Raw genomic sequence first — 144179 nt, 5'->3', positions numbered from 1 at the left:
TTCTTTGCGTGAAATTCCAAATGAATACACAATGGTAGCTGAATTTTAATAGTACAGAATATTAATGCCATTGTTTCACTGGAAAAAGGTAGACAATTTCTAACTGTTTTGGGAATTCTCTTCTACAGTCGACATAGGGAAGGGCTTTACTGGAAGGGCCTCCCAAGCTCAGCAGGGCTGTAGCCACACTATACAGTGGCAACCTACTCTTTTTTTTTTTTTTTTGCAAAATGTTACTGTCTTAGATAAATTGCTAAACTGGGGAAATAATTAAAGTAGTCATCTAATTATACACTCTCAATGGAATTTGTAATTTAAAAAAATTAAATGAAAAATTAAGCAAAAAAGAAAAAAAGCCCATTCTTCAAAATCAGAGAAAAGTTAGTAATTCTTGACTTGCATTTATTCCAGTCCAAGTTCAAATAAAACCCAAGCAGAAACAATTGGATGTTTCTATAACTATCACTCATTTTCATTTATTTTTACAGAAACAAATGATCATACATAGTCCAGGATGAAAATGATAATTGGACTGATTGTTCTTTTTTAGCTTACAACAGAAACAGCAAGTAAGTTAAACAGTCTTGAGAACCAAGTTTATCAGTTTCCTCCATTAATATAGTTTCACTTTCTACATCAGAATGGATTCTCATCTCTTTATTGACAGCAGGTATCTGAGCTGAAATTATAGATTCATAGAAGATTAGGGTTGGATGAGACCTCAGGAGGTCATCTAGTCCAACCCCCTGCTCAAAGCAGGACCAACCCCAACTACATCATCTCAGTCAGGGCTTTGTCAAGTCAGGCCTTAAAAACCTCTAAAGATGGAGTGAATCATTATTCCTTTGATGTGTGTGTTAGCATGCTGCATTACACCAGGTAGTGCCACTATGTCAGCTAAGATGAAGGAAGGGAACAAGACATGATGTGACAGAAAATATACTACAATGTAGCATAAAACGTAAAACGCAGCTTGCAATGGGATACATCACAATTAAATACCCAGCTTTAACAAAGATGTAGCTGCTGAAAAAACATGTTTCAAATTGACTGAGGATTATATCAGTAACAGACTATGCTTGTATTTTAGAATTTCTTTACCGCATGACTCACAAGACAGCTTCTACCTGTACATAATGGTTGTGTTCCATATTATTGATACACTAAAATATATCCTTGATTAAGAGCCTATGGGGCAAAAGTAGAAAAGGGAATATAATAATATAAAATGAATTATTTTTCTCTCAGCGAGGAGAAAAGGGATTGAAAAATGATTCCAGCACAGCCTCCTGTAATATTTGCCAATCTTTACTCCAAGAAATGTGACTAGGACAAAGAGCATAGCATTTCAACAAAAGAAAAGTTGCAGTATACTTTGCACAATTTTTTTTGCTAGCTTTGATTTAAGGCTGTCTTGCCAACACCAAACCATAAAAAGCAAAGGAATAAGCTTTTAATATATTTAACATGCCATCTATACTCTTCTCATCAGTTTCACTACTCAACCACCTCCTTTCCACTACCTACAGCACAGATATCTTCTCCCTCATCCTGAATAACCAACATGCAGCTAAATATAATATGCCAGTACACATACATATGCAGCTGATGAGTGAGGAATAGAGCTGGTCATTAAGATTCTATGAATACAAAATTATCATGAAAAATGGAAACAGCATTCTTCACAGAAAACAGAAGCTAATAGAGCTGAGCAGTTTCATTTGCTAATCTTGGCAAAACTCGATTAGGTTATGATGGATAAGGGAGATAATGGTGTTTATAGTTTTAAAAGTTCAAAAAGTGTCCTATGCCCAAAATGTTCTTAGAGTTTAGGTAAGTGTGCAAAATCTGAAGTTCGTACAGACTGTGATTGTTTACCTAGAGAAACTCAAAGATATGTGAGGAAAATGGGCAACAAATGAAAAAAAGGAATATTTTTACACGTTTTCTCTGCTAGAGTTGGTAAATATTTTTCTTAAGTTACAAAGAAAATTCAGTCAGCATCTGATGAGTTATTGTGCCAAATTTGGAGACTAAACTCAATTATTAAATGGGGATTTTAATCCTGCTTTAAGTGTAAATCTCAACACAGCTTTAAGGAGTTATGAATTCAGTGTTCCCCCTAATTTTTCCCACGCATGTGCGGAATGAATGTTGTTATTCTGACCCATCACCTCCATATTGGTGCACATAACAAAATTCATGTGGTGGGGTGGGACCAAAGGATTTGGAGTGTGGGAGGGGGGCTTAAGGCTGGGGCAGAGAATTGGGGTATGGGGTGGGTGGGTGAGAGCTCCAGGGTGGGGCTGGGGATGAGGGCTCAGGGCTGGGGCAGATGGTTGGGGTGCGAGGCAGATGAGAGTTCTGGCTGCGGGTGCAGGCTCTGGGGCGGGGCAGGGCAGGGGATGAGGGGTTTGGGGTTCAGGCTTCCCGGGGTCTATGGTGGGGAGAGAGGACTCCCCCCCAGCTTTCTCTCCCTGCTGCAGCACCTGGGCTGGGGTGGGAGGGAGAGGTAGATCCATCCTGGGGCTGGCAGGGGGGGTATCTTTCCCCGACGCAGCAGGTTCATGTTGGGGGAGAAGCATCTCTGCCCCCCACAGCTCTGAACCCTATTAAGCACAGGGCTTAATAGGCAGCTGCGCAGCTGCACAGCTTAGAGGGAACTTAGGTTACGACTGATGCCTCATTAATATTGTATGTATTACATTGAGCAAAAAAACTGTCTGACTCACAGGAAAGGCAGATTGTGTAACATCAAGCCAAACCTGAGTTAGATAGGTATGATAGAGATTACTCTAACCTTTGCTGCAACTGGAGATGATTTCAACTGTGTCCAGCAATTGTCAATAAAATAAAATGCACTTGAAAACCAGTAAAATGCTTATAAATCAGAAGCTAGAAATTGTAGAAAATTGATAAAGGAAGCAAAAGGAAACAAGTAGAAATAACATAAGAATGGCCATACTGGATCGACTAAAGGTCCATCTAGCCCAATATCTTGTCTTCCAACAATGGCCAATTCCAGCTGCTTCAGAGGGAATGAACAGGACAAGTAATCATCAAGTGATCCATCCCCTGTTGCCCTTCCCAGCTTCTGGCAAACAGAAGCTAGGGACACCATCCCTGCCCATCCTGGCTAATAGCCATTGATCGACCTATCATCCATGAATTTATCTATTTACAGTGAGGGTAATTAACCAGTGGGATAATTTACCAAGGGCTGTAGTGGATTCTCCATCACTGCCAATTTTTAAATCAAGATTGGATTCTTTTTTAAAGAAAGATATGCTGTAGTTCAAGCAGGAATTATTTTGGGGAAGTTATATGGCTTCTGTTATACAAAAGGTCAGATTAGATGATCACAGGTCCATTCTGGCCTTGGAATCTTTGAAAATGTCAGTGCTGATGGCCCAGCCTGAGAAAACCAGTGATATTAATGAAAACCACCAATGACCTTAATCCTCCAAATTCATTGATTGTACAATTAAAGAACGAAGAATTATTGTAGAGTGTGATGGAGTGTCCATGCCACACAGGAATAGAACAGGTAAATGGAGGCCAGATAGGCCAATTAACCTAGCAGATTGGAGGCTAGAAAGAAAGGCCTACTTACAGGCACAGGGTCACCTGTACAGGAACTGGCGGGGCCTGTATAAGGTCAGATAGCTGGCTACAGATAGGGGTAGCTGTTGCTGAAATAGGAAAGTCACTCCCTGGGAAGAAGGAGGAGTGTTTAAGGGCTGCTACTGGGAAAGGCTGCAAGGAAGTAGGCTGTAGTCATTCCCTGAGTGGAGGGAGTTGGAGGCTGGCAAACTCAGAGAGGTTGGGAGACAGTGATATAGGAAGAAGCCCACGGAAACAGCAGCAAGGCGTAGGACTGCATAGAGACTATGGCTGCTTGTTATAGGGTCCCTCAGCTGGAGTGTAGAGGGTGGGCCTGAGTTCCCCTACCAGCCACTGGAGAATGGCAAAAGGCGTTGGAGACACCAGACATACAGCAGTCCCTAGAAGGGGAAGACTTTAGCGACCTGGCTGGAGAGCCAAGCCATGAAGAGGAAACTGCAGATCTGGGAGTGAGCGGAGCTGCAGAGTCAGAAAGGCTGGGGAAAGACATCACCAGAAGGAGAGTGTAAGCAGTACTAATCCCCAGGCTGACCAGCAGGAGGTGCTGCAAGCAGTGAGTGCACTCTGTGACATAGAGAACAAACAACTGAATTACTTGGAGGAGCTATATTAAGCCATTCATTGTTGTGGTACCATATTGGGTCATCTTAGCAACGATAAAGGTGGAAAATCTTGTAGTCAATGAGATAAAAGGGCCAAGGAAACTAGAGTAATGGCTGCAGACCAAGCATGAAGACAGTTATGAAAAATTAGTGCCAAGAGATTACTCTCCTGTGTGTGGGACACCTGTGGATGAATCTTCCAACACAATGAAAGCTGCTGGCTAGTTGGCAGTCAAGTTGAAACATCTGAGCACTAGATGTGTGTATTTTGCTGGTCCATCTGCAGTATGCATCATATGCCAGCTTCTTTACTTAAGGTGAATAGAAAAGAAGCTAAGTGTACATTGCATTTAGGAAACATGTTTTCAAAGAGATGTACTGAGCATTTTGTTACTTGTCTTATTCCAGCAAAAATGAACTGCATCCTAGATAGAGTCAAATTATGGCAGGGAGATTTAAAAATCTATGAAAGATCATGCAGTGTCATGTAAGGGAAGAAGAGGTCTTCAAATTACCATACATATGAATTAGCAGTCAGTAGTAAATTACATGTCCATTACAGCCTGCTGGATTATCTGCCAGTTTGATATTCCTACCTTGCTTAGCTCTAAAATCAGGATACATACAGTACTCTGTGGGAAAGGATCTCCCATCTGATTTAGAAACAGTTATAGTGGAGAGTGGCTTAGAGCCATTTCTCCAAGTCTGTTTTATTTTAATCAGACAATGATGCCAATATATCATACATAGAGAGGAAAAGCACCATTATTAGACACAGCACTGATGATACACTGATTAAATTCACTTACATGTGACATACCTCAAGAGAACAGGGATATTGAAAATTCACTTTATATGGCTAATTCTGGGCATACACAGTAGCACTACAAAGATTCTTCATTAGTGAAATGATGTAGCTCATGTATATCACAACCAGGTTGTGGGCAGCCAGACCTAGTAGGCAGAGTCACAGTCAGGAGTCAGCATACTAACAGGATAGAAGCAGGAGACAAACTGTAGATAAGAACCATGAGTCAGGCCAGGTCAGGATACCAGGGGGTCAGGAGACAACCAATTAGACTGGAGAGGCAGAGCCTCAAACTGAGGCTGGGCTTCATGGGTACCAGGTGAGCCAGCATCAGCAGGCTGCCAAATAGAGAGCTGGTTATGGCTGCTCCTATAAACCCTAAAGCTCCATGTTTGAGACCTATAGTGGGTCATGACAATGTAGTTCTTAATACCATTCACTACCTTCTTTTGTCCAGCTCCAGAAAGCAGGTCAGGCAAATACATAAAGCATCATATATTTCTCATAGGCCTTTGATGTTATTTTATTGTTGGTTGTTTGCCTGCAATCAGTTGCAGCTACAACAGCAAAAGAAGCAGTAATAGCATCAAAGTTCCCCAAAGCGAATGGCTAATCTGGCTGACACAGTTAAGGACATCAGTTTCATAGCCAATAGTACACAAGGGAGTGATGTACCCAGCATCAAGTCTGACCACCTTTGACTGCCCTAACTCAATGGATCAGGTACCCATTGTGCAGTGCGGTAAACTAGAGGTGATTTTTAGTGTGAGATCATACAACACTCAAACCCACAACCTTGATTATTATAATCAAACATCTTAAGCACTCAGCCACCACACCTCTAGCAAGAGTAGCACAAGCAGCAAAAATATTGTTAGGCAAGTGGCACCAAGTCCTGATGTTACACACAGCATTTCAAGTCCTTAGCATGTGGACATATTTTTAGACTTGGAAGACATGCCATTGATATTAGTTTTTGGTTATTCAAGATTCTATGTAGGAGGGGCTGTGTGAGGAGCAGGAGAATTTGTTCCCTGCCTTGGTCTCTGATTAGTTCCTGAGGCAGAGTTTTTCTCTGGGAGTCCAACACTGGTGTTGAGCTGAGATTCCTGAAAGAAGGGATTGCCTTGCATGCTGTTTGAACACCTTGTTCCAGGACTGGTGTATGTGTGTAAATAAAGCAAGTTACATTTAGAATATACCCAGACTCTACAACTTTGATTTCTCCTTCACTGGGATTTCAGGGTTGCCAACTTTCTAATGGCACAAAACTAAACACCCTTGCCCTGCCTCTTCCCTGAGGCTTCACCCCCACCCTACTCATAGCATCCCCCTTCCTTCTGCGCTCACTGCAGGGGCAGCTCCAGGCACCAGCACACCAAGTGTGTGCCTGGGGCGGCAAGCCACAGGGGACGCTCTGCCGGTCGCCACGAGGGCGGCAGGCAGGTTGCCGTTGGTGGCATGCCTGCGGAGGGTCCGCTGGTCCCCCGGCTTCGGCAGACCTCCTGCAGGCATGCCGCGGAATCCACGGGACCGGGGACCTCCCGCAGGCAAGCCGCTGAAGGCAGCCTGTCTGCCATGCTTGGGGCGGCAAAATACCTAGAGCCACCCCTGGCTCACTGTACCCCACCATCACTCACTTGCTCATTTTCATCAGGCTGGGGCAGGGGGTTGAGGTGTGGGAAGGGATCCAGCTGGGGGTGTGGGCTCCAGGGTGGGTCCAGAAATGAGGGGTTCACGGTGTAGGAGGGGGCTCCAGGCTGGGGCAGGGGATTGGAGTGTGTGTGGGGGGGGGTGAGGGCTCTGGCTGGGGGTGCGGGCTCTGGGGTGGGGCTGGGGCTGAGGAGTTGGGATGCAGGAGGGGGTCTGGGGTGTAGGCTCCAGGAGGGAGTTTGAGTGTGGAAGGGGGCTCAGGGCTGGGGCAGAGGGTTGAGGTGCAGGAGGGGGGTTGGGTTGCGGGCTCTGGATGGCACTTACCTCAGGCGGCTCCCTGGAAGTGGCAACATATCCCTTGGCTCTGAGGCATAGGGGCCGCTAGGCAACTGTGCACACTGCCTCCACCCACAGGTGGTGCCCCCACAGCTCCCATTGGCCACGGTTCCTGGCCAATGGGAGCTGTGGAGCTGGTGCTCGGGGTGGGGACAGTGCATAGAGCCCCCCCGGCCAAACCTATGCCTAGGAGCTGAGGGACAAGTTACCGCTTCCCAGGAGCCATGCGGAGCCAGGTAAGGAGCCATCCAGCCCCACGACAACCAGACTTTTAATGACCCGGTCAGTGGTGCTGACTGGAGCTGCTCGGATCCCTTTTCAGCCGTATGTTCCGGTCAAAAACCAGACACATGGCAACCCTAACTGACTTGGGAAGCTGACCTGAAAGGCCCCAGACATCTGTCAAACTACTCACAGAAAGGTGACATCAGAATCAGAACAAGACACTGGTGTTGAATGAAAGCATAACAATATGCTGGTGCAATTATGTAGGCTGAAATGTTGATTCATATGCAAGGAGGACACCACAAACTTTCAGTCTGAATGATTTCTTTTAGACTCAGAGGAAACAAGCTGAAAACAAACAAAGGTAATGAGAGAACACTCTATAACAGAGTGTATCCGAACAGAATACAAAATGGCAGCTTCCTCTAGCAGACTCCTAGAAATTTAAAAGCATTGTATGCAAAAAATCTTCATATCCATAACATAGCTACATATATTGCATTTTGTCATCTTTCCAGGGCACGATGGCATTATATCAGCAATGTCAGTCTGTATTCATATTAGTCGAAGAATATTCCAAGTTGGAAGGTCTACAGGTATAAGAAAAGATCCTGTACTGTATTAAGGATTGACAAGTGGGCTGCATCTAGCACAAAGGGGAAAAAAATGTTCTTTTGACCTTTAATGTCTACACCAGTCATACTGAACTCAGGCTTTTAAGGTTTCATCCCAAAGCATCCACATACAGTAAACTTTATGAAACTCAATTTCTCTGTCACAGAAGAAGTTGAACTAGAGTCTAGGCATCACATATTTAACATGTGAACTAAGTTATCTGTACATAAGTCCCATAACAGAGTCATCTGTACTACATGTCAATTGCTTGACAAATAGTGGGTGAGGTAGGGGATCCAAACTATGGTAGGAGAAAAATTCACGTGGTTAAGAACTAGGAACTTGATCCAAAGCTTATCAAAGTTTGACAGAACAAGAAGCAATGGTTTCAAGTTGCAGTGAGGGAGGTCTAGGTTGGATATTAGGAAAAACTATTTCACTAGGAGGATGGTGAAGCACTGGAATGGGTTACCTAGGGAGGTGGTGGACCTCCCTTAGAGGTTTTAAGACCTGGCTTAACAAAGCCCTAACTGGGATTATTTAGCTGGGGTTGGTCCTGCTTTGAGCAGTGGATTGGACTAGATGACCTCCTGAGGTCTCTTCCAACCCTAATCTTCTATGATTCTATGAAAGTTAACAAGACTATGTTCATTGATTTCTGTAGGCTTTGGATCAGGCCCTATGTTTTTCTTCTGTCTATCCTTTTATCTTCTCTCCCTTTCAGGTTTGTTTTTTTCTCCTTTATTTCTTACAAGAGCAGTAGTGACTGCTGAATCAGACAATGCTTCGCTGACAGTCGTTCTCAGATAATTAGACTGAGTCTCAAACACCTGCCCTGCACATCTTTGGATACCAACCAGACCAGAGTACCCAATTACCCAGGAGTATTAAGGGGAAGGGTGGGAGGAGGAGCAAATGATTTGACTCTTGAACTCCTATCTGGCTGATGCTGTACATGCTGCTTCTTTCCCCCAGCTTTTAAGACCCAAAGAGGGATCAAAGGACAAATCCTGTCTGAGCTAGCATACAATTTCTTCATACTGCTTGAGATCTTTGACCTTTAAAAAGTCTGCAGCATTCATAATTATATCTAAAGCAGGTCTGATGGTGTCCCCTTCTATAAAGGATTCAGAGACATGAATAAAACTCCTTAATTTTCAAGTATTACTTTTTTCTTTCAGGTATTAATTTTAAAAAAGAATCTTGCGAAGAAAAAGATTTTTTTAGGGTTGTAGCGCTTGCATAGGAGGATACAGTTTGGTGGCTTCTCTTGTTAAAAATGTTCTAGTACCCATCTGATGCCCATTTATTTATGGATTTTAGACTAAAAGCTCTTTTTTGCCAGTTTTCTTCACAAGCACTTATCTCAACATCCTCATTAGATGGTTTTTCTCTTTTCTTTTTTTCAAGGCCTATCCATGCCCTTGGTACTTTCCTTTGTTCCATTCTGCAAAAGGAATGGCTTTAAAGGATCTCTCTCCAGCAGTTCCAACTTTTTTTTTTCTTTTGTAATTAGCCTTATTTGAGGACTAGGAAAGTAGAAGACTTGGGGAGAGGGGGAGGGAAATCATCTGTTGAACAAAGGAGATGTTCTTCATTTCAGCCATATGCTGTACAGCCTGGGTCAGATAACTTGCATATCTGCTTTTAAAATTATTTTTAAAAGAATCTGAGTCTCACAGTAGCCACAAATAAATGTAAATGGGGATGGAGGAAATTTTACAGCTAAGAGAGAGAAATACTTTATACAATTGTTAAATAATTCCAAAATAGTAATAGCTAATGATTTTAATTAAATAATATTTTAAATTATTTCTGATAGTTGTATTTTTCTTGAGGTGAAAGGCTTTATGAACAGCTGCCATTAAAAAAATATTAACAGTATTAAGTGATGTGTGTATAAATATGGATATTTACAAGACAGACTGGAAAACTGGCAGAGATGGCACCAAGCTATGCATTATTGCAATGACACAGTTTAACTTCTTAATATCATTACTTCTCTAACGTTAATTTTTGGCAAAAAAAAATACTAGGTAGAATGTTTAACCTCTATATTTTTACTGTTATTTAGTTTTAAATGAAGATAAATACCCAGAAAATATTGGAGGTCCTGAAGGATCCTAAAACCTACATTTTTACTGCACATCTGCAGCTTCTATGGAGAGAGCATGTATCTGAAGCAGCGATGGTTCAGGGAGTTGCTTTAATGGTGAATTACAAAGGAATAAAAATACTTTTGTGCCCTCCTTTGCTGATTTTTTATTCATTATGGAAGTTTATTTGTTTTTACATTTTTCTGGCTTTTTTATTTACCTTACTCAGTCTTGCTTTCCTCTTTTTGCTGAAAGACTGCTTGGAGGACGAGAGCACGGGCAGGAGGAGAATTCTCTGCCATCAACTGAAGGGTGTTTGGTACTTTGGCAGCACTTGTCTAACAAATGTTTGTCAGACACTTGAACTAAATAGGTTTAAATAATTTTACACAGATCCTGTCTTCTTACTAATCGCGGTCTAGATTTCAGAAATTCTTAACTTTTTCTGTCAAATGTTTAAAAGATATTTGACTACTAGTGTCACTATAATTAAATGCATTAAAAATATTTTGACAGCAACCAACTTCTACATATTCGAAGAGGAGAATGAAGATTGTGGACCAAATTCATGCCTTCTGTAAAGTCACTGAGTTCAGTGTTTAAATTGAACGGAGTGGAATTAAATCAGAGATGAATTTCCCCCATATTTTATAATCTTCTCAAGCATATACTGTAGGGAGAATCTTGCAGAGATATGAAGTGGACCAGATTATTTATTTTGTGTTTACATTTCTAATTTTTATGATGTCATCCAAAATTAGGAAATAATAGTGACAGATACTTCTCAGAAAACTCTGCTGTTCAGTTCAGTTAAACACCCAAAAGCTAAGGTGTTTCTGTAAACTTCGTTCAAACTGCATAAACCTCTTGGATCTACAAAACTGGATTGAAATTTGTATGGGAACAGGCATTCTAGCAAGACTGCAAGTACTTCCTGCTTCTGTTCAAGTCAGACATATTACAAGAACAGCCTTGCTTCCACTTCCAATCCTGACCAGATCTAAGAAGAGTTATATGAAATTAAAAGTTTAATTTTAAAAGATTGGTATATATTTTTTGAATCTCAAAAATGTTTGGTTCAGGTTTACTTATAATTTTGGGCAAGGATTTCAGACATGTTATCTGTATAGGTTCATCCTTCCCTGCTCTTCATATCATAAACCCAATCAACCCACTGATTTTATGCATCCTCAAGATGAGCAGTTCCATACATAATGTGGGCTGATTTATCAGTGTGTGTGCTGTTTCACACACAAAGTCTAAGAAGGCTAAACCTCACATTATCTCTGTAACACAGCCAGATATCTTCCTGTGGTCTCTGCTCATTTACAAAACTGTTTGCTTCAGTTTATGCAAAAACATTATGTAATCCATTCGCATAGGAGAACTATCAGATTTAGAAGTTTGTGGCTTCTATTGTTTAAGAAAACAAGTTCATTACAGTGTATTAGTTACACCAAATATATATTTATTAAATGCTTTTCAGCTTAATCCAAAAATCAAGGACATTTTAAAGCTGTCAACAACAAAAATAATGCACCATAAATTAACAAAAACCTCAGTCATAAGAAAGGAAGAGCGTTCTAGAGAGCAGAGCTGTTCAGATCTCAGAAAGTTTAATGTGAACAGCTCAAGTCTGGATAAAATTAAATTAGAATGAATTGTTGAAGGACAGGTTTCCTTGGGAAAAAAGGGAAAAAAGGAATTGTCTATATGATATTTATTTATATTTGGCAATTTTGTCTCATTTGTTTATTGGGAAAGGACATTATTTAAATAGAGATGGATGTTCAAAAGTAATACATTGAGTGAAAAATTTTTTATATGCCAGATGAATCATGGAAAAGACATTTGCATTGGGAAGACAGCTTAAGAATATAAAACCATAGGAATGGCTATGTCAGAATGAGTAAACAAACAGTGTATTTCTGACATTAGCTAATGCTGAATGCTTAAGACACCTGATTGCACAATACTATAGCAAGTAAAACACTTCCTTCCTTGCCCTATATAGAGAATAAGGGAGTTAATAATAAAAAAATATCATAGCTATTATATGTGCCTCAGTTTACCTACTCAATTTTGTACAGCTATCTATCCACACTCAAAGGGTTAAATCAGACCTGAGCTGGGTATGGTCCAAGAAGTGCAGACAATGGTCTTAGATAAGCCCAATCATTATATTGTAAATATAATACACATGTGAATTCTTTTGAAGTTCACCTCCAGCTGAAGTCTGGCAAACAACCCCAGCGGCGGAAATTTCTCTAATGCAGAGGAATAAACCAGTTCTGCTCAGACCAAAAGCAAACCATGGGACTTGGAGGGTGGAGTCTTGGGGGAAATAAGGAACAAAGATATTTGAACTGGATAAAAGGTGGGTCAGATGGACACAGAGAGCATTCTGCAGGAGAGCAGTCTGCATCTCCCAGCTCAGAGATGGAGGTAACTGGTCTGAGTGGGAGTCAATAAAGCTGGCAAAGAAACATTAAAGTTTAAAGGAAGAGGAAATATGTGTACAGACCTTTATTGTTTTTACCTGTTGCTCTGTGTGCTTTGTACCTTTGTGTGAATAAATAACAGTTTTGAAGAAGCTGTGTTTAAGCCACTTCAGTCATCTCACTGGTCACAGATCCCTCCAGGAAAAGGGTTTACAGATGCCAAATCTGGTTGGGTTTGTTGTGTTAGCATGGTTGGTAAACTGGGGGGCTGCATCCCAGAGATGCAGTCAAAAAGTGGGAGGACCACATGGTTCTATCCAGAGAAGGTTAAAGGTAGCAAAACCTTTCCCCAAAAGGTGCACTCAGGAGAGATAACCATAACCTTAGCACTGTACTATCTTATATTCTGAAGTATGAGGTTTAGCTAGCCATTGTAAATTTATCCTGGAAACATAACAGGATAGGACTTATTCCCATGACTGTGTAATTTAAGTCACTTCAGTTATATGCCACAAATAAAAATCCCGTGGAAATTAATTTGTTCCCCTAATTAATATGTTGCATAAAAAGTATTTTTAGTCATTTTATTAATTGATTTGCTTCTAATTTCTTTCAATGGTGAGTTGCCTTTTGTATAATGGAAGAGGGGAAACACCAGATCGACATTTTTAACAACATATTTATACCACTATCACATCGTTCTTACTCGCCTCCTTTCCAAACTCTAGTTCTAGTTTTCCTTCAGATATATAATTAGGACATTGGAGAGAGCAAGTAAAAAAAGCAGTATCAAAAATCAATTGCTTGGTAAACTACTACACTTCAAAGTACTCCATAAAAATCAAAGTTACATGGGAAAGATTTAGGTGAAAGCATTTTATAATCAGAATCTGAAGACATTTGCTCAGTAACACACAACTTTAATTTGTGCACATCATATTCATATGCTATATAAAAGCATTCAGAGGTTATATTATACGCCATCTAAGAAACAGAATATATTTCATAAATAACCTAAATTGCCCTGAGTGTACAACAAATCAACATACACTACTATACACTCTCTGGAGCTGAGCATATTTAAAGGAGTTTGGATTAAGAAATCATGCAGCTATTGAAGCTGACAAAAACAAGATCAACACATTCCCTGTCTGAAATTTAGTAGGATTTAATAATAATTCCATGTTAAAAAAACTAGAGTCAGTGCACAGAGATCCCACACAAGCAGCCAAGGTTTGGCCACCGGGGATAGGATTTGCTTCTTGATGAAGCAAGAGGCCAAGGTTATCTTTTTGTTTCTTTTTTTCAATTTAGAACAAACAGAAAGCACTCATTCTGCGCACCCTATCAACGATTTAAAATCTCAAAGAAAAATGCAATCATCCCTTCTAGCCAGCATCAGCACATAATCAAATACTTATCAAACTAGCCCAACAGTACTTGTATTTAATGTGTAAAAATGTAGATGTGGACCATAAAGCAGCAGGGAAGATAGAATTCTGCTCCTCAGTTTTGGTGTGGGGCTGACTGAGAAGAGGCGGAGGGCTATTCATTGCCCAGTATAGTCAGTGCCTATCAGTTTTAACTTCAGCTCTGGGTGTTAGGTACCATTGGTCCTGCGTACTATATATATTACTGAGAAATCCTTAATGCCAGCTGCATTGTCATTGTCAATAAACTGGAATGGAGTAAACCATTTGCAAGAAGTTTGAGATAAAGATGGCCATTACCAATTGGGGCTTACCCCAACTTTAGAAACCTGGTAGGCATCTAAAAGGTTTACCTCGAATCTTCCTCTCAGTAAATAAAATATTCTTTAAAAAGCTTTTGGGGATCCTCAGGGCATTCCAGTATTGCTAGTAAGATGCTTTATCCTACCTAGTAGAGAAATACATAACAATGTTCTTTAAAAATTAAAAATTTAACAGAATCTGAATATATGCCCTCTGTCGATCCTCTAGGATGGCATCATGTTAGTCTCGAGTGCACCATCAGAGTGAATTCATTTTGAAATGTCTACATAGCCTGTGGAAAAGCTGTTTGTGTGTACAAGATGCAGCACATAATGAAGATTACACTAGCTTTTGGTTTGTCCTGGGGAAGATACAATAATTCTGAAAGGGTATCTGTCAATGTTACTAGTCAGAGTATGCAGCCAAGTAACCGATGACTTCATCTCCTATTCTAAGGCTAGAACAAAGATTTGAATTAAAAAGGGATGCTGTCAAAGTTTGTGGGCCCAAATTTTAGTCATCCATCCACATAAAAATTACTTGTTAATCTGTTCTTCAGATAAAGGAATTAACAGGTTAACCACTGTTTTAATTCCAGTTGCAGACCTGGACAAACCATAAAATCAGGTTTTTATTCTATTTTGAGTACATGCATATGTCATATTGTCCTATTCTCCCTTGCTGCTCTGACCTTATGAGCCAATGGGGATCAAGCTGAGAGGGATCTAGTTTTCTGAAGCACTCAAAGAGCCTTCAGTTACATGTCTGCAACATGGAGTTGCTAACTGAGGGTTGAATTTAGCTGAAAGAGAGCAAGAATCTTGTCTATTTCAATACCTCATAGCTCTTAAGAATAGAAGAGGCAAAGGAAACGGAAGCGTGGCACAATTTACATGCATAATGTAATGAAATTTTCATAAGCATGTGTGAACTACAATTTTCAGAGACTTATAATGTGACCAATTTTGGGTGAATATTTTTACAGGCACAACACATCCCTAGTGAGACGGTGATCCCCCTGCCAAATTTCAAGTCCCTGCTCCAAAACATGGAGGCACTGGAACTTTAGTGAAATTTTTTTTTTAACATAGACAAAACATTTTTATTCTCTAACTTCATTCTAGAATAGCTGGATTGGTTTTGCTAACAATTAAAAATAAATAAATAAAAATCAGCCTGAGGCAGGCACCCAGCACAGAAAATTTCAGGAGGAATGGTTTAAGTTTGGCAAACTTATAAACAACTGAAAACAAAGTCTTATCATATAAACTGTCAGGCAATCTTAACTATAGACATCACTATCAGTGTAATCTATGTATGATACATACAGCACGTAGCATAATAAAGCCACAATGGAACCTCTTGGCACTACTATATTATAAATAACAATGACGAGAACTTCAAAGACTGGATAGAGAAAAGACGGTTACTCACCTGTAGTAACTGGTGTTCTTCGAGATGTGTTGCTCCTATCCATTCCATTGTAGGTGTGCGCGCCGCGCGTGCACGGCTCTCCGGAACATTTTTACCCTAGCAACTCCGGCGGGCCGGCTGGCGCCCCCTGGAGTGGCGCTGCTATGGCGCCCATTATATACCTCAGCTGGCCCGTCCGCTCCTCAGTTCCTTCTTGCCGGCTATTCCGACAGTGGGGAAGGAGGGCGGGTCTGGAATGGATAGGAGCAACACATCTCGAAGAACACCAGTTACTACAGGTGAGTAACCGTCTTTTCTTCTTCGAGTGATTGCTCCTATGCATTCCATTGTAGGTGATTCCCAAGCCTTACCTAGGCGGTGGGGTCGGAATGAGACGTGGCGGAGTGTAGTACCGCAGAGCCGAAGGCTGCGTCGTCTCGAGACTGCTGCACCAACGCGTAGTGGGAGGCGAAGGTGTGGACTGAAGACCATGTGGCCGCTCTGCAGATGTCCTGGATGGGAACATGGGCCAGGAAGGCGGCCGACGAGGCGTGCGCCCTGGTCGAGTGTGCAGTGAGTCGGCACGGGGGGACGCGAGCAAGCTCGTAGCACGCCCGTATGCAGGACGTCACCCAGGACGAAATCCGTTGTGAGGAAACTGGCTCGCCTTTCATGCGCTCAGCAATTGCCAGAAAGAGCTGGGAGGAACGCCGGAAGGACTTTGTCCGGTCGATGTAAAAGGCGAGGGCCCTACGGACGTCCAGGGTGTGGAGCTGCTGTTCACGAGGTGAGGCGTGCGGCTTTGGAAAGAAAACCGGGAGGAAGATCTCCTGATTAAGATGGAAGGCCGACACCACCTTGGGAAGGAAGGCCGGATGTGGTCGAAGCTGCACTTTGTCCCCGTGGAAGACGGTATATGGGGGACCTGCTGTCAGGGCGCGGAGTTCGGAGACTCGTCTGGCGGATGTGATTGCCACGAGGAAGGCCGTCTTCCAGGTGAGATGGAGCAGAGAGCACGTGGCCAGGGGCTCGAAGGGTGGCCGCATCAGCTGGGTGAGAACCAGGTTCAGATCCCAAGTCGGAGCAGGCGGACGCACCTGAGGGTAGAGACGGTCTAATCCCTTGAGGAAGCGGGCAACCATTGGGTTGGAAAAGACGGAGCGACCATCTATAGCGGGCCGAAAGGCCGCCAGTGCCGCCAGGTGCACCCTCAGGGACGAGATCGCAAGACCTTGGCCTTTCAGGTACCAGAGGTAATCGAGGACCGTCTGGATAGGGGTCGAGAACGGGTTAAGACCTCTCTGATCGCACCAAAGCGCAAAGCGTTTCCACTTCGCGAGGTAGGTAGAGCGTGTCGAGGGTTTCCTGCTTTCAAGCAGAACTTGCTGTACCGCCGCCGAACAACCCCTCTCTGCGTCGGTCAACCACTCAGGAACCAGGCTGTAAGATGCAGCGACTGCAGGTTCGGGTGACAAAGCCTGCCGAGGTCCTGAGAGATGAGGTCCTGCCATAACGGCAGGGGAATGGGATCCCGAATCGAGAGCTCGAGGAGCAGGGTATACCAGTGCTGCCTCGGCCAGGCCGGAGCGACGAGTATGACGCGGGCCTTGTCCCTCCGCAGCTTGAGTAGTACTCGGTGGACCAGCGGGAACGGGGGGAACGCGTAGAGGAGGGGACCCGTCCAGGGCATGAGGAACGCATCGGAGATGGAGTCCGGAGCCCGACCCTGGTACGAACAGAACCTGTGGCACTTCCTGTTGGTCCTGGAGGCAAACAGGTCTATTTGGGGAAATCCCCACCTCTGGAAGATGGTGTGAGCCACATCTGGGCGAAGGGACCACTCGTGGGAGGCGAAGGACCTGCTCAGACGGTCGGCCAGCGTGTTCTGCACTCCTGGTAGAAAGAACGCTTCGAGGCGAATCGAGTGGGTCACGCAAAGGTCCCATAGGAGCATCGCCTCCTTGCACAGCGGGGAGGATCGGGCTCCGCCCTGCTTGTTCAGATAGAACATGGCCGCCGTGTTGTCCGTGTATACCGCTACGCAGCGGTCCCGGAGGTGTGCTAGAAAGGCGAGACAAGCCAAGCGGATCGCTCTCAACTCCCGTACGTTGATGTGGAGGGAGAGTTCCTGGGCCGACCAGAGACCTTGGGTGTGCAGGTCTCCCATGTGAGCCCCCCATCCGAGCGCCGAAGCGTCTGTGGTCAGGGTGGCCGACGGGCGAGGGGGGCGGAACGGAACCCCTGCGCAGACCACCTCCGGATCCAGCCACCAGGTGAGCATCTGGAGAGTGGGGTCCGAGACCGTGACCACCATATCTATAGGGTCGCGGTGGGGGCGGTACACTGATGTCAGCCACATCTGGAACGGACGAAGCCTCAGCCTCGCGTTCGCGGTCACAAAAGTGCACGCCGCCATGTGACCCAGCAGGCGGAGGCAGGACCGCACCGTCGTGGAAGGGAAGGCCTGCAGGGCCCGGATGAGCGAGACCATCGTCTCGTGTCGAGGACGAGGGAGGCAGGCTCTGGCGAGGTTGGAGTCGAGGACCGCTCCTATGAACTCCAGGCGCTGTGCCGGAACTAATTGGGACTTCTCGGCGTTGACGAGGAGGCCGAGAGACCGGAACAGGTGCAGTATCTCGGACACCTGGGTTGCCACCAACTCTTGAGAGCGACCACGAATCAGCCAGTCGTCGAGATATGGGTACACGTGGATTCCACGCCGACGGAGAGCTGCGGCCACGACCGCCATGCACTTGGTGAATACCCTCGGGGCAGTGGAGAGGCCGAAGGGTAACACCGCAAATTGGTAGTGGGCCTCGTTGACCATGAAGCGCAGGTAGCGTCTGTGGGGGGGGTAAATTGCCACATGAAAGTAAGCATCCTTCATGTCGAGGGCGGCAAACCAGTCTCCCGGATCCAAGGAAGGGATAATGGACCCCAAGGTTACCATCCGAAACTTGAGCTTGCAAAGGTACTTGTTCAACTCCCGGAGGTCTAAGATGGGACGAAGACCTCCTTTCGCCTTGGGGATGAGGAAATATCTGGAGTAGAATCCCCTGCCCCGCCTGCAGGGAGGCACCTCCTCGATGGCACCCACGCTCAACAGAGACTGGACCTCCTGTAAGAGGAGTCGCTCGTGAGAGGGGTCCCTGAAGAGGGACGGGGAAGGTGGGTGGGAGGGAGGGAGCGAAATAAACAGTAGGCGGTAGCCGTGCTGGACGGTGCTGATGACCCAGCTGTCCGATGTTATAGCCGACCACGCCGGAAGGAAGCGGGCAAGGTGATTCGAAAACAAAAGGGATGGATCCTGGGGGGAGAGTGGTGGGCCGTCCTCGGGCGTCCCATCAAAAGGCCGGCTTCTGAGCTTGCGGAGCCTTGGACGAGCCCTGAGCCTGGTTGCGCCGCCCCCCCGACGGTCTACGGCGGAAGGGGGCCGTGCGGCGATTGTTAAACGGACGAGTCCTGGCCTGGTTGAAGGGTCGGTAGGGCTGCTGACGGAACGAACGCCTCTGCGTGGCCGGCGTGTGCATGCCCAGCGTCCGTATTGCGACCCTCCCGTCCTTTAGGGTCTGAATTCTGGTGTCCGTTTTCTCAGAAAACAGGCCCTGCATGTCAAACGGGAGGTCCTGGAGGGTGTACTGGACCTCAGGCGGGAGGGTGGAAGACTGCAACCACGCAATGCGGCGCATCGTCACTCCGGATGCCACCGTTCTAGCCCCTGAGTCTGCCGTGTCCACGGTCGCTTTAATCAGGGTTCTGGAGGTTAACTTGCCCTCTTCCAGCAGCGCCGAGAATTCGGGGCGGGAGTCCTGAGGGGTCAGCTCCTTGAATTTTGTGAGGCACCCCAAGATATTAAACGCATATCTGGACAATAGGGCCATCTGGTTAGCGATGCGGAGTTGGAGACCTCCCGCCGAATAAATCTTATGCCCTAATAAGTCCATGCGCCGGGCCTCCTTGGACTTCGGCGCAGCGGCAGGTTGACTGTGACGCTCGCGGTCATTGACTGACTGGACCACCAGAGAGTCTGGGGTGGGGTGTATGTACAGATATTCGTATCCCTTGGGCGGGACCGAATACTTCCTTTCCACGCCGCGCGCCGTGGGGGTGACGGAGGAAGGTGACTGCCAAATGGTGGTATTGTTCTTCTGGATGGTGCGGATAAACGGGAGCGCCACTCTGACGGGGGCCTCGTCTCCCACAACATCGGTAATAGGGTCCTCGACCTCTTGGACCTCGTCGATGGGCAAATTAATGGCTTTTGCCACCCTTCGGAGAAGGTCCTGGTGCGCCCTGAGGTCAATAGGCGGGGGCTCTGATGGCGACGCCCCTGCCACCGCCTCATCGGGAGAGGAGGATGAGGAGTGGCCCGGCAGCACCTCCTCCTGTTGTTGTTCCACCGCCTGGCGATCTGGTGGCAGTGAGTCCTGCCCTAAAGGTGGGCCGTGGACGTCGGCTTGAGTCGGTGGAGACGGGGGGGGTCTACTGATGGTGGCCACTGGCACCGACCGCGCCGAGCCCGGCTGCCTGGGTGGCAGGGGAGGTCCCTGCTCATACTGTGCCCAGGGTACCCAATGCCCCCAATACTGGGGTCCATGGTCCAGTGGAAGTGACCCGGCTCTGAAGTCCACCGCACTGCCCTGAGGGGAGGCCACGGAGGGTTCCCTTGAAGGCCAGGGTGGAGCAGTGGCGGCGCCTGGGCGGGCATCGAGCGCCGGCGTGAGACGAGCCTCCGGTGCCGGAGGTCGGTGCCGGCTGTCTCGGGAGGCTAGTGGCGAGCGGGACCTCCGCTCCGCGTGGTGCCGGGAGCTGGACCGACGGCGGCGGGAGCTAGATCTCCGGTGCCGGGAAGGAGATCGACGGCGCCGGGAGCTCGACCTGCGGTGGCGGGAGCTCAACCGGCGGCGCCGGGAGCTCGATCTGCGGCGCCTTGAATGGCTGCGGGAGCCCCGATGATGTCCGCGGTGCCTGGACGCGGACCTGCTGCGGTGCCGGTGACTTCTCGACCGGGACCTGGAGCGCCGTCGGGAGTACGACCGGCCCCGCGATGGAGAGCGGTGCCGGGACTGCGACCGGTGCCGAGACGCTGAGAGGCGTCGCGATGTTGATCGCCGGCGGGATGGGGAGCGGTGCGGCGGTGACCGTCTCCGCGAGAGGGACCGGGATCGAGTCCGGATCCTGGATCCGCGGTCGCCTCGGTCGCCTGGGGATGGAGGACGAATCATCGCAGGCTTGCCGAGGGACTTAAGTGTCCGCACCGTTGGTGCCGGCGGCTGATAGGACGGAGCCGACGTCAGGTCGATTAGCTCCCTCGCCGTCGCGAACGCCTCAGGCGTCGACAGGATCCTCAGCTCCTCCTCGGTGGGCACCGGGGAGCTGGGCGATGCCGGACTCGACGGGCCTTGCGGCGCCGGAGTCAACGGCCCGGTGCACTTTGCGTGCACTGCCTCAGCCTGCACCGTTTTCGTCGGAGGCGGCTGGGCTAACGGCTTCCGCTGCTGTTTTGCAGTGGCCGTCTTCGGCACCTTGTGCTTCCTCCCCGGGGAGAGGGAGCGGCGCCGGGTCTTCGGTGCCGGCTCGGCACCGGAGCGGCTCGGTGCTGCCGGTGCACTGCTCGTCGAGGTAGGCTTCGGCGCCGATGGAGCCGGCGCCGGAGGTTGGAGCGCAGACTCCATCAGTAACTGTTTTAGCCGGGAGTCCCGCTCTTTCCTCGTACGAGGCTTAAAGGCCACACAAATCGGGCACTTATCTGGTCTATGCGACTCTCCGAGGCAGCGGAGGCAGGAGTCGTGCGGGTCGCTGACCGGCATGGGCCGCTGGCAAGCCACGCAGGGCTTGAATCCCGGTGCTCCGGGCATACGCCCGCACCGGGGCAGAAGAAGAGGGGTAAGCCCTCTAATTCCCTAACTACTAACTCTATACACTATATATATACAACTATAACAAGAACTTAACTAATTACTAACACTATCTACACTAGAACTATGGAGAAAACACTAGGGTTGTGGAGGTAAGGGAGCACTCCACTGTTCCAACTGTTGTCACGGGCGGGAAGAAGGAACTGAGGAGCGGACGGGCCAGCTGAGGTATATAATGGGCGCCATAGCGGCGCCACTCCAGGGGGCGCCAGCCGGCCCGCCGGAGTTGCTAGGGTAAAAATGTTCCGGAGAGCCGTGCACGCGCGGCGCGCACACCTACAATGGAATGCATAGGAGCAATCACTCGAAGAAGAATACTACAATTCAAATTCAAGATGGAAAAATACAGTTATACATATGGGGACAAGAGTGTAGCCATTAAAAATGTGAATGCATTCTATCAGATCCGTTGTCCCCTTCTTCAGTATGGTCAGTCTCCCAGTGTAGATGTTTCATGAATTTGTTCCCAGTGGGGACATAACTTCCATTATTAGCATAGATTCAAATAGATTTTAAGGTCAGAAGGCCTTTGATAATCTAGTCTGACCTCCTGCATGATATGCCTAGAAAGACCTACAGTTTTGATTTAAATACCAAGGCTATGTTTATACCACAAGCACTACAGCGTGGAGCTGTAGCGTAAATGCTTTCTACATCCACAGAAGGGGGGTTTCTGTAGATGTAGATCAGGGAGGGCAAACTACAGCCTGTGGGCCAGATCCGGCCTGTCAGGGCTTTTAATCGGGCCCGCAGGACTGCCAGCCCCATGGCACAGCGGGGCTAAGTCAGGCTCCCTGCCTGCCCTGGCCTGTGCCGCTCCTGGAAGCGGCTGGCACCACGTCCCTGCAGACTCTGGGGGAGAGGAGGGCAGAAGGCTCCATGCACTGCCCTCATCTGCAGGCACCGCCCCCCGCAGCTCTCATTGGTCAGGAACGGGGAACCACGGCCAATGGGAGCTTTGGGGAGTGGTACCCACAGACGAGGGCAGTGCACGGCCGAGCTGCCTGCCCCACACCACCCCCAGAAGCCACTGCCGAACATGCTGACCCCTTTTGGGAGTGGCACAGGGTCAGGGTAGGCAGGGAGCCTGCCTTAGCCCCGCTGTGCACCAGAGCTTCTCAAGGTAAGCAGCGCTGGGCCGGAGCCCACACCAAACCCCCTGCCCTGAGCCCTCTAATTCCGTGGCTTGAGCTCCCTGCCACACCCCTCCAGCACCCCAACCCCCTGCCCTGAGCCCCCACCGCAGTCAGCACCCTCTCCTGCACCCCAACCTCCTGCCCAGCTCCCTAACCCCCTGCCCTGAGCCCCCTCCCACACTCTGAACCCCCTCCTGCACCTCAACCCCCTGCCCTTAGCCCTCTGCTGCACCCCGCACTGCTCCTGTGTCTTGCTCCCCTTCTGCACCCCAACCCCTTGCCCTGAGCCTCTTCCTGCACACCGCACTCCCTCCCACACCCCAACCCTACATTCATGGCCCTGCATACAATTTCCCCACCCAGATGTGGCCCTCGGGCCAAAAAATTTGCCCACCCCGATGTAGATAGTCCACCTCTCCGAGAAGCAGTAGCTAGGTTAATGAAAGAAAGCAGTCTTCTACCCCAGGGATAGATCAACCTAACCACGACACAACGTTTTTCACAGTCCTGAACAACATTGCTAAATTAATCTAATTTTTAAGTGCAGACCAGCCCTAAGTGATGGGAAAAAGACCACTTTCCTTGGTAAATTGGTCCAGTAATTAGTTACCCTTACTATTAAAATATGAGCCTTATTTCCAGTTTGAATTTGTCCAGCTTCAACTGGATCTTTTTCTGCATGTATCTGCTAAGTTAAAAAGCTCTCTCACATCAGATACCTTCTCCTCACATAGGCATGTATAAGCCATGACCAAACCATTTGTTACCTCTTCTTTTGATAAACTAAACTGATTGAGCTTCTTAAGACTCTCATTGTAAAGCAGGTTTTCCTAACCTCAAGTCATTCCTGTGACTCTTTTTTGAACTCTGTCCAATTTTTCAACAATCTTTTAAGAGCTCTGACACCAGAACTGAACACAGTATTCTAGTAATGCTCTCAATAATACTAAGAACACCACTTCCCTACTCCTATTAAATATTCCCTGTTTAAACCTCATTGAAGGATCGTGTTAGCCGACCCACGTGAACTCAGATTCAGTTGTTTATCCACTATGAACCCTAAGTCCATTTCAGATTCAGGAGTAAGGATTGTAGGATTTGGCCCAATGTGATTTTCTAACTGGACTGCTATGGTAGCAGAGATATTAGGCCAGATTCTGATTCCTGATTTATCCTCTATTTGCCACCCTATTTTTTAAATTAAGGCAGGGAAATATAACCCATGAAATTCCTTCCACTCTACTTCTATGAATATATTATCCTGATCTATTTATTTCAAGCTTTTACTTTTTGTTTCCCCCTGTTTTGTGACTGCTTCTTAGCAGACAGTGAGAGCAGGATGTTTCCCAGAACTCAGCATAAAACTGACTAGAGGTCAAAATTTCCCCATAGATCTTCATGCAGCAAGCTGGTTGTATAAAGTATGCTTCATTCAGAAAAGACAGCCCCTCAACCTAAAGCAAATACTCACCAGCAACTACACAACAAAAACACCAACCTAGGAACCAGGGCCAGCTCCAGGCACCAACATCCCAAGCAGGTGCTTGGGGCGGCAATCTGCAAGGGGCGGCAGTCTATGTGTTTTTGTACCCAAGCAGCCCGTCGAATTGCCACCGCGGATGGCGGTGGCAGTCCGTGTGCCGTTAGGGCAGCTCGCGCATTTCCGAGGCAGCGGCAATTCAGCGGCAGCTTCTATGTTCAGCTGTCCACAGCGGCGCAGCTTCTGTCTTCCAGATGAAGCTAGAAGCTGCCGATGAATTGCCGCTGCCCCAGAAACCCATGAGCCGCCGCTAACGGCACATGGACTGCCCCTGTCGTCCGCAGCAGCAATTCAGTGCGCTGCTTGGGATGGCAAAAACAGTAGAGCCGGCCCTGCCAGGAACCAAACCCTGCAACAAACCCCGATGCCAACTCTGTCCACATATCTATTCCAGGGACACCATCATAGGACCTTGATCACATCAGCCACACCATCAGGGGCTCGTTCACCTGCACATCTACCAATGTAATATATGCCATCACGTGCCAGGAGTGCCCCTCTGCCATGTACATTGGCCAAACCGGACAGTCTCTATGCAAAAGAATAAATGGACACAAATCTGACATCAGGAATCATAACATTCATAAGCCAGTAGGGAAACACTTCAATCTCTCTAGTCACTCAATAACAGATCTAAAAGTGGCAATTTTTCAACAAAAAACTTCAAAAACAGACTCCAATGTGAAACTGCAGAACTGGACACCATCAGATTAGGCCTGAATAAAGACTGGGAGTGGTTGGGTCATTACAAAACCTAAACCTATTTTCCCCAATACTAATTTCCCCCTACTGTTACTCACACCTTCTTGTCAACTGTCTGAAATGGACCACTCTCATTACCATTTCAAAAGTTATCTTTCCTTCCTTTGTATGCTGCTGTTAAGTGAATTGTCTCATTAGACTAACCTCACACTTGGTAAGGCAACTCCCATCCTTTCATGTATTTATACCTGCTCCTGTATTTTCCACTTCATGCATCTGATGAAGTGGGTTCTAGCCCACAAAAGCTTATGCCTAAATACATTTTTTAGTCTCTAAGGTGCCACAAGGACTCCTCGTTGTTTTTGCTGATACCGACTAACACGGCTACCACTCTGAAACTTTTCAGCTGACATTTTCCTTCTTAAAGCGCTTTGACATAAAAATCAGAAGCAACACTCAAGAGTCAGTATAAGTGTCACAGAGGGTTTTAAAAATGGGTTATAAACATTCCAAAAAGTGCAAGAGATTTTGAATAAAGAATGTTATCTTTAAATAATCTCCAGCTCATAACTTTAACATCTTGATGTTGCTCTTTGCAGTGTTAATTCTAGGTCCATAAAAGGGATAATGCTAACTCAGGGGCAGGAAGTAGGGAGGGAGAGGAAGCTACTTTTCATGAGCCAGATTATCCTCTCTGATTTTGTGGGAAGAGGGAATGAAACCCAGAGAGACCTTTGCTGGGGAACGGCGAAAGAACATTGTTCCCGCCTTGTTCCTTGGCCTCACAGAAGCATCTCAGAAGGGTGCAGGATTCCTGGATACAGAGTATCATCATCATTCGCCAACAAATCTTGGGGAAAAAAACCTATTAATAGTGCCTGAGTCAGTATTACTTTAGACCCTTCCCCAGTATTGCAGAACCCCTCCTCACTTAGGAGGATAGTTCTGTGGTACCAGCTGGCGTGAGAGTTCCATTAGACCAGTGCTGTTGGTGAGCTGGCCACTGGGGAGGCAGCTCATATAGAAGCACTGTACGTCTTTGTGAGGAGGCCAGTATTTCCCCAGATTCCCCATAATCCACTGGTTTTAGAGTCAAACTCTCATCTTGTAATTCCTCTGCAAGGGACGAAATTGAAGTCATTATCAGGTCTAAATCTATAAGCCTGATTCTGAGCTCACTTACACCAGTGTAACTCCACTGACTTCAGTGGAATAACTCCTGGTTCACACTTGTGAGAGAGAAGAATCAGGCCAAAAGTGATTAAATGTTAGCATACGCGCACACACCCATATGCATTTTATAAATCTGGAATTCCTCCTAGAGTACTTTATGAGTCACAGTTAGTGTTATTTGGGTTATTCCCACGTAGGGGAGAGCTGAGACCTGAGAAAAGACCTCAAGATTTAGGACCAATTCAAGGGAGTACTTATGCCTGTGCTTAATTTTGACAAGGCTGCTGGGGTGCTGAGACCAGTGCCAGTCATGCTAACCAATACTGTCTCATTTTGTTGTACACTTCCCCATCTGTCTGACTCTGTATCCATTTGTTGTGTCCTCTCTTATACTTAGATGGTAAGCTCTTTAGGGCAGGGACTATCTTTTTGCTCCATGATTGTATAGCACCTAGCACAATGGGGTCCTAGGCACGATGGTGACACAAATAGTAAATGATAATAAAATAATAATAATAATAATAATACTTAAGTATATGCTTAAGCAGTATCCTGAACAGGGATTCTTTCTTGAAACAGGGCATATGTTCCCAGACGGTAAGGCCAGAAGTTGAAAAAGCTGATAGGCTTACAGCAGATTTAAACAAAATTTCAAAATGTTTTTTTAAAACACAACAAAATTCAAGTTTAATTATCCACTTTGGGGGGAATAGTCTGAAAAACCAGTGTAGCTCAATATATTTGAAACTTCATGCAGCCAGAAAAAACTTGAGACAATACCTCTTCCAGAGCTTATAAAAAGTGAAGTGTTAAAGTCTGATTTTGAACTATTTCTATATACTTTAGCAGATCAGAGGACATGGCTTGACAAACTGGAATATTTATCCAGACTAAAATAGTCACTCATGTGTGCTTTAGTGCCATTTTCTGTCGCACCAGCATGACAGCACTAAGTGTTTAGTTCAAATAAGTGGTTCCATGTCCTCTGATAATACAACATAGTTCCAGCATTCTGTTCACTACAATTTCAGCTCCATTGGGGTGGCATAAGGCAGCTCAGTATTCCCAGAGATTTTCAAACCATAGTGCATGTGTTCTTTTATGCACTCAACCCGTCTGGTCCATTTGGATTGGATTCACCAGGGAATACTATTAGCTGGTCATTTTATTTACACACTGTAGCCTGCCAAATGGTTTTGAGTCTCAATTATTTTGATTCCCCCCACCCTTCCTGTGATTTAAAATTATTTCTGATTTGGTACTTAGCTGTAGTCTGCATTTTTTTGCACTTCATATAGCCAATGGTCCCAATATGAGTCTTCAACAATCAGGTTCTTAAAATAATTGCAAGTTATTTATTTATTGAACAAGCAAAAGGATATTTTCATTACAAACAAGCCATCAATCATGGCCTTCATATTATGCTCTGAAAATACAAATAATAAAAAATGTGGAATGAAATAATAAAGTGGGGTTCTACTGCTGTTATGGAGAGCAGAATTTGACCCAGTGTGTTTGGCATTTTGGAACATAAAGCTAATGATTCAAAGAATAGTTTAGAAAGCAATTTGTCCCAGAATGGATCAACATTTACAATAAGGCTTAGCATGCATCGTAGAACCTCCTTTGATCTTGACCACACTTAAAGTATGTGGGCACAGTAAAAAATATATTTCACATCAAGAACTGTGTAAGAATACAGCCACATGACATACACATAGGTCATCCTTGTTAAATGCCATATATTTCAAACAACTGTAAACCTAAAACATTTTGTGCCTATCAAGATTGAGTCACAAATATTATGTCTTAACATGCCAGATGTTATCTGTTTCCAATGCCTTCATTATTTGTGGTATACCCATACAAGCTTATTGTCCTTCCTCATTTATTTTTCCCAGTAAACTTTTCTCAGGTTGAGAGTCTATGAAAAGATGTTTTCTGTCTGAATTTCACCATTAGTTTGGCTGGTACAACAAGGTACTGTAAACGAATTCACTTATCCCTATGCAGCACCCAGTCCAGAGCACCCTCCTACACCCCAAACTCCTCATCCACAGCCCCACCCCAGAGCCCACAACCACAGCCAAAGCCCTCACCCTACACCCTCGCCCAAAGCCCCTGCCCACACCCTGAACTCTGCATTTCTGTCCCCACCCCGGAACCTGATTTATCCAAAACATACTACCTCTGCGCAAGTCCATAAAATAAATTCTAAACAACCCTCCTGCCAAAAGTCCCTCCAACAAGCTTTGCTAGTAAATTAATTTTGTGTTAGTTTTTTGCAACATTATTTAATTAGATTTTTATAAGGTGCTTGAATGCCTTTGGCCATATGATGCTGAGCAATGCAACTTATTAAAATTATATTGTATTATTAATTATTATTATTATTATGTAGTACATTGCAAAAAGAAGGGACTGATCACATGCACTACATCCTTCATAACTCTGAATACCTCAAGGAAGAGCCATCTCGCTCTTCTCTTTTCCAGGTTAAATAATCCTAATTTTTTAATCTTTCATAATAGCTAAACCCAGCCATATCTCTGACAAATTTTATTGCCCTTCTCTGGACCTTTTTATTCTCAGATACAGGCCCAAGTTAAAGAATTTTTGGGCCCAGTGCACTATGGAAATTACAGTCCCCCCCCACCCACTGTCCTTAAATCACCCCCACATGCCTTTCCCATCCCAACAACCCTCCACAGCCCCACCACTCACCCTGATAGCCTCCACTGTAGCCCTGATATGTGTCCCAGTCACTGCAGCCCCCATCATCCCCAATTCACCCCTAACATTGCAGCCTCCAACCCCACTGCCCCCAACATCTCCATTCCCCCCACAGCCTCTCCAACTCACCCCACCCCATCTCCCACTTACCCTCATATCTTCCCATTGTAGCCCCGATGCTCCCCGATCACCCCATGGTCCACCAACAATGCACCCTCAGCCCCCTCACCCATTACTCCCAGGATCTTCCTGGCTACTCACTGACGCCCACAGGGCCCAATGCTCCACTCCCATCCTGGGCTAGGTCAGCTCCTCCCTATCCCAGCCACTCAGCTCCAGTAAGTACTGAGTGGTACTTACACAGTCCCGCACCACTCAGGTTTGGTTCAGTCACCCATCTATCATGACAGAGAGGCAGCCACACCAAATTTTAGTGACATTGTGACCTGCTGCATGAGGTTACAGCACCACTACCCAGTTTTTTTTTCCTGGTGGTTGGGGGCCTCCCTTGAGATGGGGGCCCTTTGTAAGTGTGCTGAATGCTCAGATTTTTTTTGTTAAGACAAGAAAATAAATTTTACATGGTACTCTAAACTAAGGTGTACCTTCACTCAGTATAGGATCCCAGGAATTGCCATACTGGATCAGATCAGTGGACCATCTAGCCGAGTACCCTGATGAAGCAATACCAGTTGCTTCAAAGTAGCATGCAACAAACCCTGCAGCAGGCAGTTATGTTATAATCTGCTCACAGAAAAGTTTCTTCCTAACCCCCATTAGTAAGAGTCTCTTGTTTTTTGCCCTGAATCATGGGGGTTTATAGAAATTCCAAATCTCAAGTTTTAATATCTTTATTATAACTCTGGATACTCATTACTCATAGAAGTGTCCAATCCTTTAAATCCTCTAAATTTGTGGACCCAACCCCACAAACCCCAACCCCCTCTCTGCACTTATATTGCCCCCAAACCCCTCCTCCTGTGCTGCCCACCTCTGGCCCCTGTAGGCCTCTCTCCCCCTGCTTCTATTCTCCCCATGTACTGCAAATGTTATTCCTCACCCTTCCATATTCAAATCAGGCTGCTTCTCTACCTCCTCCTCCTTTTCCAGGAGGCCTGGGTGCCTACAGTGGGGTCACTGACACAGCAGGGGAGACAGCCATCCTGCTCTCAGTTCGTATGCCTGTCAGCACAGCAGCCACTGGCAACTTGGAAGAGCAATTACTGGGAAACTTCTATTCAGTCCCTGCAGCTCCAGGAAGAAGCATGCATGCTCATTGCAGATGGACTCTGAAGAATTTAGCTGCCAAATTCTAACAAGTCTCTACTGAGCATGTGTGAACTGAGATTTTTCAGCTGCTCAAAACTTGGCCAAGTTTGAGAAAATGTTCACAGGGATGGTAAACCACAGTTGCCTTACACGAGGGTGAACTTCTGTTAAAGGTGAAGTCTCTGTTCCAGAGCATGGAGATGCTAGAGCCTCATTTTCTCAAGAAAAGGGTTTTAATTTTTTTTTACATGGGCAAAATGTATTTTCCCCTAATCTTATTCTCAAAAGTGGCTAAACCACTTCCACTGAAACTTTCCCAAAACAATTCAGCCTGAGGTAGATAACCAGCATGGGAAATTTTAGCCCAGTTAAAGTTTTGCAAAGATATAAGATACTCAGCTCAGGGTCTTATAATGGAAAGTGTTGAGCAACCTTAACATAGCAACACTACCATCTCCGCCTATGATACAGGCTAGGATTTTTAAAACAGGCTGAAGAAGTTAGTTGACAAAGCCCATTACAATTCCTTTGAAAATTCTAGCTATATACAATAATGTCATCACAGTACTTTTCATGTAATTTTATTTCCATTTTTAAATGCATCCAGTCTTTAGCTGCTGCTGTACACTGATAGATCTCTTCAGTGAATTAACCACTATAGGTATGTCTACATTGCAATTGGAGGTGTGATTGCAGCATGTGTAGACATACCTAAGCGCTTTAATCTAGCTAGCACATGTAGCAATACCAGCAAAGCTGCAACAGCACAGGTATCACTGCAGGCTCTATAAGCCCACCCAGCATTCTGGGTACTTACTCAAGCAGCTAGTCTGCTCTAAAGTCAGCGCTGCTGCAGCTTCACTGCTACTGGTACTTACACTAGCTAGATTAACACTAGCTGAGGTATGTCTATACATGCTGCAATAGCACCTCAGATTGCACTCTAGACATACCCTGTAACTCTTAAGGATGAAATCCTGGCTCCATTGATGTCAGTGGCAAAACTTCCAGTGACTTCAATGAGGCGAGGAGATTTCATCCTTAGTGTTTTTTTTGTTTTGTTTTGTTTTTTAACAAGAAACCTGCAGGTTCAGAGCCCACCAATGTATAGGAGATAATCAACCTATTTTTACAATGTGAAGTAATTACTTGCAACTTAGTCAAGTTGAACTGCCACCAAGTTGTCTTAACACAATTTTAAATCCATCTGGAGTGTCTTACAATTCTCCATAATTTTTTCTAACCAAAATATTGTAAAAGATTTACAATTCAATAAAAGATCGTACCATTTTCTAGTAATATTAAGATATAAAAAATTTTAGTAAGTAAAAATCAAGCTCCTTCTTTGAAAATACATGTTTTCCAAAACTGGGCTCATCCTGTGCAATCAAGGCTGGGCAGGAATAAGAGGCAGTTCTTTGAAGATTCTCATATTACTGGATGATTATTCAAAAATGTATTATTGCTGAGTATTCTTGTTTCAGATTTATACAGTTTTGTGCATATCCAAAGGACATTTTGTATCATCATTTCTGCGTGATGGGGTTTCCTACAAGAATATTTGGCTGCCTCTCCTTATTTCTATTTTTATGTCTGATATTGGTGACCTCAATTTTAAAATTTCAGGAGTCCATCTGATCAGTTTCTTACTGAAATAGTACAGGAAATACCTTCTTTATAGGGCTTCTATTAGAAATACTAAACAAAGCAAACAACAAAAACAAAAAAACCTCCAAACCCTTGAATTAACTTTTTAAAGATATTCTATCACCATTATGACATTGGAAAATTAAAGCAATAGGGCATTTCCAATCCCTCTGATACTTGATACTCAAACAAGCATAGGTAAAATTACCCAAGTTTGTCCCTATATAACAAGAGTATTCTTTAACCTCAATTCATTATCAATACCAACATAAGAAAAGACCAAAAACTGGGCAGTCAAACAGAGAATGTGTGATAGGCCCACAGAAATCAATTAGAGCAGTGACCTGCTTTCACATGAAATGCATGAAGAATCTCTCCCAGAGGCCCAAAAGTCTTATGTGGTCTCTTGACTAATCATCACAACACCAGAAGAATGCTACAGAATGGAAAGAACTAAAGAAACTTATTTTAAAGAAGTACTGTGCATGTTTTACATATAGCACAAAACTATCACATGATCAGATATCAAATCAAAGTTGTTGAAATTGTTGATGGAAAAGCTGAGAACAGAAAGAAAAGCTAGGCAGGAGGGGGGCTCATGCCAAGTCAACATTTCCAGAGCAGTGCAGCACTCTAGAGTTCTAATCAGAAGAGACTACAATTTGGGGGGGGAAGAGGGAGGGTTTCTGATGCGGATAAAAGCCAGTCAGAACTAGAGACCACCAATCTCATTTTTCCTTATCACCCTAATGAGGACAGAAATTCAGGTCTGCAGAAATAAAACCACTATATCATCTCTCTCTTCCCCTGATGAGAGTCTTACGACACATTTCCTAGTTCAAGTTCTTTTACCACAGCACAACCTTTACCCGTTATGAACTGTGACAAACATGTAGTTGGGGAAAAATAAGAAAGCGTTATTTTATTTTACATTAGCAGACTATAACTCCTGCCCTGAACCAGAAGGGATGTGTGACAGGTTGGACCCCCTTTCCGGGGTGCCACCTGATGTGCTGGGATCCCACTGTGCCTGCCTGTACCACCAGCCTGGGTTCCCCTTACTCGGTGCTGCTGTGACAGGCTCTCAAGCCCCCTTCCAGCACACACCCAGCTAGGGACACACCTAGCTGTAGAATCACACAGAGTCTGCAATCAGCTCTGAGTGGGAGGACTTAGCTCAGGGATTGCCCAGCACTCTGATGCACACACCCTCTGGAGGGTAAACCCAAAATTATAGTGTCTTGTGTTGTATAGAAATCTATACAGCACAAGCTCATGAAATTCGCCACCTCCCTCAATATGGAGGGAGATATGCACAGCTTTTTGCCTCCTCCTCTCCAGTTATGAATTGAACAAACTGGGTTTTAGAATAAACAAAAAACAAGTTTATTAATTACAAAAGGTAAATTTTAAGTGATTATAAGGGATAGCAAACAGAACAAAGCAGATTACTGAGCAAATAAAACAAAGCATGCAAACTAGGCTTAAGACATTGGCTACAAATAGTAATTTCTCACCCTAAATGTTGTTTTATGCAGGCTGCAGAGTTTCTTGAAGGTAAACTGCATGACTTGCAGCTTAAATCTCCAGGTATACCTTTCACAGGATGACATTTCTCGCCTGGGCTCAGCCCCCGCCTTCCCCAACTTAGTTCCTTTGTTTCTTCAGGTGTTTTAAGCAGTCTTCCTTCTTGGGTGGGGAGGCAGTGGAGAAGAGCCTGGGTTAACTCACTCCCCAGCCTTAAATGGGATTTGCATATGGCGGAAATCCTTGGTTTTCCAGTTTGACCCCCATCCTCTTCCTGTGGAAAAGTACCAGCATTTCAAGATGGTATCCTGTACCAGGTGACATGATCACATGACCCCTACTGCATCAAAGCAGCATCCCAGAAAACTTCTCAGGAAGGAGGGAGATTAGTATCTTCAAAGTCCTATTGTCCTTCCTAATGGCCTATCCAGGCTGATTGCATACTGTCTGGTGGGTGTTCCCCAAAAGCACACACAGTTGTAATTGTTACATAATCAATATTACTAATTTCAGATATAGAAATGATACATGCATACAAATTGGATAATCACATTCAGTAAATCATAACTTTTCCAATGATACCTCACATGACCCACCTTGCATAAAACATATCTTATTTATGCCACATTCACATAATAATATTTATATGAAGAATATGGCATGTAATGTCATAGAATGTATCCCTTTAAAATGAAAACCATTGTCTCATTATTAAAGCTGGTTGGGAATTATTCAATAAAGCAGTTTTTGGACAGAAAATGCCAATTCGTTAAAACCAAAACTTTTCATGTGAATGTATCAGTTTTGACAAAAATTCCTCAAGTGCAGGATAGATTTTCAGATGGCAGGAAGAGGAAGAAAGACAGAGAAAGAATAGCCATAGTCCACTGCTGAGGGCACTCACCTGGGATGTGGAAAAACGTCTTTTCCTGATTCAGAACAAGGACCTGAACCTGTGTCTCCTATGTCCCAGGTGAGCATCCTAACCGCCACCAACCTATTCTGGCGTGGGGGTCTTTCTCAAAAGGTCTTGGTTTCATCCTGATGCAGAACAAGAGAAGATTTTGAAATCTCAAAAATTTTTGCAGGACAGGAAAACCACTTCCTATCCAGCTCTATTCATTATAACTTTCCTTTCCGAAGTTATGTCTACATTGGTGTGTTTACTAAGTTACTGGACTATAAACATGCTTGCATGTGCTCCCCAGACCCGCACCAATATGCTGTGCTGGGCATAACACTGTCTACATGCATATACTCACAACCACACTCACAGTCACAAAAGTGAAATGCCTGAAGGCTGCATGGGACCTTCTTAAAAACACCATAATAGAGGCTCACATTAAATATATACCCCAAATTAAAAAACACAGTAAGAGGACCAAAAAAGTGCCAACATGGCTAAAGAACAAAGCAAAAGAAGCAGTTACAGGCAAAAAAAGGCATCCTTTAGAAATTGGAAGTTAAATCCTATTGAGAAAAATATAAAGGAGCATAAACTCTGGCAAGTCAAGTGCCAGAGTATAATTAGGCAGGCCAAAAAAGAATTTTAAGAGCAACCAGCAAAGACTCAAAAACTAACAGCGAAAAAATGTGTAAGTACATCAGAAGCAGGAAGCCTCACAAACAATGTGTGCAGCCACTGGATGATCGAGGTGCTAAAGGAGCACTCAAGGAACATAAGGTCATTGTAGAGAAGCTAAATTAATTATTTGCATCAGTCTTCACTGCAGAGGAAGTGAGGGAGATTCCCACACCTGAGCCATTCTTTTCAGGTGACAAATCTAAGGAACTATCCCCAGGTTGAGGTGTCAACAGAGGAGGTTTGGGAACAAACTGATAAATTAAACAATAATACGTAATAAGGACAAGATGGTATTCACCCAAGAGTTCTGAAGGAACTCAAATATGAAAAGGTACTAACTGTGGTATGTAACCTATCACTTAAATCAGCCTCTGTACCAGATGACTGGAGGATAGCTAATGTGACACGAATTTAAAAAAAAAAAAAAAAAAAGCACCAGAGGTGAACCTGGCAATTACAGGCCAGTAAACCTAATTTCAGTTCCAGGCAAATTCTTTGAAACTATAGTAAAGAACAGAATTATCAGACACATAGATTAACACAATTTGTTGGGGAAGAGACAACATGGCTTTTGTAAAGGGAAATCTTTGACTGGGTTAACAAAACACATGGACAAGAGTGATCCTGTGGATATAGTATATTTGGACTTGCAGAAGGCTTTTGACAAGGTCCATCACCAAAGGCTTTTAAGCAAAGTAAGCAGTCATGGGATAAGAGGGAAGATCCTCTCATGAATCAGTAACTGGCTAAAAGACGGGAAACAAAGGGTGGGAATAAATGGTCAGTATTCAGAATGGAGAGAGGTATATAGTGGTGTCCCCCAGAAATCTGTACTGGGACCAGTGCTGTTCAACATATTCATAAATGATCTGGGAAACGGGGTAATCACTGAGATGGCAAAACTTGCAGACAATACAAAATTATTCAAGATAGTTAAGTCCAAAGCAGACTCCAAAGAGTTACAAAAGGATCTCACAAAATTGGGTGACTGGGCAACAAAATGGCAGATGAAATTCAATGTTGATATATGTAAAGTAATGCACATTGGAAAACATAATTCAAACTACCCATACAAAATGATAGGATCTAAATTAGGTGTTACCACTCAAAGAAAGATTTTGGAATCATGGTGGACAGTTCTTTGAAAACATCATTGAAAACAATGTGCAGCAGCAGTCAAGAAAGCTAACAGAATGTTAGTAACCATTAGGAAAGGGACAGATAAGAAGACAGAAAGTATCATAATTCCACTATACAAATCCATGGTTTGAACCACATCTTGAATACAGTGTGCTATTCTGGTCACCCCATGTCAAAACAGATACATTAGAAATGGAAAAGGTACAGAGATGGGCAACAAAAATGATTAAAGATACAGACCAGCTTCCATATAGGGAGAGAAAAAAGACTGGGATTTTCAGGTTGGAAAAAAGATGCCTAAGGGGGGATATGATACAGGTATATAAAATCATGACTGGTGTGGAGAAAGTAAATAAGGAAATGTTATTTACTCCTTCACATAATGCAAGAACCAAGGGCCACCCAATGAAATTAATAGGCAGCACGTTTAAAGCAAACAAAAGGAAGTATTTTTTCACACAATGCACAGTCAACTTGTAGAACTGATTGCCAGATGTTGTGAAGGCCAACATTATAATGGGGTTCAAAAAAGAATTAGATGAGTTCATGAAGGATAGGTCCATCATTTGTTATTAGTCAAGATGGGCAGGGATGCAACTCCATGCTCTGATATCCCTAGCCTCTGACTGCCAGAAGCTGGGAGTGGACAACAGAGTATGGATCACTCAATAATTGCCTGTTCTGTTCATTCCCTTTGAAGCTCTTGGCATTGGCCACTGACAGAAGACAGGATAGTGGGCTAGATGGACCACTGATTTGACCCCATATGGCCATTCTTATGTTCACATTGTTGCTGTTCCATTTGCGGATGGCAGTTTCTGATCACATCTCCCCTCACAGTTACTCCCTACCAAACTGAGTGGAAGACATGGAGCAATGGGAGGATGATGTGGTTCTGCTTCTGCTCTTTATTGTGGGACAAATGGTTATGCTGTGGAGTAGGTGATCAGCAAGAAGCTGGATGGAATTTGGGCAGAACTTTCTGACACATCAAATATGGCTGACCTTGAGGGAGGGAACACTGGTACCAACTTGTGCATCTACATAGCTTTGTCAGTGTTTTGTTCCTGTGTAGCCAAGGATCATTATACCCATTTGTTCCTGTGATAAGTGACAGATTACAGACAATTATAACAGGGCACTTCCTCTGGGTTATCATTTTAGGGTTGGGTTTTTGTGGTAGAAGGTGGTGGTCTAGTTGTAATTTGGTCATTGTGGAATGTTTTAATCTTCACTGTTCACACTTGTTTACAAACCAATGTTATCAGGAGCATTCAGTCTCTCTTAGTCACCTTATCAACATTTGATTGAGTGACGGGGATGCAGCCATTTTAAAAAAATGTTTATTGTCAGCTGTGCTAGTTGCACTTAGTGGCTGTTACAAAGCACTAATACCTACTACTGTTGAAAGTGATCAAGGTTTTTTTGGGGAAGGGCAGGCTGTTTAATCCCAGGGTAATTGCAGATGCCTGTGTTCCTACTTGAATTGTGTTTTGATTTTCTGCATGAGAATTAAGCTATAAAGATGTTTATCTGCCCATTTTCTATCTTGTGAGTTCTGCTGCATTTAGAATTAGCAGTGTTTTCTGTTTGCATACATCACTAACTGCACTTTCCCCATCCATCCCACGTATTGTGGGGAATTTTGATATTTCTGAACCTTGGGAGGCGGAGGGGAGGAGGTTATGGGTGTAGGACAAAAAAGTGTTTGCAGTAAGATGGCACCAGACAGTTGCAACATTCCAATTCATGTGCTCTGAATTGTGGGGCCCAATTCTGTGGGTGATGGCTAGCTCAGTGGTTTGAGCATTGGCCTGCTAAACCCAGGGTTGTGAGTTCAATCCTTGAAGGGGCCACTTAGGGATCTGGGGCAAAATCAGTACTTGGTCCTGCTAGTGAAGCCAGGGGGCTGGACTCGATGATCCTTCAGGGTCCCTTCCAGTTCTAGGAGATAGGTATATCTCCATTTAAAAAAAAAAAGAAGGTGAAAAGCATCTTATATTCATCACATTTATGTTCATCCAAGTCAAGGAAACTATAGTATTTATTAAAAGTACTACATGGAACTCACAAGTAAAATATTTTTTAAAGAAATGTAAAGCAACAATATTTAAAACATAATGGGTCTGAATCCATCAACCAGGGCAAATGTTAATGTCTCTGCACCCATCTCCTGGCCCACCTCCTGATAAGGAGGAATAACATGGTAAAATTGTTCTTGAGGACAAAGAAAGATGTCTCCTAGATGGGGGTTGGATTCAGAGACTTCCTCAGGCTCACTGTTCCCTGCCTGGGAGCTCAGGGAGGCCCCCCCAGCAAAGAGTGTTGGGCATCAGCGGAACGTCTGATCTGGGGAGTACTGCGGGCTCCATGTTCTCCTCCCAGTCAGTTGGGAGTGTTGGCTCCTTCACCTCGGCAGTGCCCTTGGCAGCAGACAGAGGAGGAGCAGATGGTGGTAGTAATGGCAGTTCATTAACAGGTGTAGTTGTCATGACAGCAGGTAGACTCCCAACTTGTTTGGCCACCAGTTCTATGAGCCTCTCCATTAGGGAAGGCTCCCATTCCCTAAGACGCGCCTCTTGCTTCAGGAACCATTTCATCAGTGTCTCTTCCTGAATCCTCCTTTCCCTGAAGAATTCAAACGGATCCTGGTTCCTCCTGTGCAATGAGCAGATTCCCCCATGCAATGAGCAGATCCTCCAGGATTCTTCTCTGTCTGCCTCTGTCTGTGGGGTGTTGCTACTGTCCTCCCAATGGAAAGGTTTCCCTCTCAGGAGCTGAAGGTCCTGTCAATTCAAAGACAAGGGTAGCTTTATATATTTTTTTCCTTTGGAAGAAGCCAAGAAATCCCCTCTGATAACCACTTTGCTGTAAAAGTTTTGAAACTTTTCAGTTTTTCAACAGTGTGACTGTTAGACTAGCCTTGGTTTTTGGACAACTTTTGCAGCCCGTGGGGAAGGATCAGAGGATATTAATGATAAGATAAATGTACTCAGGTTTTTAAAAATTGTAACTGTTCATTGTATTACATAGGGGGTGGCAGTTCTTTCCAGGGTCTATGATACCAGCTTGCAATTTCTTCTTTAAAGGCTGGCCAACATTTGGAGAACATATATTTTCAAGATACCAGAATGGAAAAGAGTGGAGGATATTCAGCGGTGGATGCCAGAGAGATGTTTCCGCTAATCATCACCCCTCTTAATAATGATGAATGGAGGGGTTTGGACCAAAGCAATCAATAGAAGGACAAAAAGAATGCCACCATGTCGAAAGAGCAGAGCAATGGGGGTCATTACAGGCAAAAAGGCATCCTTTAAAATCAGGAAGTCAAATCCTAATGAGGAAAATAGGAAGAAAAACAAACTCTGGAAAGTAACATGTAAAAATAAGGTAGGCCAAGAAATAAATTAACAGTAATTTTTTTTTTTTTAAGTACATGAAAAGCTGGAAGTCTGCCACAAGGCAGCAGGGCTACCAGATAATAAAGGCATTAAAGGAGCACTCAAGGAAGACAAGGCCATTGCAGAGAAGCCAAATGATTTTTTTGCATCAGTCTTCACTGCAGAGGATGTGGGAGAGATTCCCACATTAGAGCTATTGTTTTTGGGTGACAAATCTGAAGTACCATCCAGATTGATGCGTCAGTAAAACAGGTTTTAGAATAAACTGATAAACTAAATAGTAATAAGTTATCAGGACCAGATGGTATAAACCATCTTCACTGAGTCCTGCCCAAGTGGGAACATCTATACTGCTATTTTTAGCCCTATACCAAAACAGCTGACCAGGACTCTACTTGCTGCCATGCTGTGTATGTGTACCCTATGTGGCCATGGGATAAGAGGGAAGGTCCTCTCATGGATCAGTAGCTGGTTGAAAGATAGTAAACAAAGGGTAGGAATAAATGGTCAGTTGTCACAATGAAGAGATGTGAACAGCAGGGTCGCCCAAGGATCTGTATTGGGACCTTTGCTGTTCCAACATGTTCATTAATGCTCTGGAAAAGGGGGTAAACAGTGAGGCGGCAAAGTTTGCAGATGATATAAAATTATTCTAGATAGTTAAGTCCAAAGCAGGCTACAAGGAGTTGCAGAGGGATCTCACAAAACTGTGTAATAGGCAGGGGCGGCTCTAGGCATTTTGCCGCCCCAAGCACGGCAGGCAGGCTGCCTTCGGTGGCTTGCCCGCGGACCCTCTGCAGGCACGCCTGCGGGAGGTCCGCTGAAGCCGCGGGACCAGTGGACCCTCCGCAGGCAAGCTGCCAAAGGCAGCCTGCCTGCCACCCTCGCAGCGACCAACAGAGCGCCCCCAGTGGCTTGCCGCTCCAAGCACGTGCTTGGCATGCTGATGCCTGGAGCCAGATGAAATTCAATGTTGATAAGTGCAAAGTTATACACATTGGAAAAAAATAATCTCAACGATAGATAGATAGACAGACAGACAGACAGATTCTACATTAGCTATTACCACCCAAGAAAGAGATCTTGGAGTCATGGATAATTCTCTGAAAACTTCTGCTCAAATGAGAAGCAGTGGTCAAAAGGCTAACAGTGCATTAGGAACTAATAGGAAAGGGATAGAATATAAGAGAAAATATCATAATCCTATTATATAAATCCATGGTGCACTTACACTTAAATACTGTGTCCAGTTCTGGTTACTGGATCTCAAAAAGGATATAGTGCTGTGGTCCCCAAACGTTTTATCTTGTGCCCCGCTTACCTCTGTCCATGGCTCCTGGAGTGTGTGTGTGTGGGGGGAGGGTGAGACATGAACAGGAGTAAGGCCGGGGCCCGAGGCTGGGGCAGGGGGGAGGGGAGTGAAGTGAAGGTCAGGGGGCAAGGTTGGCAGCAAGTGCTGGGGCCGAGGTCGGCAGCCAGGGCTGGGGCAGGAGCAGAACTTGGTGGTGCTCCCTCCCCACCCCGTTGGGGCTGGCCTAGGCCCCAGCTATGTCCCCCAAATGTTCCTCCATACCCCCCTGGGGGGGGTGCGCCCCACAGTTTGGGACCTCTGATATAGTGGAATTGGAAAAGATTGAATGAAACGAAAATGATCAGAGGTATTAAAAAAGCTTCCATACAAGGAGAGGCTAAAAACATCAGGGCTGGTCATCTTAGAGGACTATAAAATCATGAATGGTTTGTAAAAAGTCAATAGAGAAGTGTTATTTACCCTTTCACACAATACAAAAATGAGGGATCACTCAGCAGGTTTAATATAAACAAGAAAAATAACTTTTTCACACAATGCACAACTAAGCCGTGGAACTCATTGTCATGGGATGTTGTGATGCCAAACAGCATTACTGGGTTCAAAAAAGAACTAGAAAAGTTCATGGAGGATAGGTTAGCCAAGATGGTCTGGGATGCAACCCCTTGATTCAGGATGACCCTAAACCTCTGACTATTAGAAGCCATGAGTGGAAGACAGAGGTGGATCACTCCATAATTGCCCTGTTCTGTACACACCCACTGAAGCTCTGATAGAGGCCTGTCAGAGACAGGATACAAGGCAAGATGGACCATGGTCTGACCCAGTATGGCAGCTGTTATGTTCTTATGACCAATCAAATTTGCACTTCCATTGAACCTCAAGACCCAGCTGGAGTTGCTGATACACCAAAAATTTGCTGAAATATGCTTACAGGACTGGGAGGCAATTTGACTGGAAATTTATTACATTCTCAACTCACATACAGAGTTTCCACGTAAAGGGAGATGTGACCCACAAAAATCACCCACCCACTCCCAGCATCATGAGAAAATCCTGCCCCTGTGCCTGCCTAACAACAGTGCAATGACAGGGAAAGAAAGAGACATTACAACCTTATTTCATTCTCTGAAGTTTTAGATCAGCACCACAAAATCCTCACCTCTCCACTGCAAAGGGACGTGGCACTGTTTATCCATGCCCCAGGGATCTTAAAATCAGGAATGTAGTGCCAAAGCAAGAGGGGATATTTTCAGGGAGGGTGGGGGTCCTTTTGTACTTACCAGCCTGGGGTTTTGGTTCCTGCTGTGGCTTAGGGGCCTCCTCAGGATAACTGGGGAGTTTCAACCAGTTCCTCAAGGCCGAGATGCAAAACCACGTTCTGCATCCTCTGCAGTCCCTGCTGCCTCCTTGCCCTGGCCCTCGTTGGCATCCTGATAGACAATGAACCAGTGGTGCTGAGGAGGGGGTCATGACTGATGAGCCATGTCACTGAATGTCTTGACATGACCTGTTCCAGCTCACTGTTGAAGGTGCATGTATGATTAGCCCTCCTACAGCAACTGTTAGATTTTCTGCTCTCTGGTACAGGAGCCTCAAGTGCTTTATACATTCCCAGCACGGGGCTGGAGTCTAATCAATCCCAACCTACTATGGCCTCCATGTAACTTCCCAGTAGAGGTGTATGTTCCTGCTGCCCTGGGAGAAGTGATGGAGGATGATTTACTCCAACCACCCATTGATCAGCGCCAGGGTGTGGTCAGCAGGCCAGGTGGTTGCTCTTGGAGCACAATCCACGTTCACCTGTACTGATCAAAAGAGTGGAGTGGAAAGTTTTTTTCCCTTTGTTCCCTCCCACTTCATGCAGCAGCTCCTTGCCATCTCCAGGGAAATTCTATCTTGGATGATGTCTCCTGGGGAACCCCCAAGCTCAACATACAAAAGAATGCTTACCACCTCTTTGTTTTCAGAATCCTGACACTCCTCATAAATCAGCATTGCTACATACTGAACTGCTTTATTGGGCACTATTGGTTTATCAAAACAAATGTGATAGTTTCACCTTAATAGCACCATATTTATCTAATGCTTATTGTTAGGCAAGTCAGCAGCCACTGATAGTTCTTTTAATAACTGTATCCTTTTGTTCTCTTTGCAGGACCCACAAGGACTTGAATGATAAGAAGTTCATTTTCCCCCCTCACTGAATATCTGATCAGAGTAGCCCATATATTACTGCCCTTTAGTAGCCATGCTGCCAGCAACCAAAGCCACTGTTGTGGTAACTATCATTATATATCCAACAGCTGCTCTGTTACATATTCCCTAACCTGCCAATGACCCTGCCACTGAGGTTCTGCCCCTTTTATCAGAGCTCGCACTTTCTTCCTCCCAGGCTCTCTGCTGCCATAGTACCACATCTCCAGCTTGGCAGGTTGGTGAGCAGCATTCTCCGCAGCTGCTTTCTAGGGCTGGTTCACAGAGTAGCCATTAGGAGGTGTCTTTAATGTACCATTTGTGTCCCCCCTCTCCAGGGACTGAGAATGTCACCTCTGCGATGGAACCAGATCTCACTGGCTGGAAATCTGCAGTGGCCTAATCTGATTTGTGTTCAGGACTTCCAGATGGCTGTGCACTGCACTGCTGCTGTGCCCAGAGAGCTAAATTACAACTAATAGTGATGCCTTAAGAATTACCTATGGACATTATTTTCCACATGTGAAATATCTGGGCTCAAAGAAGGACTTTGAACTTTGTCTACTGTATTTAACTTGAGCAATAAAATGGCTAGTTTATGTTCCAGTGGTAGAAAAACAGTTATGTCTGGAAATTCATGATGTTCCAGTTGAGTTTAAAGCAATCAGAACTAAGGCTAAAGTCTAATTTAATGTAAATAATGTTTAATGTTATAAGTATTTTCCTTTGAGCGGATGTGCATGTTTGTTAAAAAAACAGGTTATTTTAAATTCAGCTAAGTACTGTTTATTCTAGTTTTAAGTGACATGTGAGGGAACCAGAAGCTGGGATTTTTGGTTTTAGGACATCTTTAATATGCTTACTCTTGTCAAAAAGATTTTGGGAATAAATGGGGCCTGAATCAGAGGTGTGTTGTAGCAGTTAGTTGCACCTTTATTAAAAAAAAGTATGCAACAAACCTCTTCCTCTTCATTTAAGTTGGTCCTACTATGAACTAGATTCTAATTCTCTTACTCCCACTGAGTAGCACTATACTCCACAAATAGTCTAACTGAATTCAGAGGGCCACTTTGTGGAGCCAGGTGCTGTTCAGTGTGCCTCAGGGTACAACAATCTGGCCCTAAATGCGGATTTTTTTAAAATAGTGTATATTTCTCTTTTATGTAAATGAAGAAAAATCCTCAAAAAGTTACATGGAAATATTTCCCATTTTTTGTCAAAACATCTGACATTTTCCAATCAGCTCAAGGAATAAAAGAATAGCAGTATGTTGGTTTTTATTTGCGGTAGAACTAAGGACAAATTTTGCCATCACTGACACGAGTGTCCAGATTCTGTGATATTCATAGAATCATAGAGTTAGCAGGGACCACAACAATCATCCAGCCAAATACCTACCAAGATGCAGGATTTGTTATTTCTAAGCCATCCAAGACAGATGGCGATCCAGCCTCCTTTTGAAAAACTCCAATGAAGAAGCCTTCATACTCTCCTGAAGCAGTCTGTTCCATTACCCTTCTGTTCTTACAGTTAGGAAGCTTTTCCTGAGATATAATCTAAATTGGCTATGCTGCAGTTTGAACCCATTGCCTCTTGTTGTGCCCTCTGTGACTAAAGAGAACAACTTTTCTCCATCTTTTTTATGGCAGCCTTTCAAATATCTAAAGACTGCTATTAATTCCCTCTTAATCTCCTCTTTTCCAAATTAAAGGTACCCAGTTCTTTCAGCCTTTGCTCATATGGCTTACATTCCAGCCCTTTGATCATCTTTGTTGCTTGCCTCTGGATCCTTTCTACACATTGGTGACCGAAATTGGACACAGTACTCCAGCTGCAGCCTTACTAGCACAGAGTAGAGCGGTACTATCACCATCCGTGACTTGTACCTCTGTTAATGCCACTTAAAATTGCATTTGCTTTTTTTGCAACAGTATCACATTGCTGACTCGCCTGGAAGTTGTGATCCACCAGAACTCCCAGATCCTTCTTAGCCAAGCCAGTTTTCCCCCATTCTGTATTTGTACATTTGGTTTTTCTTCCCTAAGTGTAGCACTTTACATTTGTCTTCGTTGAATTTCATTTGGTTGTCTATAGTCCAGTTTTCCAATTTATCTAGATCCCTCTGAATTTTAGCTCTATCCTCCAAAGTACTGGCAATCCCCCTAGCTTTGTGTCATCTGCAAACTTGATCAGTATGCTCTCTATACCTATACCAAGTCATTAATGAAGATATTAAACAAGACCAGACCCAGAACAGATCCCTGTGGAACTCCACTTGAGACCTCCCTCCAACTTGATATTATTCCATTAATAGTTACTCTTTCTTTGCACTTGTTTAACCAATAATGTATCCGCTTAATGGTAGTTCTGTTGAGCTTGCATTTCCCCAGCTTATCGGAATGTCATGTGGCACTGTGTCAAAAGCCTTGCTGTAGTCCAGGTATATTATGTCCACCGCATTCCCCTTATCCACCAAATCAGTTACCCCGTGAAAGAAGGAAATCAAGCTGGTCTGGCATGATTTGTTCTTGGTAAATCCATGCTGGCTGCTAGTGATTACCCCTTCATCCTCCAGGTATTCGCAAATTGAATATTTTATACATTGCTCTAGTAGCTTCCCAGGTTGTCAGGTTGACTGGTCTGTAGTTTCACATCTTCTCCTTTCCCCCCTTTTTAAGATGGGCACTATGTTAGTCCCTCTCCAGTCTTCTGGGACCTCTCCTGTCATCCATTGAGTTTGTAAATATTATTGCCAGCGGCTCTGAGATTTCTTCAGATAATTCTTCCAGTACCCTTGGGCAAATAGCCTCCGGCCTTGCTGATCTGAATTCATTCAAATTGGTCAGAAGATCTCTGATGTGTTTTTTACTTATCCTGATCTGCATCCCTTCCCCTTTATTGTCTATGGTAACTTTGTATTAATGTGTATAATTATTACATGTTAATAACTTTTTGACATATTAGGATTTTGGGGAGGGGGGGCGTAATAAGCAAGTTGTGAGTAAATGGGCATGGTGGGTTTCACTTACCTCTTGATTACACCCTTGCCATCCAGTTGCAGTGCTGTCATTCTCTTTGGCTACCAACACTTCCTGCAGGCTGTCAGCAAGCCTCTGTGGGTCTTCTGTGACTCAGCCTTCCACCAGGTCACACAATCCAAAACCCTTTCCGGAGTATAACTAGCAAAACCTTAAACTGTTCCTTGCCCTTCATGATCAATTATAAACAAAATAATCTCTTATCCTTTATGGGTTAAATTTTCTCTCTGGGATAGAAACAGCAGGGGTCCCCCTTCTTAGGGTACGTCTTCACTACCCGCCGTATCGGTGGGTAGCAATCGATTTCTCGGGGATCGATATATCACATCTCATCTAGACGCGATATATCGATCCCCAAACGCGCTCCTGTCGACTCCGTAACTCCACCAATGCGAACGGCGGTAGCGGAGTCGACATGGGGAGCCACGGATGTCGATCCCGCGCCGTGAGGACGGTAAGTAATTCGATATCAGATACGCAACTTCAGCTACATGAATAACGTAGCTGAAGTCGAAGTATCTTATATCGATTTTCCCCCATAGTGTAGACCTGCTCCAAGTCTCTGCCACTGAAGGTGGCCAGGTATAGGTGCTTGCTCAGCCTGCTACAGCGTAGGGAGCTCCCTCTTCACTCCTCTGGCTCCAGCTAAGAACTGACTCACTGGCAGCATGCAGCTCCTTTTATTTCGGTATGCTAGGGCTCGATTGGCTGTTGCTGGTCCCCAGCCCTTCTGGCTACTGGACAACCATATCTTGCTAGTTTTCAAAATGGCTCCTCTTTTCTTCACACATAATTGTTTCCTGGACTGGGGTGCAGCAGAACAGTGGGGCTTCAAGCAAGGGGCCACGAAGACCTGATATACTCCATCATAATGGGTGAGTGAGAACGCAGGTGTATGTGAAGGTGAAGAGCTGGACACACAATGCATGGGTGTAGACAACAGTGGGGTTGGGCGGGGACTTTAGTCCCCCCAAAATGTAGGGATGGCATTAAGAAAGAAAAAATACACTGATCTTGGAACAGAAGCTTATTTATCTCATCTTATGGAAAGTGGACAAATTTAATCATCACTAAAGGAATATTCAACAGCTATCATTTTATTATTTTTTAACTCTATCCCCTCTCCCCATAAAAAAAAAAATGTTGTCTATGCCTCTGCACTGGACCAGATTTTCAAAAGCAAGTGAGAAAAAGTACATAAGCAGAAACTCCAATGCATTGATACAACCTTATTTGCATGCATACATCCTTATATACCCATGCAGATCAGGGGTTGTGCATGTGCACTTTTGGAAATCCATTCCTTTGTTTAAAATCTTATGACATCTACAAGCCTATAAAGCAGGTGTGGCCAAACTGTGGCTTGTGAGTCTCACGTGGCTCTTACAGTTAAAGTGCGGCTCCCAGTGTCCCCCATACACTCTCCACCATGATTCTCCGCCTACAAAACTGGGCAGGGGGCACTCGGGGCTTCTGCCCTGCAGTGGGTGGGACTAAGGGCTTCTGCCCTGCAGGGAAGGTGGGGGGGTCTAAGGACTTTAGCCCTGTGGATGGTCATCAGGGCAGAAGTCCCACACCCTGGCAGGCGCTGCCCCGTGGGACAGGTTGTGCAAGTCTTGCAGCTCTCGAACGTCTGAAAATTACTGTATGTATCTTGGAGGGTCAGTAAGTTTGGCCACTCCTGCTATAAAGGATGGCGAAGGAGGACAACAAATATGGAAAATTCAGAGAAGATGTAAATTGTGGTGTAAGTTTTACATTGGTAAATCACTGCAGGTGTAAATTAGTGTAATCAACATGACAAGGGTGGAAAGGTGGGGTGATAGCAGGAAAAATAATTGCCAAGAGACTGTAATAAAGCATAAGATAAAGCATTGAGCCTGAACACCACTGACTTACTGATGTATAGGTTTACACTTTCTTTGAATTTGACACAATGTAAAAAGCAAGGACAAAAAGGGCCAGACTATGAGGCTTGTAATGGAGGGTAAAGCACTGACAAATATAAGACTACAGAAGTTTTGGTGAAAGAAAATATATAGTGGCAAGGTATTCCACAAAATTGTCACATAATATTTGTGGAATGAAAAATTAGAAACCTGAGCACAAAAGAAAAGTGGGAAACAGCACTTCGGTACTGAAAAGAACCCCCAAACCATCTTCAAAAATATATTTAGAAGTGTGATTCTGCAAAGGCAGTTTGATTTCATCAAAAGGTCTGAGTTTTTTCCATTATTTTTACCATGTTTTTTATGACTTGGGACACCAATGCCCCAAGACTACTTTCCATTCCCTAACCCTCTAGTTTATTGGCATGTACACAGAGAAAGTATTCTCAGAACAGAGCCCCTACTCCTAAACTTTCAAAGCTGTGATGAGTTAGGTAACTCCCCCTAAAGTGAAAGGGAGTTACTTGGTTACAAAGCCAAATGTCACTTTTAAAAAACATAGGGGTTAGAATCTAGATGTTACCCATAATCTGATGTTACATATCAGACACTGATGAAATTCAGGCATCAGCTTCCCCATTCTGCAGCTTAGGTCTCATCAAGGGAATTGATTCATCACACTGCAATCAGTCCTTTTGGTACTTATCTGAATACAAATTAAGATACTGAAAGAGATTTATATGTTTGTGTTGTAGAAGACAGCGCTCAGGAAAAACTGATTTATCATGTGCAGTGGATTTAGTACAATACAGACTTCTCTTAAAGTTGAATTGAGAAGGAGTTTTTAAAAATTGAGCTCATGCTCTTCTTTACTTCTTTATGCTGCATACAAAGGATAAACACTAAGAGGGGGATTGTTTGTTTGGTTTGTTGTAATTTTTTTTTGTTTCCCTCCCCTGCTTGTTTTTTACCTTCAAATTATCAGGAATATCAAATTTGGTCTTCCCTAATTTTGCTGAAGAATCTGTGATAGGTCTTGGAGATGTTATTATCAGCTCTAACATCTTCACTGAAGGGGTTGAGCTTTCCTTTCTCTAGAATATTAATTAGTTATAGTAATTAATTTAAAAAAAAAACAAGAAAAAAAATATAAATAGTCCAATACTTTTAGTTAGACTGAAAATCTCTTCCCCTCTTAATTTTCATTCTCTTAGCTCTTTCACGTAAAAACATGTCAAAAAAAGCAAAGCCTCAGTTATACATCAAGAGCAAAAAAGGGCAAATGCTCAATTATTTTTTTCCGGTACACATCACTTTTAAATGACAGAACTTTGGGTCCTATGCTCCTTTCCATTCTGTGGTGTGGAGGGGAAAAAAGGAGGGCTAATTACACCTTCAAACATATATATGATATAACAATAGCTAGGCAGTGGGTATACTGTGATTGCTCCTTATTATACCAAATATGATAATTTTAGTGTTACCTTGCCCTCCTTTCCATTCGTTTAACTCCATTGTATCTTGTTACATGATTAAACTAAGCTCTTTGGAAAAGAGATGTTCTTTTGTGCATAGCGAAAAGGGGCCTTGATCCCTTACTGCAGTCAATACCACAATACAAATAAATAAATACATTAATTATAACATATAGTGATTGAAATGATGAAAGCTGAAGTGCATTAGTATCTATGTCAAATCTTCAGCCTTCACAATGCTGCTAGTTGGCTAAAAAGGAGAACATTTTGAGCATACCATCACTTTTCCACTCCTATTTAAGTACTGTTTATTTACTGAGAGACACCAAGTCACAGTATCTTTACTTATCCCCCTTATTTGTCACAGATTAAGTTTTTGTCACCATGACTCAAGATACAAAACTGTTTGGGCAGTTCCAAAACCTCATAATATTCTTTCAATAATTCCTACAAGGATTTCCAAACAGTATTGATTTTAGTCAGCTTCATTCAACTACGCTTCCTGATACACAGGTCAGTTCTGGGTAGAAGTAGAAGTGGAATTTACCCTTTACCCATTTAAAGCAAAACACATGATGAATTAAAGAATGTAACTGTGATTTAAGCATTACAGTAGCTGGGATCTTAAGACCTTACTTAAAGCCCACTGAAATCAATGGGAATTTTTCCATTGAGTTCTTTTGGGCTTTGGATTAAGCTCTTAATAATGCAATATGTACTTAATGGGCTACGGCAGGGGTGGACAACCTGAGCCTGAGAAGGAGCCAGAATTTACCAATGGACGTTGCCAAAGAGCCACAGTAATACGCCAGCAGACCCCATCAGCTCCCCCCGCCCACTGCTCCCAGCGCCTCCCACCCGGCAGCCCCACTGATCAGCGCCTTCCCTTCCCTCCCCGCACCTCCTGATCAGCTGTTTCACAGTATGCAGGAGGCTCAGGGGGAGGGAGGGAGGAGCAAGGGCATGGCAGGCTCAGAGGAGGGGGCGGGAAGGGGTGAAGTAGGAGCAGGGCCTGCGGCAGAGCCAGGGGTTGAGCAGTGAGCACCCCCTGGCACACTGGAAAGTTGGTGCCTGTAGCTCCAGCCCCAGAGTTGTTGCCTATACAAGGAGCCGCATATTAACTTCTGAAGAGCTGCATGTGGCTCCAGAGCCACAGATTGGCTACCCCTGGGCTAAGGTAAGAAGGCAAAGAAAGTAAGAAGGCAAAACAGCTTAATTTGTCTGAGCTTTCTTTAGAAATAAATAAATAAAGTAATAAATACTACTACTAATAAAATAAATCTAAAGGCTTATAACCTAGAGGTCCTTGGGCCCCAAAGAAGCTTTGAATTTTTAGATACAGTTAAATGTAATCTGAACAGTATCTTGATATCTGTTTTTTCAAACAGTACCATAGTTTACAACATTACTAACAACAAATAAAGACAGTAAAAAAAATAATAATTGGGCTTACATAGCACCTATATTAATTTTCAGAACATCCTTATGAAGTTAGTAATTAGAAATGGGCCCAATACTCTGAGGAAATACAGATTCCGATCTGAGTTTAACAGCTCAGGCACATCTGTATCATGGATCACTTTACTTATTACTCAAATGCAGCAGCTGCTAGAGTGGAACACAGCAGCAGTTTTAACAGCACAGGGCAACACTAAACAAAATGTTGAGATGAGAAAAAATACAAACCATATTCAGCTGAAGATACAGGGGGAATTTAGTCCCCAGTTCAGCAAGGTACTTAAACAGTTGGCTAGCTTTAGGCTCATGAGGAGTCTCATTGACTTCAATAACATTAGCTTTAAGCACATGAGTAGAGTGCTTCAGTATCTTACTGAAAATGGGGCCTTAGGTATGCAGAATATAAAACATCCTAGCCAGTGAAACCCCAATAGGTTCATTTCAAAAGCAATGGTTGAAATGTTCTGCTCAACAGAGAAGTACACAGAAGCAGAAATTATTTTGCCTAGCTGTGACTAAAATGATGTGGTTTTATGATTATCAGTACTGTCTCTTGATGAGTTTTATGTTCTAGTAAGCAAACATGCAGAAATTATTGCTGGTCAGCAAAGGGTCATTGGCAGAAAGATGCTGAATTTAAGTCAGACTGAATTTTCCAGACTGGTGAATGTGAAGAAAATAGGTTATTGTTATTGTTGTATCACTTTTTTATACACCCAAAGAAAATAGAGGCGGGAGGGAAGGCTTTATAAAAACAACATGTTTTGATCAACCACGGTAGGAAAAGAGTCTTCCCCTGCTCACATCCTGTTTGTTACTTTTCTATCTCGGTGTCGGGTTAAATTTGGAACACATAAGATGCAGTGAGTATATCTAATCAAATGAATAAATAAATAAATAAATGAACAAGGGAAACCAAACCATAGATTGTTCTTTTGATGATAAGAATGAAGGAAACAGCAATATCTTTTTTTCAAATATTAAATCTACTGAGATGTGCATAGGATGAATTATATGATGCCACAACCACTAACCTACTGTAAGATCAGATGTGGATAACAGTGGAGATTTGCTAGATAAAAGGCTCCCTGAAGTTCTACACACTAGGAAAAGATATGGTGTAAATTTGTATTCATTCATCCATCCAGAAATTCACTTGATGTAAAAGAAGTCACAAGATAATGGAAGGAAAGAGACTTTTGAGGAATATATCAGAGAACTATCCAATTACTGAAATTACCAAGTCACTGGACTTACCTCTGATAGCTTCCTCAAAATTCTCTTGCAATCAACCAATGAGTTGCTTCTGTTTTATCACGTTTATTTTCTGTTACTGATAGCTGATATTTACACCACCATTTATCTCTTCCAGGGATAGTAAACCACTCTTCAGAACCATATCCAATGGCCAAGATCACACTAAATTAGGCTTTTTCTGTCTTAAACATAGAGAGGTGGTATTGCCTAGTTGCTATTGCAGCAGCCTAGATTTGATTTCTGCCTCTGCCACTGACATGCTATGTGACCAAGGACAAGTCACTCACTATAAACTCTTTGTTCCTAGTTTACCCATCTGTAAAATGAGGAAAACAGTGCTTACTTCCTTTGTAAAGCACTTAGAGATCTACAGATGAAAAGATTATTATTAATATTATTAAAATCAAGGGACAGCAACTATTCCAGACAATGGGGGCTCCATGTTAATTATACATCTAAATAAACTGCAAATAATCCTCAGAAAACTGTTCAGCAATAAAACAGAATTTAAAGCTCTAAAGAGGAATGTACTGCTTTTAAAAAAGTCTGTGTTTGTTTTGTTGCTGATGAACTCTGTAGTGTCTGTTTTTTTCCATTCAAGGAGGAGCCACTATATCCTGTGTTAGTCATTCAGGACGGTACCCTGCACCGACCTCTATGATTACAGAGATTCTTGACCCAGAGAAATTAGAGCAGTTCCACTGCAGAAAGGGTGCAGAGCCCATGGTGTGTACCTCAGATCTATGCTTCACTGGGATTTTCGGTGTCCCAGTACAAAGGAGGTTTTTGAGGAGTGGCTTGACAAGGGAAATAGTATGGATGATGCCAGTGGATTCTTATTTAAGTGGCTCCATCACACTGAGGGGGTGTGGATCAGCCAGACAGATAGGAATAAATATTTGTAGGAAAGAGCCTACAAATATTTATCAGAAACTGGCCCCTTTCAAGGTTGTGTTATCACCTGGGAAAGAACAAAATAAAGGAATGGCTAGGGGGTCTATTACATGACAGCATGTCGTAAGATGGGAGAAGTTTGGGGACTGCATAAGGGGCAGGAAGTAGGGAAATTCTAAAAGTTTGGAGCTCCAACAACGGTTCAGATACATTTCCAAAACGAACCTCCAAACAAAGTGAGGTTCACCCATCATTGCTCTAATTACTTGTATAACAAGAGTCCTCACTATGAAGAACAATTTCTTTTGTAAGCAGAGGAAATCAAATTATTGTTGGTGGTTAGGTTTGTTTCTTTTCAGAGCGGGGAGAGACAGTGGTTAGTAGTGGCCTGACCTCCTCTCATTTGCATTAATGAACTACTACAATTTTTAAATCTTAATTTTACCCCTTTTTCCTGGATGCCCTAGTATTGAGGTAAACATGTGTAACCCTGTTGGGGTTCAGAGAGCACAGCCCTTTAAATATTTTTCCTGAGGGGGGAAGTGCTGATTGTTCCAGAAGGAAGAAGTGCTGTTGGGGAGAGGGGGTGCAGATATGCCAAACCCACGGAAAAAATGCAGAAATTGGGCTTGTTTTTGGCTTAATTGGCTTGTGAGTTGCTTGTTGGCTAGTTTTTGGCTTGTAGCTTGTTTGACTTGTAGCCTGTTACAGCTTGTTGCTTCTTTTTTTTTGATCGGCTCCCAGCAAGCAGGGGCAAAGGGGGGAGAGTGTCGGGGTGCACAGTGGGGCCAGTCCCAGACTGCATACCAGAGGGGGGATCTAGTCACATAGAGTGTTGGGGTTCTTCGGGATTGCCTTGTTTTGAAATGGGATTAGCTTGATTTTTGGCTTATTGTGAAAGATGAGGTGCTTATTTACCACATGACAATTGGGAACTGTGAGGGGGAGCAGAGAGAGAGGGGAGAGCAAGAGGGTGTGTGTCAGGAGCTCCAGACAGAAGGGCTGCAGCAAGCAGGCCATCGCAGAGCGAAGCAGCCAAGAACGTGCCTGAAACCTGGGAGGGACAGAGCGACTGATCGTGGACACCCCAGGACAGGAGTCAGGAGGAGCACTGTGCCAGGGAGGAATCGCCCAAGAAGGGCAGACCTAGTATCTCTTCTGCCCAGAGCTGCATGGGGCTGTGAGTACTAGGGCTTGTGACTTTGCATTGGGAATAAGGAGGGACGCTATTAGCTAATTAAGTGGGGAGGTTGTTGCTCTGAGTGGCTTTGCAAAGAGTACCAGAAGAGGGCACCAGAGGGGTTTGTTGGGGAAAGTTTACTGGTGCCAAAGACGACCAGGAGCACCCAAGACTCACCACTGGACTGGAACTTTGCCCAGGATTCTTGATCTCTGTGTGCAGACACATTGCTCGGTGCCTGCCCTTTCAGACTGTGGTACCACTGGGCCTGTGGGGCCTTGTTTTGAATGCAACCCTGTTTTACTGCTCCCCCTATATTTCCCTTGTTGTTTTTCCCCTCATCCCTCTGTGAATGAATATTTCCCTTTCCTATATTCAGTGTACTCTTCCAGTGCTTGTGTGTTCACTGGGGGGGGGGGGGGGGGGGGGAGTGGGGGGTTGGAACAGGTGCCCCTGCGGTGGAAGAGACTTTCCCTGCTGCATTCCTGCATGCACTCTCTCTTGGCCAGAGCTGCCTGCAGAGCAGATTCCATCTTGGCCATGAGGGCGCTAAAGTTACATATGAAAATATTGAAATGAAGAGGGAAATGTCAAGGAATCAAAAGCCAGTGACAGATTGTTCCTTAGGTGTAGGCTGGGGTGGGGGGAGATGGGGGTTAAGCCCCCATGAGTTCCATATCTTCTCTGTGACATTGTCTGTGCTGGTGGACCACAGACTATGATTTAAGAACAATTACACTAGATGTTTCATTTAAATTGGTTATGCCCCGATACACAATATTCAGGTGGGCTTCTGAAAACATTCAAAATGGGTCCCCTACAGAACTCTGTAGGGCCACTCCACTCCATGCTTGTTTTGTCCCCCACTCAAGATGTCCTAATTCACAACATCCTAACTTATTCTCTCCTTTACCCCATATGATGTACCTGGTAGCTCTGCATTCCTCACTTCTTCTTAAGCTTCTGACCCCCTTATACAGTAACTCCTCACTTAACGTTGTAGTTACGTTACTGAAAAATGCGATTAAGCGAAACAATGTTAAGTGAATCCAATTTCCCCATAAGAATTAATGTAAATAGGGGGGGGCTAGGTTTCAGGGAAATTTTTTTCACCAGACAAAAAACTATATATGTTATAGATATACACACAGTATACGTTTTAAACAAACAATTTAATACTGTTCACAGCTATGATGATTGTGAAGCTTGGTTGAGGTGGTGAAGTTAGAGGGTGGAAGAGGGTGGGATATTTCCCAGGGAATGCCTTGCTGCTAAATCAGTGGTTCTCAAATTTTTGTACTGGTGACCCCTTTCACGCAGCAAGCCTCTGAGTGTGATCCCCCCCATAAATTAAAAATACTGTTTTATATATTTAACACCATCATAAATGCTGGAAGCAAAGCAGGGTTTGGGGTGGAGGCTGACAGTGCACAACCCCCCATGTAATAACCTCATGACCCCCTGAGGAGTCCCGACCCCCAGTTTGAGAACCCCTGTGCTAAATGATGAACTAGCACATTTTTGTTAATGTAGCCTCTCACTCTACAAGACAGCAGGAATGGAGGGGAGGGGAGATAGCATAGCAGACAGAGACAGACACACACCTTGTGTGTGGGAGGGAGAGAGAAATGCACACTGCCTCTTTAAGTAAGCTGACCCACTCTTAAATGCATTGTCTTTTTAAGTGGATCAGGTAGTTGAGACAGCAGCTGCTGCCTCAGACTCTCTGTCTCTCTCCGTGGGTGTCCCCACCCTGCTCTATATGGAGAAGAAGGGGTAAGCAAGGTGCAGGAGCAGAGGGGAGGGGGACACCCTGACATTAGCAAACAGCAAGCAGGAGACTAGGGGAGCAGCTCCAAGGCAGAGGGCAGGAGCAGCACATGGCAGTGTGGGGGAGGGATAGCTGCAATTGCTAGCCTGCTGGGCGGCTGCAGCACAGGGAATTTAGGGGAGCGGGGAGCTGATGGGGGGCTGCCGGTCCACCCTGGTTCCAAGCCCCCACCAGCTAGCTGCAATGGGCTGCTCTTTCTGCAAGCAGTGGACAAAGCAGGTGGCTGCCAAACGTTAGAAGGGAGCATTCCACAACTTTAAATGAGCACGTTCCCTAATTGATCAGCAACGTAACAACGAAACAACGTTAACTGGGATGACTAAGTGAGGAGTTACTGTAATCCTCAATGTCCCAGGTGATGTAGACCTTCTATTTCCCCTGGGTATTTTTTTTTTTTTTTTTTTTTACTGATCTCCCGCCTCCCATTTATCACATCTGCTGGTGGTTGACACAATTGACTGTTATTTTGGGCTACCTCCCTAAATGAGCAGAAGGCTGCTTCCCCATGTGCTGCCTACAAGGCTGGCTAGTACAGGGGCTGCTTTTGGAATTCGGGGCAGCAGGTAGACACAGAGGTCAGTGGCTTCAGGGAACCACAAAGCATTTTTACCCATTCCTCGGCACATACAGCAACTTCTTGCAGTGACAACGGATCATCTGCTCTCACGTCGGGTGACCCTGTTTCTCCTAACTACAGCTTAATCAGACAAGGGAGACCCAGCTCTTCAAATCTGACTTCTTCCACCACTAACAACAATTTCTCCTGTAAAGACCCTGAACTTGTGGGCCTCCAAGAACCAGAGGCAGTTGGGTTAGGATTTATGCTCATTTGGGTGGGTAAAATATTTCATGACATGACAGCATAAGAGACTAGCTACTAACTCTTTTTTCTTTTTTTGAAAAGGGCATCTCCAGAAATCTCAGAGGGAAAGTGCAATAGCCCCATGAGCAATTTTAGAGTGGCTTCACAGGGGTTTTTCCTCCCTTAAAAGAGAGAAGCCATTATTCTTCTTTTATTCCACTAAATGTTAATTCTCATTTTGCTCCCTCACATGTCACCTATGAGTGGATATACTTCACACAAGTAGGCTTAGTCAAGAATCACAGCCTTTAACTGGAAATCAAATATTTTATGAAACAAGATCAAAGGTGTCAAACATAGTTTACATTTTGAAGAGATGACATTTGAAAATATTCTTTTGAACTCATTTGACCAGGGTTATTTGGGGTTTTTTAAAAATCACACCTGTGTACAGACATATACTCTCTCTTCCTTTATCTGGTAAGAACAAGGTGTGGAGACTTGTGCAATAGATAATTAATCTCTATTGCTATCTATAGTTTCATAGTTAACACTGTCTTGGTAGAAGTGTGAAAACACATTCACACCTTAGAAAATGGGTGATTAACTAATCAAATGACAATATGAATCTCAGACAGAAACACAGAAATGACTGCAAGCTAGAGCTATTTATGACTATATTTTTCTTTGTAACGTTTAGAAAAAACCCTAAAACCTGCACTTTTCAGTCATCTCAAGCAGTTTCTCAAACTTTTTGAACAGCATTGTTCCTCAAACATATGGGGAAAATTAGCAGGTTTTTCCCACTGTAATCCACACGAAAGTGCTGAAAATCAGGGCAGCAGCCAGCTGCCTATCTATACTAGTGCTCCTAACATTGCTCCACCAAAGGAGCTAAACTGGTGTTAGCAAACATTTTCCTACCATAGATGAGTGCCACGAGACAGATGACCTCAGCACCGTCAGACCACCAGCAGGCGAATGCTATTAAGCAGCAGTCATTGCCCCATAGAGACTCTGTTAAAACAGTTGTGCTATTAAGTATCATTGATCTTAAATCAGTTCCCTGGGAGATTTCCCAATTAAGCGGCTTTCCTGGAAAAGTATGTTCCAGTTAAGTGGAGCATACTGTAATACCTTTACATATGAGTTTGATGCAGCTAGAACCCTACAGCTTTTAACAGGGCTCCACATGTGTGCAGAGCTCATTGGGGGATTCACACTCAAATAATTATTTACTACATTTAAAATATATACTTCAAATATGATTTTCAAAACAATTTCTTACCTACTAATGTTCCAGTAGCTCCATACAAATGAATAGTGCTGATCTCTCTTAGCAAGAGTTGTCAATTTTACTGATAATTTCCAGCATGAAGTCTGGGCTGATGAGGTAGTTTGAAACACCGGAAATGCAGGTCACCATTTGGATGCACGCTAAAAGCAAGAAAATTACAAAACGGTTTTAAGATAAGTTCTGCAACTATTCAGAAATAATTTTTGGTTAACAGTTGTTAAGCTATACAATCAGACTGTCAAGATAGCAATTTGCTGTTTGATAATTATTTCTTTTCATACATAATTTCTTTTACATACATTTACATTTCAGAAAGTGACTGCGTGAATTTTTGATTTTGTGAAAGCAAAGGATCATAATGCTTTGCAACTTTACATCTGACTGCAAGCACCTGGTATAATTGAAACACTAGGATCACACTATTACAAACATTATGCTGATGGTGGGGAGAAGTTACAGTTGCTGTGGAAAGCATCTGCTGAGCATATAAAATCTCTTCCATTAATGTAGATTTTTTGTATTTATAGTATTTAAGGAGACATCATCACATTTATTTTTGTTTAAATTCCATTTTCTAATAGTTCATCCTCTAAATATGATGCACTGATATTTTTAATCCTTACAATAAAAACTGTAAGTGTTTTTCAGTCCCCTTGTTATTTTTTGTAAAGCTTGTTAACACAGAGAGAAACTGACTCACTATATAGGAGAAACAGTAAAAAGTAATACACATGGGGTGCTGTCAAACAGTACAAAACCTGTAGAAAAATATTTTTTCTTGCTAAATTCTTTATGGTAATTTTAGGTGTTACTTGTAACTCTAGTATGTACAACAGCATAAGTTTTCAAAATAGTGAGTGAATTTGGGTGCTGAAAGGCTTCCAAAAGGGGCTTGGTTTCAGATAGGGTGACCAGACAGCTAATGTGAAAAATCGGGACGGGGTTGGGGGGTAACAGGAGCCTATATAAGAAAAAGACTCAAAAATCGGGACTGTCCCTATAAAATCGGGACATCTGGTCACTCTAGCTTTCAGAAAGTGCTGAGTATACACACTCTGAAAATCAATCTCTGCTAAGGTGTCTCAAATTGGGCACACAAGAATGAGGGAATCCAAAATAACCAGACACTTTGAAAATGTTGGGCCAACATTTTCAAACCAAAATCTGATTTTTTCAAATTAACAATGTCTCTTTAACCTACCACAGTGGAAATTCCAGTAGAATCCATTAGACCCTTCAACTGGACTCTTTTGGTTTATTTTAGTCCAGGGATTCTCAAGCTTCATTGCACTATGACCCCCTTTTGACAACAAAAATTACTACACAACCCCAGGAAGGAGGACTGAAGCCTGAGCCTGCCGGAGCCCCTCTGCAAAGTCCAAGCCAGGGCTGAAGCCAAAGCCCGAGCCCCCCACCTCCCAGGGCTGAAGTCTTTGGGCTTTGGCCCAGAGAGGTGCGGCTCGGGCTTCGGCCCCAGGCTGCAAGACTTGGGCTTTGGCCCCAGGCTCCAGCAAGTCTAAACACCAGCCCTGGTGACCCCATTAAAATGGGGTCCCAACCCACTTTGGGCTCCTGACCCACAGTTTGAGAACCGCTGTTTTAGTCTCTGCTGGTCTCTCCAAGGTCTATGAGTCTTCCAACAGAAATGAGCAATCAGTGGACCAATAGATCAATGTACTTATCCAAAATGTAAGTGCCAGCTGGAGACAATAGGAACCAGTTGGAAATTTTCAGCTAGGGTTACTACTAGTGTACAGTTGACAATTATTACAATTAATAAGAGAATTCCAATGTGAGCCACCTTGCCATGTGATTCAAAAAGATCTATTGGGTATTTGTAGGGAATTTAGATGTGATAATTCTGAAATGGAGTATTACAATATTATCTTATAACTTTTGTATACCTGAGGTGATTATTTGAATTCAGAATGCAATTATTAAGACATAGCCTATTGTCATTTCCAAAAATATTTAGTTGGATGTTATCAGCAAGTAGCCTTTAAGCAGTGCTTATCTTAAAAAGAAAAAGACCTTCACTAAAGCAATCATGTTTTAATCAATCACACAAATTTCTTGTAATTAATTTGTCTACCAGGAAATATTGTAAATGCTGAAAAAATAATCACAGTTCAGTTAACTTTCATGTTTTAGTGAAGTGTCTCAATGGATTCAATTAAAAGCTTCCCCCAATCCTGATTATGTGAATCATCATCGGTGCTCATATGGGTTTCACTGCAAGTCAGATTTTATCAAACATGGGTAGTGCTGAAACTTTTTACTATGTTCTTTATCTGGTTCATCAGAAGTTGGCAACCGTTATTTGACCTACTTAGCTTAGAGGATAATACACCTGTCATGCTCCAGTTTTTGTATTGCTTTTTGAGCCAAAACTGGTAAGTCACATGTTGCTAAAGCCTTGGCTAAGCTATAACTTAACCAGTACAGAGCCTGTTAGTGACATCTCATTATCCCTAAGCATGGTTTGTGACCACACACAATATAGTTAATACTCAATTAATTATAGCACCTAATAGTGTTTCATCCTTGCTGGTGACACTGGCTGGCATGTGGTTGATTCTGGCAACCAGTTGAGCACACTCACTTTTTGCAGTGTAGATGTGACCATTTAATCATGCCTGTGTACATAATGTAGCTGTTTTCTTTCCACCCACTGAACTGTAGGACATTCACCTGTCTCCTATCCAAATTAACATTTTGGTCTGTCTTTCTGATACCAGCCTGAGGATATCAAGTTTATCTGTTTATGCTTAAAAACAGAGCTCTTATTCTTTTCCTCCTAAGCCTGCCCCATCTTGCTTTTCTTGGTCACTATGGACATCACCACCCTCCTTTGGGTCACTTGGGCCTGTAACCTGGGTATCCTCTTTGACTCAGACCTCTCTCTAGACCCCTGCATCCAGGCCATATCTAAACCTTGCTGCTTCTCCCTACAAATATCTCAAAGGACTGGCCTTTCCTCTCTGTCTAGGCAGCTAAAATGCTTGTCTAGGCCCTCATCCTCTTGTGTCATGATTATAGCTACCTCCTCCTCTCTGACCATGAGAAATGCCATATTGCCTTATAGCACCCATTCAAAATGCTGCTGCAATTGTCATGTTCCTGGCTTATTGCTTCAACCATTGCACTCCACTGGCTGCAGTTAAAACAAACTACTTGTCTTCATTTTTAAGGCCCTTTCTGGCCAATCCTCAACCTATTGTCTCATATACACTATCGAGATGTCAACCCCATGACTCTGCTCCACAAGTGATGTCAATCTTGACTGCTCATTTGTCAAATTTTCTGTTGAGCATCTTTTTACATTTTCTCCTATACTGGTCCCTTATGCATGGAAGGAGCACATGGTAAATATCTGCAAAGCTGCTTACTCCTGAGGGCAGTTTGCACCAAAAAATTTTAAATTCTGTTCCAAAAATGTTAAAAATTCTGCAAATGTTACTTGTCAAATAAATGTGGAGGCTCCAGCATGGAATTGGGGAGCACAGACCACTGGCTGCAGAGGTGGGAGATCACTGTGCAGTTCTGCCCCTCCCCAGGACATGGATTCAGCAGTGAGGCTGCACCCAACTCTGACACAGTGAAAGGACCCTCCTGCCCTAGAAATACCTCAGGGCCCTGCCACTCTGTGTGGGTAGGTAGGCTCAGCAAGGCAGGATCCAGGTGTGGAGAGACTTAATGTGGGGGAATCCAGGTGTGGGTTGAGAGGGTTCTGTGTGCGGCAATCGGGGTGTGGGCAGCTCAGTGGGGGAATCTGAATGCACACGGGCTTGTTGGGGGGTTCTGGGTGCAACAATAATGGGGCTCTGCAGGGGGGTCCAGATGAAGGTGGTTGGGGCTCGGTGGTGGTGGGGTCTGGGTGTGTGGGGGGGTAGATGTTGGTAGGGGGGTCTGGGTGTGTGTGGCTCAGTGGGGGTGGGTTCAGATGCTGGGGAAGTGCTGCTCAATGGGGTGGGGAATCCAGGTGTAGCTGATTGGGGCTCAGTCAAGTGGGGATCCGGGTGGCTAATCTGGGTGGTCCAGGTGCAGAGGGAGTTGGGCTCATCAGGGGGATTCTGAGTGCAAGGTGGTGTTTGTACCATTCTTGGCGGGAAATTCATATTTTACAGAGACATATGAAAAAGTCTATTCTAGTCAACTTAAAGGACTATGCTCAAATTTGTGGATGTAGAAAGTGTCAGGGCACATAATAGTCTTAAAAGAAATGCTCTAGACCATCAAGGCCATGAGCAATCAGCTGGAAGATTCTGTCTACCTCATGCTCTGCTAATTACTGTGAATGCATAAGCATGAGGAATTTGATCCTCAACGTGGCAACAAAAGTTGAAACAATCTACTTCCAAATAAAAGGACTTGATTTCTCATAAGAGGACAATGAAGTGGGTCTGGAAAAAAATAAGCTGTTCCATGCCTCAGATCTTTTTTTCCTTAATGAACATTAATGTTCAGAATAGATAACCCTAACCTTGTGTTCTATTTTTTCCACATGATTTCCCAATCACCTGCTCCCAGATCCCTTCCAGAAGCACACAGGGCCTCTAATTAGGATGTTTAAAGAAATAGAAATGGTTGGATCCTCCACAGCAAAGATAAAACAAAACAAAAACTCTGAAAACACAGGTTGTCACAAAAATGATCCTTCACCTGCATCTATTTTGGAAACTTTTTGTTGGGAAGACGCTTAGATTTCCTGCTTGCTTCAAAATGTAAAGCCTTCAGAAATATAGTTCTTCAGCTTGGACTTTCTATGTGGATAAGCATGCAAAATAATGGAAAAGTTGCTAAGTGAAAATCCACTTTTGCAGCACTCCCCAAGTACTGTATAGTATTTTTTCCTGCCAATTGGTCAATTTGCTATTGGGTGGGGTGGGGGTCACGTGGGGTGGAAGGAGAGTGGCCTGTTTTTTCTAAGTGACCAGGATTTTATATGTTGTAACAATTCCTGAAGTTTCAACTCTTGCCCTGTATCCCTAATATCTAATTTTTCTGAATGTTGGGGGTGTTACGTTCATGCCACGCATAGAGAAGTTGGACAAAAACATAAAGTACTCTTGCTGGCAAGTTGCAAAATAAGTTGTGTAGAATTCAGACTGATAACAGACAACAACCCAAAACAGAGACACACAAAGCAGGCTTCTCCCTAAGGCTGAGGGGCACAGCTCACCCTGCCTTGTTTTAGGCAGGCACTTTCTAAACTGCTGAGACTCTGACCACATGCTTCTCTATAGAAGGTAAGCAGCCTACAAGCAGGACCTGGGAAAATGATAGCTCGTAATTCCAGCACGCTCTAGGGTCTGGGCGATGCTTGCCCTTAAATGTTATATTTTATAACAACTTATTGTTCCACATTTCATTCTCTAAAAGTTGGCAATCCTAACTCATGCTTACAATAACTAAAGAGCAGTTTTTGACACTAGTGAGGTCCCTTTTAGTCCTACAATTCTATTATTCTGATTGTGAAGACAACCTAGCATCACTTTTGTTTTGTGTGCTATCCACTGTGTCAATATCATTCATCTCTCAAAAAACTATGGACTATCCCAAAGATACTTTTAAAAGGCGCACAGGGCCAAACTCAGCCCACACAAGGTACATAGAGAGTTTGAACAACTGTCTATGCTTTTTAAATAACCTAATTTTTGAGCTCTTGTAAGGGTTAATTAATTAATTTTTCCAACAAGCCTTTTAGTACTATTTTTATATGCCTTCCCATATGCATGGAAGAATTCCCTTCAAATATGCACATGCTCCACCTCAAATCTCGCCTTAAAACTCACCTATGCTATAATGCATACAAAAATGGTTCTGACCTCTGCTTGAGACATATCTTGATCATCTCCATTTCCTTGTCATCATCTGTGCATCCATGGCTCAGCGTATCCTTAAACTGTAAACTCACTGATCCTTTCTCTTTTCATTGTGAGACCAGTGCTTAGTACAGTGGGACCCCAGGCCCTAATAGTACAGGTACTAAATAATAACAGGGAGGGTGTTTCCAGGCCTTTGTGCTCAGGTACATCCCTTAAACACTGACTAGTCATAAGTGGTAATAATTAAACACACTTCAGTGACTCCCTCTAGCTGGCATCTCCCTATCGCCACCCTCAGGGCGCTGTGTTATTATGCCCAGGGTAGAGATGGGGTACCGAGGCACAGGAAGGATAAGTGACTTGTCCAGGGTCAGGCGGTGAATTGGTGGCTGTCCGTGGGATCAGCTCCCTAAGGCCCAGGCATTACTCAGCGACACCCCGCTCCAAGACACCACCGAGGCCACAAGTCCCTTGTACTTTACTGATTCGGACTGGGCGGGCTTCCTAAGGGGCTGAGTCTCCCTCAGCCGAGCACAGCAACCGCCTAGCTCCGGACACCGCCCTCCTCCTCCTCACTGCCCGCGCCCCCGCACCCGCCTTCTGCGCCTCGGGGGCGGCCGGCGCTTGCGCCCGTCTCGCGGGCTAGGTGCCGGCGCACACGCCCTCTTCCCCGCCTCCCTCCACCCGCCAGGGCGCGTGCGTCTACCCGCGGCCGCTCTCTCGCGCGCTGCTCCGCTCCCTCCGCGCCCCCGCTGGAGGCCAGTTGTCTTCCGAGCGCCCGCTTCTGGGTTCCTCTGCCCCTCCCCCCCTCCCCGCGCCTCGGCGGCCTGCAGATTTCGCGTAGTCTTCTGCGCCTGCGCACAGAGCGTGGGCTCTCGGGAGTGGTTATGTTGTGGCGGCGGTTGCTGTAGTGAGAAGCCCCACATGGAGCCTCCCCCGGGCACAGCAGGTAGGGGCGGCCGCACCCCTCCCCCTCCCGGTGCGTGCGTGGCTGGCTGGCTCCTGGTGCGGGGAGCAACAGCAGCAAGCGCCTGCTGCTGCCGCCTCCTCCTCCTCCTCCTCCTCCGCCACCGCCTGCCCGTGCCGCTCCGCTCCGCTCTCACCGCCCCGAGGTGCGCTGTGGCACCGGGAAAGCCCCGCGCCTGCCCTGCGCGCCTCGGGGGTCGCGGTGGTGGGAGGGAAGCGTACAGGTAGGCTGGCCTGTGGTGCTGCCGGCTGACGTTAAAGGTCACGCTGAATGAAGGGCGCCCTGGAGAGTGAAAGTGACCCTGCTGTTTGCCCCGCCCTGGGGCCATGTGGCCCAAGCTGGGTGCTGGTATGAGCTTGCTCCCTCTCCCTGCCTGGGATTTTGATGCTATCGTTGACCCTGGTTATACTAGCCCTGTGATTTGCAACCTGTTCTACAGCAGGACCCCCATCCCCAACCTAGAAATGCAGGGAAGGCAGCTCTGGCATGACCTCTTGACAGGGCTGGCTTTAAAGTCCTATTCCACCAATTCCCCCGAATCGGGCCCCACGCCCAGTGAGAATCCCTTCCCTGGCTAGAGGCGCCTTTTTAATTTTTACTCACCTGGCGGCACTCCGGGTCTTCAGCGGCACTTCGATGGCGGGTTCTTCGCTCGCTCCGGGTCTTCGGTGGCACTTCGGTGGTAGGTCCTTCAGTGCCACCGAAGACCTGGAGCGAGTGAAGGACCCGGCACCAAAGTGCCGCTGAAGACTCGGAGCATTGGCCAGTAGTACAAGCCCCATGTGTTTTTGAATTTTTTTTTGTTATCCCTGCCGGGGCCCTGTTGAAACTGTTCGGATTGGGCCCCGCACTTCCTAAAGCCAGCTCTGCCTCCTGATACCAGCCTGTGGCTCCCCTGCTGCCACCCCGCTTGGCTTTCACTTGCCACTGCCAACAGTAACAACTGGGGTCAAGTTTTAGCGTAGACAAGGTGCTGGCAGATGCCTGCCTTTTAACCACTGTGCTGTGTAAACCAGCTTTGGGTGGGGTTCGATGACTAAGTGGCTGAAATGTTGTCATCTGGTCTAGGTTAGTATTCCTATTGCTCCACCAGAGGCAGGGGTACTGGGGAATGTGAGGGGGAATATTGGGTGAAAACACAGTTGATGACTAAGTGTTTGTCTACACAGGAAAATTATGTTGATACAAGTTAAGGTATGAATTTAAACCTATATTGTTATATTTAAACCAATATAGTTATACCATAATAAGCCCCCATGAGGATGCTCTTATTCTGGCATAAGAGGGCCTTTTCTCAGTTTAGTTTATATTGCTTGGGAAGAGGTTTAAGCTAAACAAACAAAAAGCCATTTCTTATACTGGAATAATAACTTCCACATGGGTTTATTTTGGCATAACTATATTGGTTTAACTATATCAGTATAAAGCTATGCCTACAGTAGAAGTGCTTTACCAGCATTGTGTGTGTGTGTGTGTGTGTGTAGTATATTTCGGCTTATACTGGCAAAGCACTCCTAGAGTAGACACAGCTAACCCAGCAAACCTACACTTTGTACTGGTATAGTAAGGCCACCACCCACAAGTAAAATAAGTAATACTGATAAAAGTGTAGAATTGTTGGTATAGCTGTGTTTTCAGTAGGAATGTCTATCAGCACAGCTGTGTTGGTCAGGAATCACACTTCTTCACACCCTGCTCTGACTGATGTAGCTATGCTGGGAGAAGTCTGTAATGTAGACCTAGCTTCTTTGGCAAAATTTTCCTGTGTAGAAAAGCCTTAAGACCTTGTCCATGCAACAGAGTTCATAGTTCTTGCTAGAAGTCTGACTTCCCATGCCCTACTTTTAGTAAACACATAACTATAAATCAAGTTTAAACAGCAGAAAGCACAGTGTAAATAGGTTATAAGCACGTTATAAAAATTGCTGTACTCTTCTAGGTGGTGGTAGTGTGTGTTGGTAGAATAATGCTGAGAAAAAAAAACCTTTGTCACGCACATTGATCATAGGAAATGTTTTAGAAACTAGGTAGGAACGCCCGTGTTTAAGCATTGTTGCTGGCTCAGTTTCAATTATGGTATGATCGATGTATGTGAAAAAAGGCCAGTCCCAGGAGTTAGCATTCAGCAGCACTCCACTGCTATTTATATACATAGACACATAATTTTTTAAATGAAGAATCAATGAAAATGGTGATATACAACTATATCTTCATTGTTAGATTAATAAAATTGTTTCTTTGCATTCATCAGTAATAAAAACCTGCATTTGATCTGTCCTTATTCTACAGTTACACAGATTGGATGACAGTGAACACATTTTAGAATGCCTCAGGCTGCAGTTGGGGAATTGCTATGCTGTAGGAGCCCAGGCCCTGGATTCAGCTGTTATGCAGTGTCACCACATATTGCTACCTCTCAGTATATTGCTATTTTGTTTTCCAGTATCTCTGCTTTACTTTTTTTTTTTAAATAAAACTCAGGCTATGTCTACACTACTCTGCAGTTTGGACTATAGGGGTGTGAATAGCAATGTGGACTAAAGTGCTGCGGTGGAACTCCCCTGTGTGGACACTATGGGCTTGGCTACACTTGTGAGTTACAGCGCAATAAAGGAGCCCCGGGTGCACTAGCTCACTACCCATCCACACTGGCAGGGCACATAGAGTGCTCTGACTCTGCGGCAACAGCGCTGTTGGTACTCCACCTCGGTGAGTGGAATAACATTTGCTGTGCCCCCGCTGGAGCGTCACGGCGCCAGGGTGGATGAGGTGTTGCATTACTGTGCTCTGATCAGCCTCTGGAAATGTCTCATAATCCCCTCAAGTCAAGTGGCCACTCTTCTCATTGTTTTGAACTAGCCGTTTGAAAGCTCTGTTTCTGACAGCAGGCTGCTTATCTGCTCTGAGACAGATAAGTGTGCTCTGAGACAGATTAGTGTGGAATGCTGTGTGTGAGAGAGAGAGAGGCGGGGCGGGGAGTCCTGCTGCTGTCTGAACTTACAAGATAGCATGCTGACATGCTCTTTCCCCAGGGCCGGCTTTAGGACATGCAGGGCCCAATTCGAAAGAGCTGCCGCCGAAGATAGCGGTGGCAATTTGGCGGCAGCTCAATCAGTTGCCACTGTTTCCGGTGGCACTTCGGCGGAGGGTGCGGGGCCCGATTCAGTGGAATCGCCCTAAAGTCGGCCCTATCTCTCCCCCCACATACACACAACACACTCCCTGTCACACTCCACCCCCATTTGAAAAGCATGTTGTAGTCACTTGTATGCTGAGATAGCTGCCCATAATGCACTGCTCCCAATGCCGCTGCAAGTGCTGTAAATGTGGCCGCGCAAGCAGCTGTCGGTGTAGACAGACTACAGCGCTTTCCCTACTGCGCTCTCTGAAGGCAGGTTTAACACACAGCGCTTTACATCTGCAAGTGTAGCCATGCCCTATGGGTGTGAATTAAAAGGTTTCTACTTCGTATTAATATGAAGAGGACTGTGTTAACATGAACTAACAAGTCTAGTTCTTGTCCACATGGGGAAGTTACAGTGCAGCACTTTGGTCTGCACTTCTGTTCATTCTCCTGTAGTCCAAAATGCAGGCAACATAGGCAAGCCTTGAGTCGCTGTTTGTTAGGTTGTGAAGAGAACCTCAAAATGTGAACCAGATGTAACCGGAGCAAAGATATCTCTATGAGTTTGCAGAGAGACTGGAGCAATAACTGTGAGAGGTGTGAACTGCCCCATTCATTTCAGTGTGTTAACTCAGATCCCAATGTGGTACTTTAAATGTTAACATAGTTAATTATTTAATTTTCCATGTAAAAACGGAGATTAATGTTTTAATGAGCGATGTCTCGTTTTAGTGCCACAAGTACTGGTTGTGGTCTGTCTATATCACTGCATATTGTTTTCCCCCATTAAGAAGAAACTAAGTCCAACTTGCCCAGCAGAACCCACAGATGTATTGAAGCCCTTCTGAGGGGGAGAAAAGCTCAAGGAGCCCAGTAGAGCTCCAATTGCAGCACAATCATATTTTGAACGACTGCATAATTTGTTGTGAGCAGCGTCTCATTATGGTGACTTGGAGGGGTGGAGTTTGTTTTGTATGCAGAGCTTGAAAGAATATCATTGCCATTTTTTTCCCCAGTTCAACCACTGTGTGAAGTGATCTGCTTACACAGAATTTTTTCAAGGGAGACTCTTACCTTTGTTGATAGTCATGCTGCACTTCAGTATTAGGTTCTGTTAGCAAGTCTCTTTTTAGGGACTCAGTTTCTCATTATACACTTGCAACCAGCCCTCTACAAATCAGATTTTGTAACACTCTAGTACGGGGGTGGCAAAACTGTGGCTCACGAGCCACATATGGCTCTTTTACCGTTAAAGTGTGGGTCGCAAGCTCCCCCATGCCGCCACCCACTTCTCCATCTACCAGATTGGGGGGGGGGGAGGAGCTCAGGACCACTGCCTTGCAGTGGGGTGGTGGGTTTGGGAATCTGCTGGAAGGGATGGTTTTGATTAGCTGGGGTGGTGTTTCATGGACTGTTTTGGGAACTGCCCTGGGAAATAAGAGAACAAACAAGTGATATAAATACCAGGGACAGAGACTAAAATGGTTTGGAATGCTGAATAGTTTAAAAAGATTCTTCACAGCTGAAAATAATGTAACCCAGAATTCTCAACCTTTTCCGTATTGGAATCATCTCCCATATAGCAATATGTGAAGAGAAGGCTGGTCACAACCAAGTGTGTTTTGAGCATTTAAATATTATTATATAAATAGTACATATTTACTGTGGGCAGCCTTGATTTTTAATTTTTTTGTGTGTGGCTTGTAATCAGCTATTCAAGGTGGTTGTGCTTTAGAGAAAATGGAAGGCTGTGTAGGTGCAAGCAAAGTTAAGTATGAACTAGTTAGGCACATAGCTAAGAATTTCCTCTCTTAGGCCTTTCTCTTGTTTCTAGGCAAAAATAACAGGATTAGGTTCCTCTGTACTCGCTTCCTTGCTCTTAATTTTTAAAACGCATGCACACCACTCCTTATCTGTGCTGTGAAAGAATATGCTGTAGGAGGGCTCTCTTATTAAGCAGCATCTTACTAGATCTTGAAAGAAATATATTAGTGACAAAACTATCTAAAAAAATAAAGTATCCTTGAGGTTTTGGACTTAAAGGGTCTAACACTCAAATAGTTCTTCAGACAGGATTTCTTTGTACAAAAAAGTATTTGGAATTTGGAATTATCATCAATAAAAGCCACCGATAAAATAAATGGCATAAATCATAAATAATTATGTATGTTAGGAATGAAGTGCATACAACATTACTCTCAGTCACTGATTGGATTTATTGTGTGGTGATACCTAATCCAACAATATCCCATCTTATTTATATTTCTGATTTAGTGCTGATGCCGTTAAATAGTTTGGTTTCCGTTTCCTGCAAGTTAGTTTTTCTGTTTATCCAGATGCTGTTTGTTTTTGCTTTTCACTGGGATGTTAATTTTATGCTACATTCTCATTTTGTTCCTGTTTTCTTTGTTTTTCATAAACATATAGCCTTTCTCTTGAAGAGTTAGTCACTGCTTTAAAAGGCTGTATTCCAGGTTGTCTGTTAGTTTCCATGCCTGTTAGGAGCAGTATGGCTTCATGTTTTATGTACACCAGTGAATTCATATGACTTGCATGCCTCCTTTTCTTTTCCAATTATGCTGTCATACTTGGGACGTAGAGCATCTTGTTCATATTTTCAGCTGCACTATCAAACCATTGTCTTGTCTTTGGGGAGTTCTAAATGCCATGTTCTGCCAAGAATTTCTCATCTGGGTCTGGTGATGAGCTAATAAATGCAACAATAACTGTGGCAAGTGTATCAAGGGTATATGGATAATAGGGATGTTACTCTTGGGACTGCCGTTCTGGCAAGAGAAGCTGAAGTGTTCAGGTTTGACTTCAGGAATGTTAAATAGTGTTGTACCTGGGACCTGATCTGCACTGATGCTGTCATTTTATTCTTGCTGTCGTATTTGTTTATATCTGTTGACTGTAATATCACCTATGTAGAGTGTGTTTCTGTGTCATACATATAACACAAAATACGTTAAAAGGATTTTAAGTTACAAAGAGAAAAGTTAGCAAATGTCAGAATTAAGTTGCCCATGCTACCTTAATTCTGTCTCCTTGTGAATATGCATTATGATAGTATATGATCATGTAATTAAACATAGTTTTTTTCCACAGGATACCTGCCTCATTTGATGGATCTGTTAGCATTTGAGATTTACTTCTGGTCCCAGTGTACTCCATGATCCTGCTGTCCAGCCTGTCTTTCTGCTCCCTATCGCCGCTCCTCATGGAGGCAAGAAGAGCAGAGGGGCCAAGGAGGCAGTGTGAGAATGGAATTACATGGTGGAGACCTGTTCCAATGCTGTACTCCCTATAGGTTCCGTGCCATGTGTGTGGCTGGTAGGCTGGATGGACAGTCTTTTTCCAGGCTGCTCATGCAAACTTCAGCCAGCCACTTGACATTCCTCATCACCTCTCAGCCTTCAGGAGGGAGTCCTGACCTGACAGATCTGAGCAACTCCATCAGCCTCGGACAGCTGTTGATTAACCTGATCAGATGGGACTACTCACAGTAGTAACCATTATGCTATGTAGTAAATGCTTGCAGGATGACGCCCTTAATTATTTCCTCACTATTAATAAGAAGCAAATAGAGAATGGCTTCAGCTCTGGCAGTTCTGTACTCTCTGGATCATAAAGTTGTCTTGTCGTAGAATCTTCTTTGAAGTATGTTTGGCTGTATTAGTTATTAAGCAGATACCTGGGTATCTGAAATCCACATAATTAACAAAAATATGGCACTTTGCCTTGTCTGCCTTTCCTTTTCTTTCCAAGTGTTATAGTATTGCTGAAACTGATTTCTGATTTACTGCAGTGTAGCCATTGTGGATTACTAGCAAACATGCTTGTCAGTATTCTTATAATCCAGTACTGCCATATTGCAAGAACACATGAGCCCCAAAGCAAAATGTAAGATAACAAATTCAGCCAGTGAAAAAGGTGAAAATTGACTTCGAGGTGATGATAGAATGGTGAGAAGTTAGAGCTTCAGAAATTTTCCCTGGTGTTGTCATCCTTGTACTCTATCTTAATTTGAATTGATGTGAATATAGGATAGAGAAATCTCAAAATCTGTAACTTTTTTAATACAAATATATATACTACCATCAGTTTTAAGAAAATCCTAAATATACTGCTGTATAGAGCAACTGCACTAACCAGACTGTTTAAAATTGTTGTTTAATTAGGATTTCAGGGTTTTCATGTCAAATTTACTGTTAAGAACTTAAGGATGGCCATGCTGGTTGAGACCGAGGGTCCATCCAGCCCAGCATCCTGTCTGCCAACAGTGGCCAATGCCAGGTGCCCCAGAGGGAGTGAACCTAACAGGTAATGATCAAGTGATCTCTCTCTTGCCATCCATCTCCACCCTCTGACAAACAGAGGCTAGGGACACCATTCCTTACCCATTCTGGCTAATAGCCATTAATGGACTTAACCTCCATGAATTTATCAAGTTATCTTTTAAATCCTGTTATAGTCCTAGCCTCACCACCTCCTCAGGCAAGGTGTTCCGCAGGTTGACTGTGTGCAGTGTGAAGAAGAAATTCCGTTTATTTGTTTTAAACCCACTGCCCATTAATTTAATTTGGTGGTCCCTAGTTCTTGTATTATTGGAACAAGTAAATAACTTTTCATTATTCACTTTCTCCACACCACTCATGATTTTATATACCTCTATCATATCCCCCTTTAGTCTCCTCTTTTCCAAGCTGAAAAGTCCTAGCCTCTTTAATCGCTCCTCATTTGGGACCCATTCCAACCCCCTAATCATTTTAGTTGCCCTTCCTGAACCTTTTTAATTGCCAGTATATCTTTTTTGAGATGAGGAGACCACGTCTGTATGCGGTATTCAAGATGTGGGTGTACCATGGATTTATATAACAACAACAAGATCTTCTCCGTCTTATTCTCTATCCCTTTTTTAATGATTCCTAACATCCTGTTTGCTTTTTTTGACTGCCGCTGCACACTGCGTAGACGTCTTCAGAGAGCTATCCACGATGACTCCAAGATCTCTTTCCTGTTTAGTTGTAGCTAAATTAGTCCCCATCATATTGTATGTACAGTTGGTGTTATTTTTGTTCGTTTTGTTTTTATATTTTTAGGTAATGAAATCATCAACATTTAATTAGTAAAGAGCAAGCTACTTAGGAGCCCAATCCTGCAACATTTATATACAAGTGGGCCCTCTGAACCTCATAGGATTACTCACATGCCTAAAGTTGCTCACTTAGTAAGTGTCCGCAGAATTAGATCCTAAGATCCCAGTTCTGCAATGAGCTCTTCACAAGTAGACCTCTGTACTCAATGGAGCCCCACCACCTTCAGTGGGACTGCGGGTAGAGTTCACTGCAGAATTGGGGTCAAAGGCCCCAGCCTTGCAGCCGGATAGCACATCGGAGGACCTTTACACTCACATGGAGCCCTTCTGACTTCAGTGTGGCTCTCTGTGGGTACACCAATCCTCCCACAGGCTGTAGGATTGAGGCCTTGCTGTGTCAACTGTGTATTCAACTAATGTTCAAACATAAATGATTTTTAATGATTATCTATTGTGGGGTGAAAAAAATCCTAACTTTAGAAATGTCATTTTCATATTCCATATCTTTAAGAAATCTGTGTAATCTATTCAGCATATTCATTTAAAAAATCTATTGTACCCCATTTTTTGCAATATTAATTACTATCAGTAGCAGAGACTTTTAAATACAATTTACATGTTTTTAATCGTGTGTGTGTATATATACACATACATACATATACAAATTACATGAAAATTATAATTTTGTAACACCATCGTGCAGTTCCCCTCTCCTCCAATGTTTTAAAACAATTAAATATGGTAAATTCTCCAACATAAGATCTGACACACTAATTGGTAATTTTAAGACTATAGGCATAAAATAGTAAACAGGAGATTAGAATTTTGGAGGAACACATTATTTCCCTCAAGGGATAGCAAGACATACTCCTCCTTGTACATTCAAAAACACTGTAATGAGAATATTAAAAGAAATCTGAGTTGTTTGGTAGCTTTAAAATCCCCTCCCCCTAAATTTAAATATGTTAATACTGCAGATTATGTGTTTTAATAAAAATAGAACAGGAAGGACGTATCCACTAGTATGTCTGTATTTAATGTACTATCACTTTTATCAATAAACCATGTATTAAAAGATTTTTAACTAGAGCATAGTAGCAGTGGTTAAAAAAGCAACAAACAAAGCTCTGGGCTGAAACACAATATTGAGTCTTATGATTCAGGAATTATTTTAACTGAGTCAGTTAATTAGGCAAAAGCAAAAATTTATCTAAAAAGCTTGTGTAACTCAGCTAAAAATGGAACAATTTTAACATAAAGTAGTTACTATATTTCATAATTTATTCATTTTAAATGATGTATATACTATGTATTCTTATATATAAAATATGAGATGCACACACACATGTCAATTAAGGGAAATGGCGTGGGAGGAAGATGAAGGCAAGCCCTTCCTCCCAGCTTTATAATCTAGAGTTTAAAATGTGATGCGTGTTTGTGGGGAATTTTTCCATTTTTGTTCTTAACAGGTAAGCAGGAAAATGAATCTTACTTCTTTTAGTGCAGCAGTTTTTAAAGTCTGTCACTTTGTAATTAACCTGTTTAGCATGCTTTGATCCTTGGATGGCTGCAAGAATTGGATGAAATGCAGCTTGTCCTCCGGAAAACTAGCTGCTGGCAGATGTACATCTTGGATGCCAGCCGATAGGAAGCAGGGAATGGAAAGGTGTGGAAACAGTGTCACTTACCTTTGTGCTACAGTATTGCCAAGCCCAGGCATTCAGCAGTCCTGACCCAGGTCCCCAAAAAATAATGAAATTGACATAAAAACAGATTTTTTAATACAAATAATGGTTGGTTTCTTTATTACCTTTATTGCTTTTTGAACATTTTACGGTTCATGTTATCAAGCTTTTCTCTGCAACCTCAAATATTACAAACTTACTTATTTTTAAAAAATGAAAGCTGAAATTTGCACATCATCAAATGAGTTCAGGAACTGGGGCTTCAAGAAAAGTCCCAAATATTAAGACTCATGCTAAAATCATGAGAGTTGACAACACTGGCATTCTCTTTCCTCATTCCTCTTACCATGATACAAAGTCATCTAAAATATTCAAAACACTTCTCTGGTCCTCTTGTTTCCTCCTAGAGATTAATTGACTTAGTTTTCTCCATTCTGTTTATCTTTGTCAGCCATTTTTGGCTGACGCTGTGAACTCTTAATTTCATTGTGAGTGAGAGAGTATTGTTAGAATTTCCTCTCTCTTTCTTCCTTCCTCCCCCGCCCCTTTTACCATTCGATACTCCAGTAATGAGGACCATATACATACTTGCATAGACGGATCAATATTTTCTTCTCATTTGTCCTTTATAGGAGCAAAGGAAAGAAAGATGTGAGGTTACTTAAACAGCAGCCCATGAAGCCAGTTTTAACTAAGCAGGAAGAAGACAACAGTTAACAAGATGTATTTCCAATAACACACCTTCTCTTCCACCTCCAAAACCCTGCCAGCCGGAGGTTGATAAGAAAGGCAGTGATAGGTTGGGGGGCCATCAGCAAGGTCCAGGGTCCACACCCTGGTAAGTTGCTCCAATGCAACCACAGCAGCCATGAAATGGGGGAGGGTATTGATGTTTATTAGGATGCTGTTCTTGCAGGATCTTCATTGTCATAACCAAGGGGAGTAGTGGGGGCAAAAGACATATCTGGCTTTAAGACTAAGCTTGATAAGTTTATGGAGGGGATGGTATGATGGGATAACCTAATTCTGGTAATTAATCAAAGATCAGTTGCTAAATTATCAGCAGGTAAGTATGCCCAGTGGTCTGTGATGGGATGTTAGATGGGATGGGATCTGAGTTACTACAGAGAATTCTTTCCTGGGTGCTGGCTGGTGAGTCTTGCCCATGTGCTCAGGGTTTAACTGATTGCCATATTTGGGGTCGGGAAGGAATTTTCCTCCATGGAAGATTGGCAGAGGCCCTGGAGGTTTTTCGCCTTCCTCTGCAGCATGGGGCACAGGTCATTTGCTGGAGGATTCTCTGCAGCTTGAGGTCTTCAAACCACAATTTGAGGACTTCAGTAGCTCAGACATAGGTTAGGGGTTTGTTATAGAAGTGGATGGATGAGATTATATGGCCTACATTGTGCAGGAGGTCAGACTAGATGATCATAATGGTCCCTTCTGACCTTAAAGTCTATGAGTCTATAACAGCCTTTGGCTAGTAGTAGTTGTCTAATAAATGTGACGGTCCCCTTTACTTTAGTTGCTAGAAGCAAAAAGAAGCTTTATTTTGTCTCTTCTTCCCCCCTCAAGAGCCTTCTGACTATTGCAAAGGTCCCCTCTACAGTATTCTTTCCTTTGTAGCTTCCTGGCTTTTGTGAGGAGGGAGGGTGGGGGATGTTACCAGTATGCCATGTTTTGTGAATTCCATGTGGTTTCTATTCTTCTCTAGAATTTAGTCCTGATACTCTGGTTCTTGTTGATGTATCTATTTCCTGTCCCGTCCCGTCCCCCCCCTTCATAAAAATAATGAAAACCGTTAAACCAAATGGCTATGGCTCTTTGCCATCCAAGGCAATAAATAGTTTTTGCAGTTGAGGCTTTTAATCAACCACAGAAGATTATTATAAATGTTGTCTTGTGCATATGACAAGAGAACCGTTTCAAGCAATGAGATTTGACAAAACTGATGGCTCTTCTTTTGTGAAGAACGTTATGTGCCTGCTTAGGTGTTTTGCTGAATAACGTTAGGCCCTGATTCAGCAGTACATCTGCTTTCCCTCTCTAGAATTAAAGGGAGTCCCTTCCTTTAATTCCTTACATTGTATTCTCTTCCAGTCTAGGCTATAGTTTCTGTGTCTCCTTTCTCCCCTCTACACATTGACTTTATTTTTCTTTGTCTCCCTTCTTTCGTTTACCTCTTTACTTTTATGCCCTTGCTCTCTCCTCTCTCTTTCTCTTACCATCTCTCTAGGTGAAGTAGTAGTGCTTGGGTCCTCTGTTGAAAGGAGCCAACACAGTTTCCCTCAGGTGAGGGAGCCAACGGTGCCACTCACCACTCACCCTGTTTTTGAAGCTCTGGTATTAGTTTTCTTAATTTCTGAGTATGTATGGTTAGCTTGCTGCAGTTTGTTTCATTTACGCTATTGTGGGATTTCCCATGTCCCTTTGCAAAGGAAACATATAACGCAAAACAATAATATGTTGTCATAACATAGTTATGAACGGACTGTTCTGTAATGAACTTGTTAGAATAAAAAGTGATGTCTGGCTCTCAGTGTTGAACAGTAAACTCGCAAAATAGGGAGCGTTTTCTTTGGGAAGGTGTAATACTGTTGGAAATGGCAAAAGGCACTGCGGACTTAACAGCATGGGTTGTGACTCTACCTTCAGGTATCCCCTTATGAAGTCCTGCATTTCATACATGGCAGCAGTTGTCACTGACTTTCTGGATGTTAATGGTCTTCTGAGCAAACAAGGCTTAGCGAGAGTGTGGGTACAGTGTGGGGGAAGAGGTGAAAGGAGTGGAAATGAAGTGATCTCAGAGGGCATAACCTTTTTGATGGTAAAGCTCACTGTAGTTATTGCTGGCTATTCTGTGTGGTAACTTGTGACCAAGATCACAATCTATCTTTTTATTGTATTTGTCAGACTTAAAGTGGAAAAACTATTTACATTACATATCAAGTGAATATTTTTTCTAAGCATTGTTCAACTGATTTTTATTTTCTTAACTGCTATCTTGCTTGATACTAAAGTGGTTAGTATTGCCTTTTGGTCACTAACTTGTCTAAAGTGCATACTGTATCACACATTGGTGCAGATCCTCAGCTGGTATAAGGTGTCCTAAATCAACTATGATAATTTACACCAGCTGAGGATCTGCCCCAATAGGTTTACTGTGTTGGAGGATGTACTGTATAATGGGGTAGAACTGGAGACAGAGGTCTGTGTTGTATGTCTAGCTCTGCTACTTACTTGCTGCATGACATTTGCAAAGTTACTGAATGCCTGGTTTGAAGATCCTGCTGGGCTTAGGAATGAGATAGGCAGCTGTGTCCATGCCCACTGTCAGAAACATAGGCACGTAGGGGACTTTTAACAATGGAAATTTGGACACCTCAGGACTTTAGGCACTTCCATGGTTAGGTGGCAGATGAGTGGAGGTTTGAGGATCTCGGTGTTGGATTTAGGTGCCTCAAGTGGTAATTACACATGTAGGTCCTTTTGCAGATATAGCCCTGTCTATTTACCAGAGTCCAATACAGAGTGACAAGGGATACAGCTGGGGAGATAGTCAAAATTGTGCACATGTCAATTTACTGAGAAGGACTTGTTGATCAGTGTTGTCACAACTTTCATTTCCTGTTCAAAGAAAACAACTTCATTTTCTAATAGAACAAAGAGCTAAATATTATGGCATAATGTGAGTAAGATTGGAGTAACGTGAACGAATTATTCTTTTGAGTAAAAACAGTTTTTCAAGTGTAATAGTTATGACAATCCTTTCTCTTAGACCCTGTCACAAAATATGAATTAGGTGTGTTCTCTTAGATACTTTAAACTGCCACCTTTTCTACCTTTATACTCTAACTTAGGCCATCCTTGGTATACACTCAATTTGAGCACCAAAACTAAATTGGTTTAGGGAAATCAATGCAACCCCTTGGTGCAGACACTCAAATTATGGGTTAAGAGTCTCCAGATCTAAGGCTATGTCTACACTACCGCAGTAAGTCGACCTACGCTATGCAACTCCAGCTATGAATAACATAGCTGGAGTTGATATACCTTAGGTCGAGTTACCACAGGGTCTACACCGCAGGGGGTTGACAGGAGAAGCTCTCCCGTTGACTTATTTTACTCTTCTCTGGGGTGGATTTGATTTAAATCATGATTTAAATCACTAGTCAGGAAGACTCGATTTAATCATGGATTTCTAAATAAAAGTGCATTCTTGTTGGTTGTTATAATCTTAATACATATTCTTCACAACTCAGATAGATGTAGGTTTCATTTTTAGAAGATACACATTATCCATTTTTTAAATGATTTATTTTGAAAACTTTTCAGATTAGTTTTACAGCTATATCAGAAAATAAATGATCGTTTGGTTATTTCATTTACCAAAGATAATTGAAGCAGATATTTATTAAGTCATTGGGAGGTGAACTATCTCCAATTCAACAGGTTAATCTTTAATATTTGGAGGATTTTCTTGCCATGCTGTATTAGGAGGCGAACATCATCAGACAGACATTTAAATTGTTGTATTTAACTGAAACAACAATGTTATGTATTCTGGATTTTTTCTTTAACAGTAAACATATAATATTTTAACAAAACAAGCATATGAATTTTTTAATTTAGTTAAATATTCAAGTTGGTTTTTGTTAAAATTGTTTTTAACTAAAATATTTAAATGAAATAGTTTTTTTAAAAAAAACAAAAATTAAATTGACTGTTTCAGCCAGGTCAACGTGAGAAACTTAAAATATTGGCTTCTGTAGCTAACTCAGTCGTCTTCACCTTCATTTTTCTGTTTGTTCATAATCTGGAAAAGAAAAACAAGCTTTCTTGCTTTTTCAGGTCCCAACCAATTTCTCAATTTGGAATGAATTAGTCCAAAGGAAGAAATTCTTCTTTCTAAACTGGCAGAAGAAGCTACTGCTGTTAAAAGTGAAATTATCACTTCAATGGTCTCTGAATCTAAGTGCTTAAGTGACTTCCACCAGTTCACTGGTGTGACTTCCTTTAAAACATCATCAGCAAACATATTTCCTGAATGGTTCACCATTAGCTCTGAAGTTTATTATAGTTGGCATTATGGAGGGATGATTGCTGGATGTCCATGTCATAGTCAACTCTTCTTCTTCAGCAGTTAAGGTTTGAGCCTGGTACCGAGTATTGGGAATATTTGCAAGAAAATGAGCTGGAGATAGTGCTTGTCTCATTCGTTTTTTTTAATGCTTGTAATTTAATTCTGTCATTGCATATTTCTCTTTTTAAGATCTCACTCAGTTCCTTCCACATTTCAACAGCGTCAGCAAAAAAACAGCAATTTCCCTACATTTTGTTCAAGGCTACAGAAATAGGCTTCAGGGTACTCAGCATGTGTTCAACTTTTCTCTTAAGCACAATGTTGAGAACTTTGGCTGTGGCAGTGCCATCTATTTTTTCACGATTTTGTTCACAAACTGTCATCAGATTAGGTCAGTTCTTGATATAATGCTCAAAAGTGTTCACTACTGAGTTCCATTGCATTGTGGAGAGTTAACTTGGTTCCTCCCACTATTTTCAGAGCAGCTGCTGCAAAGTAGTTGTTACGGAAGTATTTTGCAGTTTCAACAACATTAGCCTTTAATTTCTGGAATACTGAAGTTTTTTGCTAGGAGGTGCATCAAATGAGCATTGCAGTCGTATGTTATTAGCTTGAGACTGTCTTCTAAATAATTTCTTCTCATCTTGGACACATTTGTAGCATTGTCTGTAGTATGCAGCTTGGTCAGACATTTGAATTTTTTTTCACAGTTTGTTATAGCTTTTACTGCTACTTCTTGTAAGTATTCCCCTGTGTGTGCATTTCCTAATGTATCAGTTGTTTCTGTAAGGAAGACGTTCCCTTCTTCTGTTGTCACACAAGCACATACAACGGGATCATTGTGGACATTGCTCCACCCATCAAGATTCATGTTAACAATTTCACCCTCTAGACCTTTTGCACACTGCTCAATTTCTCTTTCATACACTTTATCCAGCAATTTGCCTGCAACATCTGCTCTGTTGGGTGAACTGTATCCTGGTCTTAATGACTGAACCATGTTAATGAAGTGTGGGTTCTCAGTCATACGGAAAGGAGAGTTTGTTGCATAAACAAACGGGGCAATTTTTTCATCATTTTTTGTAATCAGCTGGTTTTTATCACAAACTTATTTGGTTGTTTCTGGATTATGGAGATTTTTTTTCTCCTTTTGCTACAGGTGGCTATGTGACATACATGATGTGACTGAAACACTAGCATTGGCAGATAACTCTGAAACTGTAGACAATGATGGCGATCTTGAAGGTGCATAGTCTTCAGAATCCAGTATGTTGAGGATGGATGCTCCTAAACAAAATAAGTCAGTGCAGTTATTTTATTATTATTACCATACTGCTCATTTAGTATTACTCATTGCCTTCACTGACACTCAGTACTACTTTAAAGGTGAAATTGTAAGAGGAAGATCTGCCTATTTCAGCTATTTATTTTTTTATCACAACTGCATCTAAAATTATAGTACCATAGAATAACAACTATCATTTTTACTCAAACATGAGAATTCAAGAATAGTCCAGAAGGAAGACGGGCAGTCCTTAAGAAAGAAGTATGAAATTAAAAAGTTTACCAACCTGAAGATCCCGCATGTTCAGACATGTTCCATTCATCATCTTCAGGGCAGCTTCCTCCTGAGAAGGAACACTTCTCATGATGCTGTTTCATTCGGGTAACCAGGCCTTGCATTTCTTTGTTGCACTGTTTGCATTTTGCACTCATGCCTGTCTTACCCACAGGTAGAGGAACTTCATTAAAATATTCCCAAACTGGGTCTCTCTTACCGCCTGCTGCCATTATAGTTTTCCCTTCTAATGAGAGAATGGTATGGTAGATCTACACTCAGAAAGACCTCAAAACTTCTGGAATATGCTGCTCAAACAGTTTCACTTCTGTTTCTGCTGCCTGTCCCTCCCTTCTCACATTGATCTCCATACTACTTCTTCTTGTCTAGATCTAGTCCGCCCCCAACAATCTTCTATTCATTGAACTTTTTGAAACTTTGCACTTTTAGAGAGAGGTAAGGGATTGACTCTGTACACAAATTTGCAGAGGGACAGTAGGGTTGAGGTCTGTTATTTCTCACCTCTATATTTTATTTATTTATTGTATGTATGTATTTATTTAAAAACATTTTTGCTGTTAACAAGCATGGTATCTCTGGAGATACAAATCCATAGTTTGAGAACTGCAAATGAAGCATCTCTGATGGTATCTTCTAGACTGAGCACTGAGTCCCATTGGGTAGATAGAAAGATTAACCTAAATAATCTATACAGAAGCCCCTGTAACCTCATAAGATTGGGTCCCTAATCCATGAACTGTTGGAACTCATTTACAAAAAACTTTTCTTAAACATTATATGAATATATTGTCTCATACTATAGAATTAGAATTTATAATCCCTATTTCATGATGAGATATCTTTGAGCTATAATGTATCTTACTTAAAACTATCTTCAGATAGGCTTTTTCCTCCAAAAGCGTTTTTTATTAAAAAAAAAAATCTGATTTAAATGAAAAAAAAAAAATTTTTTTAATCATTGATTTTTATCCACTCTGCTCTTCTTGTCGGGGGGTAGAGTACAAGGGTCGATTGGAGAGTGATCTGCTATTGATTTGGCAGGTCTTCACTAGACCTGCTAAAACGACCACAGGTGAATCGATCTCGGAGTGTTGATACTGGCTGTAGTGTAGATGTAGTCTAGGGGACTGCATGGTCTACAGATTTATTTAAATAGGTGCTCAAATTGTGTGTAGATAAGGCCTTAAGTTTTTATTGGAGAGAGCACAGACAAGTGATTTAACTGTCTTTGTGCAATGTCCATGGAACTTAAAAATATGGAAACTGCAGTTTAACGTCAGGTTGACTTTGAAATTAATGACACCAAGAGAACAAGTTGTGTAATCAAGAAGAGACGGACCCTAACAGAATGAAGGACTAGTTATATAGGGATCATGCCCTGAAAAGGAGGGTGAATAACACTAACATATCTCAAGTATCAGAGGGGTAGCCGTGTTAGTCTGGATCTGTAAAAGCAACAAAGAATCCTCTGGCACCTTATAGACTAACAGACGTTTTGCAGCATGAGCTTTCGTGGGTGAATACCCACTTCTTCAGATGCAAGACTTGCATCTGAAGAAGTGGGTATTCACCCACGAAAGCTCATGCTGCAAAACGTCTGTTAGTCTATAAGGTGCCAGAGGATTCTTTGTTGCTTTTACTAACATATCTGTCATTAGTTGGTACATTTCGTAGTCAATTAATATACAGCAGCTATGTTTATTGGTTTGTCCTATGTCTTTGGCTTAATAACTCAAGTGTGTGTGTGTGTGTGTTTACTGTAGTTCTATTTAAAGGTTGAATCTATAGACTTTTAGTGATTCTTTGATCTCACGTGATGATTTTAGGATTTTCCTTTTCCTCTTTTCATTCATATGCAGCCAACACTACATAACTGTGGTCACTGTATTAAAGTTATAGAGTTTAAATGTAGTACGTAACAAGAATTTTTAACAATTAATTTGATTGCTGGCAGTTCAAAAATACTACGTGGAGCAAAGCCAGATAACATAAGTGGCCCTTAGTGGTCATTATCTCCTCCATGTTTGCTGCTGTGTTGAAAAGGGGGAGGGATAGCTCAGTGGTTTGAGCATTGGCCTGCTAAACCCAGGGTTGTGAGTTCAATCCTTGAGGAGTCCACTTAGGGATCGGGGCAAAAAATTGGTCCTGCTAGTGAAGGCAGGGGACTGGACTCGATGACCTTTCAAGGTCCCTTCCAGTTCTAGGAGATTGGTATATCTCCTATTATTATTATTATTTTTTAATTTAATTTGGGGAATCATAATTAGACCATTTAGCTTTCCTGTGGCCTATAGAAAAAAAGGAGTTTTTTATTTGTTTGGGTTTTTTTTAAAGGGGAGGGACAGGGAGAGAGAGAAAAGACTTAGAAAGCAGAGGGAATACTTGTTCTCCTAGGGAGAAATCTTGGAGCTATTGATGTCTATGGAAGTTTTCCCATAATGCTTGAAGTTACAGATTTTATTCAAATTTGAGACACTGGGCCTTGATTCTCCATGGCTTTGCATTTGTATAGTTATTTACAACTGTACAAAGTGAGTATTAAACACTATAAAATCAGAGTTAGTACTGAGAATGGTACTGACTTGGTAATATTTTTTTGATGCTGAAAAGGGCTATGTTGCTTCATGTACACTTTATCCAGCAGCCAAATGTTACATTGATAGATTTTGATTGGTTGAGACTTGTCTACACATGAAAGTTAATTGAAATAATATGACATATGAATTGATAGCAAATTAACTATTCATGATTAATTCCATGAGTGGATGTTCCTATTCCAGAATAAGAGTGCCTTATACTGAATTAGCTTAATCCACTTTCAAAGTGGAGTAGTTAATCAACAATAGGTATTCCAGAATAATTTCCCATGTAGACAAGACCAATTCATATTTCTATCTGATATAACTTTGCTCATGGTGCCTAAATATCACTTTTGTACTGAGTAACATTATAAATGGTCTCTATATAGAATAATAATGCTGGTATACGAAACAAAGTTAAAATTGAGAATATTGATTTAGCTAAAATATTAGCTGTAATGGTGATCTTTGTCATGAAAACTAGAACATAAACTCAAATCAAAATAAAGGGTTTTCACTTCCCTCTTCACCTCTGTAGAAGGTTGTGTTGGGGGTTGTTTTTATGCCTGCCCTAGAACTCCAAGGTAAGAGTGCTTTGTGAGCAAAAGGATAACTCTCTTTATCTTTGATTCTGTATATTGCTATATTATAACCCTCTGTTTCATTGCCAAATTCCCACAGTAATATCACAGATTCAGTACTCTGTTACTGCATGGTGTTAGCAAACTTCAAGAGATTGTGAGAGAGGAATGAGGGGAGCTTTTGACAGATGTTGATCTCTGTATTGCCCTTTAATCTACAAAGTAACCAAGGATTCTATCTGAGAAGTAAATTAGTTGATATTTGAAAATCTGTATAATATGATGTTTGATCAAGGATCCTATTCTTGAATACCTCATTTCACTTCTTTTTCACTTATATATTCTAAATCAGATGCACTCACTTGGAGTATGAGCACATCTGGGAAGTATAACAGTGTAATGTGAGTTTTACTGTTCTGGTGTTCTGAAAAATAATCTGTGCAGACTGAGAATTGTGCATTTAAGGAGACAGACTATGATGGTCTATAGAACAATGGTGGACAGTAGGCTTTTCTTGACAAATCTCTTTCAGTTAGTCACTCAAAGATTGAAAAGTGTATCTCTGCTTGTTAGATGAATGCTAATGTCTTTTTCAATTTGGGGATGAAAAGGAGTATAGTATTACTAAATGGTGTATGTTGAATTAAACATGGTCTGAAATGCTATTTTTATTTGGAGATCTGAATTCCATCATCAAAGAGAGTCAAATAAACATTGAGTTCCGGTCATTCGTATTTATTCCCGTTGATTAAATTAATCCAAAAAAGGAGATTTTAGGTTAAGCAGTCTTTTTAGAAAACTAATATCATTAGAAGAGTAAACACAGTGAATTGAAACACAGTTTAAAGTTGTGTGTATGTTACATTTCTCCACTCTCAATGATCCTGAGTGAAAAATCCACAGAATATACACAATGATGAAGTATGGAAGTAAATGTAGAAAATAATGTTCTGTTTCAATTTACTAACTTTTTTCTGAACTACTATGCAGTTTATCTTCAGACCATATTGAAAAGCTAGCTAATAAGAAATAGACACCAGCCTTGCCAGCAGTTGTTTCTGGTTCCTTATGCACAGTAAATAATACCAAAACAAAAAAAGTTTGGAGAATATTCATATTTCTATCTGATATAACTTTGCATCTTTTATGATAATCAGATTAGTTTGCCTCTTAATTTTAATATCTTCATGTGCGTCTCCTACCTCACTATTCTTTTGATTTTGTGCCAGATTTAGTGTGTCATCTATAAACAGTGTTATGTTGTTTCTGCAAATAGAAATATGGCTTTCCTTAAAACATAGAAATGTTTTTGCTCTCTTGCAGAGGAACCTGAGCTGAGACATGTAGAAAAAGATGTGTTAATTCCAAAAATCATGAGAGAGAAGGCAAGAGAGCTATGTTCAGATAAAGTGCAAGGTAAGATTCAAATATTTATCAGAAGACTGGACTTCAATCCTTCACCTCAGTCAAATCGTCAGTGAATTATTATGTATGATTTGCTTCTCATCCATTTTCTGTGAGACCACTATTGTAGCTTACAAAATGTCAAGACTGGCTTTAGTTGATTTACAGTGTAAACTGTTTACCAACATAATGTGTTACAAGGCACTTGGATAGAAGCTGAGTTAGGCTGAGGGAAATCTTTCCAAGCCTTTGTCTGGAGGGTGTGATGGAAGAGGAAAACATCAGCAATAGCTTCCCCAAAACAATCTCTTCAGTGTTCCTTTAGTGAAAGTGGAATTCCTACATGTAATCGCTTTACAAGGGGGCTTCCCGGCGGTAATATTACATACCTCTGTTTAAAAGAATGTTTCTTGCAGATGTTCTCTACTTTCCATGTGCCTTGGAAAAATTAAGTTTTGACAGATGGGAAAGAGAGAGGAATATTTTCTCGTGCTAACAGTTGGATTTATTTTTCTATGACAAATATTTTTGGGTGGTAATACTGGGTAATAGTTATAAAGCAAATTTTTCTAGCTATTTCTTTTGCTAAGGGAAGGGAAGAACAGGAGCCAAACCCCGGCTTGTGTGGGTAGCCCGCAGAGAGATTCCGCAAAGGCTGCAAACTGGGGGAAAAGAGGGGATAAACGACGGACAGTGAGACCCATGAGGGAGGGGGTAGGGAGCCTGCCCCCCAGAGAGCCTGAGCATAGCTCTGATATACAGTACATCTGGCATGAGTGCTCATGATGTGAGAGAGAGAGAGAGAGAATAGATCTGAACAGAGAGAGCTGTAACAAGTTCTGTAACAAGAAGGAATTGACTAGGAGGAGACCCAAAGAAGAATGCATTCTGCAAGGAGCCCTGGGAACCCATGAGTTAGATAAAGATTACACACAACTTATCCAACTGTGCTGGTGGAGAAGTAGCCTGGTCTGATTAAGGGGAGAGAAGTAAACATTAGAATATAAGAAATGAATAGGGTAATGGATATCTCAAAAACAAAAACAACCCCAAAGCATGCACAGCCACTCTCTCAGTAGATAGGATATGCAAGAAAATTAACTTTCAGAACCTGCACTAGTGCTACAAAGATATGGACACACCAGGGGAAATACAGCATTGCTTTAGGACATGGAGAATCATGGCAGAGGATATGTGGCCACTCTTGGAATAAGTCTTCTCCGGAGTCCAGTTGATCAAAACAACAGGACAATACTTTCTGAGGTGATGTCCCTTTTAAAGTAAAGAGGTTCCTTTAATGGAGCATGGCAGTTATGAAAAAACAGTTGAGAAAAGGAAAGGAACTGGCACAGGCCTCTCACCTCTGTCAGTTTGGCCAAACACCTAACCTGAGGAGCTACTCTGTATGTGTTTTGGAATTATAGGGAAAAGAGGAGGGATGCTCTAAGAAGTGCAAGAAGAACCCAAGTTCTGCGAACAAGAGAGGAACTGAGAGTACGTGCCAAAGGGAAATGGGATCATGTAATGAGTTGGTTCCAAATCTGTCAGGATTTATCTTTAGAAATGAAGAAAAGTGTCACAGAAAGAGAAAGTGAGAGTTCAAAGTAAAAACTTTTCAAACCCTGTTAAAGTATGATTGATGATACCCTCACATTACGCCAACATAGTAATTCAGTATGTTTGTGATATGAGTTTTTTAGGGTTATGTTTCACTCATGAACTAGTTGTCATGGGGTGATTTTTAATATGTTCTTCCCAAAGAGGGATATCAAGAATATTTCAGATAGGAGCTGCTTTGCATTGTTTTCTTTTAGTTAATGTTGAGTGTTGGGGATAAACCAGAGAAATGATGATTTTGTAGAATTTGCTCCATGTAAAATAAGGCAAAGCTTCAATTACAAATAGAACCCTTCCCCCCGCCCCCCCCAGTATAGCTTCAGAGCCCCTGTAGTACGTCCAGCAGCTCCTCCTTTACTTTCTTGCCTTTATAAGTCATAAAATAAAATGCTAGAAGAGGTGTATTTTCATTCTCATCGTTAAACAAAACAAATATAATCTATTTAAAATTAATATTTTCTGTGGGGGACTAGTTTTTGTTTTTAATTCCATTGTGAAATTAGTTATTGGACAGAAGTGTGCCTTGTAAGGAGAGGTGCTAATCAGAGTAAATAGTACTCCTTGTAATAAAAAAGAAAGCATAAGCTCTATTTGAACAGAAATTGTATCATCAAGCACTCAAAAGTCCTCATGTATGTATTAGAGAGACAAGGTGGGTGAGGTAGCATCTTTTATTGGACCAGCTTCTGTTGGTGAGAGAGAGAAGCTTACACAGATCTGGTCTTCACATCTGGGAAACTTACTCAGAGTGTCACAGCTAAATACATCTTGATCTGAATCACAGTTAAACTGATGCCCCATCATGGGGTTATCAGGCATAATGTTTTTGGAGTTGCCATCTTTTGAGAGAGAAAAAACAAGGTCCTGATTGCATTTGTAGTTTAACAGCTTTTTGTAAGAGTAGTGGCATCTCACCTGGCCATGTTTTAATTTGGTTAATTACATTTGCATATCTAAATGTCTCTCTCACCAACAGAAGTTGGTCGAATAAAAGATACTACCTCACCTACCCTGTCTCTCTAATATCCTGGGACTGTCACAGCTACTGACACAGCTATGACTAAACTGCATATCTAAATTTCTGGCATTGAAGAGTTTGGCATTGCTAACACTGTTTTGACTGCTGTGTATCTCTCCAGAGCTGGCTACGTTTCAATGGTGGGTTAAAGTGATCCCTATATATAACTGAAAAGAATGTTTCTGGTGAAAGGTGCTGTATGAATTAATAAGTAATACTGTTGAAAAACTATTTTACAGCTAAGATGTTCTGACTGTCAGAAATATACATAGGTACATTCTCTAAACCTGGTCACTAATGGTACACTCTAGTGACCAACATCCATCAGATAAAGTAGTTAAATCTATGGGTTTATCATCACATTGAATAGAAATATATTCATAATAGAACATTATCACACAAGTATTGTATCTTACTTTGAAAATAAATCCCTCATCACACAAGTACCATTAGGGAAACTATTTTCATGCGATATTTTATTTCACTGACATTGTAAGCAATAGCATATGACATGGAAATTATATAAGATCGGCACACCTCTGCCTCAATGCATTCTGGGTATCATACAGAAATCAGTGATTTCAGAAGACTCTTTAATATGACTTCAGCTATTGCTTTTATAAAAAATGGTTTTCTTAAGCAAAACACTCTTTTTTTCTTAAATTGAAATTCAGAACAAATTTTAAAAGCTAATTCTACAACTTAAAATGTTTAAAATGTTTTTCAAAGTTTAATCACTACAGATTTTAGAACCCATTAGCACCCAAAGTCTGTAAGTGATATTGGAAATGTTATATTTGCTTGTAGCCACTGAAATTGACAAGAGTTCTAACAACTTCAGCTGCCAATCCCAATAGTTCCTGGGACTTTGAAGCCTGTTTTTTGTCAGAACAGGAAGCACCCTCAGAAATGGTGTTAGAACTTTTATAAATTTCAGTGGCTGCAGTCTGTGAACTGCTATACCATTTTCTGACGATCACTTATTGTACAGCTAAGACTAGATTCTGCACTGTTATATTTACACCAGTGCAACAGAGACTAGAATTAAGTCCTTAGGTTCTTTGGCCTGGTCTACCCTGGGTGGGGATCGATCCAAGTTACCCAACTTCAGCTACATGAATAATGTAGCAGAAGTTGATGTACTTAGATCGACTTACCGTGGTGGCTTCACTATGGGGAGTCGACTGCTGCTGCTTCCCCATCGACTCTGCCTGCGCCTCTCGCTGAGCTGGAGTACAGGAGTCGACAGGAGAGCACTCGGGGATCGATTATCGTGTCTAGACGAGACACGATAAATCGATCCCCGCCAGATCGATTGCTGCCCACGGATCCGGCCAGTAGAGAAGACATACCCTTGGAGTTTGAAATTCTTTAACTTGGTGGCAGGGATGGACATAGAGAGTTCTAAAGACAAAAGTATTTGAATAGTTATGTGTGTAGGATATGTATTATATATGCCTACATTTTGTGGTATTTATTGGGGGGGGAAGGGGGTGTCCATCTTGAGAAAACTTACAGGGGCCTGATTTTCAGAAGGTGGATGCCCAGCTCTTAAAATCAGGCCTCTGTTGCCGGAAACTGAGAACCCGAAAACTGTCAGCATCCAAAGTCATTAGTTCCTTTTGAAAATATAGGCCATAATTCATATCATTTGTATGTTGTATAAAACAAAATATGGACTTCTTTCTCGCTCCCAGTCTCAAGGGGCAACAGTCAAACTTTGTCCCTGCATTTTCAGTGTTACTCTCTTGTACACAGCCACTATGCCACAGATAAGAAATAGAATCATTTTTTGGTTGCAGTCCACTTCAAAACTGTGAGTTCAACAAGCTATGAGATATTGAGTATAGGTGACTATGTAATTATGATGCATAAGTAATAATCACAGTGTTAAGTTAGGAAACTGCGCTAGAAATAAACTTTTTGGATGCAGATCCAGCTAGCAACAGACTAATCCATCCAAACCTGATTTCTGACAAGGCGTTCTTCCATTAGCAAGGTACACTCATGAATATACGCAGACAGTTTGGATGATGTTGGGTCCTGCTTGTATTGACAAATTTTGAAGATTGGACATGTGATTAGTTTCCACTTCAGAGTGTTGCTGGAAACCCTATTGCATGTCTGACTTGGACTACTGAAATTAGAATTTTCTTTGCCTACCACAGAGGCTTGGCTTTGTGAACTGGACCTTACATTAATTTTTGTGAGAGGTTAGAGCAGTGGTCCCCAACCTTTTTCGTCTGGCGGGCACCGGACGACGAGCCACCGAGGACTGTGGCCGGCGGACAACCATCTGCCGAAATGCCGCCGAGAAGCGGCAACATCAAGAGGCCTCACTGCTGAAGTGCCGCCGAAAATCAGCGGCATTTCGGCGGTGACACCTCTTGATGATGCTGCTTTTTGTGGCATTTCAGCAGCGATGCCTCTTGACGTTGCCGCTTTTCGGCGGCATTTCAGCAGATGCTTGTCCGCAGGCCAGTATGCAGGTGAAGATAGATGCCCCAGCAGGCGCCATGGCGTCCGTGGGCACTGCGTTGAGGACCACTGGGTTAGAGTTTATTTTTCTGGAAAAGGGGAGAAAAGGAGTAGTATCACAGGAGAAGATGTGAGGAGATGTTTCCACCCATTGTGATCTTAAGACTTTCTTGGGACAAACTGTTATAATGTGAAAAATCTCAAAATGATTTCTGTGGTCAGTAAAAAGTGTATAATTAGAAAGAGCAACTGTAGATCCATATGGCTGAATAAACTCTTAAAAACACTTGGCAGTGCTATCAAAGAAGAGTTAGGAAAGTGTTGCTGGCAAAGGGCATTTTCTAATTCCCCTCCCCCAATTTCCCTATTAGCCCTCCTCTGCCCAGGGCCCATATTGATACTTAGTGAAGATGATGGGATGCAACACTACTGCAGGCTTCCCTACAGTAGAGCATGGTCAGTGTCAACCATAGTTTTAGTTATATGCACTTACTCAACAGTCCTGTCACAGGGATAATTTCTGTCCCTCTAGGGGCCACCTGCTCCAGACCATGACCCTTGTACCTGACATATCAAGACCCACAAAAGGAGAGCAGTTCCTAAGCTTGGACAACACCGTGGTGCTGTATATTTAAATGCCCAAGGACACCTTAAGTAGCACTTACTTCCATATAAATAAGTGGCTTATTATGTTCTCTTACAAGAAATGTAGATAAGAAAATGTGTGAAATACTTAGTAGATCTTAGCTTGATGCTATTCACTGGCATTGCTCATTCTCTTTTGTAATAAAGAGGACCAAGTTCCATTAATCAATTCAAATACTCTCCAGGTGTTGGGACAAATTAACCTGTTGGTTCCTGCAGTCAGGGTTCTGAAGCACAGCTGACATTTGTTGGTTGGTCCATGACTGACAGCACCAAGAGTTTTTTATGATACATTTGCCCAAAGCTAGCATGTCTACAATTTTATTGATCATGTTTCTCTTGGGAAAATTAAAGCTATATAATGACTTTAAAGTTAAGGAATACACTATCCATTATCATAAATGGAATTTGCTCACTTGCCTTGTGTAGTGGTGAAAATGCATTACTAAAACTGAATTGTTGTATAATCATTAAAATAGAAATGTTGGAACTATTCAGGAACTATTTAGATTATTGGAACTATTTAGATTATTCAGTAAACTGAGTAACTTGCATAGCAACATCAGACATTGAGGCGGATAAAATATCTAGTTAATTATTTAATGAAAACTGAGCCAGCTGACATTGCCACTTTTTGATTATTCAGCTAGAGCTCTTTCTCCCCCTCTCGTTTTTTTTCTTTGTTTTTTTTTATCTGAAGTTGCTCATTTGTTTTTTTGACTGGTTGGAAGACACATAATTGAGATTAGGATGCAAAGTCTGGTTGGCTAAATTAGACAAATCATGGATTATATGATTGGTATAGCCTTCCATGTGAAGGTGAAAAGAGTATGCTGTCTTATTATCTGCAGTCTGATTTTTGTGAGAAAAGAAAATCAATATAATTTGAGAACTTCATTTCAATCCAGCAACAAAGCTGCAGGTAGAGAGAGGGAGAAAGTCTTTATCCTCTGCTGCTCTATTTATTACCCAGAATATTAAAATGCCGGTATTATAATAATGTTTAATGTGGCCATTCTGTTTATATATGTAGTTACTGTGAATGGTATTGTACGTATTGTGTTGGAGTTTTATGTGTATAATTGAGATTCATTTTGATTATGTTAGTAGTGTTTACCGGTAGTCTTATTTTGTGAGTCGTTATAAATTAGCTTTTTTCCTCTGAACATTATTATTGAGAATACAATGCTGAATCTTTATAGTATCACTTTATGCAGAATAGTTTCTATTTTACAAATACTGAGTCAGCCCCATATACTTCCAATGAGCATTTACTCTCATCCCATTTAACTATGTGAATTAACACAACCTCTAGAGGGATTATCGTTATTGAGTTTTGTTCCAACAAGATAGGCAAACAGAACAGCTATATGTAAATTACAATTTGAAGAAATTGGACCTAGTTCTGTTGATTTACTTCTGATGCTTTTAGGCCTAGCTCTATTTAACTAATTAAGAAATTTTCAAGGAAATATGAGAGCATATTATATATTATTCATTAATGAAAATTTAGATATTCTAACTAAATGATAGGACTTTCATGAAGGCTTGCATAAAACATAATTTAGGGAGGGAACGTTTTCCTATTTGATTTCTCATGTCATTTCAACCCAGCTGGTCACAAGAAATGGGTCAGACTGTTAACTTCACCACGCAACTTAGGGGTTTTTTTTTTTTTGGGTGGAGGGGAGAGAAAGGTGGGGGAATGGAACAGCTTTTACCAGGACAAAGAGAAATGAAATCACTTTCAATGAAAGAAAGAGGCCTCATTATAGCCACCAACAGCAGTTATTGACAGCTACACTTCCTATTAACAAGGAGCATTTAAGAGTTTGGCTGTTGGATCTTTGGACTTGATCTAATTTGCTAGCATTAATTAGTTTCTTTTGAGCACAGACACTTGGTGTTCACAGCTATAGATTTGGAGGACTAATTAGGACAGAAAATTGAACAGAATGGGGTAAGGCATTAACCTTCAGCCATTACCAGCTGGGGCTCTGATAAAGACCACAGAGTCCAAATGCTCCCTATTCATGCAAAGAGTACCCTAATGAATATCAATTTCAGCCAGGTTGCCGTATTCCTACCAGGACTCTTCATTTTGATTCTTTTACCTTCTATCATATTTTAATTATCTATACCTAATTATCTGTATTGATAGTTTAATGCCCATAGATGACACATTTGATGTCAGATTATTTACATTCCATTTATTAAATCTTTCATTTGGGCTTTCTTAAGAAGTTGATCTTGGATTATACTTAAGAATCAGAATCTTACATAATTTTCTCCCTACACAACATACATGCTATAAGTTTGGCACTGTAAATAGTTAAGCTATCATGTTAACTACCCTTTTACTAGAAGGTGTTATAGCCTGAGACATTGCTCTAATGTATTTGCATTAATGCCCTGGGCAGGAACTCTGACCCAGCTGGGTTAAACAGTAAATTTCTTATGAACGCATTTTCTTCTCAGCTTTTGCAATGATATACAAGCAATGTGTTGAGGTGTTAACTTGGAGATCCAGTTTCAGGAGGGAAGTTGTTCTTCCAGGTCGTAGACTGATTAAAAGTGCCTGGACTCTGGCAGAACTGATGCATTTTTATCCTGTAAAAAGAGAGGGAGAAAATACTTGTGGTAGTTTGGTTTTCATAACTTTCTCCAATGGTTGGATTGGTAGAAGGCATAAATATCAGAGATGGAGTTAACAATTACTAAACAGTGAAGGGAGAATGAGAATTGGGGAAATATTTCCTTTCACTTTACACATTATTCCTGGGCAGTCATCTTAACTCAACTACTCACACAGGCAGTGATGAGCTGCCAAAATCTTAACAACGGGTTCCCTATAAAAAGTTCTGATTTAACAACGGGTTCCCTATAAAAAGTTCTGATTTAAGGGATGTTCGTCCACTCATTATATTCAGCAGTTCCTGGAGCTTCATAGAGGACAGAAGATGCTTTTGTGTGGTATTTAAAGCCTATTTCAAACCCTTGGAGGGAGAGCCCTATAGGTCTTGGCTGCAGACTCAGTTCAAATAGGCAAACGGGGATATTTGCAGTAACTGTATAACAGATTGAGGAGGACAACTGGGGAAGCTGAGAAAATAGCAAAATGAGAAACCCTTGGAGACAATGCTGAGGACAGTCTCTGGCTCAATGTCCACCCAAGCAACACCCAAGGAGGAGTCCACTCAGAGTCTGACAGAGAAGGATGTTCCACACGAGCAGCCCTTCTCAGCCTGTGGATTGCTCACCACCTGGAATGAGTTGCGGATTAGCTCCTGGCTGAAATCCACCATTGCACCTTTCACAAAGGCCAGGCTGTCCACATCCACAACAACACGAGCACCACCTTGTTCAAACAACCTGTCATCAGGATTGATAACTGTGTCCAAGGAAAACTTGTACTGGAATCCAGAGCAGCCACCTCCCTCCACCTGCAGCCTGAGAAACTCAGACCCTTCTATAATCTCCAGCAGCCTCTTCACACAGCTGTTGCTGAGGTAGATCTGTCCCTCGCTAGAGTCAGACACTGGTTGCCCTGGCTTAGAAGAGGATGATGCCCACTGCACCCTGATGCTTGGTACATAGGCTCCATTCTGAGAACAGGGTGGTGTTCTCACTAGGCGCAGTAAAGTAGGAGAAAGGCTGCTGCTGCCGCCAACTCCTGGCCCGGCACCGGGCCCTAGTGAGTCCCTGCGCATTATTCCTCTGGCAGGGTCACACTGCGCGGCGGAGCTAACCGCGCCCTCGGCCCGAGCCCTCTCCAGGGGCGCCCCCCCCCCGGGAACGGCCGGGTCAGGCGCCGCAGCGGGGCTTGGCGGCGCCGCACGCTCTCTGCACGGCAGGGGCCGGGTGCTCGGGCGAGGCTCCAGGAGGGGAGCTGCAGGCGCTCAACAGCCGGGCGGCGCGGGGACGGCGATGCCGCCCCGGCCATGCGGCGCCCCCCACACGCGCCAGGGACGGAGAGGGGACCCCGGGCTACTGTCCTAGCTCCACCCGAGCCAGTAGGGGGTGGCCTGCGGGGCCAGGCGGCGGCTCTTCTCCCCACCTGGGCAGCGGGACTCGGGAGCAGCCGCTGCTGCAGCTCCCACTGCCGCGGAGGGAGGAAGCGGCCGCTGGCCAGGCTCAGCGGCTGCAGCTCTGGCGCCCACGAACCCCCCGAGTCTGGGCCTGCTGCGGGGACCCAGCGGGCACACCGCGCGCGCCCAGCCCCTGGCCAGTCGCGTCTGGGCTGGCTGCCCAGCTGGTGCAATGCCGCGGGCGGCCCCGGAATAGGGGCAGCAGGCCTCAGCCCCCCCAGGCCCCACAGGGGAACGAACGGGGCTGGGCTGCCGATGCCTCCGCAGCGGGATTGCACCAGCTGGGCAGCCAGCCCAGACGCGACTGGCCAGGGGCTGGGCGCAGCGTGCGCGCTTCTGGGTCCCCGCAGCAGGCCCAGATTCAGGCCCGGGCGCCACGTGCTTGGTCACGTCCTCCCCCCGCGGCAGTGGGAGCTGCAGCAGTGGCTGCTCCCGAGTCCCACTGTCCAGGTAGGGAGAAGGGCTGCCCCCCTACTCTCCCTCCAGGTGCCAGGCCGGACTCACACTCACCCCGACTCCGTGCTCCCCTGCGTCTCCTGGGCATGGCGTGCTTGGTAAGAGGCGGGGATTTGGGGAGCGAGCCAATGGGGCAGTGAGGGGGCAGGGATTTGGGGAGGGAGCCAATGGGGCAGTGAGGGGGCGGGGATTTGGGGATCCAATGGGGGAAGGAGGGTGCGGAGTCGGAGCAGGGGAGGGTGCGAGCCCTTTCGGGCTCCGGAGCCTTTGCTTGTTTGCCCAGTGTCCCGACCTAACATTGGTCGGGACGCGTGACAAACAAGCAAATATCGGGGCATCTGGTCACCCTATTCACAACGGTTCACGCGAACCGTTTGCTAAAATTAGACGCCGGACAGAGAACTTTAGCATCCGGTTCTCTGTCCGGCGTCTAATTTTAGCAAACGGTTCGCGTGAACCGTTGCGAACCGTCTGCAGCTCACCCCTGCACACAGGCTCAGCAACTACTTCTATATTGATGATTCCCAGGTCTTGCTTCTCCACCCTGATCTTCCTGCTTCTGTCCAGTCTCTCTTTCTGTCATCGCTTGGATAGCTCACCACTACTTTAAACCAACACAGTGAGAGCTGAGAGCCCTGCATTTCCCCCTAAATCACTTCCCTTATTTGTCCATTGTTATTGACAATGCTACCATTGCTACACAGCAACTAGACAAGTGCCAGCCTGCTCAGACTGCAGGGCTATTTCATTGTTGTGGAGACTTTCAGGCTTGGGTTGAAGCCTGGGCTTTGGGACCCTCCCATCTCGCAGAGGGGTCTGCGCCTCCATGTGAAATTTTATAGGGGTCTGCAACTGAAAAAAGGTTGAAAACCACTGTCTTATACTAAGGAATGCTCTTGTGGCCAATTAAGTCAATTTTAGGACAGCTTTGCGCAGTGATGGAGTGATGCAAAGCTGCCTGAGTGTGCTGGAGGATCTGTTCCATAGAGTGTTTGTTTGTGGTGGTTTTTTATTTGTATTACCGTAGTGCCTTGGAGCCCTAGTCGTGGACCAGAATCCCATTGCTGTAGGCACTGTACACCTACACAACAAAGAGTTTACAATCTAAATATAAGACAAGACATCAGATATCTATAGATAGACAAGGGACTACAAAGAAGCAATGAAACACTGTTGGTCAGCATGATAGGAAGTGGTCTGGTTTCAGCACTCCAGTGGCCTAACCACTGTCAGGTTTATTTAGGCATCACAGCAAAGGAGGGTTTTAAGGAGAGATTTGAAGAAGCATAATGAGGTAGCTTATATATCTCATAGTTTCCTTTCCCAGAAATTTAGTACTTGATTCAGGTCTTGTTTATATCGCTGGTAGTCACTTGTCTGTCACTCTTACCACTTATCTGTGAGTACATGCTTGGTTTTCTTTCAGGGTAATTAATATTACACCTTGCATTGGTGGGAATAGAAATCTACAGATACTCTGACATATGAAGCATATGTCACATATAGCTACTCTGAAAATAACATTGGAATAACGTGTTACTGTGGAATAGCTGCACATGGTAACGCATATTGTTAATGAGTGCTTGCTACAGTACTATGGAAATGCAACATATGACTTCCACAGTAACTGCTATCTTAACTGCATCTGCTTAACCATGTAAAACTGTTCCTTGGCAACTTAAACAGTAATTCTTCCCTTTCACTCTACATTCAGGAATAATGCAGTTAGTAAATAAATCTAAAATTTCAAGAGGTCATGCTATATTCCCTATGTATCTGCATAAATATTTACATACTGTATACATTATTAATATTACCCTGGGGTTACTTTCACACTGGAAATAGGTTATTTTTCTCCTGTTGAAGTCAATGTGTCTGCTGTGGAAATGATTTGTTTCAACAGTGGAAAATTGACTATGCTTTTGATCAAAAGAGCCATTGGTTAAGTGATTCTTATTGTGCATTCAAAACTACAAACCAATAGCAGAAGGGCTCTCAAATAGCTAACAAGTTGATCTCATAAAGCAGGTATAATGCACCCAAAGTCAGACTAGAAATAAAAAGGATGCTTCCATCTACAGCTTTTACCTGAAAATCCTGGGATTCTTGGGTACCCAGAAGCATCAACTTGATTGTGAAACCTCCCTTACAAAAGGTGGGCCAAACTCTCAATAACAATGGGAAGACACTTCAACATTACCACCCTTTTCAGATGTTTCTGCCTCCCCACCAGCATCAGCTACCATAGCAATGAAGCCATATTAGAGCCTAGATAGATAAATAGATCTCATTTTCATGTAGACTGAGCCATGACTGTAACTTGCTTTCATTCTAGTCCCAGTCTCCACTAGACACACACAAAGCAAAGAGTCTCCACCATTCAGGTCAGGTGAAAAAGAATTGAGCTGTGTGTCATCCGCTTACTGATAGTATTTCAGCTTGAACTGTCTCCAATCTTTCCCCTGCAGCCCACCTCATTTAACAGGATGGATGACCCAACAGAACGCTGTGGAATGCCATATTATAGAGCCCTTGGGGCATTTAAGTAATTGCCCACTATCACCTCTGGGATTGACTAGGTAAAAGAAAAGATTGGGACTAGAATTGGTTGGGAATTTTCTTCAGGAATTATTTTCCTATGGAAAATCCAGTTATCTCAAACTTGAAAATTTTATTTTTGTAGAAAATTTTCAAACCTCAACTAGGAAAATAAAAATGAAATATTTCATTTCAGGCCTGTTCAACCCAAATTGGAATATTTCATGTCCTGAACTGACCTAAAATGCTTGGTTTTGAATCAGTTCAAAAAACCATAAAACTGCATTCCTTTGTGTTGTGCATCATTACACGTCCCTCGGCACATTATAGGAAATGTAATCTAGCCAGGGACCTTGGCCCATAGGAGAGAATAGGAGTCAGAATTACAACTCCCATCAGGCAACAGGGAAATATAGTTGAGTTCAGCAAGCTGAAGTGAAACATTTTTATTCCAGGAATGTCAGATTATTTTGGTTCTGTTGAAATGTTTCAGTGTTTCTAAATTGACAATTTTCAGAATTTCTGTTCCATCAAAAATTTTGACATTTCAACTTTTTGTTTAATTTAGGGGTGTAAATAAATGCAAAATACTGGAATTTTCTGTGGGACAGAAATCCTGAATTTTGTGCCATCTAATTGAGAACACTGAAGGGTAAGGCCATCTACCCCTTCCAGGGTCCCAAAGTGCTTGTCCTTCTTGACATAGTACTTAATGAAGCCCATGGCAATGAGATAGCTACAAAACTTAATGGTTTATTAAGAAAATGTGTTCTATATTATTGACTAAAAGCCCATTTATAAACCCCCCAAATACATTTATCATAATCATTGTTGTAGTTGTTGTTGTTCATATGGTACAGTAGATGTATATGGCACTTTTAAGAAAAATTAAAAGACAGGTCTCTGGCCCAAAAAGTGTACAGTCTTTCTCACAGGTATGATGGCTAGTCAAGGTGGGGGAGTATAGAGAGGACAAAGTTTACAGGAGTACAAGTTCCATGGGAGCGTTATGATGCATAAGCATATGGTTAGTTCCTCATTTTTTTAATAAAGAATATTTAATTTTTTTAAATTAAGATCAGAAGACTCACCAAAAATTAAATAGAAGGAACTGAAGGAGTGCAAGGCTAGGTGGTGCACATGATCAGGATGGATACCACCAGCTTGGGGAGGGAGTGTGACAGGAGGTGTGGAGTCGTTTGGGTGAAAAGGAGCCAGGGACTGCCAAATTGGCAAGATGGCGTGAATGAGTGGGGGAAGTTGGTCAGACAGAAGTCAGGCTGTGAGGGTGAGGTATTACAATATTGGAGTGGGAAGCATGGAAGATGATTTTAGATATTAGATAAATTTGAAGGAAATGATGCAAAAATCAGATTAGCCATAAAAGAGGAGAGGTTGCAGAGGTTGAGATGACTAAGGCAAGAACCTGAGGTTTGGTAGTAGGAATAGGGAGGAAGAGAGAGATTTTTGGGGAGATGAAGGAAGAGCCCAGCAACGTCTAACCTTGATAGCAATAAGAGGGTATATAGAGAGAAGAGTCAGTGTTGGTGAGAAGTTGTCCAAGGTTGACTGACAGGAACATGCAGTTATCAATCATGATAGAGAAGGGACCAACCTTTTCATCTTACTTAAAATTATGAGTTAAAACATAAACGTTTCATAAAGTTTGGCATGTTTGTTTCCCACTCTGATTTTCAATTTCAGGATATTTATGATATACTCTTTACCAAATGAAATGGCACACACCTGTCAATGCAGTCCTCTGTGTGGGTTAACTGTTATTTCATATTTATGCCCAGCATCTGTCGAAGAATCTAGTTACTACTTCCATTTTCTCACTCGAATGAAGCCATTTTAAGCAGTTCTGTTCGTCTCTGATTCAGGAAGATGCTTAAGCATGTGCCTAACTTTAACCATGCGAGCGGACCCATTGTGGTATTAAATCAATTAGATTAGTCACATCCTTAAGTTCAGATATATGCTTAAATACTTTGCCAAATTGGGATCTTAGTTTATTTGGGGAGGATTACTAGCCTTTACTCGTTGATATTGACAGTGTTCTTTAGCTTATACTCACGTTACTCGTGGACTTCTTTATGTTGATGCCTAATTTTTGTCAAAGCAGCAAAGAGTCCTGTGGCATCTTAAAGACTAGCAGACGTTTTAGAGCATGAGCTTTCGTGGGTGAATACCCACTTTGTCGGATGCATTTTTGTCATCACCTACTGCAAGAAGAAGAAAATAATTCTGTGCAAACAATACAACTTTAAGTTTTTTGCGTATCGACTTCTATTACACATAATTCATAGTCTACATACTATGTTAGTGTATTAATCTTACAGTTAAAATTGGTGGATGAATATTGGTGACAAACAGTTAAAGACAACAGGTAGGACTTTCAGAAGTGCTCAGGATTGTCCTAATTGTGCACTCTGCTGTTGATTTCCGTGGGAGCAGAGTTATGCCAATCCAGCATACTTTGGAAGATCCTGCCCTGCATTAGTATGATATGCTAATTGAACAGGGTCGATAACTTTGTGTGTCTAATATCTGGATTGCAGTATTAAATAGACTTAAATGCTCTGTAGCATGTTTTAACAGGCAACAATTTCCTGTACTGAGAGTAATGTCCTTACAAGTTATAAAAATTCCACCACTAGCAGATAATAGTGGCAAATCCCTGTTCTACTTTACTGCTGCAACTGAAGGCCCTCTTCTTTTAAAAATATCTTTTTGTTATTTCATTATCAAAAGAATGAGCAAATGTTTTATTTTCAATAAAACAGTCAGTATTTCGGGTGGGGGGGGTGGAATATGAAGCAGCTATGTTATGAAAATAAGTCAATAGAAATATTTTTAAACACTTCTGTGCACCTGGAGGGCTCCCAATAATGGTCTGAATAAAAAAAAACAAAAATTTAAAAGAAAAGTTTGGGACAGTCTGTAAAAACATAAGAAATTGTTCATTTATTTTTGCAGGATAGCTGCTCATTCCCCACTATGGTTTAGGAGAGGCATATGACCTTGTGACTTTAAAATAGAGAAGTTTTAGCAAGATATTTGAATTCGTAGCCTGCAACTTCAGGTATTAGGCTTCAGTCAGTTACTTTTTTCAGGCTTTGGGGTAGTAGTTTTATGTGAGAATCTGAACTCTAGTCAAAATAATTGATAAGGGCAAAAGTGAAAACTACCCCCCACCCTCGCCCCCTGTTAATCTTTGCCATCCCTTGTTCTTGTTTCCTCCTTCATTTCTTTCTTCTCTTTGCTTTTGTCTCACTAATATTTTTTTAAACAATCCTTGCTAACATATATAAACTTTCTTGATAGTCTCCTTTCCATTCATCTTGCTGTGGGGGGGATGATGACGATGACCATGTATTTCATTTAGATCAGTGGTTCCCAAACTTTAACAGCCCGCAAACTTCTTTCATGAAATTGTGAAATCTCGTGAACCCCCTCCTAAAAATGAATATTTCCAGGGATTTAAGTTTAAAGTTCCTCAGTGTGATGGATGCGCTTGCTTTGCTTTGCCGTGTTAGTCTGGATCTGTAAAAGCAGCTGCTTTTGGAGAAAGGTAAAGTCTCAGGTCTGGTAACACAGACTGCTAACAACCAACAAACTAGAAAATGAGAAGATTCACTCAAGTCTCACTGAAGCAAAACAGCACTCCAGAGACAATGACAATTACTGAGGCACCTTAACACTGCTACACTGGCTACAACGTGCTTCCGCCTGGTTTTGATCACAAACAGCTTTACTTCCGCCACAAGAGTTCCCTGCGAGGAACAAATTAGCTTGGACCATCCCCCTCGTGCAGCATGGCCCCTGCTAACTCTGCCCTCGATGCCAACTTCCCCTGTCCGACAAGGACAGGGGTCTGAGCAGCCACCTGTGCGTGTGGGGTCTCAGCTGCCGGCCTGCCCACCACAGGGCTCAGGCTACTGGCCCCGCGCCAGGATCTGGGCTGCTGGCTCTGCACTCTGTGGGGCTTCTGCTGGACGACCCCGTTGACTGCTCCGGTCCACTGAGCGTGGGCTGCAGGACCCGCTGACTGCCGGGGCTCAGGCTGCCGGCCCCAACTGCCCAGCCCAGCTCTTCCTGGGGCTTGGGCTGCCAGCCCCTTACGGAGCGCTGGGGTTCGGGCTGCTGGCTCCCCCGCTGATGGGGGCAGGGCTCAGGCTGCCGGCCCCAACTGCCCAGCCCAGCTCTTCCTGGGGCTCGGGCTGCCAGCCCCGTGTGGAGCACTGGGGTTCAGGCTGCCGGCTCCCCTGCTGACGGGGTTCGGGCTGCTGGTCCGAACTGCCCGGCCCCGCTCTTCCTGGTGCTCGGGCTGCCAGTCCCACGTGGAGCGCTGGGCTTTGGGCTGCCGGCTCCCCCGCTGACAGGGGCAGGGCTCGGGCTGCCGGCCTCAACTGCCCGGCCCTGCTCTCCCTGGGGCTCGGGCTGTCTTCCCTGGAACTGGGTCCCACCTGCTGCCTCCAATGCCCAGGGTCTTCTGGCTGCCATTAGTGAAATTTTTCTGGCGAACCCCCTTTAATGTTTGGCGAACCCCTGTTTGGGAACCACTGATTTAGATACAGTTTTACTCCTGGGGGAATTCTGCGGGACTGCATGCCTGCAGAAAACACCCTACCCCCTGCAGAATTCCTGTGCTTCCCTGCCGAAAATGGCAGGGAAGCAAAGGAAAGCCATGTGGGGCTGGAGGGTGACCATGGGTGCAGTTTGGGAGGAGGGGATTGTCCCCCCCCAAACAGAGGTGAGGCAATGGGGGCGGGTACACGGGGTTATGTGCCACTGCCCCCGCCCCATTTCTGCAGAGCGCAGAGCTGCCCAGCTGAAGGAGGCTGTGTCTCAGCTACCCTCACTTTGCAGCGAAACGCTGCCTCCTGGGTCCCAGTGCCAGTTGTGCTCTTCTTCTGTGTGCTGGAGCCTTCCTGTTTTCTGTGCAACTGAGTGCCCACGGAGGGGCTGGGTAATAGGGTTGCCCATTTTGATTGGACATATTCCTGGAGATTTAATCACCTGACATAATCTTTAATTCCTGGAGACTTCAGGCCAGTCCTGGAGTGTTGGCAACCCTACTGGGTAAGGGGTGTGGGGGGGGGAAGGAGGGTGAGGGGGTGGGGGAAAGAGGCAATGGGGATGAAGGGGGGTGGAATAGGGCAGGAGGAGGGGAATGTAGGGCAGGGGATGAGATGGGGAAGAAAAAGGCGATAGGGGAATCACGGGCGAAGCGGGAACCTGGCATGCAGTGTTCCCTCGGCAGCAGCTGGGGCTCCCCCATTAAGCAGGCCCATTGAACCCTCACCCTACCTCTACACCTGGACCATGCCAACGAGCCCCCCACACCCAGAACCTCCCCCACACTGAGTCCCAACCACCTGCACTTGGACCTCCCCCCCATCAAGCCCCACTCCCCCAGCACCTGGACCCCCCTACTGAATCCTCCACACTCAGACCCTCCCCCGCTGAGCCCCATCTCCCCTTACCCCACCACCCCCACCGCTGAGCCCTAACCACCTTCACCTGGATCCCCTGCAGAGTCCCCCCATTGCCCCTGCACCCAGATCTCACCCCCCAGTGAGTCCCTATGCATCCAGATCTCCCATTGAGCCGCCTGCACTCAGATTGCCTCACACAGAAACCAGTCATCTCATGCCTGGATTCCCCAACACTAAGCCCCTCCATACTTGGATCCTGCTGGGCTGATCCTGCCCATCCACACATGGCGCAGAGGGGCAGGGCCCCGGGGTGCCTTTGGGGCAGGCCCAGCCCTTGCACTGTGTTAGGGTCAGGTGCAGCCTCACTGCCGACTCCTTGTACTGGGGAAGATGGGGGGCTTCAGGGTGATCTCCCACCTCAATGCAGCCAGTGGCCTGTGTTCCCCACTGTCATGCTGGAGCCACGTTTATTTATTGACAAATAAACTTTCAGAATTTTAAAATATTGTGTGCATAATTTTTATTTTTTTGGCATAGAATTCCGTCAAGGGTAACAATTTGTAGTATGTAATATTAAGGTCAAGAAATCGAACACTCAAGACAGGGAGTTCCAGAAGTTAGGGCCTTTGCCACAACATTAATTTAGCCGTGTTTTCCTTTCTGTAAATTTTATGGTATAGATTAAATAGCATAAGACAGCTATCTAGATAGCTAGAATGTCTGGCCCTTATGTGGGTGGGAATGGAGAGCTAATGGGGCCTTCTGTTTCACCTCCACCCAGTGCAGCCTAAAGGGGAAAGCAGAATTTCACTCCCTCCGTTCAAGAGGTGCTGGGACTGCTGCATCCCATTTTTTCTCAGGATGCGTGGCAGCCCAAATGAGGCAGGCAGTTGGAGATGGATGACACCCTAAGTGGGGTAGAATGACCATGACCCAAACCCTCCTATCCCCCTCCTTCCCAGTGTGGGCAGGCCCACAGAGTGGGAACAGCACACTGTAGACCAGGCCATAGTGGGGTGTAATAGTAAGTGTGCCCTCTGCATGCCAGGGGGTTCAGAGTGTTCCTCTGCCAGGGCAGAATGTGTCCTGGTGCTCTCCCTGTGGTGGTGCTACTTTGTATTGCCCCATTAACATGGGCTATGTGTAAATGGCATAATCTAATTCATAAACAGTAATGCCCTAAGGTTTTAACATGGCAAGCAAGACTACAAATGATACATACCGTATGTGCATTGTGGCTAAAGATGGAATTTTAACTTTTGGAATTCCCTAAACCTCGAGTGCTCGATTTCTCGTATTCAGTGGCATATTAATGTCTTCTATCTAATATCCTGGATTTTTTTGTTTTGTTTTTCATTTTCCCTTTTCAAATTATAGGGTGATTCCAAATCATGGTAAAGATGCTTCAACTCCATTAAATCATTTTATCTATGATCTTTAAAATACGGTGTCCTTAATGGAGGCATTGACTGAAAGGGTCCTTAGCATACGGGTCCTTATCTGCACCTCTCAGCTTTGTAAACTACTGTTGGTTAAATGTGTCGGGGGGGGTGGAATATAAAATTCCAGCAGATGTGCACAAACATGCTAATTTTAAACATTGAAAATGACTTGAAGAGATTTTTCTCAACTCTTGAATTGTTTTTTCTTCCTCAGTGGGGACTTCAATACAAACTGATTTTGATGTCTATTTCTTCAGCTATGCTGGAGTTACGAGAATGCGAGAATTTTGGAACATATGGTTAAAGTGTGATGTTTCTCTCCCCCAGATTTTCACGTAACTCAAAATGGCTGAACTGTGTTTGCTTTAACTTTCCAGAAACATTCACTATTGGGCTGAGACCAAGCATGGACACTGCAACTCAGATGGAATTCTTATGGCATCACTAGAAGATGTTTACTTAGTGGGGATAGTTTAATTCAGGGGTAGGCAACCTATGGCACGTGTGCTGAAGGCGGCACGCAAGCTGATTTTCAGTGGCACTCACACTGCCCGGGTCCTGGCCACCAGTCCGGGGCGCTCTGCATTTTATTTAATTTTAAATGAAGTTTCCTAAACATTTTAAAAACCTTATTTACTTTACATACAACAATAGTTTAGTTATATATTATAGACTTATAGAAAGAGACCTTCTAAAAACGTTAAAATGTATTACTGGCACGCGAAACCTTAAATCAGAGTAAATAAATGAAGACTCGGCACACCAGTTCTGAAAGGTTGCCGACCCCTGGTTTAATTGTTTGTCCCTCTCTCACAGCAGATTAATAATAACCCTAACCTCCTCTGCTGTTTGCCTTTCTTCATTTAGGCCCCAATTTAGGAAAGTTCTTAGGGATGAACTTAAGCACATATTTATTTGAGATAGTTCTTAAGCACATTCTGAACTTTAAGCACATGAGTAGTTCCATTCACTTCATTGGGGCCACTCACATGCTTAAGTGAATCAAGGCTCTAATTGGAATATCCCACTAGTGTCACTGGTGACAAAAAGTGGAAGATTTTTATTATCATGAGTAGGGAAACATGGAAATGCAAAGATTGGAGGGCAGGGGGTTGTGTTTATTTCACTGATGAAAGTTGCCAGATTATCAGCACTAGAAAATGAAGTCTTCTGTTTATTGACAAGAGATTAACCTTTGGAAACTGAAATGCAAGCTTTCCTAGGCTGTCCCACCAATGTACCTCAATTCTGATCTCAAGGGATCACCTCTAGGGGTTAGAAGGAGTTCAGTCTGCATTTTCACCAATTCTTTACCCTCCACATTTATTCTTTTAATATATATATTTTGGTGATGTGGGCAGCTCTCCATTCAACATTGGACTGTTTCATCAGTTTGTTTCCCATAAGCCATTAAATGGGCATTTTGATTTTAATTATTTCTGTAGGGTGATTTATACAGTACAAATGGTCCACATGGCAGTAACATGTGTGTTCCATTCTATGCATCCGAAGAAGTGAGCTGTAGCTCACGAAAGCTTATGCTGTAATAAATTTGTTAGTCTGTAAGGTGCCACAAGTACTCCTTCACTTTAAAGAATGTAATTGAAATATTATCTATGCATCCTGTTAGAAAACTACTAGCAAAACCTGCATGTTTATAATTTAGACAAAGAGATGGTATAGCTTTGTTTTAGAAGAGCATTCTGGTCACGTCTCTTTCCATAGCACAAACACAGACCTAGAAGGGGTCATAGAATCTACAAAATCCACAGAGGGGCCCTTGAGCTCTGGGGACACCTGCTGCAGACTCCTGCGTGAGCTGTCTTTTTCTCCCCACTTCAGGTATCTTCCACAGTGTGAAAGGGGGCTCCAGTGAAATGTTATACATCTCCCAGCTACATTAATGTCAGCGGATTCCTTGCAAGGTGGATTGAGAAGACAAAATGTCCCCTTCTGGCATGCTTCCCCCTTGTGCAGCAAGGTCTGGTGGAAAGGGGGGACGGTGCTTCAGAGACCGATGAATCCTCCTCCTGTGTTCATGAACAGAGTTTGCATGTGCACAGAAAGAATTCACCCCTCACCAACCTCAGGAGAATGCTCTGCTCCCTAGTCAGTAACAGAAACCGAACTCTACAAAGTGAGGGTATCAGAATCTGACTCTTCATGATCCCAGATCTTTAGAGTTATTTCTCCCAAGTGTTTCAATTCACCTTTAATGATAGGACTGTTGAGTTAACTGTGTGGCTAGCCATCAGTACATCACCTTAGTACCTTCCCCAAACCTGAAGAAGAGCTCTGTCTCTCACCAACAGAAGTTGGTCCAATAAAAGATATTATCTCACCCCACCTTACATGTCTCATCCTGGAACCAACATGGCTACAATAACATTCCATATGTCATCTAAGACAGTCTAAAAAAGAGATGAATCTATTTTTTCTAGATTTTTATTTTAAGACCTGCTGCCCCCTCTTCCCTTTCAGTGCTCACAAAATACTTGTTATATAAAACTTAAACCATGGATAGTGTGTGAGGAGGGCCAGACAAATATTCCAGCATGTCCTCCATCTGTTCCTTTCAACTGTATATCATTCCAAGGCAAACCCATCATTATAGACCCAAATTCATGCTTGTTACAGTCTCAGGCAAATATATTTTCATCCCACTACTGCCTTTTAAAAAACCACAACAAAACCACAGAATAATCTGAGCTGAATAATAAATTTCTTATTGTGGAAACATTTATATTAAAGAAGTAATGCCAATATGACTTCAGTCTTGTGAGTTTTTGTTTAAATGAGGTCCTTGATATTGTGGCTCACTGTTGCAGTTGAAAGGAGTTTGTTCCACATTTGAGCTTTGTTAAATTGAGAACTTTACTGCCCAGCCAGAGACAGTGATTAATCTATATTAAATGGGCAGCAGTAATGTGATTTGAGCATGAAAAGGGCTCACTTTTAAATGAAAAATAGAAGGTTGAAGGAAATAGTTTACATAATCTGTAAACTAGTTAAGCAGCTGAATATTTAAGATGGTTGAAATTGAAGCTTAGTTGCCCTCTAGGGGTTTTATGTTAATACAGCACGTTAGGTTTTGATTTTGAAAGGAAGGGTATGAGAGAGCGTTGAAATACCAACCAAGTGAAGAGGGTGTTCTGTTTTTGTTTTTTTAATAAATAATAGTTCATCTGGTTTGGAGCCTGGAAGCAGTTAAGTAAAGACTTTGTGCTAGAGTCTGAATTCATTTCCAGGGGGGGGACACATCCACGGTAATTATACTTAAATCAGTGGAGTTACCCCATATTATCCAGCTGTAAACGAGTTCAGAATAATGCTCTGTTTTCAGCCTCTAGTGGGGCCCAGCTATTATTTATTTGTATTATGGTAGCACCAAAATGCTTCAACTATGATTGGAGCTCACGTAGCAAGAGAGTTTATCTAAATAGACAAAGGGTGGGACGGGAAACAGTCACAGTTGATGTGACTTGATCATGGTCAGTCGACGGGTCAGTAGCAGAGGAGAACCCTGATCTCTTGAGGCTCCAGTCTGCTGTTCTGTCCGTTAGATACTGCTCTCTCATCCTGCAAAGATCTGAGTACCCTCAACTCCCACTGACTCTGAGAATTAAAGGCTCTCCGCTTTCCACAAGTTCATGATCTTGTTGCTCAAGATCACTCATGTCTTTTAGTTCTGTTTTGGGTCATTCTCCCTCCCCTCCATATTTGCTTCTCATCTTCATCTTTCTGACACCCAGGTATCAATTCCCACCTATAGTCTACCAAAAATTAAGTCTCAGATAAATCTGTTGCAAACTAACAATACCTTATGGTTTCAGAGTGAGGTCATTATGTGGAGAACTTTTTCTGAATCTTTCCTCATAGAAGCCACCTAGCGCTGTTAAAACTGATTGAGCTTGCATTCATTTTTGTAGTTTAATTGCAGCCCAGGCATCATTATGACTGACTTTTCATTACCAAACTGCTTGGAGAGCAATTTGTTAGAGTTGAGCAGTCCTATCTCATTTTTGTCTGGTGTAGAATATTTGTGCTGTGGAAAGAGATATGACCAGAATGCTCTTCTAAAACAAAGCTATACCATCTCTTTGTCTAAATTATAAACATGCAGGTTTTGCTAGTAGTTTTCTAATGGAATGCATAGATAAATTTCAATTACATTCTTTAAAGTGTAGTTGAGTGTTTAAATATTTAATGTTTTGTTTATGCAAACATTTTTAGCTCTTCCTGTCTCATTACTCTTATGAAAAGATATTATACCCCAAAAGGAATACATATTTTTAAAAACTATTTGTGTCATTCAAATTAAAAGCTTTGGGGGAAAAAACCACCCTTCAAATAAAGCTTTCAAAAACCTGATGGAATCCAACATTTAAAACACATACTACAGGTGCACTCACAATAAATATGCAAGCACTTGTCTCCTTCCAAACCCCAAATGTGTTTAACATACAGTTATCTCATCTGCATACAATGTGGGGGTTTAAGGGTGTTGCAGCTGTAGGCCCTGATTCTGCTATTGCCTCTATTGGTATAAATCAAGAGTATTTCTATTAGTCAGTGGCACTTCATAGGTTTTATATTGATGTGAGATCAGACCCAAGTCCACTGTGCCATGATTTGACAAACAGACTTCCGGTCTTTCTGTTTTCTGGTTCTTTCACAGTTAAGAAGTTGTTGTTTTTTTGGCCAAAGGCTTGTTTCCAACCCCTCCGCTTGTCTTTAAGTGTTTCAGTTTACATAACTTTTATACAAGCATCTAATAACTGGCTTTATTTTGGAGAAGTGGTAGCGCCTGTGTAGTGAAGTTTAAACCAGGTTTTAGTAATAAAGCCCTATACAGATGCTCTTTTGGTCTAGTTCTAACTGTTTGGTTACCATGTGCACTAATGCCACAGAAGCAGCCATTGATTGAATGTGGCGTGGTATTCCCTATAAGCTTGGGCACTGTATCACAGCCTCAGTTGTCTGTGTCTGTCCACCAGTCACAGCAAACAACTTCCCTCAGCAATTCTGCTCTGAGCAGTGGCTGTTAGGCTGCAGACCTTGGATTTGTGGTGGCAGTCTTGCCCCTTCCTGCTTCTGTCTCTCCTGTCCATCCCCACCTGGCAGTTCATATCCAGACTGTGGCTCTGGGACTAGTGATGCAGGAAACTCCTACACCCTGAGCTCAGCTAAGTCCCCAAGGGGACTTGCCCCTTCATCAGAAGTCTTGCTGACCAGGGCAGGTCCTCATCAGAGTCACTGAGCAGATGAGCTCAGGCTTACTCCCTATTTTTACACACGTCTATTTATTAAACTTGTTATAGAGCAGTGGTAACTCCTCCATAGTGAATTTGGTCACAAACTTCCATTAATAAACCCCATCTTGATTTGGCTTAGAAAATTGCTTTGGCCTGAAAATAACCAGATTTATGCTGAATGTTTCTGAAAAGTCTGAAATAAAAATTAAGGTGTTTTAGTGACCGGTAACTCAAGCCTTACACTGGTTTGAAATTTTGGCTTTTGTCTAATGTGTCATCGTCACGCTCTAGATCAAAAATAACTTGTTATCCCTTTGAAGATTGCATTTGGTTATATCTCCTTGAAAACTCATTAGCAACCATATTTGAAGAAAATGGGTGGTGACTGAGCCAAGTGCACTGATTACAAGCAGAACTGAGCAATATTTTGGAAAGGTGATCGAAAGTACTCTAAGAGCACTCTGATTCAGGCATTGATTCAGGAATGTACTTGACCAAATTGATGTCAGCAGGACAAACACATGCTTAGAGTTAAACGTGCTCTAAAGTCATTTCCTGAATCAGGGACTGAAAGTCTTGTGATATACTGCTTGTATATAGTGCACTCACTATTTTCCATAATCCTTACAAAATATGAATCTCTCTTGCTCATAGTGCATTTTTGTTGGAAAAATATTTTCACAACAATTTCAAAGCTACTGGGGGAATTTGGATGTTGGCTTTCAACCATTAATAAGTTGGCCATACTGCCCCGCATAATCAAACATACACATTATTCTTTTCAAGAACAGATACATGCATATTTTATCTCAACATGGCAGCTGTAACAAGGACCCAAAATATTCTTTTTTTAATGACAAATTTCAGTATGTAAGCACAGCATAAAACGCTTCTGAGAAAGAAACATTAAAATATATGATCCAGAGTCTGTCACTCTTACTCGATTGAGTAGTATCTTACTTCACCAGCAGTCCAGCCCTCAGCCATGTACATTTGTAAAATGGGAGGCTGCTCTTAAATATTTGGCTCTATATGTTTAAAGCATATATGTTTAAAGCAATAACATATTACACATCCTGTACTGGGGATGGAGCCATAACAATTCACAGGGAGTTCCATGCGGGACTCTGACTTGGGAGAGTTGCTTCCCAATAGATAGGAGGAGTTTGCACCTCTAGGATGGTGCCGCATCCACAAAGAGCCTGGTCAACTGTCTGGGGGCATGTCTTCACTGCCAATGTTAAAGCACTGCTGCTGTGGCAGCGCTTTAACATGGCTTGTGTAGTCACAACATAGCGCTGGGAGAGAGCTCACCCAGTACTCTAAAAAAACCCACCTCCACGAGGGGCTAGCTACGCTCCCAGCGCTGGTGCATTATCTATACTGGCATGTTACAGTGCTGAAACTTGCAGTGCTCTTGGGGGGTGTTTTTTCACACTCTGAGCGAGAAAGTTGCCGTGCTGTAAAGTGCCAGTGTAGAAAAGAAGCCCTGGCTGCGATTATGGTCTTACCTCTTTCATGCAACACTTTAGGGTGGCTTGTGGCCCTGTGAGCAAAAGGAGGATTGTGATTGCCCTGTTCCTGCATGGGGGTACGTGGTGGCTGGAAGCCAGGTTGCAGCCAGCCACAACTCCCCACTCCTGGCCATCCCCTGTGAAGGGACACAAGACATAATCTGGCTCCAGCTGTGGAAGGTTTGTTATTCATTCAGACAAGAAACACACACAATTTTATATTCTGTGTGTTCCATTTAATTTTGAATGGAAAAGGTCCTTCCACAGAAAGTACAGTGACTTGATTAAGCAAAGATGAAATAGTCAGTGTTAAGCCTCAGCTGCTGTAGCTGTACAGATTTTGGTATGTGACTGCCACTCCAGAAGAACAAATTGTCTGCTTTATCTCCATCTTGTGGTGGAAAGAGGTCTTCTCTTTAGACTGTGCTCCTGGCTTGTTGCCAGTGTAGCTACTCACCATGAATCTCTGCTTTTACAGACTGACTTTCTTTAGGCAGAGAGTTCAGCTAAGGAGTCAGTCACTATGAAGTGGTTGTATTTTATCAACTATGTTACACTTGCTTTCAGATGCCTCTGTGCGTGGGACAGCTTCTCCCAAAGGAGAGGGGAAAAATCAGCGCTGAGGCTACGTTGCACTGCTCAAGTCTGATGTAGGTTGCTTATATAGAACCAGGCATTGACAGGCAGTAGCCACGGGGCAGCTTGCATTTGTTCTAGTTCTGCCTCTTCCAGCGCCTGATATTGTAACATTTGATGTCAAGGATTATTAGCATAGGGTGGGGAGAAAAATTAAATTAAATCCACACTCTTAAAGGTAGCACTTGTTTGAAGCAATTTTGACGAATAGGCTTGAAGATGACTACATTTGTTGCATACTGTATATTTGCAACCTGACAAAGCCTACTCACTTTTTACAGCTATTTTGACCTGAGAAAGCTATTTGTAAAGCAGGCATTCTAGAGAGGACAAAAACCCAAGCAACTAAGTGTAAAGTAAATTAAAGGAGAGTATGTGCACTTCAAAGAACATCAAGGTGTTTTTTATGATAGGCTTTTAAAAGCCTTTCTTCCTCGTATTAATGAGCCTTAAAGGTTTAACACAGGTCTTTTTTTTCCATTGTGGAGAGGAGGGGTGTTTGCTTTTTACACTGTTCTTTTGGTTTATTTGCACATCTAGGTGGAGGTGCTGGAACTGACTTTTTTTTTTAATTTAAAACAATATATGGTAGCATTTTTATTTTGTGCAAAAACCGCGTACGGAATAGAGAGAAGTCAGGTCAGGTCAAATGTTGAGCCTGGTAACTCCTGACAATACACTTTACTATTTGCTTCTTGCCCTCTTTATCATTTCTTCTGCCCCAACTCTCTTTTGCTACTGTTTAAGTTGAAATCTATTGAAATTGTTGTGCTATTGAGATATGCCAGTTACCTTTTAGCAGCAGTGCATGTCTGCCAAGTGTCCCTTGAACCATCAGCTGTAGTCAAAAAGTAAACTTCAGTTACATTTTTAAGATACAACATTTAAAAAAAATCTTTTGTTCTAGCTATGACATTATTTAGTAAAGCACTTACCCCCACTCGTTCAATTTTACATTTTGATTTTGAATCAGATTGCTTTTCATGATATCGTATCTTTTAAATATTTTGCTTTTTTAAACACAGGTGAAACTGGGCTATTCCTTTTCTTTCTTGAGAATTTATTTAAAAAGTTAAGACCTTTCATGTTTTTCAGCACCTGTATACTGTGATGATATGAAACACAGGATAAACAGAGTTTGCAAGTAATGTGGGAGAAATAAACATGATTTTTTTTGATATTACAGCATAATTAATCAGCTGCAGTTGTGCAAGGTGCTGCACCAATAGTGTTAAAAATGGCCATTAGAATTGCCCTACTGCGTCACACCTTTAATCCATTTAGGTCACTGTCCAATCTCTTACAGCAGCAGTCAGCACTAGCTGAATCAGGGGGAGATGGAAGTAATCCTGCATCAGGCAGTTGTGGAATAACCCCACTCCTGCCAAAAGGTTCTTTCTAAACGCCATTAATCCAAGTCTGTACTGTGCCCTGAAGACCTTCCCAAATTTCTTTTTAAATCCTTACTGTTATAACTGTAGTTATCTATATAAATGTCCAATATTGAGCTGTGCTTAATTATTGGCCTCAGTAATACTTTGTGGCAATCCGTTCCACAAGCTATGTGCATTGTGTGAAAAATTTCCTTTCACTGCCTTTTGCTTTTGTTGAATATCCCTTTGTTTGTCGTCTTCTGAGACAGGTTCCCAGTCTACCTTCTCTATGCCATTAATTATTTTGCACATCTTTAGAGTGGAAAAGAATATGAGTGGGCAGATAGGTTTAAAAGATCAGGACTTTCTTCTTATAGAAGTTTTTCCATGCCTCTAATCATTTGAGGCCCTATCCTGAAAAGGATAACATTTGCTAAAACTTTTTGTAAAAAGAGAAGTAGAAGAGTAGTTGAATGGTAAAGTCTCTATTTCAAATGTTACTTTGTTACCCTGACTTAAAAAAACCCAAAAACTTTATGGACATTATACTCAGTGCTTAATTTGTAACGAAAGAGGTGCCCGGGATCAGGCAATTTTTTACTTTCATAACTGATTCAGCAAGCCAGAGGTGCTGGGATTATTCACTGCCAAACCTAGAAGTGCTGGGGCTCAGCCCTGGCACAAATTAAACACTAATTGTAGTTTCCTTTCATTGTATAAAATGCACATTGTATTGTAATGTCTGTCTAAAGGCAACTAGTTTTAAGACCATAGTTAAATTTAAGGAACTTCCAACAGTCAGGCTAAGAGCATTCTCCAAACTGTGTTTGTTTTTTTTTTTGTTTTTTTAATAAATCTCTTAAACCTAGCGCTTTTTTATTGGGGGAAAAAAAACAAAAACTCAGGGCTGGTCTACACTGAAAACTTACATCAGCATAGCTTTGTCTTTCTGGGATCTGAAAAATCCACACTTAAGAAACTTAACTATGCTAACCTAAACTCTGCTGCAGACAGCGCTAGGTTGGTGGAAGAATTCTTCCCTCGACCTAGCTCCAGCCTCTTGGGAGAACCCCTCCTGTCATTGTAGTGAGTGGTTATGCTGAAGTGCTACAGTGACGCAACTGCAGCGGTGCTGCTGTAGCATTTTAAGTGTAGACATGACTTAAGAATTGTGATCTTTGCACGTTTAAAAACTAAAGTAGGGTTTCATTGTACCCAGCAGCTATACAGCCAATAAGCAGAGGAAGCAAAAAGTTAACCTATCCTATTCCCAGAGCTATGCTGACATTCTAGAGCAGTGGCTCTCAAACATTTTTTACTGGTGTCCCCTTTCACATAGCAAGTCTGAGTGCAACCCCCCTTATAAATTAAGAACTTTTTATATATTTAACACCATTATAAATGCTGGAGGCAAAGCAGGGTTTGGGGTGGAGGCTGACAGTGCACGACCGCTCATGTAATAACCTCCTGACCCCCTGAGGGGTCCCGACCCCCAGTTTGAGACCCCCTGTTCTAGATGATGCTGGTAAGCAAATGGGGAAGTAAAGAAGAGATACCACGTTGTCTTATGTCTCTTGTAAACTACAAGACTAAGAAACAAAAGTCTCTTAGCATGCTGGGAGAGGACAGATGGCATCAATGGCATGTCAAAAGAGCTTTGAGATCTTACTTGGAAATGATCAAGCCATGTCAGGAGATTGTGTCCCTCTTGGGCTTTTCTTCAAAGGCCAAGAACAAGCCGTCTCAGCCCAGAGGTTATCCAATAATCCAAATATGATTCTATCCAACCGTGCTATGAGCTTTTAGTGTAACGCTACCAGACAGAGTCCTGTCCGTAGCTGGTCTCTTAGATTCATAAAGGCACCATTAGAGTTCAGTTTACTCCTTTACTCAACACTGTTATTTCCGATGTAGAGCCAAATTGCATTTTTATTCCAGGAGGGCAATCCTTTAGTCTTCAGTTAACTTCTCAGCCCTCCTCCTGGTGGTTACTACTGCTGCTAATCTCCTATGGTGGGGCTTCACAGAGGCAATTAGATGATAAAGTTTATCAGTCACCTGAAATATTGTGAATATATTGCCTCTGCAGATCCATATGGGCTCTCTCTTCTCCTGTTTTTTTTGCCATTTTATAGCTACTTTAAAGATCAGGCAGGCAGGAAGTGAATATGATCATACAGGCAGGGATATTCTAGAACTTTGAGTACATCTTTTAGGCCAAGAGCCAAGCAGGGTTCAAAAAAGGATTTGACATTGATATGGATAAGGATTTAAAAGACCACCACCAAATAGCCAAATTCTCAGCTGATGTAAATCGACCTAATTCTGTTAACATTAGTGGAGATATATCTATTTACACCACCTAAAGATGTGTTCAAGTGTTCTGGAAGAGACAGAAAACGTCATGCATCAGGGCATAAGCCAAGCTTTTACCAGATGAGTGTAAAGAAGAAATGTCCCCTGAGGAGTGGTTATTCCATAGGTCCTACTGCAGGATTTCTTGCATCTTCCTCTGAGGCAACTGTTACTAACTGCTGAGGGAAACAAGTTAGTGGAATAAATGGGTCATTGGTCTGATTCCAGTATGGCAGCATTTATGTCCCTGGCAGTTCAGCTACTTCAGATTGGTTCCTGAATTTTGACACATGCAGTTGCTACACTGTGGATGTGAAGAGGCAGTCTAAGGGCTGGTCTACACTACGGGGGAAAATCGATATAAGATACACAACTTCAGCTACATGAATAACGTAGCTGAAGTCGAAGTATCTTATATCGAATTACCTATCGTCCTCACGGCGCGGGATCGATGTCTGCGGCTCCCCATGTCGACTCCGCTACCGCCGTTCGGGTTGGTGGAGTTCTGGAGTCGACAGGAGCGCGTTTGGGGATCGATATATCGCGTCTAGATGAGACGCGATATATTGATCCCCGAGAAATCGATTGCTACCTGCCGATACGGCGAGTAGTGAAGACGTACCCTAATTCAGAGGATTCCAGCAACTTTCCTCTACACACGGATTTAATCCTGGTTTTCCCTCTACCAGTTTTCTGTGTGTGTATTCCCCTTTCAACTATGAGACATTTTTCAACATTTCATACTGGAGGATGAGATCTTCAACTTATTGTAGGATCCACTGATCAAGTTGTCACTTCAAGAGGTGGTTGCCATTCCATGCTGAGAGAGCACTGTTGGGATAGGAAAAGTGGCTTTTGATATTGTGAATAACCCCCCCCCTTAAAAGGATTCTTGGTTTTCCCCTCTCCCACCGAGCGTGATATGAAATAATTGTCTGCCTGTCTGCCACCCCCAGTTTGGAGGTGTTTGTCTGGTGAAGCTGGTATATAGTTTGGGATATTAGTGTGTTATAACATGAATATTTGGAGGCAAATTAAATATTTGGTCTGGTAACAGTGAGATTCATTTAAAAAGAATCAGGGTTTATTTTATGTAATTTTTGTTTTCTCTATATAAGATTATTTAATTACTTCATTCCATCTTTCTGTATTCAAATTAATCTTATTCTTATATATATTGGTGCCCAAATTAGAATAATTCTTTAATCAGCTGTGTTATGCATGCCATAGTAGACTAGAATAGGAAAGCCACTCTTGGCATACTGAGATGCATATATTTTATTTTGTTATTGTAATTTAAAAGTAAAATCAGAAATATTGATTTCTACTTGACTGGAGAGATGATTTAGTTTGAATATCAGTCTGATCTTAATCAGGTGAGAATTAATTGAGTTGGAGGTATTAGATATTCAGTGATGTTAACTGAACCATGATCAATCTACAGAGAAGCTTTCTTTTGTACTGTGTTAGAAATATCAAATAGCTCATGCACTACAATGTAAAAACAATCTTTTCATGTTCATCCTACTACCTTCTTGGCTCATTAAATGCACCAGTAAATCCGTTCTGTGCACACTGAGTAATCTTCAAAGTAACAAGCTAATAAATCACAATTTAATACAAAATTAAAAGCATAACTGTCATAAACTTTGTATATCAATAGTTATTTTATCATTTTAATATCTTGTACACATTTTACAAAGGATTTAAAGCTCTGGCTGTGTACTCTAAATATCAGCTAGATTCTGCTGTTTTCCTAAACACCATTGCTGCTTTGATGATTTTTCCTGTGTTGATAGCGCTAAGAGAGTGATTCAAATCTTAGAAATATGTCATTTCTTATTTTATTTTTTTTTCCGAAAAAAGAGAACATTAAACCTGGTCTGGATCATGATACAGGCTTTTTTTTATTTTAAGAGTGTGATAACGGTATCATAAGTGTTGAGAAAATATAAATGGTGAGATAACACCTCAATAGGACTTGCTCTTAAGTAGTAAAATTGTAAAGTCTTTAAATAAACTACAGCCAGAGCTGAGGATCGATTGACCTTGGTAATGGGTAATACTACATATATTGAATGGATATTAAAAATGGGTGTACAATTGCTGATTGCAATAAATTAGTTAGCTTACACAGCACTTTGACAATAAAAAAGTACTAGTAAGTGCGAAGTAGTAGTATTATAACAATTATTAGCAAGGTATTTTAATAGGTTCATTGTCATGAATTTGCAACAGAATGAATTTTCCAGACACACCTGTAATGTAATTTTTGATAATGCCTGTACACTAAGAATAATGCTATTCTTTGTGTATTGATATATGGGCATAGTTTTTCCATGCTTGTTGTCCAGACGTGATAAATTGTAGTAATAAAAATAGGTAATTGTCTTAGTATTCACCATCTTTGTACATGGGAGCTCTTTAAACCATAATATTATTCAAACATGAGCACTTCAAAAATGTGAAGAAAGCAACATTGTTCCCCTCAAATTCATTTTTAGCTTTCTGAATGGCCTCTATTTAAAGCCAGAGAATGCTAGTCTTCTGTGATTAATTTTAAAGTTACTTTTGGGTGGAAAGGATGGTTGACCAATTTTTTTCCTATTAAAAATCCTTTTGTTGTGTATTTAATACAAAGTGAACATTTTTAAAATAAATTAAAATCCAATATTAGAACATCACTTTATATATAAAGTGTTGGGAAAATCCATCACTCCTGAATTTTATAGGGCAGATAAACAATTAAAAGAAAATACAAATACCGTATTTATCGGCGTATAACACGCACTTTTTTCCCCTGAAAATAGGGGGCAAATGATGTGTGCGTGTTATACGCCGATATAACCCCCCCCCCCAGCGGCCCCCCCCCAGCGCCGCCCCCCCCCAGCGGCGCGGAGCGGCGCCCTAGCCCCTGCCCCACTCCCAAGCAGCGCGGCCCTAGCCCCCCCCCCCCAGCGGCCCGAGCCCCCGCCCTCTCCCCCCCCCAGCGGCGGGGCCTGAGCCCCGAGCCCCGGCCTGCGCGAGCCCCCACCTCCCGAGCGGCGCGGCCCGGCCCTAGCCCCCGTCCTCCCTCCCTCCCCCGAGCGGCCCTGGCCCTAGCCCCCGCCCCCCTCCCGAGCGGCGCGGCCCGGCCCGGCCCGAGCCCCCGAGCGGCCTTAGTCCCCGACCCTCCCCGAGCGGCCCGAGATCCCGTGCCCCCGCCTCCCCCCGAGCGGCCCTACCCCCTGCCCCCCCCCCGAGCGGCGTGGCCCGACCCGGCCCGAGCCCCCTCCCCCCTCCCGAGCGGCCCGAGACCCCGTCCCCGTCCCCCCCCCCGAGCGGCCCTAACCCGCGGAGCACCGCCCTAGCCCCCGCCCCCCTCCCGAGCGGCGCGGCCCGGCCCGAGCCCCCGCCCCCCTCCCGAGCGGCCCGAGACCCCGTCCCTGTCCCCCCCCCCCCGAGCGGCCCTAACCCGCGGAGCACCGCCCTAGCCCCCGCCCCCCTCCCGAGCGGCGCGGCCCGGCCCGGCCCGAGCCCCCGAGCGGCCTTAGTCCCCAACCCCCTCCCGAGCGGCCCGAGATCCCATCCCCCTCCCCCCGAGCGGCCCTAGCCCCTGCCCCCCTCCCGAGCGGCGTGGCCCGACCCGGCCCGAGCCCCCGTTCCCCACCCCAGCGGCCCGGCCCGAGCCCCCCTCCCCGCGAACGGCGCGGCCCGCCCGCCGCCCCCTCCCAAGGCGCCGCACCCTGAAATTTTTCCTGAAATTTCCCCCTTAAAATGAAGGTGCGTGTTATACGCCTGTGCGTGTTATACGCCGATAAATACGGTACTTCATTTTATTTTCGCTACTGCGCAGCTGTCATTCTCTGCTGTGTTGCTTGGTTATCTGCCAGTCAGTCAGTAAGAAGAGAAATACCTGTGACAGCAAGTTAATCTCACATAAATTCAACCTGTGCCTTTGATTTTTGAGCAGATCCTCATCTAGTGTAATGTAACTATGACAATTTACACCAGATATGGATCTGCCACATTAAATTGAAGTCCAGGCAGTTCTTCCTCTTAGTGGAGAGCACTTCGGTAAATTCAAAGGATTTTTTTTCCCCTATATGATCAAACTAAAAAACGTATATTAAAAAAATTAAATATTTTAATATTTTATTTGTCCCACTGAATGTGACCATAAATGGAATAAATGTTTGTAATTCAAGTCTGTGTTATATAACAGACACACCCATCCACCTCCACCCTCAGTGTTTTAGTATGAATTTGTCTGCATCTATCCAGAAACAAAGGACCAGTACTTACTGGGGCTCAAAGTTTAGGAAATATGTTCAAATTCTGTTTAAATGTGATTCCATTCAAACCAATTTCTGATATGAATCCCAGGCTAGGATCCCAGCACTGTTTAACATAGAGCATACTTTGATCCTTCATTAGGTGGCAATCAGTTTAGTTGGAACCCTTTTTAAACAGCATTAAACTATATTTAAAGTCGTGTGAAGATGGAACCAAAAGGTCTCACAATCGTATTCATTTTACATGATATATGTAAAAATGTTCAGTATCTTGATCTTTTTTCACCTGTTCAAGATCTCACATTACCTTGACACATCAATCATCTTTAGAAAAATAATTCAATGGGTAGGAGATTCTGTTACATGCCACTTGTCAACTGTTCAGAGAGCTTTTTTTCCCCATCCATTGGTAGTAATTTAAGCTTATATTTCAAAGAGGACTATTAAGACTCACTTGTATTCACCTGTTAATGCATTTACTGTGTGTCAGAACTCTTTAGTGTACCTATACGTAGTGCAACAATATGTAACACAAGCTTTTCATTTTGATGTAGCACTGAAGAAACTATAAAATTATAATTGCACGTACTTTATTGCCTCCTACCCTTTAGTGTCACATCAGTCCAAACTCTTTCATATACCAAATCTGTCTATCACAGAAATGCAATACAGTATGTTAACAAACCTCATAAATAGGCCAATTTTTTATAATTTGTTACTAAAAATAATGATACTCTATAAAGCTAAACAGAATGTGCATCTTGTGCTAAAACAGATATTTTGGCTAGAAATTCATATTTTGTATGCATTTCTTTCTGGCTCAACTTGGATTCTGGTTCAGCCTGTCTCAACCCTTCTGAAATAAATGTACTTGCACTATATACTAGGATTATCCATATTGTAATATTTTCATTCTCTCTAAAGTAAACCAAATTGAGGACATTTATAATGGTGTACTAGGTTACCTATTTTTAAAACTGTAAGATAAACAATGTTTTAATAATCATTAAAATGCTGATTTGTTTCAGTGAAGTAACTGTTGTGTAATAGAAGTAAAAATGAAATAAGTGAATCAGGAAGGATATTAATTTGGACAGTACATTTAGCCTAGCATTCAAGATCATATTCCTCAATGTGTTAAGGGCACAGATGTGAGAGAGAATCAGAATGAGGTATACATGAGAAATGTGTCTAAAGCTTTAGTTAATTTGGGTTTAATTTCTTTACAACAATAAAAATGAGGTAACGCAGCTTTGTCTGAAATGGAGAGAGGTGATAAATTGGTGTTGAAAATGAGAGATGGCCCTTGTGCCTGTGATGAAGAACTTCTGAGAGGCATATTTAAGAGGAAATACCTTTTATTATTCTCGTATGGCTTCACTACTTGTGAATCAGAGATGTTATCTTTGGATACATATCAGTAAAACTGGAGGTGGTTACAGTTTTAGTAACTCGACTAAGCATGACTAAGCAAACAAATGCTACCAAAGTCAATATGCCTCAAAGTGTCTTTGCCTAGGATAGGGTAGCACACTAGAAATGGAGTTTTATATCACATTTAACGATGGTCTGTTTCTGTTTTGGTGTTGCCACATGTTGTGAGGCTTTTTTTCACATAGTTTTGAGGCCTATCCATCCTTGCTTTTTGGCAGGAAGTCACATCTTTCTGATTACTTACAAGAAGCATCTTTTCTTATATTCTTGTGTATTTTGTGTGGCTATGGTCCAACAAAGCGGTGACTCTGCAATTTTGCCACCCAGCCACTTGCCAGAAGGCACGGACTGGGGTGAAACTGGATGAATTCACCTTGCTTCGGTGTTCCTCCAGATCCAGATCTGGAAGGATAGTGGAGGGGAAGAGGAAGTAGGGGATTCCTTCCAGGGCTGCCCCCATTTGCTCACTCTTTGCTTGTCCCTCAAAACAAAGTCTTAATTCCGGAGCTGAGCCTACATCATCTCCCTATTATCCCCTTTGAAGGGAGGCCTTTGTTCTCTTCCACTTTCCTCCCTGAGAAACTCTAAGTGGGCTCCTTTTCCACAGGTTCTCTCAGGTTGGATTTGATTTAAATCAAGTTGATTTAAATCACTAGTCAGGAAGACTCGATTTAATCATGGATTTCTACATAAAAGTGCATTCTTGTTGGCTGTTATAACCTTAATACATATTCTTCACAACTCAGAGATAGATGTAGCTTTCATTTTTAGAAAGTACACACTATCCATTTTGAAAGTGATTTATTTTGAAAACTTTTCAGGTTAGTTTTACAGCTCTATCAGAAAATGAATGATTGTTTGGTTATTTCATTTACCAAAGGTAACTGCAGCGGAACTAATAGTTAAATGAAATATCTTTTTTAAAAAACAAAAATTAAATTGACTGTCAGCCAGGTCACCATGAGAACCTTAACATTTTGGCTTCTATAATGTATACAGAAGCCCCTGGGACCTAATAAGATTGGGTCCCTAGTCCATAAACTATTGGAACTCATTTACAAAATGTTTCTTAAACATTACATTAATATATTGTCTCATACTAGATTATTAGAATTTATAATCCCTGATTATAATTCCATGATGAGATTCTATGAGATATAATGCATCTTAATTAAAACTATCTTTAGGTTTTCTCCTCAAACATTTTTTATTAAAAAAAAAAATCCAATTTAAATAAAAAAAGGTTATCCACCCTGGGTTCTCTCCTCCCTCACTTTCTCCAGAGAGCTTTCCGCTACCTCACTGCCAAAGAGAGTTTCTCCCTCCCTTTCCTTCACCCTGGAAGCAGAACCCCTCAAGGAGAAGGATGATTTGGAGTCCTTTGCACTCATCCCCCCCATCCAGGCCAACTTGCCCTGGACACAGGAGTTCAGAAGGTCCTATCCCCCATTCAGACTCTTGAGATAAACCCATAATGTTCTCATCTGTGCTCTCCTCCCATTGGATTAATTCCTGAATCTGGTTTACCTGTGCCTCCGCAAGCCTCTCTAGCCTGATCTATTTAAATCCTGTTGCCCAGAGCCATAATCCTTGGACTAAGAGACCAGAAGCCTCCATGGCCAAGCTCTGCAGATCAGATATCTGCAACTCTGTCTATATCTTCACCAAGCTTCACTGGATCTGCCCTCATCAGTAGGTGTAGCATTTAAATTTAAAGCCTTCCAGTCATTATGCCACAATCCTGCCTGCTTTGCTAGTAGGAAGGAGCTGTTGTCCCATTAACAAGGCACTCTTTTCTCCCACTTTCTGTCATCGTTGCCCACCTCGCTTGTCATTCATGTCCTCTCTCTCTGGGCTCATCACCCACACTGGGGAGAGAAGCCTCAGACAAACAACATTTCTTACCTTCTAACTGGCTTTCTTTGGCTTGGTGAGCAAGCATGGACACTCACCCAAGCAGCCTTTTGGGATGAGGAGTTGGGCAAAGAGTGATTAGTAGGCCAGTGGTCTCTAACCTTTTTATGCCCAAGATCACTTTTGAATTTAAGGGCAACCTAGGATCTACTGGGCCCCTTCCCTGAGTCTGAGGCCCTGCCCCTTCCCCAAAGCCCCGTCTCACTCACTCTGTTCCCCCCCCCCGGTCATGCTCTCACCCATCCTCAGTCACCTTCACTGGGCTTGGGTAGGGGTTCAAGAGTGGGGGTGCGGACTCTGTGCTGGGGCTGAGGGGTTCGTAGTGTGGGAGGGGACTCTGGGCTGAGCCTGGGGCAGGGGGTTGGAGTGCAGGAGGGGGTATGGGGTGCAAGCTTTGGGAGGGAGTTTGGGTGCAGGAGGGTGCTCTGGGCTGGGGCAGAGTGTTGGGGTGCAGGAGGGGATATGGGGTGCTGGCTTTGGGAGGAGGGTCGGGTGGGACTTGGGGTGCAGGAGAGGATTCAGGGTGCAGGAGGGAATATGGAGTGCTGCCTCTGGGAGGGGGCTCGGGGCTGGTTTGGGGTGCTGGCTCTGGGAGGGGGCTCAGGGCTGGGGGTGCGGGAGGGGGTTTGGGGTGCTGGCTTTGGGAGGGGGATCAGGGCTGGGGGTTTGTGGCCTCCCACCAGGCAGTATTACCTCCAGCAGCTTCCTGCCTGCGGCTCAGCGTGGCTGCCATTAAGACAGGCTCCCTGCTTACCTCAGCCCCACGCCACTCCTGGAAAGTGCCAACACGCCTCTGCGGCCCTTGGGGGTGGAGGGGTGGGCAGCACGTGGCTCCGCACGCTGCCCCTCTTTGCAAGCACCACCCCCACATCTCCCATTGGCCACAGCTCCCTATCCCGGCCAATGGGAGCTGTGGGGGTGGTGCTTACAGGCAGGAGCAGCATGCAGAGGGAGACCCCCTGTCTCCCCACCACCGGGGCCACGCTGGCCACTTCTGGGAGCAGCATGGGGCCGGGACAGGCAGGGAGCCTGTCTTAGTGGCAGCCCCGTTACGGCGCTGGAGATCACGATCGATCAGATGATCACGATCGACTGGTTGGTGACCACTGGTGTAGGCTAACCAGGTTTGTTTGACAGCTTGGAAGTCATTAACTGGGGATTCTGAAAATGGAGAGTGAAATCCTGCTCCACTGATGTTAGTGGAAGCTTTACAATAGACTTCAGTGGGGCCAGGATTGCACCCAGAGTGTCTGAAATGGGAGAAGCTTGGTTTGCCTGGTCTTTTGATGCATGGTTGATACCCACAGGACAGGGAGTACTCATTAACTGCACACACAAACCAGTGGGCAAGTTTTAAAAAATGTTTTATTATACCAACAAAATGTCAAATTTCTGACTTTATTTCTATAGTCCGGTGCCTCCCATCACTGGAGCTGAGATCATTATTGAAAGAGGAACTATTCCTCACTCAGCATGTAATATCAGGGAACAGGCTGCATTCTGTTGAATGTGAAAGGTTCAGCCCCTGGAGTTACAATCTACATTGGTAGCTGTTAAAAATGTGAAAATATTAAACTATTTTGAGTTTAATCAGATCTTATGTATTTACTTTTTTGTCATAGCCCATTATGTACCTTGAAGTTATCGGTCTGCAGTATGAAAATAGCTAGAACCAGAAAATTGTGATGACAGCTAAACCTAATATCTGTTTCTGTAGATTTTGAAATGAGATTACATCCAAAAATACTGCTCCCAATTTGTACAGTTATTCCCCAAAGCAGATTTTTAACACTGGAATTTTTGATGTTCTGCATTTAGAGATCATAAGATATTTCATGAAAAAAATATAAAATTGAATATAACTAAAATTAGAACAATGCTCTCCTGGCTGCTGGAGAGCTTCTGGTAAATATTTCTAACTAAAATGGTCTTGCACCGTAGTCCCTTACACCATTATCACAGGGATTTTAAAGTGCTTAGGGTGAGTAATTAAGTAGTGAGAGTTCATGTGGGGATGTCTAATATGCTCTAACCTGCTCCTTTTTTTCCTTCTGTGTTAAGCTTCGGCAACATTAAAGCTATATAGCTTGAAGCAGTTTTATCACTTTGTAATGATGCTTTCTATTTGCATGGCCATATACCACAAGCAGGGCCTTCTGAAGCTAGGGAATGCTCGCTATGCATTTCCAGATTTGTTCACTGGGACATCATGCCTTTAACCAATCAAGACTGGTGAGCTAACAAGTGAGAGGGACCTCCTGTTGTCTTCAGCTTTTTTTTTTAAACTTCGCAGCTTCCAGAAGGACTGATTATTACAAAAAAAGCAGCACAGCACTTAGGCATGAGCCTGTGGTGACTAGAAGTCAGATTGTTCACTATACAAGTCTTAAGCTTTAGAAGGCTTTTAATGAGAGAACCACATTTTATTTTTTATCCTGATTATAGCTATCACATTGCTATGAAATGGTGACATAGGGCCATACTGTACAAATCTCCAAGAAACAACAAAAAAGCTATACATTTTAATTCAGTAATAGTATTATCTTAAAAAGAAGCTAAATAAATACCTGGGTGCTATTACAGCACATTTTGCATATCTTATATTGCTCTGATTTTTACTAGTAACACTAGTTTATAATACATGTACGTCCAACTGCTCAAAAGCATCCTTAAAACTTCATTTTTGTGTTTAAAGTTTTTGCAACTTGCTAAAATTGAAACTAGTGTACATATATCAAGTAGTCTGGCATTTTTAGACTGTATTCAATTTCTGCATGAAAGTGTTCCCTTGGGCACGTGACACCTTCTTTTCACTCAAATCCCACTTTAAAATACACTTATTTTGGAAAGTTTTTCAGGGTTCATTCACCCTGAAAAAGTGCATTATATCATTATATCGTGTAGACATGCAGGACTCACCCCTGTGGTGCCTCCTGCTGGTCATCTCAGGAATTAGCTTCTCCAGACTCTGGAGTGCCCTTTGCAGGCCCGGTGTCCTGCTGCTGCTGGCCCTCGTGTCCCTCCCAGGACCCTTTACCCTGGGGCTGCCCCCTGGCAATAACCCCACCAGTCTCTATGGGTCTCCCCTCTCTGGGAACCCCCCAGCCCTCTATCCCCACCTTGCCTCAGCCTATGGGCCACTGCCACTCACCATCTAGCCCCCTTTCACTGGGGCCAACTGCAGTCTGTATAAGCCAGTCATCACAGGCAAGGGAGGTTTTGACCTGCTGCCTTTCCCTGCAACCCAGTACTTCCAGGGGCCTTGGACCAGGCCTTGCAGCCTGGGAAGTTGCCAGCCTGGAGCTCCCCAGCTCCTTTGGCCTTCCCCAGCCCTGCTTCACTTCAGTACCCTTTAGCACTCAGGCAGCTAGGTCCATCTCCCTCCTCAGCTAGAGGGAGACCCTTCGGCCTCTGGCTCACAGCCTTTTTATACAGGCCAGCAGTGGCCTAATTGGGGCGTGGCCCAGCTGCAGCCGCTTCCCCAGTCAGCCCAACTTTTCCCCTGCCACAGCCCTCTCCTGGGCTGTTTCAAGCCCCGCAGGGCAGGAGCGGGTAACCACCCCGCTACAATAGCCTGCACTGCCATTAGGTTTGACCATCCTCTGGTGATATTGGTACGTGATACATCTGAATGATATTGTTCATGTAACTTCCTTAGACATGAATACTTTCCCAACTCACAGGGGGATTTTGAAGATAACATGGTGATGGGTACTGTATGGGCAGATAAAATAGTGATTTGCATACACATTTCTGAGTTTTGCCCAAGCAGAAATTTGCCCCAGGAAAACTACAAAACAGCATGTGACGTTTTAGAAACCAGTCTGAGGCCCTTTAGAAAATTTCCCCCAAAATGGTCAGAATAGGCAATGCATCATTCCTGTATTTTTCATTCACAGGTCTTTTGTAAAGAAAAAGAAAATTTAAAGCTTGACCTTACCTCTTCTCAAAATGAGCCTGTAAAAAGGTTCCAGTCAATATTTGGGGAAATTTCAGATAGATTCTCTGCTTCCCTGTGAATTGGAGAAGTCCTTCTGATTTCAGTACACAACTAGCCTGCTCAGATGGCTTGAAACCATCTAACTGGCAGCCCGCTCCCTCTTTAGTCAGTATATAATATGATAGGGCTTCAACAGAATCAGGATCAAACCCACAGCCAGCCCACTCTTGAGCAAAACAGCAAGATTTTGCCCTGCTACTTTTGTGGAGACAAATCTCCCTTTGTGTATAGCCCTGCAAATCTGTAGATACCTGCTTTATATCCATGAATATCTTCAACTGCAGATACGGTTATCCGCAGACCATGTTTGCAGATCGGCTGCGGATACAAATTTTGTATCTACATAGGGCTCTGTCTATATTTACTCCATATGTTCCAGCATCATGCAGAGCTGAGCCTGTGGAGGGTACATAAACAGAATAACATTGCTCTAGCAACTGCTCAGTAAGTCAACATGAACCACTGGAAATAGGGTCCTGGCAAATATGCAGGGCCAAATTTTTTAAGGAGTTACGTTGGGGGTCTGCATGTAAATGTACACCTGTATTAAAGAATGTGATTACTGTGATTATGCATGCAAATGAAGAGATACTCAGCTACATTTGCACTTACAGTCAATGACTTGAGCCTGGCCCTAGCCTTGAGCTCCCTTGTCTACTAACTTGTCTCCCAGCATCAGCCTACCCAAAAAAGTATCTATATGTACACTAAATCTGTAAAATGTATATGATCTAGTGACTTGCTACTGAGTAACTATTTCACATTGATCACCATTTGCAAAAAAAATGAGAGTAAAAACATTTGTGTACAAATGTGGAGGAGAAACATGGAAAATCAGAGCAACAAGATAAGAACATAAGATTAGCCATACTGGGTCAGACCAATGGTCCATCTAGCCTAGTAATCCAGTCTTCCAACAGTGGCCAGTGCTAGAAGCTTCAAAGGGAATCAGCAGGATAGGGCAACTATCAAGTGATCCGTTCCCTGCTGTCCAGTCCCAGCATCTGGCAGTCAGAGGGTTAGGGACCCCCCCAGAGCATGAGGTTTCATTCCTGGCCATCTTGGCTAATAGCAATTGATAGACCTATCCTCCATGAACTTACCTAATTATTTTTTTAACACAGTTATAGTTTTGGCCTCACAACATTCCCTGGCAAGGAGTTCCACAGGTTGACTATGCACTGTGTAAAGAAGTACTTCCTTTTGTTTGTTTTTAATCTGCTGCCTACTCATTTCTTTGTTGATCCCTGGTTCTTGTGTTATGTGAAGGAGTAAATAACACTTCCTTACTCACTTTTTCCATACTGTTGTTGATTTGATAGACCTCTATCACATCCCTCCCCCTTAGTCATCTCTTTTACAAACTGAAAAGTCCCAGTCTTTTTTAATCTCTCCTCATATGGAAGCTGTTCCATATCCCTAATAATTTGTGTTGCCTTTCTCTGTACCTGAGGAGGTTGTGAAGGCTAGGACTATAACAGCGTTTAAAAGAGAACTGGATAAATTCATGGTGGTTAAGTCCATAAATGGCTATTAGCCAGAATGGGTAAGAAATCGTGTCCCTAGCCGCTGTTTGTCAGAGGATGGAGATGGATGGCAGGAGAGAGATCACTTGATCATTGCCTGTTAGGTTCACTCCCTCTGGGGCACTTGGCATTGGCCACTGTCGGTAGACAGGATACTGGGCTAGATGGACCTTTGGTCTGACCCAGTACGGCCGTTCTTATGTTCCTTATGTTACCTTTTCCATTTCTAATGTACCTATTTTGAGATGGGACAACCAGAACTACACTCAGTATTCAAGATGTGTGAGTACCATGGATTTATGTAGTGGCATTATGATATTTCTTGTCTGTTATCTTACTAGCTGTAAGGGTTCGTAACATTCTGTTCGCTTTTTTGACTGTTGGGTCACATTGAGTGAATGTTTTCAGAGAACTATCCACAGTGACTCCAAGATCTTTCTTGAGTGGTAACAGCTAATTTAAAACCCATCATTTTGTCTATATAGTTGGGATTATGTTTTTCAATATTCATTACTTTACATTTTTCAACAAAAGAGTTTATTTGTAATTTTCAGCAGACATAATTTGATTTATTCTTTCTTGTTTAGCTTTGGTAGATTTTGCTGTTAATGAATCAGCAGTATATTTATTATATTGTTAAACAGTGTCCTAAATTCATCTGGCATGAAATAACTGTTTAAACTTCAGTTTAAAAGTCAGTTTACCGATTATATTCACTAAAATATCTGCACACATTTAGCTGGCCTCTAAAAATACATCTAATTGTTGAGCATAAAAATATAGCTTAACAATGGCTTTAATTTTTGCAATCCTAGTAGCTTTCTATTTCAGCATTTAAAAAAACCCACTGTTAACCAAAATTGGGCCAGTTAGTAAGCTTAGGGAGGACTAATGACCCACCAGAGTTTGGCAGAAAGCAGCACATTTATTATACTCATAGCTAAGCTCAAAAGAAGGGGGGGCAGGTCACATTCACACTCGCATACTCACGGCCCCAGGACAGGCACAGCACTGGAGATGTCAGGATCCTTTAAGGTAAGTGTCCCACAGCACAGCAATGGATGGTGTGATGAAGGTATGTCTTCCTGAGGCACGATGGAATGCAACGCAGCAAACCACTGGCAAGGTGGTCCAGGCGAAGTGCCTTCATGGGAGGTACAGGCTTGTGAGTGCACTGTTGAGCACATGGCCCCTTCCCCTTTTAAGGACCTGCTCCTCATGGCCTGTGACTAGAGATGACTTGGCCATGCCTGGTTGGTCACACTCCACCTTGGGCAGTGTCCATGCATTGGGGGTGTGAGTGCTGCCTAATCAGAGTGTCATGGCCTGCAACTAGAGATGACTTGGCTGCGTTTGGTTGGTCACACTCCACCTCAGCCAGTGTCCATGCATTGGGTGTGTGAGTGCTGCCTAATTAGAGTCCCAGACACCTTGTCTATCTGGGAGCTCTTCTGATCTTCCAGCTGTTTAAGCAGCCCATTCATCCCACAAGCATTCCAGGAGGGAGGGGTGGGGGAAAGCCACTTCACAGGTATTCAAAGAGGGAGAGGAGACAAGGTGGGGAGGGAGGAGTGTAACAGACCTTTTGAGCATACAAGTTATATGTAGCATACAGATCACTGCTGCTCCTACAACCACCACCACCTCTTGTAGGCAATGTATTATTAGGCTAGTCATAAGTACTTTTAAGCAAATGCCAATTAATTTTAACAAAACCTACTCTATTAAATTCTTTACTTTTTTTTTTGTAAAGTACAGTAATTGAATGCAAAGAAAATGAATTGCACACTACACAGGGTAACTAATTAGTAGGAGATTAGTTATAGGGTATGTGTTTTTAAATGTTGATATTTAAAAAACTTCATACATTCAACTTTTAGTTTGTCTTTGTGTTATACAAAATAAGATACTTTTCTTAAGGCTGGGTGGTTCCTTTCACTGCTGTAAGTAGATGGAACTGGGATCCATCATCTCTCTCTCGCTCGCTCTCTCAGGGAGATGTACCTACTCTGTGTTCTCCCCTCTATGAGACACCCCTGAGAGTGATCGGTGGGATTTGGGGATAGGGAGCAGAGCAATAGATCAGATATTCTCCTTGGCATTACCCCCTGCTGACTCACTGGATTTTAAAGAGGAAATGTGTTCTGGAGTCAGTTCTGCTACATGCTACTGCACAGTCCAAATGAGATACAGCTAGTAGTAGCAAGGCTCCTTTGAGCTGTGCTGCTATAGAGAAGAATCAGCAGGGCAGCATATTTTCTCCATGGAACTAGTGGTTCCCTTCTTCGTGCAGCCCCAGGAGCTATAGGAGTGGGAGACCATGCCCATTGTATGCTCCCAGGTCCCCTAGGACCTTTCACCCAAGGGGAGGATTGCTTGGAAACTCCACCGCGTAAACCACACCTCAGTGTTTACCAGCTCCTCTCCAAAGGGCTCTTTCACAAGAGGAAATTATCCAGCCAGTGGTATTTAATTGGTTTAGTAATTACTGTCATTACTACACTAGATTGTAGTAATTATTATGCTTAGCAAATTTTGGAAGCCCTAATCATAGAAGAAAAACAACATTAACAGTCCTAACTTTTATTTAACAACACTAATGAAGTCATTGATTTAGTGTTTTTAACATACACAAGCTATTTCACCACAATAACACTGACTTATCAGTATGAAAGGCAGAGAGTAGAGTTTTAAATGGGATTTGTTACAGAATACACAGCTTCAGAAATTGGTTGGCGGTATTAGCAACATCACTGTATATGAGAGTGTTAATGTGTTATATAGTATGAAGGAAAGATCCCAATTAAAATCTTGTTGCTAAACAAGTGACAAAGACCTTACAAACAGCTTAAGGCTCCAGGCTAGCCGTTGTTGGGCTTGAAGATCAGACTCGGTCAGTGAATGGGAAAATGTTTATAATGTGGTTTGTTTTGTTCATAACACACTCAAAAATATAACCAAGCAGCATTAGTGGGTTTATTCAGCTTAATATACATACTGCAATTTCTGGATATATTTCATAGTGGCTTGGGGAGTGAGCCATATCACTTAGACATTAGATAATATCAGAACAGGTATATCTGCATGGCATTTGACCCAATTAAATTACTAGTTGGATACTAAAGGTCTCTCACTATCATTCAGGCTGAGTGTTTGTGAGGTCTGCATTTGGCAGAGGACCCCCCAGTATTCAAGAGCTCAGAACCAGCCTTTGCTCAAAGAGCTCCCTGGCCAAGCAGCACATAGTGCTCTCAAAATGTGTAATTTGGAATACTTCCAGCAGCAACAATCAGGTGTAGCCATTAAAATAAATGGCCTTAAACTGGTGTACAACTGGTTTGAGAGGCAAATCAGCTCTTGATTATTTATCATCCACATCAGAGGTAAAGATTAAGTTACATAGGTATGTCTACACTGCACACTAAGCACAGGCTCTCACTCAGGTTTGAGCTCAAGCCCACCTTCTATCCACGCACATACATCAGATTGACTCGGGTCAGCAAGCATTCGGGACTCAGATCCTAGGATGCTGCTCACAAGTGGATCAGAACCTGAGTCTCACTCTGACTTGGGCCCAAGGCCTGCCATTTTGTGGTGTGGACACAGTTCACGTGGCAGAGCCGAGTCAGAATGTATGCATAGTGTAGTATGGACATGTTAGTATGGCTGTGAGACCTGAGGCCAGCAATTATAAACCTGGTATGGACACTCAAGCGCAGGCTTGGAACCACCGAGTCCACAAGCCTGTGCCCCACAGACCCAGGTTTACAATGCGGCACAGACATACCCATAGTCACACAGTGTATGTGCTTGCTTTTGCAACAGCTAAAAGAGTAGTAATCTGGCAGTTTAGCATCTGCTTTTAAAATGCTCAACTAAAATCAAGGAGAAACCTTGACTTCTGCCAGCCTGCAGTTGTGTCTTAAAAAAATACATGAAGTTCATCACTGACCTAAGTGTAATGCTTGGATATACACTGAAGTTACAAAAGTTCCAAGCTTGCCATAATGCCAGAAACAGGTCAATTTGGGAATCAGATAACCTTTTAAAATAGTGTATTTTACTTGTGTTAATGTGGGGGAGCCATAGTAAAAGAATCTAAACTTTAATTTTTTTTTATTTCAGCTTTTACTGAATGCTGCCAAGAGTCTGGCTTTCTTATGGTGGTGAAATGTCGACAGGAAAATGCAGCATTGAAAGAGTGTCTGACTACCTAGTAAGTCAACATGAGACTTTAAAAAAATAAATGTATATTGCTATTGAGAAACAGGGAAAAAAACAACAACCCAAGTCCTTTAGACAATACCTGAGTCCGTTATGTAGTTTTAAGGTGTTCTCAAAAAGGTACCACATATCTTCAGATGATTCCAGAAGTGAATGGCGATACTAAGCCTCTTCAAGTTTGCAAGGTCTCATGACTTGGGCCTTCCACTACTGAATCTAGGTTGGGGTATTTTCTGAAGGAAAGCAATTATATCTTCAGCTTCATGGATCAGGGAAAGCAAGGCAGCTTTTACACTAGCATTTTTTCTGAAAAATTCCCCATGGTTGTGAACACTGCTGCAGCTCTGTTGGTGGTAGCACTGTTTTAGGCAAAAGTGCTGGTAGATACTAATATTCTACCATGGTATCAAAGAGACCTGTACTGAGCCCTTTTTTGAAGCTCTTGTTTGTCCAATGAATATGATCAATGACTCTAGAAATTTCTTTAGTCTCTCTCTTGTACTCTATTAGGTGTCAGTATCTGCAGCCAGGCTGTTTTGAAGATTAAGTATGTCACTCTAGGGCCGAAAGTCTGAAACTGAAGGGGAAAAAAAATACATTAACGTCCTTACCAGGAATTACTCTGTTGGTGTTCAGAACAGTCAGCACTGTTTTATAACAACTTTATATCAAAGGTATGTGTTGCCAGGCACAAGTTTATGTAGTGGAAGTTTGCATTACTGTAAATATTAATCGGTATGTTAATTGTGGACTTCCTTGTGGAAGTTGTATAAAATAAAATTTGACAACTGCCTTCAGAGGTGTGTGTACATATATCTGTATAAGCACTTCATTTCCTGGGGCCTCTGCAGCAGACTGTGGAGAACTCAGATCTGAGTACTGGGTGTATAGCAGATGTGCTACAGCAGGAACCAGTATAGAACAAACATGAAATTCAGATTATTGCTAAATCATAAGTGGTATTTCAAAAAAATTAAATGAAGGTAAATTGAAAAAAGTTAGTTAAATCTACTGTTTATGGGCCCTATCTTGTTTGTACAGGACCAAACACACTGTGCCCTTCACCATAACAGGGCAGGTTTGGTTACTTAGGGTTTGTCTACATAATGGGGTAATGTTCTCTTCAGGGATGTGATTTCTAAAGCACAATGAAGTGTTGCACGTTAGTTGGTCAGTGTAGTGCCTGCTGATGCACACTAAAGGTTCCCTTTTGGACTTTAATATGATACTGCTTGAAATAGCACTATGGTAAGCACACCTTGACCAATTACTGTGAACTTTAGAAATCACACTCCCCAGTAGACAAGCCCTTAGTTGAAAAAAAAGGCACAAATCGTGTATTCCTGCAGATATGAAGGGCATGTTGACGTGGGGAAATAGCCCCCACTAGCAGTTCTGCACTAAGAGTACGTTTGTGCAGTTTAGCTTAAATCCACTTCCAAAGCTAAACCACACGAAGTGTCTTTGTGTGTAGTAAATATCCACTAGTGCAGAAAATCTATTGCATTATGAATGCAGACTCTAGCTTATTTTGCACTAACACCCCTTTATAGAGAAGCCTACCCCCGATGAAATGATCTGTAGTTGTCGTTTTTTAATTAAACTATTTTTAATATGTAGTGATTAGGTTATTAGCAATAGGTTGTATACATGAATCACAAATCCTACTTTTGAGTAAAAAGGTATTTGTGTTCTGCTCCTATTACAAATAAGTATATTGTTCCATGGAACACAAGTTATCAAAGTGGTTTAATTTAAGATAAGCAACTGTACAACTTTAAATGTTGAGAAAATAGCAGCTGGTATCTAGGAAAAATGCAGTGGTTAGTGGGATTGTGATATCAGAAGTAGTTACTCGGCTTTGTCCTTCAGCCATAGTAGCATACTTCAGGTCTGAAAACAACATACTCTCCAGCAGAAGGCAGTGTTAGGGAGGAGACAGACATGCAAATTTAAGCTAAGTGCTATTGGAAAGAGGCAAATTCAAAATCAACTTGTGTATGGTCATTAAACTCAAAATGTAAAGAGTTATTAATGCTGCAGGTAGTATCTCAGTTTCGCAAATGTTAACTTTTTTGATTAAGGTAGAAGTCACAATATTGTTTGTTTTTCTTGTAGCTATAATGATCCAGCATTTTATGAAGAATGCAAAATCGAATACTTGAAGCAAAGGGAAGAATTCAGAGCTACTGGAATTCCTGCTAAACAAAGACAACAGAAGCTTCCTACAAGCATGTAGCCAAATCCTAAAATGAAGTTTGGAAATTTACTTCAGTTATCGACATATGTTGATTTGATGGAGTAAGTAAGTTAATTGAATAAGCAGACTCAATTTGGTTTAAAAAAATCAATTTGTCTGAGGCAGGATTTGATTGAAATAAATGTATCTCATGTTGTATTTTGTGTATTAGGAATAAACTCTTCTATGAATGAATCCAAAATAACTAGGATATATTTTTGACCTGCTCCAAGGGTTTGAGGAACTCTTTTGTGTAGCATATTTTGAGTAAAAAGTTGTTAGACCAATCCATTCTTACTGAACGTTCTCCTGACTTACCCTCCCTCCACTAATATTCCTCTCTGTAGAATTTAGATTTTTTTGTAATCAAAGGAAGACATTTTGCTTCTGTTTACCCAAGGTAATAAATTCCAGCTACTGTCTATTTAAAAGAACAATTTAAGGTGTGCCTTTACTTTCTCATTTAACATTGTTACAGCTGCTGTACAACACTGTGTATGTGTGAACCAGTTAGGCTTGAAAAAATATTCTGTACTTATCTTGGGAAAAGTGCCCTATCAGGAATTGTTCAAACACAATATTTTTAAAATTCTACTTGTGACTAATTTAACTCTGATCAAATGATTTTAATGTCTCTGTTTCTTATTACTCAGCTAAAGTGTGATGATGATATAGCTCACTACTGTAGAGATTATCATTAAAAGGAGTATGTAATATAATAACTAAAGGTTTAGTCAGGCCTACACAGAGCACTGGTAACTTTCTGCTCCTGAGAACATGCCATCTCAATCTTCATTACAGTCCCTTCTGCCCAATTCAATAGCTCGGGCCCCATTACTCATTACTTTAGAGTAGTTTTCTCTGCTTAGGAAGCTCACATCTTAAGGAAATCTCTTTCAGAGACAGAATGCAGCTGAGACACTGGCAGGAGCATAGTTTAAGGAAAAGGTACTCTCAGTGTAAGGTTTCTTTTTAGTGAAAGCTGGATTGTGAGAAAAGGCTTATGGGAAGAGAGGAAAAGAAACAAGAACATACTAGGCTAAAGAAGTCTCCAGAAGAGAAACAAGGCACAAAGTGTCATGGGAATTTTAACCATCACTTAAAGAAAAAGCAGACCATGCCCCAAACAAGATAATGCTAGGAGGTAAGAAAGGGTAGTAGAGAAGAGCAAACAACAGGCAGTAGGGTTTATTTTGAAGTTTGCATGATGGAATGAATGGTCCAGCCAGTAGAGGGCGGAGACTGGTAATCTGTCTCTTCCTGCCAGGCAGTGTTACTCCATTTCATTTGTTTTTAAACTCAGCATCTACGGCTGAAAGAGGTGTTAGCAGACCAAGATATTGCTTTATAGAATAAGAAAATGGCTGCCACAATCTGAAATTGGCCTCAGAAAAATTTAGATCAAGACCAAGAGCATTTCTGTCTTTTGAAGGGGAGAGGGTGCTTACTGAAGTGTTAAAACAGCTGCAGTTAGTTTAGTATCATTCCTCCCCTACCTTCCTGTTTCAAAAGAAGTGATAATGCTTATATCATTAAAAACCTAGTTTACACAATAGAATTGAGTTGCTGCACTTGCGAAATTATTGTGGATGGTGATAAGTAAGCAACCAAACAACATGTGTATACGAAACAAAACTCTGGGTAAGGCAAGGGTCTAGTAAGAAACCAAGGAAATGGAAGTGATAGACAAAGCCAGAATTGTTTCTAGATGTTATATAGCATTTTCTGTCTTTGCTTACTGTTTGAAAGAAGCTGTCTCTTTAAAATGCTGTCTTGCACTTGGATTACTGTATCTGAAAAATCCAAGAAGGGAAAAAAAAACCTACACAGGTGTGTTAGTTAAAAAGATAAAACTTGAAACTGTAGTGTCCTGTCTAAGCATTAAAGGGCAGTTTGGGGGTTGCTAAGTTTTGGGGAGTTTGTCTCTCCTGTAAATAATTTGCTTGTAACTTTATTTTGAAGAGAATACATTTCTTACAGCAGGAGACTTGCATGCACTGTTAAAACCAGTAAGTACGTTTCAGATGAACAAATTACTTGAGTATGCAAGGCTCAGGGAAGCTTCTTCTGCTTTTCCCCCACTGAAGAGATTTGTTCAGTGATTTTTGTATTTAATTGTTGCCTGTCAGTACCTTTTATCACCACAATTGCTCCTGAATTATTGAAATGGAAAGTCTGCTTGGTCATGTGTGTCCTTGAAATTTGGAAATGTGAATATCTTAAATTATCGGCAGAAATTACAGTCCTATCCTTCTGAAGTCTATGCCTATTACCTGAATAATCAAGGACACCACCCTTTTGTCTCAGTGGCATTGAGACTACTCAAATCAATGGGGTGTAGGTGTACCCTAATGAACTGGGAAGCCTGAGAACATCTGCAGATAGGCAATACTTAATAGGTGTCACTGCCAGCTCCATCACTTTTTCTATTTTAACACTCTATTTTCAGGTGCCAAGTTAACTATATGCTAAGGTTTTCTACATTTGCTGTCTGCTGCAAGCAGATCTTTTGGGGAAGTTTCAGCAAAAGAAGACAAGCCATTTCTGAGGACAGGGAGAAGAGGTTTTTTTCCAGTGTTAATTCCAGCCATTCCATTGGAGAAGGAATTTTAAGTTTAGCAGTAGGATGTCCTGGGAACTGATGCTTTTTACTGTCCCTCTGAAAATCTATCAAGATTTGCCCCAATTATAAGCTGCTGAAAATTACCATTTGCACATGCTCAATGAGCTCTTTAGAGGCTTGCTGCTAGTCTCCAGCAATTGACTCTTGATCATTCTTTTAAGGCCTGGGAGACTTAGTCTCAGCAGTCACCAAATACACAGGAGTTCTACTAACCAGGTGCCCTGGGCATGCTCCCAGGCCCCACTCAGCCTCCTGCATAGTAGGAGCTGGACCTTCAGGGGACACAGACACACTAGTAGCAGGAATTTCTCCCGCAGCCTAGCAGAAGATATCCCAAGCTGAAAGCCAAAAGATGACCTTCCATTCACTAGTTTTAATTCTGTGCAGTCCACGGTTCAGATGCAACAAGCCTTTCCACTCCTATGTATACCATTCTCCTTCTGTTTTACAGATATGGAACCTGAGCGGTTGTCCAAGCTCGCTGCTGGCAGAGCTGGCACTTGAATTGTTTCTATGCTGGCAAGCCCAAATCTCATTGATTGAGCTATGCTGATTGTTCCAAACCTTGGCTTGACTGCCCTGTCAACCACTAGACCCTTGCTTCATTTAGTGTCCAGGATGGGATGCGAGCTGGGTTCTGTTCCAGTGCAATGCACACGCAGCTTTAACTTAGGCATTTGCTAAGTTTTGGGCACTTTGCAACCTTAACGTTTTTAATGTATTGTTTTGTGTGTACCAGAATATATTTTATATAGCCACTCATAGAAATCATGTCACTATATCCACTAAAGTAGCTGTCTTTTATGAAAGAGGGTCAAACTCCCAACAGCAAGTTTAGTATTGTTTCAGTCACTGCCCTTCCTTCCTTCTGTAGTTAACAGGAAACAACTTTAGATTTTAATCAGTATAAAAATGTGACATCTATAGTATTACCATTGCTTGTAAATTGAGTGTTAATGGTGACATTGGGAACAGTCTTAGCTTGGCACCTTACATCTTTTAAGGATAAGGCAGGTTTTGTCCTTGTCAGAAGTTGTTCAGGAATGGGGCGGGGGGGGGGACGGACTGGTGCATTTTAAGTCAGCTGTCCTGAAAAGTTTCAGAATCTTAAACATAGTGGGAGCTGCCATGTAAGTGCTCTAGGAAAAACAACATGGCATCTGCTAAACAGATTGTGTATAAATGCGTAAGCAGAGTCTGCATGATGAGCCCTCCCCTGACATCTAGTGATCTTGTTTACATGGGCACACCTACCCTGCCTAGGGGCTCAGCATGATGGGACTGCTTGTCCAAATGATGACTTTTGGCTGGTGTTGAATCCTCAATCTTCTTGTTAGTGGGGCAGGAGTAATAAAGAGTTGTTATCCTTGTTGTGTGAATCAAGGGCAGCAGAACTGTACTTGGCATATCCTGATTGAGGGACTCACCCTCACTTAAATGGCACTTGCTAGGTAGAGGTTCCAAAGCCCAATGAGTTGAGAGAGGGTGGGCTCTGCCTAACAGGCCTCAGACACCATTGGACCCTTTCTCCCTCCACTGTGTAATAATAGCTAATTTAGACTTAATTGAGAGTCTTGATACACATCACAAAGCTGAAATCACTGATACCTAGGTCTAAATGTTAGACCTGTTTTTGGATAGTGTCTCTAATGCAAGAGACTGCCCAGTATGCACCAGCAGTGAGGCTCCCCCTACTGACAGCTGAAATCACTGAGAGCTGTGTTAAGTGGTGGGACCTGAAGACATCCCAGCAGATTAGTATGTGTTCGGCAGGGTGGCATGGAGATCCAGTGGTAGGGCTGCCAGTGAAGAGGAGCAGAGCGCTGATCAGCTGGCAGGGCCGTGAGCAAGTGAAGTGCCTTCTTACCCTACCTCCAACCAGGGTAGGAGGTGAACTCTGTGGATGCACCTCTGGACTCTGGGTCTGCACTGACCAAGGACAACTGTGAGTAGGGTGCAGAGACGGGAAGGGCACATGAAAGGGACTTTTGGTTGCTGGCCTTAAGAACCTGACTGAAAAGGACCCTACCCAACTTATTTGGGGGTGGGTCTTGTGCTGATGGTTTATGAACTATGTTTGTGGTGGTGTTTTCTCAACTTAAAGCCAGGTTACTTCCCTCCTTTTATTAAAAGTTTCTTTTCTACACTCACATTCTGTATTTCTGAGAGGGGAAGTATTGCCTCTTAGTGGTGCCCATGGGGTGGTATGTAATTGTCCCAGGTTACCAGGTGAGGACTCGAGCTTGTTTTGGGTTGTATTGTTGGAGAAACCCCTAAATACTGAACTTGGTTCTTGGTGCTCCCAATTCTAACAGGCAAAAGTGGAATTCAGGCAGGTAAATCCTTAGTGTTTTGAAAAGGTAGCAGCTAAGTTGAGAGACACAATGGAGTCTGAATATAAAGCATTAAAGTGAAGGAGACTAATACATTGATCTGTGTGAGATCAGCAAGTCTGGAGTACGTCAACTCAAGGGTCTTAAACCACTGTGAGCAGAATCAGGGCCACTATCTCCAAAAATTGGCCTCATGAGGAGTTATAAAGCCTTCAATTTTTAACATTGTAGGTGCTGCAAACAGGTGGTAGTGATTGAATATAGATAGGTCATTGCTGCTCTGTAGTTATGTGGGTCAGAGCCACTAATACCAGCAGCACAATCAATGGAATTATGCTGACTCACATTAGAGAAGGATCTGGTTGTGTAGTTTACTTTCTTTTGCCTACATCTCTGCAGTATGCCACAGAATGTCTCCTGTACAGGACTGAAATGACATGCAGCCATATCCATCTTTCTTACCCTGCATTGAGTTCAGGATAAAAGTGTTGGAGAGATAGATTTCCCCCTTCTCCATGGAAGATTTAGTTGGAAAAGTGTACAACATGTTAATTTCACTTAGAAAACTTTGCTTAAGATGTCACAGTGCTATCTTAAAATAAGAGGTAACCACCACACCAGCCGTGTCAAGAAGAAGCTGTTTTGAGCACTTATAGCAGAGAGATGCAAGCCTCCAATGCAGTGGGGGCTTAGGTTGAAATCCTTTTAGGACTGCCTGAGGAGTAAGTAGGGGTGGCACAGTTAATTTTTGCCTGTGCAAGTTTCCCCCAAGTTTTTCCCACTACATTACCATCACCATGGCCAATGTGTTGAACTCTGCCTCTCCAACGCCACTCAGTGCTACTCCCAGCATTAGCTGTTAAGGTGGGGCTCCAGTTATTTCATAAGTGCTTCTGCCTTTCATCCCCCATTAGTATCTTTACAACCTGCTCAGTTCCTGCTTGCCCAGGAAGGAATTTACAGGCACAGCAGCCAGTCTCAGACTTTGTGGGGCAGTATAGTTCCTGCCCCTATAGAGCCCCTTCCATTATTTAAGATTGTTTAACACAACTGCTTGGGAGAAGTTGGCCCTGGTTAAGTTTTAATGGAAGGTGAACATATTGAAATGTTTAAACATTAAGGCTGAAGTGGTTTTTGTCTAGCATCCTCTCTTCCTACACTCACTCAGCAGTGAATCCCCACCTACCAGGAAGTAAGGAAGCAAAAAACATGTCATTCAAGAAGACAGATTGAAATAGATGCCTCCTTTTTCCCCCCTCCAGAGTTTGCCGACCTGCAATGGAAGCAGGGAGCAATGCCATAGCCCTCCTGTGCTTTTTCCCCCTCATAGTTCCTGTTTTGAAGACTCTTCCATTCTTTCTGCCTTGAAAGTCAAAGACAAGACAAGCACTCTCCAGTGTGTCAGGGGAAGGGATATAAAAAAAAAATCATGCTTCCTCCTCAGCTTAAAGGGGCCCCAGGCTTGCTCACACCGCCACCCCAGGTAAGTTGCACCTTATTTCTTCCATCCCCCTTAATTGTAACTTTCACTCACATTTCAGTTTACACAGGCATGTTTGCCTTCCAAATTTGGCTGGTCTGAGCAACACAAACAGTTGTATTTATCAAAAAATACTGGCCCTCAGATAAAGATTTTTTTTTAGTACATGATTCACATCTTGCTTGCCCCAAATCCCTAATCAACTTAGCAGGTGTTTCACTCCATAGCTAAATATACTAGATCTACAGCAGAGCAGTAGTGTTAAAGCTGTGTAAGACCTTCCCACAAACTTTGATCAGCATTTGGAACAAGACTGTTCCCTACTTTATATTTATGGGGAAAAGTATGATTTTAGTTTGTATTTGTACTATTCATTGAAAACAAAAAGGGACAATCAACTTAAAGGGACTTTTAAAAAAAAAACTACTCTCATTGCAACCACTACCAAACTTATTGTAACTAGAAGAGATGAAAAGAAAAAATCTGTTCACTTTATACATTTGACAACCTGTTAGAGGAAGCTAGTTTTGGGGCTTCACTTCTTGTCCCTCCTTGGCCTGGATATTTCACACAGCAACAAGGGAGGAGAAAACCACAGTCAGTAGACTCAGGACATAAGCGACTTTCAAGATACTTAATATTGCAGTCAACTTGCTTTATGTTTAGGGCAGAATATTAACCATGTCTTTCCAAGAAAAGTTCAATAGTCTGTAACATTTTCATACCCCTTCCATCAAGGAGGAGTAGGGCTGTGAGTCACAGCAGTGACCAGTTCACATGGGTCATGAAATTTAACAATTTGATTTTTCAAAATGTGTTTAAATTTATACAATTTACCCATTTTTCAGAGGAATTTTTACTTTTCTGTGTTGTGGGGATTTTTGCTTTCTACCCCCACTTACACATTGATCAACTGAACTGAATTTTGATTTCTTATACAACCCCCTCTCCCCCCGCCAAAAAAAAACCTACAGCCATTCTTTACCCTTTGTAATGGCATTAGCATGCAATTTATGAGCATGTGCAATAAGAACCTTTGATTTTTGAAAATGGAAAAATTCTTCCAAGCCACAAAAAGCATGATTTAAATTGCTCTTCTTAGTCAAGATTTGATTGTAGACTTTAGTCCAACAAATGCCTTCCCACCTCAGAAACTGGCCAGTTCCCAAATGACTCCAAACCCAGAGCTTCTCTTTTCAAGGGTGATGGTAGAGCTGCTTGTTGCTATTAGTGGACTGCAAGTCCAACCAATAGGAAGCCCCACCTTGTCTCCTCTGTCAGAATCTAGCAGTCCCCCTCATCGAGTGCTGTTTTTTCTTCCTCAGCACATACCTGTAGCAGAGGCCTAGGCCCAGGGACTTCCTGGCACAGAGAACAGAGCAGCTTCATGCTGAAGTGCAGCCTA

General features: G+C 42.9%; 1 protein-coding gene and 1 long non-coding RNA gene across 2 annotated transcripts; one reads left to right on the top strand and one right to left on the bottom strand.

Annotated features, from left to right (window-relative positions):
* Nucleotides 1–38172: 38172 nt before the first annotated feature.
* On the bottom strand, nt 38173–64388 carry LOC123364830. Its single transcript, XR_006577294.1, has 3 exons — nt 63772–64388; nt 57935–58083; nt 38173–38702 (listed from the first exon to the last, which is right to left on the bottom strand). It is a non-coding gene; the product is annotated as an uncharacterized LOC123364830 (long non-coding RNA).
* A 138-nt stretch (nt 64389–64526) lies between these two features.
* CMC1 (C-X9-C motif containing 1) lies at nt 64527–136533 on the top strand. Its single transcript, XM_045007277.1, has 4 exons — nt 64527–64720; nt 85791–85883; nt 134001–134091; nt 136218–136533. Exons 1-4 carry the CDS (start codon nt 64696–64698, stop codon nt 136336–136338), a joined length of 330 nt encoding a protein of 109 aa, XP_044863212.1. The 5' UTR covers nt 64527–64695; the 3' UTR covers nt 136339–136533.
* Nucleotides 136534–144179: the final 7646 nt, after the last annotated feature.

This window comes from Mauremys mutica, chromosome 2 (genome assembly GCF_020497125.1).
Source record: "Mauremys mutica isolate MM-2020 ecotype Southern chromosome 2, ASM2049712v1, whole genome shotgun sequence".
NCBI lineage: Eukaryota > Metazoa > Chordata > Testudines > Geoemydidae > Mauremys > Mauremys mutica.
This window is presented reverse-complemented; position numbering and strand designations above follow the sequence as displayed.

What these genes read in the sequence shown, in the direction of transcription:
- CMC1 (XM_045007277.1), top strand. Translation starts at nt 64,696, where the DNA reads ATGGAGCCTCCCCCGGGCACAGCAG. An exon ending in GCCTCCCCCGGGCACAGCAG is followed by an intron (nt 64,721 to 85,790) that starts GTAGGGGCGGCC and finishes GCTCTCTTGCAG; the next exon opens with AGGAACCTGAGCTGAGACAT. An exon ending in AAAGAGTGTCTGACTACCTA is followed by an intron (nt 134,092 to 136,217) that starts GTAAGTCAACAT and finishes TTTTTCTTGTAG; the next exon opens with CTATAATGATCCAGCATTTT.